General features: G+C 37.0%; 2 protein-coding genes across 2 annotated transcripts; one reads left to right on the top strand and one right to left on the bottom strand.

Annotated features, from left to right (window-relative positions):
• The first annotated feature begins 1214 nt into the window (after nucleotides 1–1214).
• On the top strand, nucleotides 1215–3719 carry SP8 (Sp8 transcription factor). The gene is made up of 2 exons (XM_032643619.1): nucleotides 1215–1235; nucleotides 2220–3719. The coding sequence occupies exons 1-2, from the start codon at nucleotides 1215–1217 to the stop codon at nucleotides 3717–3719; spliced, it is 1521 nt and encodes a 506-aa protein (XP_032499510.1).
• Nucleotides 3720–27020: 23301 nt separating this feature from the next.
• Nucleotides 27021–136079, bottom strand: ABCB5 (ATP binding cassette subfamily B member 5). The gene is given in 29 exon segments (XM_032643026.1): nucleotides 27021–27218; nucleotides 28873–29019; nucleotides 34672–34848; nucleotides 34851–34883; nucleotides 36692–36855; nucleotides 36858–36888; nucleotides 39878–40034; nucleotides 50584–50724; nucleotides 51812–51912; nucleotides 54911–55114; nucleotides 64609–64692; nucleotides 69131–69208; nucleotides 69403–69507; nucleotides 70467–70610; nucleotides 83531–83671; nucleotides 87551–87712; nucleotides 107284–107454; nucleotides 112971–113174; nucleotides 114457–114582; nucleotides 116673–116783; nucleotides 117094–117207; nucleotides 118544–118721; nucleotides 118802–118923; nucleotides 121586–121757; nucleotides 121843–122034; nucleotides 129657–129711; nucleotides 132032–132182; nucleotides 133839–133893; nucleotides 136027–136079. Coding segments are annotated over 29 exon segments (3771 nt in total).
• Between the last annotated feature and the right edge of the window lie 8100 nt (nucleotides 136080–144179).

The raw sequence follows: 144179 nt of genomic DNA, 5'->3' as shown, positions 1-144179 counted from the left end.
CCCTAGAGTGAGACTTGCACTTCCAAAGCCGAATCCCACCTCAGAAGAAAAAAAAAAAGCTACCGCAGCAAAGTAACAACTCTTTGACGCACGCGCACACAAGCCCTAACTCTCTTAAAAAAATACCCCTCAGCCTCCCTAAATTTCTACCCTTCGGCTGTAGAGCCAGGAAAGGAGAGGAAGGTATTAATACGATTTTCTATTAAAATGTAGTGATAGTATCCATGAAATTAAGGGAGGAAAAAATCACTCAAGGTTTGAGCTACAGGAAACCAGAGGAAGTTGGCGACAGTGATAGCGTTTGTGAATATTTATTTATTCAGCCTCACTCAACTTCGCAGTTTCACTCTTCAAATCACCATGTCTCTCTTTTACGTATGTGCACTTTACTGCACTGTTCCTGTTCTCCACCCCCAGTTCTGTGGCACAGACACACACAAGCACACACGATTCCCCCCTTCTCTCACACATTCACACAGCCTTCGTCTCTCCCACATCAAGCGGACACACACTCATCCACCCTCCCCCTCTTTTCACACAAACACCCATATTCACACTCCTTCCTCTCCCCCAACACCAAACACACTGAGACACCACCTCCCCCGTCCACGCACACTTTACTGCACTGTCCCTCTTCTCTCCCGAGGTTTGTCACTCACAGTTACACTACACTCACACCCTTCCCCTCAACACTTTACTGGTCCGTCCCTCTTACCCCCCTTTGTCACACATGCAGCTAAACTGTCACTCACAACCCCCTCTCCCTCTCTGCACTGTCCCTCCCCTCCCCCCGTCAACGTTACACTGCTATACTCTTGCTCCCAACCTCCCCCCATCCCATCCCTCAGTCTGCACTGTCTTCTTCTCAGCTTGGTCACACTTGTACACAGTTACACTGTTATACACACACACACAACCGCTTTGCAACACACACACAGTCACCCGCGCCGCTCCCGCTCCAAACACCCCCCCCCCACCCCCGCGAGGCGGCCGGCGGCGGCGCCGATGACCTCACGGCGCGCGCGCGGCGCGGCCCGGCGAGGCCGCAGATTGGCTGGCCGCGCCTCCGCGGCACTTCAAAGCCGGAGAGGGAGCTACAATTGTGGTGGAATGGGCGGAACTGATCATTGTATTGCACACCTCTAAAAAAAACACTGCCTCTGATTTATCAATATAAAAAAGATCCTCTGAGAGGAGGAGGGCACTTTTGTGTGATGGCAACTTCACTTCTAGGGGTGAGTCTCAGGATTTTCTCTTGCTGGTTTAATTAGTTTCCTTTTATTGCCGATCGGAGGGGGTTAAAGTCGCCCCGGCCAGGCCACGGGCTATCAGTCTCTATTGAGAGCTTTTTTTCCCCCCTTTAAATACAAGTGAGTTTGGAGAAAAGAAAGGGGGGCAGAGGGGGGCAGAGTCACTTTTTTCAGAGCAGGAAAAGGTTCGAAGGGCATTTAGACAAGCCACCTCGCAGCGCCCGGCCTCTCCCCGCCCGGGAGACGTGCGCCCAGCCCATTTTACGTGCGACGATTTCGAGGGTAAAGAGAGCAAGTTTTTCCGCCTGGGCAAACTGCAGATTTTCCCTCTTCCCCTTAGAAAATTCCGCAGCCCGCCTTGTCTTGCAGGTACGTTGAACCCGTCTCTCTTTCTCTTTTTTACTATTGTAGACTTCTTTTTTTTTTTTTAAAGAAAATCAGGAAGAGCGAGCCAGCCCTATAGTTTGACGTCTTTTGGGCTGGGAGAAACAACCCAGGATGGGTTTCTGGGGACCGGAACAGGATTTTCAAAGCTCTTCTGTGGATTACAGGGGTAGCGCTCTTAAAAGCAATCCAATGGTTTTTCCCCAGGCTTCTCCGCAAAGGAATCCTCCTTCCTCCCCAATCTGGACTTTTTGCTTGCTTGTTTGTTTCGAAGTGCCTGGGGCCTTGTGTGCGTTTTAGCTGAGAATACTTGTCAAACTCTTCTTTAGCATGGCGCTTTGCTCCCGAATCAGACGCCGGCAGCCAAACTTGTCCCCTCCCGTAGAGTAGAAAACAGCCGGCGCCGGGGCTGTTGGGGGAGCCAGGTGAGTTGGTGGCGCCGCGCCGCAGCGAGAAATGGGGTGCAGTGGGGCGTTTTGGAGGCTACCGGAGGACTAATGCACATTTCCTTCCTCCCTCCCCCACTGGCCCTTTGCCCACCTCCCCTCCCCTCCCCCACCCCTTCTCCTCTCCTCCTTCTCTCAGGAAGAACCGAGGTTGGGATCGACTCCTTTGGCCATGCTTGCTGCTACCTGTAATAAGATCGGCAGCCCCAGCCCGTCTCCCTCCTCCCTCTCGGACAGCTCATCTTCCTTCGGCAAAGGCTTCCACCCCTGGAAACGTTCCTCGTCCTCCTCCTCCGGCAGCTGCAACGTAGTGGGCTCCAGTCTCTCGAGCTTCGGCGTGTCGGGCCCCTCCAGGAACGGCGGCTCGTCCTCGGCCGCGGCGGCTGCCGCGGCGGCTGCGGCTGCGGCTGCGGCCCTGGTGACCGACTCGTTCAGCTGCGGCGGCTCGCCGGGCTCTAGCGCCTTCTCCCTAACCTCCAGCAGTGCTGCCGCCGCTGCCGCGGCAGCCGCCGCCGCCGCCTCGAGCTCTCCCTTCGCAAACGACTACTCGGTGTTTCAGGCCCCTGGCGTGTCGGGGGGCGGCGGCGGCGGGGGCGGCGGCGGCGGCGGCGGCTCCTCCGCGCACTCGCAGGACGGCTCCCACCAGCCAGTGTTCATCTCCAAGGTGCACACCTCTGTGGACGGGCTGCAGGGCATCTACCCGCGCGTGGGCATGGCGCATCCATACGAGTCGTGGTTCAAGCCCTCGCACCCCGGCCTGGGCGCCGCCGGCGACGTGGGCTCGGCCGGCGCCTCCAGCTGGTGGGACGTGGGCGCGGGCTGGATCGACGTGCAGAACCCGAACGGCGCGGCGGCGCTGCCCGGCTCGCTGCACCCCGCCGCCGGGGGGCTCCAAACCTCGCTGCACTCGCCGCTCGGAGGCTACAACTCGGATTACTCAGGCCTGAGCCACTCAGCGTTCAGCAGCGGCGCCTCTTCACACCTGCTCAGCCCCGCCGGGCAGCACCTCATGGACGGCTTCAAGCCGGTGCTGCCCGGCTCCTACCCGGACTCGGCCCCATCGCCGCTGGCCGGAGCTGCGGGCTCCATGCTAAGCGCGGGGCCGTCTGCGCCGCTGGGGGGCTCCCCGCGCTCTTCCGCCCGCCGCTACTCCGGCCGCGCCACCTGCGACTGCCCCAACTGCCAGGAGGCGGAGCGGCTGGGTCCGGCCGGGGCGAGCCTGCGGCGCAAGGGCCTGCACAGCTGCCACATCCCGGGCTGCGGCAAGGTGTACGGCAAGACGTCGCACCTCAAGGCGCACCTGCGCTGGCACACGGGCGAGCGGCCCTTCGTGTGCAACTGGCTCTTCTGCGGCAAGCGCTTCACGCGCTCCGACGAGCTGCAGCGGCACCTGCGGACCCACACCGGCGAGAAGCGCTTCGCCTGCCCTGTCTGCAACAAGCGCTTCATGCGCAGCGACCACCTCAGCAAGCACGTGAAGACGCACAGCGGCGGCGGCGGCGGCTCGGCGGGGTCAGGCAGCGGCGGCAAGAAGGGCAGCGACACCGACAGCGAGCACAGCGCCGCGGGCAGCCCGCCCTGCCACTCTCCGGAGCTGCTGCAGCCCCCCGAGCCTGGGCACCGCAACGGCCTGGAGTGACGCGCACCCTGCCCCTGCCCCTCTCGCCTTCCCCCTCCCACCTTGGTCCGCTTGGGCCCTGTGGGTCCTGGCCTCAGTTCCAGCCTCTCTACAGTGCACCCTGCTCACTCTCTCTGTCTCTTTCTGTCCGTATCCCTCTCTCTTTTAACTCCCTCAGTGACAACTTTGTAAAGGGAATGTGGACATGTAAGTAACACGCGTTGCTCTCCTGGGCCCTGGCTGTCTCTCTCCACCGGGTGACACTGTCGGAGCCCAGTACAGCCCAAGCCAGCGTCTTGCGGGGCCTTTAATTCTGGTCCTCTCCTTCTCGTCCTCCCTCCATCATCCCCAGCTTTGACGGGCACATCTTTTAGAGGAAAGCGGCCACTGGAGGTAGAGCTGGACCGATCCAGTGCCTGGGAGACCGGGGGCCTCCGCACGTGCGGTAACAACTAGGCTGAGCAAGGTTGAGCAGCGCCGTGGGGAGGGCGAGGCAGTAGGCCCACCCATGGCCTCCCCCCGCCCCCCCCCCCCCCCGGGCTAGCGACTTGGTACCAGAACCTCAGTCTTGGGCGTCTAGGCTGCGGAGCGCCCTGCCCTGCCGCTGCGCGCCGCTGCCTGTCCTGCGCAGAGCCGTCGGGAGCCCATCTGGCGGCACCGAGACCAGAGTTTCCTAGTTTAGCTCTCCGACGTCAACTCTGCCTCTTTTTCTTTGTTCCCTGGGGTGGAACCGAAGCAAGTTTCAGCTAAGGGCAGTCTTGGTGAATCGATGCAGCAGCCTTCTTTTATCTTTATAACTTTTTTTTTAGTGAAAAAGAAAAAAAAAAATAAAGAAAATAAAAAAACAGCATCCTTCCAATTTGGTTTCCCTTCTAGATAGCTTTTCCTCTAGCAGTGAGCAAGTCTTTCTCTGGAAACTTTGCTAATATTGATCCCAAAGTTATTTTGATCGCATTAACTTAACTTATGGGTTGGGGCTGGGGGTGGGGGTGAGGGTAGGTGTCTTTTTCTTATGCAAAAATACCCCTTTCCGGTGAGACCAGATTAACTATCTCCGTGTTTGTCCTTTTCTACCTCGTTTTCACCACTCCCGAGCATAATCTCCTTTTTTTTTTTTTTTTTTTGCTAGTCTAGCCGTCAATTTGTATAGTACCCATTTCTGTAAATTTTTGCAATTCGTTGAAGATTCTTAGGGTTAAACTTTTTTTGTGTGTGTGATTCAAACTTATAAAGAAGTGAAGAAGCTGTCGTTTATTTCAGACGAGGCTGTAGTTTAAATGCCAAAAGGGAAAATAGAAAAAAAAAATTGTAAGATATATCTGAACCTAATGGTTTGTAAAACTGGAGAATCGTTCTAGATTAGGTATCAATTAACTATAACTCCACCAATGTATGGGTGCGAGGTGCAGTTGTCCAGGAGACGATTTTGTATAGTATTTTTCTTGTACATTACTTCCAGTAAATATTTGAAAATATATTGAAGTAAACTTGATTTTTTTTTTTTTTTGTCACAAGAAAATATTAAGAGTTATTCTTGCAGTTCTGATGAGCTGCAGGTTTATTGAACTCACTTCTGGAGGTGCAGAGCCACAAACGCACTTTCCGGGCCTAGTTTTGCTCGAGTATGAATTTAGATAGGTATCAAACTGTAACTAAGACAATATTTGATAAATGTGGGATGACACTTAATTTAATGGAGCATGTACTTATTTGCATTTGCTGGCAGTTCAGGCATAGTTAAAGTGAGAGTTCACCTATATTTCATAATAACTGGGTCTGCCAAAACCCATGTGTTAAATAAATTGTCCAAGTGAATCTCAACTAATTTTGGCCTTTGTGTATTTCCTAAAAGTAATATTGTTAACTGTTAATAAACACTCCTGACACTACATTTAAATGTTTGCAGATTCTGCAAACTAATTGCTCATTGTAATGTTGAAATAATTTGGATATTTCACATTGAAATGAAAAGCCTTTCTCTGGAACATTTTAGACTTGCATTTTAAATGCATGAAATGTAATTGATTTATTTGTAATATTTTAAATGGTATTAATAAACTCAGATAAAAGACTAGGTCAGTTAATTTGTATTTTTTTTCCTTTTTAAACTATGGACATTTGCATTTATCTTCAGTTAAATGTCTAATTTAAACAAAATATAATCCTGTTTGTGGTAATATTTAAATACTTTGCCTTTAAGATATTACTTAGATGGAATGCTATATTTGGCAAAGCTGTGTTTTCTCTATTTACCAAGATAAAGACTGTAGTGTCTAAGAAATGTAATTAATTATTTACCAGTAGATTTAGCTCCAAGCATCAGAATTTACTGACCTCTTAAAATTTGTACAAAGTCACCAAACAATTTAAAGAAATTTCTCTGTTCTGCTTCTTCTCACTCTCCAGAAGGATTCAGGTTGTTGGCCATTGATTTGCATTTGGTATTTAAAAGGCCACATCTTACACTAGAAGATCAATACATCTAAAATAAAAACATGGGTTTGGGGATAACTTTTGTTGTTAGGGGGTGGAGGATGTCAGGCTAACAAAAGCTGGTTTTTGGCATTCCATGTCTTAGCTAAAGATTATGTAGAGGTAAATATCAGTAGTAGATTCCTGTTGAAATGAGTTATCTGTTCTTTTAAAGTCTCTAAACAGCCACCAAAGAAAAGGAAGGTTAAACCTTAATCTATCTACTAGGCTACTGTCCATAGGTGTCAATGATGCCAATAAAAAAATATTGTCTTGTTATGTCTAAGTGCATTTAAGCAATGGATGTTCCTTGAGCCATACTTTGAAACATAAAATACTTTAAATGTTGATTGTTGTTTTATCAAACTATTTCACTATTAGATTAATATTATTATTTTGAAACAAACAATAAAAAGTTAGAGTGTTCAGATTCTCATAAGTTTAGCTTCTTTCTTTCTGTTTGCATTCCCCCACCCTAAGTTCAGTCTCGGTGTGCATCTTGAACTAAAAATTTTCCAATGAAATTTATATAGTCTTTATGATCCATAGAAACGGAAGTGAAAATAGAATGCTATAAATACTGTAAATTCAGAAGAAAAAAAACAACTAGGGATAAAATATTTTAGAATAATGCAGTTTGTGCCCAAGTAGCAGAGTGCCTTAATCCTGTTGCCTATGCTGATATTTGAGACTTCCAATCCTATGGTTTTAGGCAAGCAAGTTAGCTCTGATTCTTTGCTCTACTATAGCTCTAAATAATGTTTTTAAAAAGTAAAATAGTCTCCTTCATCACTTTCTTCCTAGGAATCACACACAGAACACAATTTAAGTGTTGCTTCTTTTTTATTGAAAGTTGCAGAGCTGAGGGATTTGGAGAAAACAGTTCTGAACGAGTTAAATGTAGTGGCAGGTAAGCAGAAAGCAGCTTGGTACATTTATAATATCAGTTGTATTATACAGAATCACATTTGATTTACGAAGTGGGTGATGACAAGGAGAGATATTGTCTGGAAGAAGATTTCTTTGGGGTGGATGAACGGGGACAGATTTTTCTGTAGCATAGATGTTCAAACTTTCACTTTCTTCCTTTGGCTCCTCCTCTCTGTTCTACCTTTGGTTTATTTTGTATTGTTGGTTATTGAGCAATATTTCTAGATTCATTTTCTGCAGGGTGGGCAGGGTTCCCTTTTGGGGATGAACATCTTTTTGGAGGATAGAGGATGAAGTGCAAAATTGTGGTTTCTTCCTGCTTTATCTGTGCTAAAGCACCTCTTAACAGTGCCTGCAGGCTCACTCAAATGAAGCCAAAGTCTTGGTCTCACTTTGAACCAAGGGACCAGCTTCCAGTCTTACAGATCAAGGTAGAGTTAAACTAGTTGTTGACCCAGAGGTCAGGCCAGCATATATCAGTCCACCCTCTGGAGACTAGAATAGGACTGCAGCTCAGTCCAGCTTTTCTGTTAACCTGTCTCATTTCTTCCCCAAGCTTGAGTGTTTCTTCCTTATCCTGCTTTTTCCTGTTCTGGTCCAACTTCTTTTTGGATGATGTCTTTTGCTTAGGGACGTGACTGTGATTTGTTAAGGTTGGGCTATCAACAAAAATATTTTAGGCTAAAACTTAATTTAAACAAATGTGATGAGTTTTCCTCATCCCTCTCCTATAACAACTGATATTAGAAAAAGTTCCTGGATGGGTTTGCCCTCCTTCCGCTGTCCTCTTAACTCCAATCTTGGTATAACTTCTCAACTGAGGTTCCCGTGGGGACAGAATGCTGAAATTAAAAAAGACAAGCACGTGATGAGACTGGACTCCTGGGCGGACAGATCGATAATCCTGCCATCAACATTTTCATCTCCCCGTGGATCTTTTGGTTTGATTATTGAATGGAATGTTACAGAAGGCCACTGGAGGAATTTTTTAAACAAATATTTTATTTTAGAGGATTAGCTCAAAGGTCAGATGATCTTTTAGGCTGGTAAATTAAGGTAGGGACTTTACAGAAAAAAAGTAGATTTGATTATTCTCTGGTTGCCTAAAATGGTAAAGATGAATATTATTATGAAAGAAGTTCTACATTTTGCTCAATTTTTCATACAAATAGCCTCAAAGAGGGGTTAATTTGATGCAGGTATTTTGAATAAACTGGGGCTTTTAATTTCCTGCTGCCTTTTGCTGCTTCTGTCCAAACAGACAGGAATTATTATTTCTTCCTACACCCCTAAGAAAAACTCAGGTATGATCAAGTCTCCTCTCTCTCTTTTAAAAATATGGTTTCTATAGTTGTTTGCTTCCCCCACCCTTCTTTAAAAAATGCCCCAGCAGATTAATTCTATCACTGTCTTTAAAGAAAATCGTATTAAGGGATCAACAGGAGTGAAGTGTACTCATTTTTAAGTTAGGACTGTAGTTCTGGGTGGCATCCTTTGAAGACTTTGCTCGATATACAATTGTTGCTGTTGTTTAAAAAGTAAGATTCAGAATTTGCTTTCGCCCTATTTATTCCCTGCTTCCGGATTAAAGGAAAGCCGATAATTCCTTGCTGTCCTGGGCTCCAGCGGCTGAGGTTTAAGGGGATGCGCGTCAGTGGCCATCTCTTTAGGTTCGCTGTATTCCCTGCGCGCAGAAGTGTTGATTTGCTTGGGGGTGGGGTGGGGTGGTGGAATCTGTTTCTTTTCGTCCCTGGGCGCGTGTTTAATTTAATTTAATTTTCTGCGGAGTCTCCTGGCGGTGAGGAAGCAGCATTATACATTTTACTTTGGTTCCTAATGACAGTCGGGGCTTCTAGAGCGCTAGAGACAGCGAGGAGAGCTGGTGGGGCGTGGGGAGTGACTGGGAACAAGAAATAAAGCGCCCGCTCAAAACTGCCGCTTTTCATGGTATTCTTTCAAGTCCATCTTATTGGGGCTTCTTTTAAGCCCACTCCCTAACTTTACTCCTCAGACAAGCATTTCTTGCTGCGCAGGAGGGAAGGGTGGAGGCGCCCTCTGCATCCCTTGCGGGGTTCGAGGCGGAGGTCTGGGCTGCCCAAAGTTCCCCTCATTCTCTGTTCCATTGAGTTCAAGGGTAGGTTTTGAGCCCAGGAGAATTTCCCAGCCTTTCTAAACGCTACCTCCTCTTTCCTCTCCCTTCTGGACGTGCCGGCTGCTCTCAAAATGACCCTCCGAGACCCCCGGGAAGAGTTCGGAGGAGGCGAGGCGCGTCGTCCGCCCGAGGGTTGCAGTGAAGGGTGGGGCGGCAGTCGGGTCTACCCGCGAGCCCCGGTCCCCTCCCGCAGTCCCCCTCGTGCTGCTGGACAAGCCGCCCCGCGCGGTGCCAGCGCACACAAAGGCGTCGCGGCCGCCTCCGCCCGCTGCGCGGACTGCGAGCGCCACCACGTGCCCCGCGACCGCGCTGCAGCGCGCCGGCCGCAGGCGACACCAGCCCGAGCAGCCCGCGCTTCCCGGAGCCTCTCTGGCTCCACCAAAACCCACCGTGGGAATCGCCGCGGTGAGCCTCCCCCGCGCTCACCTCCCAGCTCAAAAGACACTCGAGGGGCTTTCCTGGTGGCGCAGTGGTTGAGAGTCCGCCTGTCGATGCAGGGGACACGGGTTCGTGCCCCGGTCCGGGAAGATCCCACGTGCCGCGGAGCGGCTGAGTCCGTGAGCCTTGGCCGCTGAGCCTGCGCGTCCGGCGCCTGTGCTCCGCAACGGGAGAGGCCGCAACAGTGACAGGCCCGCGTACGGCAAAAAAAAAAAAAAAAAAAAAAAGATACTCGGGCCGGATAGCGATGGGGGGATTCCCTTCCCTTCTTTTTCTCTCCGAATCCCCAAGCATCCTTCCTCTGTCCTTGGCCATCCGAGCGCCTGGACCCTGGGGCCTCTGTCTCACCCTATCCCGGGCTGATAGGCCAAGTTCTGCGTCTTGCCGGTGCCACCCGGGCCTGCCGCGGCGTGGACGGGCTGAGGGTGTTCTTCCCGAACTTGTTGGATATTTCTCTCCTGGCTTTAGCAACGACTGTTCTCTTTTCTTGGCCAAACTACTTTGTTCACTCTCACCCGCCTCCTCCCCCTTTCCTCCCCCGTGGCAGATCAACAAACTGCAGCGTCCTCCGTCGGCAGGAAGTGTTCTTCCTGTCATTTTATTATGGGTTTGCCAGGAACTTGTGCACCTTTTCTCACACTGTTATCTTAAGGGAAGCAGAGTCAAGTCTGATTGGCTGTGATTTTTGATTTCAGGAATCAAAAGAACAGTTTAGCCACTTAAGGGACTATCTAGGGGAGAATCTTACCGATAGGTAGATATAGACATATAATCACTGTACCTGTTGAACAGAACTCAACTTGTCTTTACCAAGTTGTACCTAAATCCCAACAACCTCTCTTGGGCTTTCTTCCCTTCCCTTCTTGCCCCTCCACCCTTCGGGCAGCTGGATATTTGGGGAGCGCTAGCCACATTCTCCAGGCCCCGTATTTTGGTGACATCTGAAGGAAGGGGAGGATGGATCAATCTCTCGGAAAGAGTATCGTACTCCCTTTAAAGATCTTTACTTTGAAAACGTACCTGCCGCTCCCTGCGGGGGCGGGGGGGGGGCCTGAGGAACAGAGCCCTCTCCCAGGAAGCCTCTCCCTGCCCCTGACTCTCTTAGGCGGCTCTAGGACTTGGGCCCTCTGGTCTTGAAAGCTCATCGTGCAGGTTTGGATCTATGGGTTCCACTTTGTACTCTCTAGATATGCCAGGGATTCAACTTGGCATGTATTTTTGCTTATGCATGCACCTTCTATACGCATTTAAGGCACCCTGTGATGCGCTGCAGTATAAGCATCTTCCTTAATACTCAAGAGTTCTCAGAGCTGCACACCTGAGTGTGATATGGCTCCAGCCATTCCCGCTTGTGGTTAAATCCACGGGCTCCACTGACCCCAATCCCAGTAGCAGGGAAGGGAGGGGAATGGCCTATCTGGTCTGCAGTGAGGGCCTCGCGCGCCAAGCCCCTGGAGCCTTCCAGTAGAAGCAGTCTGGCCTCCTGGAGCTGCAGGATATATTTGACACATCCACCTCCGGAGCCTCCATCACCCTCCCCCCTCAAACCAGCCGGTGATGAGACCCCCACCTCCACCCCTCTCTCCAGGGTCCGGAAAGCCGGGAAGCGCTGGAATGTCGCGTTCTCTCACCCTATTGTGCCTAGGTGTTGCAAACCACTGGAGGACAGAGCTTTGGGCTTTGATCTCATGTCCCGGTCATTCTTTAGCACAGAGGGGTGAGTTTAAATTAAATTTCTTTCTCTGCTGATAAGTTCTAATGGGCCTCAGAAGGTGAATAATTATGCAGTAACATTTCATGGGTTGTTGGAGTGGGAATTCCCACTGCGCTGTCACCAGGAACAGCATTTCCCCTGTACCTCAATGGTAAATGAAGCTTCACAAGTAAGCTACAAGCGTCTTTCAAAATCTACGAGTGGATAATCCTTCCCTGCCCTCACCTTTCTTGCCCCTGCAAAGCAGTTTGGTGTCACTTTTTAAATTTAAGTTTTATTCGTGGCTTAAAAGTACTTTAAAAATCTCCACTAAAGGATGTTATGTCTGAGTGTAAAAAATTTTTGCTTTGATGATTAAATATGCATTCCTATCAAGACAAAATACACATTGATGAAAGTGGAGGCTGCATTTTCCTGGAAAAAGGCAGACAAGCCACCTGGGATTTGCCACCAAGTACCTGGACTTAGTCTTGCTATCTCTCTTCACTTATTTTAGTGAATTAGTGCTTTTTTGCTTGCTTTCTGAGAAAAAGGGTCAAGACCTGGAACTGCTACAATCAGTGTTCTGAACCTACCTGGTTTGCAGTTCAGAAATGTACTTTCTGTGGGGGAGGGGGAGGCTAAAAACCATAATGCATTGCTGCTTCATTCAAAATAGCCATCTACCTATTTGAAACTGTGGGCTTCTTTAAGATTTTGATTTATATTTACTTTCCCCCTAAGATAGATAAGAAACAGCATCAACAGTTTGAATATTTAAATGGATCACGACATTTTGACAGACATTTTAAAATCAGACTCTTAGCTTAAATCAAAGAAATCTAAATTTGTAATTTAAAAGCACAGGGGAACTCTTTATAGTTTTCTTCTTTAAAGAAAATCCTTTATACATCAGTGTTTCATTGCTTAGCATTTTCCTTGTTTACTTTTCTTCCCTTTAAATTTCTTCCTTTAAATGAATTGAGCTCCCACAAGTTTTAAGATTTCTAAATCAACACATAGAAACTGGAGCCTGCTTATCAAGTTTTCACTCCTCTCTTGGCAACTAATCTGAAAGGGCCCAAACAATGAGTTGATTTACATTATGCTCATTTCACCCTGTACTCCATGTGAACGTTGGAAAAAACCCTCAATACTTTATCTAGGGTTATCTTTACAGCTTTGAGGCGACTGATCCTTCCAGCTTTAAGTTTTTTAGCCACTCCATTTTAAGCACTGAACTAGAAGAAAGAAAGTAGATGTCGTGCCCTCCGCCTCCCCCAGAGTTCAGGTGATTGTCTAGTTCAACTGAAAATAAGGGATTTGTACTGCCCAATTTTGCACCCAATTTAATGTCCCTAATTATTCAGGTACCCTATCATCAGGTTTCCCATCATTTCAGGAAGTTTTGTGCTCATTCTTCTTCAATGCTTCGTTTCTCTCTTACATACCTGTCCCTTATTTTTTTGTTTGTTTGTTTTGTTGTTTTTATAAGCACTTTCCCCTTTCAATTAAACAAACAATGGCCTTTGTAAGGGAGGGGGAACCTAGTAGGTAGAAATGAATTTAAGTTATTCACATTGATTTAGTGAATGAATATTATCAAGTTATACATACTCTAACAGAATTTGACTATAGATATATGAAGTCTCAATTTAAGAGAAAATAATCATTTTTATAACATTAAATTCTATTTCTCCCAAACTTTAAGAAAATAAGGTTCTTGTAGGTGACAATTCAATAGCCTTTGTACTATGAGGCAAACTAAGCTTTGCTCTTTCTCCCAGTAAATATTTGATTTAAAACTGTAGTGGTAAAAAAAAAAAACCTGTAGTGGTTAAGTAGAGGACTGTACACATATATTTCCTATACCCTCAATAGTGACATATTTTAGTTTATTATCACATTTGAATGTTGTAATTGTAATGAATAGGAAGCAGTAAAACAACCTTGTAAATATTCTGTCAACAGAACATTATATATTCTTCAGTTGCATATACTTAGTAGAAATCATATGATATCATTTATTTAGTATATGGTGTAATGATTAAATTTGAACATACTTTGCTTAGTGACATGTTCATTTGAATGTTTTAATATGTATACCCAGGAAAATCAGAATCAGTGAAGTGTTCCATTCTTAAAATTCACCTGTTGTTTTGTAGAGAAAATTTTAGCTTCAAACGAGGGGTATAATAGTGATCCCTGTTGTAGAGGAATGGCATTTATGTCTGTAAAGTGGTTTAGAATGACTTATTACTTTATACTCCAAAAGAAGTAGCAATTTTACTTCATTGTTTTAAAGTAAACTTTTCATTTTAGAATAATTTTAGATTTACAGAAAAGTTGTAAAAATAGTATAGTGAGCTCTAGTAGTTTTCTCTATTATTAACATCTTACATTATGATGGTATATTTGTCAAACCCAGGAAATCTATATTGTATATACTTTTTTAAAATAAAGAATTAAAGGCAACAAATGTTGCACTGCACATCAGTCAGTGGTAGACTGCAGCTTAGGAAAATGCTGACTTCTTTTTGCTCAACTTCTTATAGCCAACTTGCCTATGCAGAGGCTACGTACTACATTAGCAAGTTATGTAGAAAGATATTCCTCAGGAAGGTTTTTAAAATATAGTGTCTTAGAATAAAAAGTTTTTTATTTCTTTCATAGTTAATTAAAATCTAAGAAAACATATCTAGTTCAGTTTTCATTTTTTATTTTATGTATGGAAGCATCAGATTAAATTTTGAATGGTTGACAGTTTCACTTAAAATTATCAAAAATTTATTCTTAGCAATGTTCTACTTGTAGCCTAGGCCTATTTTTTGTTCTACAATTTAAAATGACTTATTTACTCATTATTGTACTACAAAATACGAATAATCTAATGTTTCTATTTATTTCCTCCATATTTTTGAGGTTAAATTTTAGGATCATTTTTACTAAGGAACTGAGTTTGTCAGAATATAGAAAGCTTTAAAACTTAATGGTTGAGTCTTTTTTTTTTTTTTTTTTTTTAAGCACAAATAAATGTGTCTCTTCGCTCCATGGAGCAATACACTTGCATGGGTCTTTGTCTTGTTTAAGTGAGATTATAAGGAGTTTCAGAAAAAAGGAAAGTATCCTTTATTTAAAATGTATTTTCACTCTACATAGAGTTGTTGGATAAAACACAGGAAACGCAGTTATATTTGAATTTTAGATAAACAACAAATAATTTTTATAGCATGAGTATGCCCCATGCAATATTTGGGATGTAATTATACTAAACGTGATTTGATGTTTTTTTTTAAAATTCAGATTTAACTGGACGTCCTGATTTTTCATTTTTTTTTCATTTTTTGAATGAAATTCATGTATCTATAGGGACAAATCTAAAAACAGAAGACAATATACAAACAAAGTAACTCATGCCTGTTCATGAACATGCTAAGGATAGCATGCTGTACTATTTAAAAGGGAAATGCAAGACATAATGAAGTTAAAAGTTACTTGTTACCTGTAGGGTGAAAATATAAAATTGATTTTCCTATCACTCTTTTCTGTTTCTTATTTTTCAGCTTGTTTGGCTTCAATCTGGGCTTTACACTTTTAGAATGCTAGTACTACCTTGCCATACTAAGAAACTACATTTATCTAGCTTTCAAGAAAGTAATATTATACTGATGTGTGCATTCTTCTTTTTAATATTAATGCTATAAAAAAGGAGGTATCTAAAAAATCACCCTAATTTCTATTCATTAGTTTCATGCAGTTAGGACCCTATACTGAAGTTTTGCTTTTGCAAATTCGATTCCGTAGATATTTTACACTACCCCCAGTTTAATTGCTCTTACTTAAACTGCATAAATGTGGATTCCTATATTTCCAGAAGTCATGTATAAGTTGTAGTAGCAGTACTGCATATGAAATTCAGTTGCCAGGTATTCCATCGATTACAACTAAATAACCAGAAGTTAAAGTTCTCTGTACCAGGAGAGTTTGTTTTTCCTTCTGTGCAAGTAGTGCTATTTAGGACATAAAGGTAATAGCCACTTATTATTTTTTTATAGGGTTTTATTTAATATTAAAGTTTTGGTCTTTTTTTTTTTAATAAGTAATTCAGTGAGGAAGGCAGAATAATTCTTTACTTTATTTATTTATTTTTGGCTGTGTTGGGTCTTCGTTTCTGTGCGAGGGCTTTCTCCAGTTGCGGCAAGCGGGGCCACTCTTCATCGCGGTGCACGGACCTCTTCACTATTGCGGCCTCTCTTGTTGAGGAGCACAGGCTCCAGACACGCAGGCTCAGTAATTGTGGCTCACGGGGCTAGTTGCTCCGCGGCATGTGGGATCCTCCCAGACCAGGGCTTGAACCCGTGTCCCCTGCATTGGCAGGCAGATTCCCAACCACTGCACCACCAGGGAAGCCCATAGCCACTTGTTTATTCATGACATTTTCTCAAGAAGCAATCCATTATCCTAATGTAAGAGTTTTCTTTCTTGTGATTCATTTATACTATTAATTTAATTTTTCTAACAATTTCCTATCTTTTGATAATTATTGTGATTATCCCCAGAAATAATGAGTAAAATTCTGTGTAGCTTAGACACGATACAGGCTAATAAGAAGTGAGGGGGAGAATGAACCTGGCATCTGAGGTTTATCCATCTTGCTTTCATACAGCTCAAAGGGTAAGTAAAAACAATATTTACAGGCCATGTATGCCAATCAGGTAAATCATTAAGAACAATACAGGCAGTCTTTTATCCATAAACAGGGAATTTATCAAAAACCCAGGCTTTAAAGGTAGCTGCTTTTACCAGGCAATACACCTGTTACTGTAAGTGTCCAGAAGAAATGGGTAAGTGGGAAGTATAGGAAAATTTACTTTGGAGGCTCCCTTGATGGTAGCACTCCCTGAAAATTAAATTGTAAGCAAGTTTCCACAAACTGCCCTACTTTTTTTCCCCACTTTACTTTGTTTTATAAAACTAATTAGATATTCATTTTGATTAATAAGTATTTTTAAAAATGTAATTACCTCTGTGAATTTTAAGGGAGGCCTTCACATACAAATGCAAATTTGTCAACTCATAATACCTCCATCCTAATCCAAAGATTTTCCATTTCAACAGAAGTTTTCAACTTCATTTTTTTGGAGACTCTTAGATGCTCACTGAAGATATCCTAGAAAGTACAAGGAATTGTGAAGAAGCAGAGAAAACAAATTACCTTAAAGCCACTTCTGAGAAACAACAATTATGTCTTATAATCTTTTTTCCAAGTGACTTTTTTCTTACATGTATGTACAAGAGTATAACCTACTTTTTTCCCATTAATATTAAAATAAATTCCCCCCACTATTAAAAATTATCTGCAAACACAATTTTAAATGGTATGGACCTCATATATCAAAATTTTACTACTTCCCCAATACTGGGCATTTAGCTGTTTCCAAATGACTGAACATCCTTTTACATGACTTTTTGTTCTAATTTCTGATTATTTCCTTAGGATACTAAAAGCGGAGGGAATTCTTGAGGGATAAGAACATTTTAAAGGCTCTAGATAGGGATGACCAGATTACTATCCCTGTAGCAGTTTATACTTCAGGAAACAGCTTTTGAAAGAACCAGCCTTAAGTGCACTGAATTCTTTGTTCACTTAATAAGGAAGAAATGAATCTCATTATTGCTTTAAGTTGTATATTTTAGATCCCTAACCTTTTCTTCCACATCTTTATTTGCTATTTTTATTCCCTCTTTTGTGAATTGTCCTTCCATGGTTATGACCTTTTGAATGAGGGTCCACTTGGTTGCAAAATCAAGCAGATGATCTGGGCCAATGGAGAACATTGTGGGGAAAGAGTGCTGGCTCTGGAAGCAGAAACTCCTTTTAAGGCTTTGCACCATACAGTTCCAGTAAACTGAAACCTGCAGATCGGTTTCCATTTGTTAGTACCAGATTAATTACTGTAAGTGGGCAAAATGGAACATAATATGTGTTATCATTTTACAAAAGAATTTTGGGAAACAATCTGTTGTATTTCCCAACTGAGAGTGGACACCACTGTCACATGGTACTAAATATAGATTCACTTGAACATGTTAGCTGTAACTGGTTGAAAAGTTAAAAAAAAAAAAGATTCAATCAATGAGTCTATAGGATACCCCCCAAAAATGACATGATTTTTATAGTTTACTTTTTTAACTGAATTAGCCAGATGTTTTGGCCCCTGGCTGCATGAAGCCACAGAATTGACCTTTAAAGAGAGGTAATTCATTCATGGCCACCATACATAATGAGTCTGATTTGAATCAGCTGTCTTAGCGGGACGAAAAGATCTGTTTTAAAATGTTGATATTTTATGACTGTTGGAGAAATAACGTCCAAGAGTAAAGTTATGTCTACTTAATCACTAATTAATTCTAAGTTTCTTAAAAAGGTTTTACATAATTCTACATAAGTTATTCTTTAACAAGCTTGAAGTAATACCTGCATGACATATTCATTAGCCCTTGAAAGGAATGCTTAAATACAGCCACTAAAGAGGCTGTCACTCTTGAATTGTTGGGAGAAGAGAAGGAAGAAGAGGGTAAGTATATTGGACATATACCGTATCTCTAATATAGCCTCAGCTTGTAGTAGAGTAAACTGTATCTCATAGTGATTTTTTTTTTTGCGGTACGCGGGCCTCACTGCTGTGGCCTCTGGCGTTGCGGAACACAGGCTCCGGACGCGCAGGCTCAGCGGCCATGGCTCACGGGCCCAGCCACTCCGCGGCATGTGGGATCTTCCCAGACCGGGGCACGAACCCGTGTCCCCTGCATCGGCAGGCGGACTCTCAACCACTGCGCCACCAGGGAAGACCCATAGTGACATTTTAAATGATACATTTGCTGTTGTTCAAAAAATTTTAAAAACAAGTCAACAGCCTACTTTGTGTTCAGTACTTTGGGTTAAAAATAACCCTTAAGCATGATCGTGAATCACAGTCATAATTGGAGAACTTACTTAAAATTGTAAAACAGAAGTAAAATGTTTCTTGTGTTCTTTCTTTAAGGAAAAAATGATCATTTGAAAAAAATAAAAAATCACCCCATCATTCTGACCTTATGACTCTATTTAAAAATTTAATAATATGTAGGCATTATAGCATTATAATTTTAAAATGCTCAAACTGTGTTAAAATAACTTAAACCTTGGTCTGTGAGTCTATGTGTACTTACTTGGAATTAAGCCCAATCTATTTTGATCTAAAATTGTTACAAGGGGACAGAGGTTAATTTAGTTTGTCCTCCAAATAAAGTTACTTGATTATTAAGTAAATTTAAATATTCTATTGCGTATAACAAACTAATAGAGCTCACTGATGTTGCTAAATAGACTTTTGTAAAAGTAACTTCTCTTTCTTCTTTTAACTATATATAGGAAATTCTGAATACACCAAAAAAAAAAAAAAAAAAGGATACAAGAGCCTATGCCTTTGTTTTTTAATTTTTTTATTTTTTTTATGCCTTTTTAAAAGTATACTACAGCAAAGAAAATAGGTGAACACTTATTGGACTTCATTAATTATTCTATCCATGCTCAGATTTACAACTTTTATTTATGAATCCTATATTTAAAGTGGCTGGTTTTGGAGATAGTTTTTTGGGTTTTGTTTTTTAATTCTGGTCTAGAACAATGATTCTCAATTTTGTTGTTGTTAATAAACCCCTTTGAGAATTTGATGCAGGCTATAGATCTTCATTTAAGAATATGTTAATCTCAAATCAACACCTCTCTGACACCTATAAATAGACCTAAGATTTAGAGCTAGAGGTGTACTTTTGAGTCCTTAGTTTGTATGCTCTACTAAAATGTTACACATTTTAGAAGAATTTTATCTGAGTAAATCAAAGAAAGTGTCTTTTATCTTTGGCTTTGTAATCTACCTTGGTAAAAATGAATGTGGAGAAAAGGAGTAAGGTTAACTCTTTTCTGATGAGACTGGAGTTTCTCTGAAGATTCCAATATTCACTTAAGGAGCAACTTGAAATACATAACATCAGCGAAGAACCACGGGATTGTTGTCCTTCACATTTCAGAAGTTAATGATTAACATTTTGTGATGTTTTGTACTTCTCTTGCTTATTCTGTGTATGCTGGGTTCCGAATGTTTTGTCTAGGTTAATGTCATAGACCTTCCATCAGTATGGAAATAGATGGAATTTTATAGTCCGTCATTAAATATCCCTTTTAAAATAATTTTATTACTGAAGCAGTATTTATTGTACAGTATTTGGAAAGTTGTTCTTATGAACAGGAGCCTCAGTATAGTTGAGCAAACCTGAACCACTTTTGATGGCTCCACCTTAGCCAATACATTACCCAATGCATATGTTACTACGTTTTTTTTTTAGTTGCAACATTTGTAAATCTGTCTTAGTTTTTGTATAACATAGCTATCAAGATCTTTTTTATCTTACGCAAAGAGAGAAATGATGCATCAGCAAGTGGGCTGCAAATGGAACAAAAGAGTTATGATAAACACCCTGAAAATAAGATAGCAGGGGTGATTCAACAGTGAGAGAAACAATCTATGTAGATCTCAGGGTCTAATCTTCCTCTACACTTGTGAGTGTGTGTGTCTGAAGGTAGAGAAAACTGAACACTTGTGGGGAAAATGTGCTATTGCCAGAGCAGCTATATTTCTAACCCTTCCGAATTGTAATTGGGTTGTGTACGAGAATTTTTTTCAGTGTGGGTGGGCAGAAAAAAAAATTCAGCTTCACATCAGAATGTTAACCAAAGAGGAACCGTGCACCTTTGTATGTCTGCAGTGTAAGGCGGAGGCACAGTGCAAGTTGTTTTCTATGTAAATAATTCAAAAGTTCTACTTTACCACCTCCGGTTCCATCTTAGAGGGCTAATGGGTTAGTTGAGTGTGGGTTACAGAGTCAGATTTTCTGAGCTGAATCCTCATTCTGTCACTTGCTTGGTGTTCGACCTTGGGAAGATTCCTTAATTACTCTGTGCCTCAGTTTCCGCATTTGGTAAAATTTGAATAAAAGAGTGAATTTTACCGTCAGTAAGTTAATGCCTATAAGGCTCAATTGTAGTGCCTGATAGATGAGTACTCAGTGTGAACTTAATTTTATAAGTTCTATATAAAAACTATATATTGGATACAAAAACTAGAACTTATGAATCTAGTTTATTTTATATTATTGATCTTATTATTGCTACTACTACTGACAGGAACATTTCATTTTATAATAGAAAGCATTCTCTTTGTTACTTTGGAGGTTTTTTTTTTCCCTGTCTCCCTCCTTGGGAGCCCTGTCGACCTTGCTCTTATTTGGTGACCCCCTCTTGCTCCTGTTTTCCTTTGGTGTCCTGTACATACCATCCTGTGAGAGCCAGGCTTTTCCTTTTTGGCTTATATGTTGCTCTTAACCTATCTCTTCTCAAGGGATTTAGCCCTAGGAAACTGGGGACTAAAGGAATTTATGAAACTAATGTAGGCAAAGGTGTAATTCTGCTTTACCTGGGGCCATGGAAGTAAGAATTTTACATTTAAATTTGTACACCTTTTTTAGGTTTTCTGAGGATTTGATGGTAGAATATTTTTTCCTTCCAATCCTAAGCTGATTGCTTGAGTGTATTTCATTCTTTATTGTTTGAGTATTTTCAAATAGGTTTTTCTTCTTTCTCTAGTTCATTCTTTCTCTTGCTCTCTCTCTTTCTTTTTTGCTTTACAATTGTCCAGAATGTTCTGGTAATTTAACAACTTCAACTCTTTTCCTAGAATCTCTTCTTGACTTTCAACTGGGAAGAAAATATTTTAGCCATGTATTACATTACTGGATTGTAGTAAAGTTGATGATCAAACAAAATACCTCCATTCAATAGCAAATTTTACTTGGCTTATAAAGAATAGCATTCCATCATTTACTACATCTACAAAAACACAGATCAGTTTACAAGATCATTCTTTCCCTCAGTTTAATAATGCAGCAGTGATTGCATTCATTTACAGAATTTCACACCTAATTGTCTAACTTTTGCTTTTCTGAAATCTCAATAAACAGATCCTCAAGCAGTTTAAAAAGTAAAACATTTTAGAAGGATTAAATTGGACCTTGATAATTACGTATAAATCATTAAGAAAACATGCCTAACAAACTCAATTACATTGGTGATGCTTTCCAGCATATTTCCATAGACATTATAATCACAGATACTACGCTTTTGTCTAAGAAGTGTGACTATTTCAAAATTTTTTTAGCTTGGAATTCTCATATTTCTACAATTTTACCAGGTAAAACGTGTCCAAATCCACAACTTATACATGTAAGTAAGCACAAAAGGAAAAACATATCTCGTAACTTGGGCTGAATTCAATCTTGTTTCAGCAGTGTGGATATAGAGAATATTTTTAGGGTGTGGCTTGTTAATTTTATTAGACTACGTAACTGCTGGCAAAACTTTACTTTGATCCTCACATTGATATACTCCTGTGAGCAATGACTATACTCTGTTTGGCTAGCCATCTTCCTGAATAAATTGTGGACAGAAGTACTTGGTACTATGATGGAGACTGTGGGCTCTGGAGTTAGATAACGCTGTGAATACCAAAGCCCAGGCCTCAACAAATTACTTAATTCCCTTAAGCTTCAGTTTTCTTCTCTTTAAAGTAAGATAATGTTAATATTTGTCATTATAGGGTTGATATAAGGACTAAAGAGACAATGTACATAAAGTGCTTATCCCATGCCTATGTGAAAAATTTCACACAAAAAAATTAGCTCTGATTAGAAGCAGTAGTTTAAAATGGTTTTAGGAAAATTCAAAAGTATACTGAGTCAGAAGTGTGTGAAAGCTCATATATTTACAGTATTAAGGATGCTATTTTTACTTGCTAATGCATAAAGCATTTTAGTGGAAAGAGAAAAAGGTTAAGAAAGTAGAACTTAGTATAAACTTCTATTTAATAAATCTAGTCTCAGGATAAAAGCGAATACCAGCAACAGCAGAATCCAGTAGCAAAAGTGAAGGGAGAAAGACAAACGCATTCCAAATCCTTGCCTAGCAATGAGGATGGGTAGCAGTGGAAATAGCACAGGGCTTGGAGGCAAGATTTGTGAGTTTTTGCTCTCTCATCAACATATAACGATGATGTTCGATTGGATGTTTTCAGGGTTCTTTTCTAGCTTTTATTCAGTGGAAATCTAAGAAAAATTGTCTTTTCTTTTCAATGGAATAAAAGTTTGAATGCTCTGTAGTAAGCTGGGCCTCCCAAAGATATCCACATGTCAAAAGGGTCTTTGCAGATGTGATTAAGAATCTTGAGATGGGAAAATTATCCTGGATTCCCTACGTGGGCCCAATGTAATCGCATGGGTCCTTATAAGAGTAAGAGAGGAAAGCAGAGAGAGATGGATGGAGGTATGATGAAGGAATCAGATATCCTCAGGATGCACGCTGAGGAACGTGGGAAAAGAACAAGGAATAGATTTTTCTCTAGAGCCCTCAGAGACTGATTTTAGACTTTTGTCCTCTAGAACTATAGGATAATAAATGTGTGTTGTTTTAATCCACTAAGTTTGTGGTAATTTGTTACAGCAGCAATAGAAAAGTAATACAGGCTTTATCAGTGTGGTTTTGCTAAAAGGTGGCAAGCTGTGTTACTTGACGTACTATGTAGATATTTGATGATCCATGCATTTTTTAATAATTATGGCTTTTAAATGAGCTTTTCAATTTCTGTTTTATTACTTCCAATTTTCCCAGTTTCTTCCCTTCATGAGTTCTTATGAGTGAACTTTCCAGTCAACTTATGATTCCACTTCAGTAGCCCTCTGGGGATAAGAGCTCAAATTAGAACAATGAATACACAGGTGGACACTAACAGGAAATATTTTCATATAATAGGTCATATGCAAAGCACGCTTTACATACGATGAAACTGACACATTGAGTAGGCTAAAAACCAGGTTATTAGCTATGACCTAAGTTGACTTAACATAAAAACACACCACAGCTTGTTTGAAGGAATGATAAGATATAAGGTAGGTTGGTTGGGTTAGTTATAAAAGAGGTGTGACATAGTGGCTTATTTCTTTTTGTTAATATCTGTGCCTTTTCCTTGCTACATTGGTTCAGTTTCACTGGTACCCTCATTGGTGTTTCAATTATTTTAAGACTCAGTGAACAGCTCTCCTTTCCAGGAAGGAAGGGTGGTGCAAAGGACAAGATGTGGCGATGGCTGAGAGCTACTATAACATACTAACATTTAAAGGATGACTCTGATGGATCCTGACCTCCCTGGTTTGCTGCCTTCACTATATTTAGGACTTTCCAGGCCAGGTATTTAGAGGTTCTCCTGTACCCACCCCACTGCCCATCTTCCCCTGCCCACACCACCCCCCTCCACTGGTGCTTCCTTTTTGTCTCTTGTAACATATCCAAGCCCAAAGGTCAAGTAGAAGCAGAGGGCAAGAGTGCTTGGACAAGTTTGGACTGAGGTCAGCCTAAATGAGTATGAGGCTATGAATCATGACGGCAGAAGTCAGTGTTTTCCTGAGACCAGGAAGTCCTCAAGACTAGTGAATGCCTAGTAATAATATAATAGAAGTCTTGTGGGAAGTTAGGCCCACAAGGATCTAAAAGGGATTTGGCAAGGTACACTCAAGTGCCAAATTATTTCAAAATTAAATAAATTAAACCAACTCAATCACTATGATAAAAGACCATAATTAATTAAATTAAAATTGAAGTTAGTTAAAGTAAAATTAAAATTGCGTGTGAGTGGAAAGAAAACATCTTTGTGGACTTAGGCTAGTCTAGAATAAAAGCTAACCATCCAATGGGTCACCAGTGATGGATAATACCCGTGACAAAGGGATGGCAATATGCGACTGTTGAAGCAAAAACAATTTGCAGCTCACCAGCTCATCCTTTCAGTAAAATGTAAGCCTCATTTCTGTATCAATAACGTGTACCTGCTATGAGAGACGTCCTTCTGAGCTGAGTCACCTAGTATTTATTTAATATCTACAATATCTAAGGCACTATAAGAAGATAATGCTGAATCAGCTAAATGTGCTGATTTGGTGCCCTGAATAATGCAGCATTCATTACTTACAGCCCTTACATAAATATCAAGTTGGGAACTATAAACCTAAACATATTATTATTTAATAATTAATTTATAAGAGCTTTAAGGAGTGATTTAAAATTTAAAACCTAGACTTAAATCTTCTAAGTACCTCTTTTTTTTTTTTTTTTTTTTTTTTTTTTTTTTTTTTGTGGTACGCGGGCCTCTCACTGTTGTGGCCTCTCCCGTTGTGGAGCACAGGCTCCGGATGCACAGGCTCAGCGGCCGTGGCTCACGGGACCAGCCGCTCCGCGGCATGTGGGATCTTCCCAGACCGAGGCACGAACCCACATCCCCTGCATCGGCAGGCAGACTCTAAACCACTGCGCCACCAGGGAAGCCCTAAAGTACCTTTTCATTTCAATTTTTTAAGATAAAAATCTCAGTTCCTAACTTAGCTTCTTTTCCAGTTATAGAATACCCTGATTTAAGAAAAAGTATACAGATTAAAAAGTCAGACTTACAAAACTGATAAGGTATGTGTAAATGGTAGTTCATTTTGAAAAAGTTTCTACAAATATTCCTAAAATCTGACCTCACTGAAGTAATTCCATAGCTGGCTGGAATAATTTTGGGGATGGGGTGCCTTGGTTCTATTAAAACTAGTGTTTTAAATAAAATGATATATTTTAAAACCATTTTAAGAACAGTACAGCAACTTTAAACTTTTAAACTGCGGCAGTCCCTAAAAGCAGCTGGTCTCTACTTATTTTCTGCCTTCATCAGCTGATAACCCCACAGATCCTTGTAGACTATCTGGGACCCTAATTCTCAGCATGGTTGCTTGTTCCCATGAAGGCAGTGACTTTAAGAGAATGCTGATGTGGAGCATCCTTTAAAATCTTTTGAAATAAAAATGCAAATAAAAAATTAGACAGGTCTATTAATTAGAAAGGAAAGTGTTTCTCTGACATCTGTAGGTATGACAGTAGGATTGCCATGGATAGGCTCAAGGGGAAAGTAGGCATTACAGGTATTTGCTAATCTAGGAGGCATTACAGACTTGGGCCTGGGCTGCTCCTGCTCTGAGGAATTAAGCATATCCGTATCATATTGCCCTTTCCCTCCTTCCCACCCTACTCTGGAAAGAGAAAACACCAAGGGCTCTATATCCACACATAGCAAAGGGGCCACAGGCTTTCAGTGCCAATGCTTTTAAACAATAATCTGGTTCTCAATCCCCTAAGCCTATTTTTATTTTGCATTTTATAAAAAGTGGCATAAGACACAAATGGTTTTAATTTTTTTCACAAGATTTCAGATTACTGGCAGAGGGTGCTTTAGAGAGGCTGGCTGTAAGTATCACTGTAAATGGAAGAAAATACAATTAAGGATGGAGATAAATCATTAGATGAAATGACATATTTAAGTAAATGGAAAACATGATTCAGTTTACCAATATTGTTATTTACACAGAATTTTAAAATTATACATATATTACATAGAATAAAGTACATATAAAGTTTAAACAAATTACTCGATTGAATAATGATAGAGAAAGGCATTTAAAAATTTTCACCCGTAATAAAGGTAGCTCTTATTTTAAGTAACTAAGTGTTCATACACAGGTAAGCTTGTGACTTATTCTGCCTAACAGAAAGCTTGGAATAATGGAATCTTCAGAATGGATCATGTAAGGCATTTCACTTACTGAAGTGGAAGATAACTACTTAATTCTGCCAGAAATTTTACACTGTAATCCTCCCTATCCCCCTGACAAAGGAATATAATGGAATCTTGGGAAACAGTGGATATTCACTGAAAGAAGCATTGAGAGATATTATGAGAGAACGTCCTATGGTCTGGAGTGAAGGACTACCTCAAAGTACTCTAATTTGCTACAAAATTTGGGAAGTTCCAAATTAAAATCATTCTCCCTGCAATGCCACAGGCCCAACTACATCTTACTCTCTCTTTGCTAAAATCTTTTAATTTAGTTAACTGGGTAATTTTTCCCTCTGGGAATATATTCCCAATTTCATAGTGGAAGTTGAAAGGAAAATATTCACTTTGCAGCAAATTGCTTTATAAGCAAATGTGCTTTTTATAAAGTGAGGGATACAGGGATTATCTCACTTAAATGAATTTAGTAATTTTTGTTTCCTTTTAAAAATCTGAAGGGGGGCTTCCCTGGTGGCGCAGTTGTTGCGAGTCCGCCTGCCGAGGCACGGGACACCGGTTCGTGCCCCGGTCCGGGAGGATCCCACATGCCGCGGAGCGGCTGGGTCCATGAGCCATGGCCGCGGGGCCTGTGCGTCCGGAGACTGTGCTCTGCAGCAGGAGAGGCCACAACATTGAGAGGCCCGCGTACCGCAAAAAAAAAAAAAAAAAAAATCTGAAGGGAAGATGGTGTGTAAACAGAACATGTCTGTACTTGAATAGCATGATTCTATTGATACATGCAGTAAAGGAGATCAAAGCATGCCAAATAATTATTAAGTAATTCCTAATTCCTACTAATTATTCTTTGCATTACACAAAGATCAAAATATGTGTTAACTCCAACAGCATCACTGCACTGACTGTGCATTTACTAATTTAAAATATATGTCTCGATTTCTCAGGAGCTCTTGATGAGTTCCTTGTTCCTTTATTTTTCCACTGTGCAGAACCACTATCAGATCTGCATTCTGTATCGTGGAGAGTCTGTGAGCCACAACTAGGCATGTCCTCCCCTTACTGGCCTTATCAAGGGCATGCTGAACCACCTGGAAGAGAGAAGGACCTGTGATTGCTACCTTGGGTTAAATGCTAATAAACTTGCGCAAGTCAAATTAATTTAGGTAATCTAATAACATTCATTGTGTATTTGCTTATCTCCAAGGAAACTACCCTACTTTGTGAAATACCCTACTCAATAGAAATCTAGAAAAAGTAATTATAGACACATTAAGTAATACTTTTAATTCGAAGAGCTTTCGTGACAATGAATAAAAATTAGGTGGTTATTTGTGTGTAAGTAAGTGGTTCCAAAGTCAAAGCCGGAAAGTAGTATTTCCATACCCAAGTGGAATTGTCTAATTTACTTACTTCATTTCTTCTCACAGTTTTATTTTTTTATTTGTTTGTGTTGGTTTTTTCTTTCTTTTTTTTTAATATTTAGTTGTAAAACTGTCCTGGCTAAAGCAGCATCTCAGCTACAATGAGGTTATAATGCTATATAAGAAGAAATGAGGGAATTCCCTGGCAGTCCAGTGGTTAGGACTCTGCACTTCCACTGCAGGGGGCATGGGTTCAGTCCCTGGTTGGGGAACTAAGATCCTGCATGCCATGAAGCATGGCCAGAAAACAAACAACAACAAAAAAGAAATGAAAGTGGAGGGTGAAAACCAATATTTGCTGAGTATATAAAATATTCCAATGATGGATATTTCATTTAAATTCTTTCAGTAACTCTGTGAGGATTATTTTCATTTCCCTGATGAGTAAACCAAGATTTGAAAAGTCCAGGTCCCTGGACCTAGGCCACACTGCTAGTAACTGATGAATCCAGGATTACAGCCCAAATATGTCTGGTTCCAAAAGTCCCATTTTTTTCTTTCATAACACACTGTCTCCTTGGAAATAAAGAATGATAATCATCTACAAATAGCAATTGTGTGGTGATTAATCACATGGGATCTTAGGTCAGACACCATCTATTAAAATTTAGGGAAGTTTCTTAACTTTTCTAAGCCTTAGTGTGCTGATCTGTAAAATGAGCATAAAATAAGCTAATTCATCAAGTTGTTGTGAGATAGTAGTATATAATAAGCACTTGATAAATATGAAAGATTATAATTCATTCAACCAACATTCATTTAACAAATAAGAACATGCTACATGCAAGAACTATTAGGGGACAAGGACATAGTAAAATTAAACATCTGAAGGACCTTGCAGTGTAGGTTTATCGTTACATGTCTGTTTGCCTCCTTGTTTCCTTCTCAAACAGAGCTAATAGTCTATAGAAGGTAGAGTAGCAGGCTCCAACATTGCAGTGTAGATCACTCTTTTATATATGTAGATTGCCTTATTATTTTGTTTGGCATCATTAAAATAATAATAAAACAGGAAAGTAATTTTCATTGGGCTTTTTCCTTGAGTGGAGAAACATTTCAAGAATTGGGTCCCTTTTGATAATGAGACCAATTCAAATGAGAAAACCTTTCTAAAACATGAGATGCCCTGTGTCCCAACTCTCTCCCACCTCCCCACCAGCCTCTAACCTTTTTATAAAGGCCAAAACCTTAATTACAACTGGTGACCCTATGACTACAATTCTCTCCAGGCCTTTCTTCCCCAAACTGAGCTTCATTTCTTCCACAATACTCCACTCTCATACGTCATATTACATCCTGAGATGAAAGAAGAGGATGTTACCTTTTCACTCTCATTATCAAGGGCTGAAGTGGCCTCATCCAACAACAAAATTTTTGGTTTTTGGAGAAGAGCCCTTGCAATAGCTAGTCTTTGTTTCTGGCCACCAGAAAGCTGTGTTCCTTTCAGTCCAACTTGTGTGTTGTATTTCTATTACAGGAACGTGTAATTAAGAAAGCAAGGCTTGGTTATTTAAATTAACATGGCAACTGTAGGCGAGAGCCATCTAAATATTTCAAATTTTGCTACTCTCTAAAATTTGTGTCCCAACAAGTACTAAAATCTATTCTTGGGCTTTGTTGCTAATAAATGCTAAACCAGCAGTAAACACTACCATCTCATTTACATATCTAATCTGATCACAAACAGTAGACCTTTGCCATTGTGCTTCTACAAAGGAATTGTTCAAATTAAAGCATAAGAAAAAAAATTATTAGGGAAAAAAAGTTCCCAGTAAGCACAAATCTTTCCCCATTAAGTTAAATTGTCTTCTGTTTTCAGATCAAAATGATTTAAAGTATCGTTTTAAAGGAAATCATTGGGTTCCTTAACTTTGACTTTCACCAACCCTCTATGGGCACATCTCTCCAGATGCCGTGATGCCCTTCTCAGAGGTGCAGGTATCATCCTAGCAGTAAGTTAGGCTGACATCTTGAGACAGTCCATTCACCTTTTCAGGCCATGATAGTGACATTTAGCACTTCACAATGTTTCTACACTCTCCTACATACTAATGACCCCTTTTTCAGTATTACCCTCCACGGAAGGGTAAAGGAAGTTTTTCACTTATCCTGAAGCCATCCTAAATCACAATGGATTAGCAAGCAGGCTCCCACTTGCTTTCTAGGTTGTCCTGTTAACTCTGCTTCCCTCCAAGGTTTCATACTGCTTTCTAGTAGCCCTTGCCAGTTGTCTGAGAAATACATGCCATTGGTACCCAGACAAGGATGTGTGGATGGATGAGCTCCACTGGGAAAGTGAGTCCAAGTGTACAGCCTTCTAAAGGTGGATCCTGTAGCAGCATTATAGAGAAGATGCAGCACATGACTGATGTGCTATTTATGTTAGTGCCCTGGAAAAGCCTGATTCAATTGCTTTCCCTCCATACCTGGCTGCCTTCAGGAGGTGCCTTTCCAGCAGAGTGGGTTTCCAGAGAGCCTATGATATAACTTTATAACAAATGTGTCTGCTTCATGTCAAAGTTCATTTTTCAACTTAAAATGCTCAGTTGCTTACTTTATATCAAACAATGGGTATCTGAATTACTAACGCCCAGTAAAAGCATCCTTTCTGAAGTGAATGCTCTATGAAGAAAACAGACTTTAGCTAGCTCCTCTGTGATTTTTATCTGGGATTGCTAGCACGCTGGGTCTCTTCCTCCTAAAATGCATTTTATTAAAATTGGAATCATAGGGCAACAGATAATCAGGTAAAACTCTGTAGTTCATTTCCACACACTGCAAAGTTCCCATCTCATTAGAGAATTCAATCTTAAGCCAAAAATTGAGAGAGGATTGGGTGGGAATGATAATGGGCTTGTAGCTCTTTCTGCCAGTCCAGCTTAAATTGTAAATGTATGTGGATTCCTCTATTATAGCTGAAGAAGATACAATACTAGCTTAGAAATCACTTTGCATCTCTTGGCCTTCTCTGGCTTGCAGGGAGATGTAAGTCTCAAGAATGAATTGGTTGAAAATACAGTTCAGATGTTTTTGCCCATCATTAAGCAGAACAGATTAGAAATGTGACTATACACGTCGTCTCAATAGCAACCCCAAAACATATTCAGACACTTAAACTGAAGGTTTTTGTTTGTTTTTAATGAAGAACCATAGGCTTTCATTCTTTCCTGTTTAAACTGAAAATCTAAATTTTCTGGCAAACACTGGGATAGTGAGTGCCCTAAAATCACCTGTTTTATGAGACACTGAAGGGGCAATGGCTGTTCAATGTGAACCTGGGTCTAAATACCAGTTGGATCCTGGAGGGAACATCAGAAAGAGTCTAGTCCTAAACCAACTGCATTCTGGAGATTCCCTGCAGGCCCTGGAAAGGAGTTTCAGGGTGGTTCCAGTGGGAGACATCATGTGGCTTGACTGAGAGCTGCCACCCTGTGAAATTGTGGCCGCTAGGGGACATCTACACCTGCTGTGTTTCTCCGAGGATCCTCAAGACCAAGTCAGTGTTATGCCAACTCGTCTTCCAGGCTGATATTTCCAAATGCCTGCAGGTTATCTCCATGGCACATACCATAGATGTGTTACCCTTAGCATGCTCTGAGTTGATGCTCTGCTATTCACCCTCCTGCCTTGATCTGCCAGATAGGTCCATAATCCTTTATCTGAAACCCACAGGGCTATATTTGTTTAAGAAGTCTATTTTTTTTTTTACTTTAGAAGAAAATATACTGTAAATTGTACATACTATATATTATATATTTAATATGTGATATATATTATTTAACACCCCCAGAAAGGGCTGGGTAGCAACCAGTAATCAAATATATGAATATTTCTGTAGAAATATTTGACAATTCATTCTAAGTAGGACTAATAAAGATTTCATAAAGCCTCACATCATTTTGGCCACCCAACAAACTGACATCAAACACATGGTCTTTGTGCGTGAAGGGGAGAGGAGGGCATGGAGTTTAAGAACTTTTGGAAATTGGAACTGGGGGAAGGAAAATGTGGACCTGAATTTCTCTCATCTAGACTGTTGTAATGTACCAGGACTTGCCCCTTTCATGCAGTGTATGCCATTGCCACAGAGACCACAGAGCCTCTTGCATGAGCAAACAAAAGGCTGAGCTTCAAATGCAATTATTTTCTTTAAAAATTTGATCATGTCAGTTCTCTGCCTAAAAATGTCTAGCGGTTTCCCATTTCCAAACGTAGCCTGGTAAATCAGAACCTTCGCATTTAGTCCATGTGCATATTTTGTTTGGCTTCTTCTTCTCAATTCCCAAGTTTATGCTTTATGCTCAGAATTTTAAATTTATTTTCCCCAAAATACCTAAAACCCTTTCACATATATGTGTTTCTTCATGAGCTTATTCTGCCTCCTAAGAATGGTGTTGTCCCCTCTCTGCCTAGTGAACTACTCATTCTTCAAAACCCAATTCAAAGCAACATCCTCTGTGTGGTTTTCTCTGAGCTCCAGTGACACCATCGAGAACATGAAGGCCAAGATCGAGGATAAAGAAGGCATCCCCCCTGATCATCAGAGGCTCATCTTTGCAGGCAAACAGCTGGAAGATGGCCACACTCCTTCTGATTACAGCATCCAGAAAGAGTCGACCCTGCACCTGGTCCTCCGTCTGCGGGGTGGCTGTTAATTATTCAGTCTTGCATTCATAATGCCCAATGATGGCATCACTCTGCACTCTAGCCATTTGCCCCAATTTAAGATTAGAAGTTACCAGTTTTAGTAATAGCCGAACCTGTTCAAAATGTTAATAACGGTTTTTTTGCATGGTTAAAAAAAAAAAAAGGAGACTTTGTCATTCCTTCTTCTGTACTCTCACCATATGCTCTGTGTGTTTTTATTCCAGCAAGCTGCCCAGTGTATTATGTACTTTCTTGCTCACTTTCTACAGACAACCTTAAGCTAAGTCCTGACAATCCACTTTTATGACATCTTTTACATCCTTTTCCTTGTTTTACTTCACTTTATAATTATTAATTCAGGTCTTCATAACTTAACCCTGGAAATAGCTCCTAAGTGATCCCCCAAATTCCCTATCTTCTCTTCACTCCAAATGGTCATTTTCATTGCTGCTAGACTAGTAGTTCCACTGTCCTATTCCAGAATGATATTTTGGCACCAGATTTCTCTATGGTTGTATATATTTTAGGGGTAACAGTGATATGAAGGTAAACTAAAGTTTAAAACACTGAGAAACGGACTTCCCTGGAGGCGCAGTGGTTGAGAGTCCGCCTGCCGGTGCAGGGGACACGGGTTCTTGCCCCGGTCGGGGAAGATCCCACATGCTGCGGAGCGGCTGGGCCCGTGAGCCATGGCTGCTGAGCCTGCACGTCTGCAGCCTGTGCTCCGCAACGGGAGAGGCCACAACAGTGAGAGGCCCGCGTACTGCAAAAAAAAAAACCAAACAAACAAAAAAAACAAAAAAAAAACACTGAGAAACAAGCTATTCTTTCTTTTGGAAATAACATCATCTTGATTCTCAAAGTTTATTGTAAAAAGGACACTGAATCTCTGCAGTATGTAGTTTTGGGTAAATCTGAGAAATAGTATAATGAAAAGAATGAAAGATAATAAGCAATTTAAGGACAAAAGTCAAATGGTACAAATATAAAATGGATAGCATTTTACCATGTATAAATTAAAGAAAAAAACCTATCAGGAGTATGTGGATAATAATCTGACCCTGAATCAATAACGCAATGAATGCCTTAGTAAAAAAAGGGAAAGACAAAGGGTCACAATATTGATAAAAATATGTTACTCCTTCTATTATAGGTAGTAATGAAGAACCTTACTGGAGTTAGGGAAATTGTATTAAAGGCCCATTTATAGTTAGAGGCATCAATTAGTGTGGACAGGAGATGGTGAGGGAAGATCTAGTAGTATAAAAGAAAGTATGGTGACGAGTATCCTCCCCCAAAGAACAGGGCACTAGATTAGTTGTTTGATATAATGCTTACTAAACTTTGGCATTTCCTTTTAAAGAGAGCTAGAAAATCACATTATAAAAGTTGTTTCCAATCAAAAGTAGGTATCTGTATTTTTATTTTATCTATGTGTATATGTAGGTTTAAACAGATATTGCAAGAATTTTAAGGGGCAGTTACAGTGTCTCTATGCACTACTTCTGGATTTGTATCAATGCTTGCTATGCTAAAGGCTTCTCTACAGTTAGCCAAGATTTTTAACTTTTCTGAGATTTTGTGTCAGCCATCACAGCCAATACAGAAAGGTCACAAAAATGGCAGGCATTTACTTAACACTTGAGTGGGAAAAGGAGGCCCTAAACAAGTCAATAAGCACCAGGGTAATTTTAGACTGCGATGAGTGCCCTGAAGACTATGTGATAGGCTATAAGGGCTGGTGGGGACTCTTTCAAATAAGGTGGCCAAGGAAGGCCTCTGCAAGAGTGACGTCTGAAAGATCTTGAAAGTTAAGGAGCTGGCTCTTCAAAGAGCCAGAGGAAGGGAGGCCCCAGCTGAAGAAATAGCAAATGTAAATGTCCTGTGGTAGGGAAGAACTTGGCCAACTGATGAGACAGAAGGAAGCCAGTGTTGCTGGAGCAGAGGGAGCACATGATGTGCAAGGCGCTGGAGAGGCAAGCAGGGCCAGATCATCGAAGGCCTTGCCAGCCACATAAGGAGTTTTGACTTCATTCTTCATGCAAAGGATGCCATTAGGAGGTTTTAAGCAGGGAGGGGTATGATTTACTTTATGTTTTTAAAAGATCCTTCCAGTTGCTGTGAGGAAGAATTAGAAAGGGGCAAGACTGGAAGCAGGAAAATAGCTTAAAAAGCTACTAAGATTGTCCAGAGGCGGATGATGGTGGTGTAGACATGGCAGAGTATAAATGAATAGAAGGTATAGAATCAAAATATGAAAATTAATTCAGTGAATATTAATACAGTTTGGTCTTGGAAAAAATAGTCACACAAAAATCTCAAATTTTGCTTTTTATATCTAACTTTACATTAGCTGCTAGAAATAACTAAATTGTATAATCCATGGAGCACATAAAAATAACCACTTAGGCCCAATAAAATACTTGGGCTTACTTGACAGCTTTGTAGTTCAAGATTTCAGACATTTTCTTACCTCAGGGAGACTCTCAATAAAAGAGTGGATATTCGCTGCATTTGCTACTTCTTTTATCTCATTCAATGGCACGACACAGCTGTTATCACCATAGGCAATGTTCTCAGCAATGCTACAGTTGAATAGCACAGGCTCTTGAGAAATGATTGCTATTTGGGAACAAAGCCACTGTACTGTACGTTCAATTCCTTTGCATCCACACCATCAAAGAGCTGCCAAAAGCAGAACGGAAAATGGTATGTGAAGATCCAACAACTGTATCATGTTCCGGTTCACGGTATTCAAACATATACAAATCATAACAAGAAGGTTAGGAATTCAAGCTGTTTCATAGTATAATGTTACCCAAGGAAGGTTCATAAATCATATGTTGTATAGAAGCAGACAGCATGTAACTGACTAAAGTACAGACTCCTAAACTTACTTGACATTTCTAGGAATGGCTATATATTCTAGAGACCTGCTCACAGTCTAGAATAACATCTGGTGCTCTGTATTGAAGTCAGATAAAAAAATACCAACCTCCACTGCAACAGGACCCCACTTTATTAAAGCCTGGTGAGAGAGTAGGTGCAGATTGATACAGTAGTCCACATGCAGAAATAAGTCATTTTGTACAAAGCCATGTTTATTCACATGGACGTATAACAAAATTCAAGTGACATTTGATGAGCATACCTATTATGTGATGGGGACTCTTCAGACACTGGGGAAACAGGAATAAACAAGACAAAGCTCTTACCCTCCTGTAGCTTATATTCTGGTGGAGAGAGGCAGGCAATAAGCACACAAACAATAACATCAGAAAAAAGAAAGTGTCATGAAGACAAGATAATGGGATAGAGGGTGACTAAGGGTGTGGTGAGGATTTGGGAAGGGGGCGACGGGATGCATTATATTCTATCTAAGGAAGTAGCATTTAGACTGAGACATGAATGATGAGAAGACATTGGCAAAGAAGTTAGAGTAAGAACATTCGAAGCAGGGGAATAGCAAGAACAAAGGTCCACAGTGTGTTTAAAGGACATAAAGAAGCCAGTGAGACTGACACACAGTGCATAATGAGCTAGGAGGGGTAGGAGAGGAGTTTGGAGAGAGAGGCAGGGGCCAGATCATGAACGACCTTGATTTGATGGTATGGACTCTGGTTTATTGTAACTGTGGTGGGAACTCACTGGAAAGTTTAAAGGAGGGAGTGTGCTATGCTATGTGCAAATAGGTGAATGTCGCCTGATTTTCATACTCATTGTTAACTCATTGTTTTCTCTTGTAACAAGGCAGCCATTTTGGACTGTTCCATTTTTCAAAGAGTCTTTGAGACTCTGTGATGGGGAAAAGACTGTAAATTGCAGCAGAAGGATGACTAACATGACAATTTTTGACTTTTATGGACTTATGGTTTTTTGTGGGGGTAGGAGAAGGCAGAACAGGAAATTGTCTTTGTGTGTGTGTAATTTGGTGGTGGTTGTGGGGAGAGAATAATTGAAAATCTGAATACAAGTTAAAGTAAGAAAAGTGCCAGGTGAGAAAAACAGTCCTTGGAGTTCAAAGGAGGGAGAGGTTGCATTTTTTTGAGATCAGGATGCAGAACTTAACGGAGCTGATTGAAAGAAGCTCTAATCATGTCTAAGGTTTTGAGAGTTGGGAGGTGGAGATGGCCAGAGTGAATAGCAGGAAGCCTGAACCAGGGAGGCAGAACAGAGTGACAAAAGAGCCCAGATGTTGATATTACACCCATCTTCCAACACCTGTATTCTAAGAGAATTCCATGGCTTAAAAGATCAAAATTTCTGCTCTATAATGGTTGAAGAATCTTTGGAGCTTTCATCTTAGCCTCAAAGTCCTATCCATCATTTCTGTTATTGGTTTGCTTATCCTCTTAGTTAAGGCATAGAGATTTTTTTTTTTAACTACTGCACTGTTTGCCCTCCCCAAATCAGCAAGGATGCTTAAGCCCAAGGGAATGTTTAAGAATAGCCCCACTAACCCCCAGATAAGTTGTATTTGAATTCAGTCTTACCACTTGCCCTTTCACTGGGTCATAAAATCTCTGCAGAAGTTGGACAGAAATGCTTTTCCCACAGCCACTGCTCCCAACAAATGCTACAGTCTTCCCTTTCTCAATGCTGAGGGATAAACTGTGAAGGATTAGAACATCTGGGAGGCATGGATAGAAGAAAGAGACTCTCGGAACTCTATATTCCCTTCATATGTGTCCTGTGAAAGAAAGTTGGCAGTGTTTAGAGGATGACTTAGAAAGGCTGTAACAAATTATAGCACATTGGCTGAGTGCTTTCTGAAAATTGTGCATGTTTCCACAACCATTTTAATTTTATTATTTTTAAAATAAATTTATTTATTTTTGGCTGCATTGGGTCTTTGTTGCTGCACACAGGCTTTCTCTAGTTGCGGTGAGGTGGGGCTGCTCTTCGTTGCGGAGTGCAGGCTTCTCATTGTGGTGGCTTTTCTTGTTGTGGGCCCTAGAGTGAGCGGGCTTCAGTAGTTGTGGCACATGGACTCAGTAGTTGTGGCTCGCGGGGGTCTAGAGCACAGGCTCAGTAGTTGCTGCGCAAGGGCTTAGTTGCTCCGCAGCATCTGGGATCTTCCTGGACCAGGGCTCGAACCCGTGTCTCCTGCATTGGCAGGCGGATTCTTAACCACTGCGCCACCAGGGAAGTCCAACCATTTTAATTTTAAACATTGTATTCCTTTCTATAGAGTTGCTGACTGCATATTTGTTTCTGTCACTTCTGTTGAGATTTTTTTTTTTTTTTTCTGTTGAGATTTTTATATCTGTAGTTCTTGTCTTCACTACGGGACTTCACCAAGTTCCTAAAATCACTAGTTTCCTTTGGCTTCAGTACCCAGTCACAGTGCAATCTGTAAATTAGCTGTTTGACCAGCTGCTCTAAATAAATACATTAAAAAAAAGTAGTTTGTGCTTTATAGACATTTATTGCTTAATTCAGCATAGCTGGGGTCCTCATCAACTGTACATATAAATGTTTTTCTGTTGTTTTTTTTTTTGCGGTACGCGGGCCTCTCACGGTTGTGGCCTCTCCCGTTGCGAGGCACAGGCTCCGGACGTGCAGGCTCAGCGGCCGTGGCTCACGGGCCCAGCCGCTCCGCGTCATGTGGGATCTTCCCGGACCGGGGCACGAACGCACGTCCCCTGCATCAGCAGGTGGACTCTCAACCACTGCGCCACCAGGGAAGCCCCTATAAATGTTATTTTTGTAGGTTGGACCATGTTTTACAGTTAATATACATTATATTTTGAATTCAGATTTATGTTAATTGATCATTTTTTGGCAGTGACACTTGCCTAAAAGTTTATCTTTCTCTCTATGCTTCTTTCTCTTTAGTGGTTGGTAATTTGTAAACCAATACTTATGTACACCAGGGATGTTTATAAAAGACTTTCCAGAATGATCAGTAAATGATGATTAACTTTCCATTTAAGTATTTGGTTCATAAGATTTTAGGTTCTTTTGAACTTCATGTTTGCCCTCAATCAACTGCATTTTAAGTAGTCAGGTTTAATAGTCATGCTCAGCATATTCCAAGCCCAGTATATAGGTAGGAGGCGGGGGTAGGTGGAGGGAAGGAGTACCAAAAACTGTTTGACAATGAAATTATTCTGTTGTCAAAGGAAAGAAATGTTAACATATGGTTAAGAGGTCTAGAATTAGAAAAAAATATTTCCTGGAAGGATATATGCCAAAATATTAAGTTTAGTAGTAGCTTATTTTAAGCTTATTCAATGCTTTTTGTTTTGCCCACTACAACACATGAATATTATTTGTGAAAAAAAAGTTTTTAAAATAACATCAGGATACTGCAGAATAATGAGAGTGCAATTATTTCTGTGTATGCTCTGGTGCCTTTTGGAAAGGCATAGAGAGATGTTCTAAATTTCTAGACTTAATACCTTTAAAAATTTATTCCTACTATTTTAAACATTTTGTTATGGAATATTTCAAACTTCTATAAAAGTAGAGAGAATAATATGTAACGGACTGCTATATGCCTATCTCCCAGCTTCAATAACTATCAATATTTGCCAATTTTGTTTTACCAGACTTTAACTTTTTTAAAGCATAGGAACTGATATTTAGAAGTATACATATATTAAATAAAATAAAGATTAAATAACAATTTTGTAGTCTTTATAAGGAACATTTCCACATTCTATGTCTTGTATACAGTTCTATGAGGACATTTATCAATGAGATGCTCAATCCCTCTATTGTAATGTTTGGAAAGAAATGAGTAGTAATATTAAATATCTAAATTCTAAGATTAAAAGAGTTTCCTACATACTTTACTTTCCAAAAGACAAGTATAAAATCTTCTTTTGACAATAATGTATCTTAGAGTATTCTATTTTGAGAATTTCATGGTCTTTTTGTTTCTAACAACCAGCATTCCTTTTAATAATTATGAAGTTCTAGTGATAATGTACTATTTTAAGCTATCGTACATATAAATCTACTGTTAAAATTCTAGAGGGAAATACTCTTAAATGAAAATTTTCTTTTAAGTATATACCTAATAGCTATTCTTTTAAATTTAAAATGTCTAGAAAAATTGAATATATGTTTAATGTATAAGACTACTATTGAGAGACTTATTTTGAAATTATACGATCTTCCTATTGCTTCCCTTTTAATATTCACAGTCTTTTAGAGTTTGTGACTAAATATGTGCATGTGTTTTAATATTTAATAATTTAATAAATATAGTTCCCTTTTTCTCTCTTTTGTTTGCAGATATATTTCCCATGAAAGATGGCATCTGAAGTTGCAGGGCACTATTTACTTTGCATTTGTTATCAGAGGAAAAAAATGAATAAATCCTAATGCAAATCTTTATCCCAGACTAAAACTTTTGCAGTCTAAGTAAAATGAAATACATAAATCAATAATTTGTTCCAGAATATTCTCATGGCATCAGGCAAATAAATAAACTAGAAGCACATATTTTAAAATATAAAGTCTGTACATTTTAGTAACAGAGGTGAAAATTTGATTAAGACCCCCTTTCTCCCTTTGTAGCCGTAACAATTATTTATACAAGCTTTTAATTCTTTATAGCATTCTCTTTTGCAGTTATCAGATAATGCCTTCATTTAAGTCTCTATTTAGAGAGCATGCGTATAGACAATTAATAATAAGTGGATATTTAAAATCAGAGTTGTGCTTACGGGTTTTTTCCATTCTTGACTATAGCTGTCTATAGTTGGTTTCTTTTCCAACAAAGCAAACAGATGTGCAGCCCCAGATTTGGCTCTCGAATATTCAGGTGCCAAAACAAGTGTTTCTCCAATGGTCATAGCTCCATATGCAATTGCAGTAAAAACTCTATCAAAATATAAAGCATTTGAATCTCAATTAGGTCTGTTTTCAAACAAGAGCTGTGAAAGCGAAGGAAAAATCAGGCACTGGAATATAATCTTTTGGCCCAGAAAATACCATCAATGCTGAAGGCCTAACAATATCTCTTTTGTAATTTTCTACCACATAGTGATCATCCCTTGCCTTGTACACCAAAATAACCTTTGGAGCTCAGGTAATCTTAAAAATTTCTTTTCCAATTAGAAAGATAGCTCAAAGGCTCTAACTAATGAATATAAAACTTCTTAGCCTCCTTGATATAAGGCTCATTTGCTTGGAGATTTAACAGAGAATTCAACTAACAATAGGAAGAATGTGTCACCAGTAGTGAGATCTGAATTTACACAGTAGATATGAATGTTTTTTTTTCTTTTTTTGCATATAATGTAGTTAGAACAGATAACTGATGTCAGATGATTGGTTATCTGTCTGAAGTGCTACATGATTTAAAGAAAGCAAAGCATGGAGATTGTACTTTGTTAAGGTCCTCAAAACAATATCTGACTAAAATATACCTTAGCCAGGCTGGAAGAAGAGCTTTGATCTTTGGTCTGCTATAGATTATGATCTCAGTCTTAAAATATGTTAATTATAAAATGTAAGTGTGCAAATGATGTTTGGAAGCACACAGATTGTTCACAGAAATGTGGCATATCATGTGGCCATGGTTAAATATTTTCCTCTCATTTCCTTTTTCATTTTAGCCATGAAAACATATTACTAGAATGAAAAATAATGCACCTCAGTGGCAGAGCTAAAGGTATAATTCCGTTTCACTGGCAATATTTAAACATTAGGCAGTAAAAAGACATCACAGAACCCAGTTGTTTGTTTGCTTTGCTGGATCACAGCAAGGTAAACACACTGGTCTCCTTGTGAACTTCTTCAGAGATGGGACCTACTAAGCGCTGGATTTTGATGCAATCTCTTCAGTGACACAGACCTCAGATCTTGAATCCTGTTGTCTTTACAAATGTCAAACACAGTATAAAATATACAAACAACCAGTTTACTGGGATGTGAGACACTAAAATTTTGTAGCCACTAGTTCTGTGATGTCAAGGCAGTTTTAGTACTAATATTTAGTAAAATTATTTAGAGCTCAAAATGCCATTCAACATACTTAATACTCAGCTATAAATATCAGAAGTGGTTATTGAATTTAGGTTACACATCAGAGGTTTTTTTTTTTTTAATGCAAGGAAAAAAAAAAACAGGCTGAATCAGACTCCAGCCTCAGTCTGATCCAAGAGTCATCAGGTAAGATGGGAAGAGAATTGGATTATGAGTCAGGAGACTTGGATTCTAGTCTCACAGGGATGGAGGCTTCTCAGAACAACTAAGAAAATACCATTTTCCTCTGATTTGAGATGTGCCAAAATATCTACCTGTCGTAAAATTTGTGTCATTAAAATCATCATTTGGCATAAATGTACAAAGGCTAATGTCTTTGTTAGGTCTCCCATAAAATGAAATTTACTGAGAAGGGTAGAAGGGAGAACTTGTTTCTGTGAGAGGTAAATGATCCAAAGGATGCACAATAGAGCAAGAAGAAAAGTTTTAGCAGAGAAGGGAGAGTACCAGCTAAAAGCCCTGATGCTGTCTTTATTGTGTATATGTTGAGGGGAGGCTAAGTGGGATGGGGGTTGACATTGATGAGGATTACATTGAGGAACCTAACTTTGTGGTGATGGGACTATCTGGAGGTTGAGTCAGGGACATTAATCTCCTTTATACTTTTTCCCCAGGTGGGTTCTTTATAAAGAGGCCAAAGCTGGTCTGCTATAGCATCTGTCCTAACCTAGTCTGGCCCAATTAGCTAGAGTGAACTAAGTTGCATTTCACTTCCACTTAGAAAGTATTTATTGCACAATAACCAGTGCTCTAACTCCATGAGAGAGTTAAACCAGATCCTTCAAATTGGTCCAACCTCCTGGAGGCATCTGAGCCAAGAGCTTACTCCAGAGAAATGTTCAGGCCGACTTCCCATGCCAATGTTGGTCTTGGGAATTTCACCCATTTGGGATATACAAAGAGGAATGATTTGCTATAATGATGAATGTTTTAAAGTCACTAGTAACACATTTGTCAAAGTATTAACCTATCATAAATGCTTATATAGCCCCTTCACGCCCAAATAAGATTACAAGAAACATTCCACCGTTCAGAAATGATTTTTATGTTGAAATAATTCTTGAACCATAAATATGTAAAGCAGGAATTAAAAAACCTAAAATTTAACTTCTACAACTTTCTTAATTTAAATTGTCCACGGAAGAAGAAATCTTATCTATAGTTTATCCTTATATGGATTTACACTGAGTTTATACTGCTTTACTGAATTTATAGCAAAAACCTCCAGGTTGGCTGGGGTTGAGGAAAGAGAATATTGAGCAGAAAGAGGTCTGGAGAGGGTTTTCACGTGCTAGGCTTCTTCTTTCCTAGTTTTATGGATTCTTCATGGGTTCATGGGGCCGTTGTCACCGCACCATTACTACAATGATCCTTCCAAGCATTTTCAAGCAGTGGGGAAATCCCCTTGCCCATCATTGCTGCTGAAATAGAATTAGAATTTTTTTTTAAATAAATGTATTTATTTTATTTATTTATTTTTGGCTGCATTGGGTCTTCACTGCTGCGCGTGGGCTTTCTCTAGTTGCAGCGAGCAGGGGCTACTACTCTTCATTGTGGTATGCGGTCTTCTCATTGCTGTGGCTTCTCTTGTTGCAGAGCATGGGCTCTAGGCGTGCGGGCTTCATTAGTCGTGGCTCGCAGGCTCTAGAGCACAGGCTCAGTAGTTGCGGCACACGGGCTTAGTTCCTCCGCGGCATGTGGGATCTTCCCAGACCAGGGTTCGAACCCGTGTCTCCTGCATAGGCAGCCGGATTCTTAACCACCACGTCACCAGATAAGCCCGAATTAGAACTTTTAAAGGATCTTTTGGCTGGGAACAACGTAAAAAAGCGTAGAAATGAACAATCCTAATTTTAATACAATTGATCCAAATAGAAATACCCAGCATAGTTACTGGTTCAGGTCTATTTGTCTCCCCTTAACCCTGCTCCCATATCTAGCTTGTATACCTTTGGTGACTTATTCTAAGAGGAAGTATACTGGGCAGTTCAGAGACTGGACTCTGAAGCCAGATCACTGGGACTACATCCAAACTCCACCATTTATTTGCTAGTTCTGTGACCCTGTGCATGTTCTTTGTGCTTCTGCTTCCTTACTGACAATTGGAGATAACAAGACTATCTACATCTTATGGGGTTGTTGTGAGAATTAAATACATTAATAATATAAAGTGTTTAGTATAGTGCTCATTAAGTGTTTAAGTTATTGTTATTCCTCTCATAGAACTGAAAGTTAATGGGACACTTTCTGTTGGAAAGTAAGTTCTCACATTTCTATGGATGTAGATTAGCATAGCAGGTCACACCACAACTTCTGAAGTCCCCACTCAGTAAGTTTCTTTTTTTTGACTGGAAGACAGAGTATCTTTCCTCACAGGGGTGGCCATTACAATTATTCCCATACTCATACTCTTTTCCCCTAACATCCATATAACAGTACAAAGATCCTTTTCTTTTCACCATAAATCCCTTTCTCAACGGAAGGGAGAGAGAAAATATACAACTTATATTTATTTGGTACTTTGGGTTTTACAGAATGTTTTTGTATACATGTTACCATTTGATCACCTAGGAGTAAGGCACACACATCACTTTTTAATAAATAAGGAGACTCTTTATCTCAGAGAAATAAGCAATTTGCCCAGAATCACAGAGCTATGAAACTGTAGGACTGGAACTTGAACCTCCTTGTTAACTGTTTTCCCTTACACAGTGCTCCTTCTAGTGGAAAGCTGACCTGAACTGTCTCTCCCTGCATGTTGGGGTTTGTTACCACTTGTTTCCCATTTTAGAATCTTCAGAGGACCCTAGATAGCAAATCCCCCTTGATTTGTCTCCTTTAGATCCCTTCAATGGTTGATCCCTCTATCTGGTCTCCTTATCTTTTCCTCCTAACCTCTGCATAATCTCTGGGGAGGAGCCTGGCAGAAGCTGCGTGGCTGCCATGGCAATGAACACTGAAAGAAGACTTTCCTGTTTTCCTTGTTTTGGCTAACTAAGGTTGTTTTCCTAATTATGTGAACACAGTTCCACGGCTGCCTGGCCTACCAGAGCAAAGATGATGGTGGAGACCTAGCTTGCTTTCTATCCTTTTTTATTCCAAGCTGTTAACCTACTATTAATATTCACTGAAAACCCACCTATTGTTCTTTTGGCCAATAACCACATTAAATATTCAAAGTTCAATATGATTTCCTGTCAAGAACTGCATTTGGATTTTTGGAGGACTAGGCCACAACACATAAGCTGCTTGGCTCTCTGCTTATCAGGCAGTTTTCAAAGCTGTGGCTTTTATAATTACTGTACTGAAGGCTGTCATGCTTTGATTCTTTCTTACCCATCTGCTCTACTTAGCTTCCTGCTAATATGTGTAGCAAAGAAGGAAGAAACAGAGAGAGGAAAGTTCTGACGCGGGAGTATGGAGAATAACAGAAACCTCTGCTGGGCACTAATGGTTTCTGGACTATACTGCAAAAGGCAAGTTAGCTAGAAACTAACCTAAAGGCACTAAAATTCAGATGGGAGAAAATAAACTTATGTTGTATTTCTCAAAGTCTGTACATTTAGACTGAAGTAAATCCAAAGTGTTGCCAGGGCTAACAGAAGCAGAAGGGGAGATTTTTACTACATGTATGTGTATGAGAACGTAAGTAAGAGATTTTCTGAATGCCTATGCATTGGCTGCAAGGCAGCAGAGGGAAAATGTTACCACCTTTTAAAAAATGCTCATTTCAGAGAAACTTCTACAATAATAGAGATGGATGGAGACAGTTTCTACCATAAGAAATGTATGTTGCCTATTTTTTTTAGAAGAAAAAGCTAAGGTTTTGGTTAAGTAGCTTTGCTGATAACGTAACTTTATGAGCACATCAAGGGATTCTGCTGTTAAAACTCCCTTTGTGCATCTCCTTCTATAAGGCACACTGTCATTTCTGAAAGAGAGACAGCTTATCCATCCTGGTAGCTATAAATCATGAAAATACATTCACATTTTATAGAGTGAATAAAGCATCTTTATTTTATACAATAAACTAAAATATGACTTCCCCAATTCTTATATAATTCTAGAAAAGTTTCTGGTAATGGCCAAAAGAAAACCCTGAGGTTTCAAGTAGCTATGGAGAGCAGCCTGGAATTCAGTCCCTATGCTCATATTTCTTAAAGAGTGATCTTCAGATTCTGTGCCTCAGAACAGTCTGGGATGTTTGGTAAAACGTAGTTTCCTGGCCCTACACCAGATCTACAGATCTCTGGGTTAGATCTGTAGGGTGAGCTCCAGGTATCTGCATGTTTAACCAGCTCCTCGATTGACGAGTTGGGAAACCATTGATTTAGAGAATGGCACAAAGTTCTTTTCATGTAAGGAGGGTTCTAGTAGGAAAGAGTTTTCTTTGTAAAATCTTCCATTCAATTAGCTGATTATATAGAAAGCTGTCTCTGTCCTTAGATTTTGGAAGGCATAGCGTCCTTTAGGCCAGGTGTAGTTTAGTGTGTCTAAAGGGACACTTGTGACATGTTTATGGTAGCTGGGGACCACTTTGGGTCGCTAAGAAAACTGAAGATTTTGCTACTGAAGACAAATCTCATCTGTTCACATTTTGCACAGCCCCATACCCATATTTCCCAGAGCCTCTCTTCTTTGTCCATACTATAAAAGTATGGGTATCCTTACTTTGTTTGTAGTCTGGTTGAATGAAACTCAAATCAAAAATGATACTTGTGGTCTAAGCTCAGATAGCTCCTTGTTTCTTCCTTCCCTCAGGGCACTAGGAAATACCAGTGTGATTACTGTTCATTAATCGTTGCTCTCATGTTAACAGTCCTACATATGTTCTGACAGCTAAAATTCTTACGTCTCCAGAAACGACCTTTTTCAATGAATTTAATGAAAAAAATTCAGGATGTATGGTAGTCCAGCAAGAGGAGGAATTTTTGTATGGGGGCCTTTTGATTCTTCTATATTTTAGGGTCATAAACTAATATTAAGCAAGTTACTTGTTCCATTTATGGTAAGAATCAGCCCAGCTCTGGATATTTAAATGGAAAACTACACAAGAATTTTTAAAAAAACAATAATTTTATAGAAAGGTTCTATGAAAGTTTGTCACAGAATTAGTAATAATAATTAATAAAAATAAATGTCAACTAAGCAAAGCCCCTAGCATCTTGAGTCACGAACTTGAATCTGTGCTCTGCCACTTGCTGATTAACTGACTTTGGGCAAGTTAGGTAACTTCCTTGAGTGTTAATTTTCCCCATCTGTACAATGGGAATCATAGTATTTCACAGGGTAGTGGAGAAGATTAAGCAGAAAATGTATTATAAATCCTTAATACTAAGTAAGGACTCAATCAAGTTTGGTGTTATAGTGATTATCATATGAAACAGAATTGTTGGCAGCCTTGAGAGGCCCCATTCAAGAAATGTCCTGCCTGATGTCATTTGCAGGCATGATAGTGATTGCATGATTTTGAAGTTGTATCATTCTTTAACTAAGAAAATTCTTTGCTTAGTTTTAACCTAAACAAATCTCAGTATGGAGAAGTAGACTCCCAGCTACAAACATTCTACTTTTCTATAAATGGCTGTCTTTGACTTATGCCAAAGCACTTGGATGTAGAAGGGAAGAAAAAGAGAAGAATCTGTAAAAAACAGGAGTGATGTGGAAAAGTTGAATCTGGGAATACATTTCCAGGAATGACTGGACTGCTTAATTATGCACCACTCCAAGTCTCTCCCTTTATTTTTGGTTCAGTCTTTTATTCAGTGAATATTTATTGCATGCCTATGATGTTCCAAGCTCTTGTTTTTGGCTCTAGGGAAACATCAGTGACCAAAACAGGCTAAGCTCTGCTCTGACTGAGCTTACAGTCTATGCACTCAATAAATCTGGAAACAAAAAAGATAATTTCACATAGTGGTAAGTGCTATACACAAACTAAACCATGGTAATGGGATAGAGAGTGATGAGGAGAAGGGCTAAGAGGACTACTTTGAGCCATCAGCAAAAGTCCCTCTGAGGAGTGGACTTAGGAGCAGAGGCTTGGATGGTGAGAAAGAGGCAGCCCAGTAAAGAACTGAATGATTATTCCAGACAGAGGAAAGAGCAAGTGCAAAAACACTAAGAAGAGAGTTCCAGGGACAGAAATGCAAGTAGGGGTCTGATGTGCAGATCACAAAAAAAGACAATGGTAGATGAGGTTAGAAAGGAAGGCAGAGGCCCAAATGTGTAGAGCTTTCAGGTCAGAGTAAGGAATTTGGTTTTATTCAAATTTCAATGGGAATTCATTACAGTATTTTAGTAAATTGATGGAATTGGATTTGTGTTTTAAAAGATTAGCCTAGCTACTGTGTGGAGAATGGATTACAGGGAAGCAAGAGAGTGAGTACAGGGACATCAGTGAGCAGGTAGTTGCAGTGGTCCAGTCAAGACAGGCAAAGAGATAAAACGGAAGGTAACATGGGTAGAGATGGTAAGAAGTATTTTGGAGTTACAGCTGTTAAGACTTGGTGCTGTATGTGGTGGGTGAAGGCAAGAGAAGAAATAAGGGATGACTCTTAGATTTTTGGGCCGAGCAACTGCATAGATGGTGGTGCTGTTTATTAAGATGGAGAAGTCTTGGAGAAGAGACACTTTGGGAAGGAAAAACTTCAAATTGTGTTCTGGACACATTAAGATATGATTAGATACCTAAGTGGAGATGTCCAGTAGGTAGTTGGATAAGCATGTGGTATTTAGGAGTGGGGTCAGAGTTGGAAATACACAGAAGGGAGTCATCAAGATACAGGTAATATTTAAAAAACCATTAGATTGGATGAAATTACCAATTAGAGTGTGTGGATGAAAAGCACTGAGAACCCTAAAGCCCCCCAACACGTGGAGGCCCAGCAGAAAATCAGGAGCCCGTAAAGGAAATAGAGGAGGAGGGGCCAATAACAAAGGAGAAAAAGCCTAGAGAAGAAAATGTTTCAGGAAGGAGAGTATAAAATGCTGCTGAGAGGTCAAGTTAAATGAGATGGGAAAACCGGACACTGGATGGGTCATGGGTGGGCAAGATGGAGGTCAGTGGTGACCTTGATAATGAGTCTTTCTAGTGGAATGGTGGGAATCAAGGCTTGACTACAATGAGTTTAGGAGAGGTTGGAGATGAAAAGGTGTAGATAACAAGAATAGGCTACTCTAGAATTTGTTTTGCTGCAAAGGAGAACAGAGACATTGAAAGTAGGCAGAAGGGGACTTAAGGTCATGGGAGAGATTTCTTTTTCTTATGACAGGTGATTATAAAGCAAAGAAATAGTAGTGACAGAAACTGATGTGAAGAGATGACTGCAGGAACCTATTGCAGACAAGGACCTTAGTTCTTGCATGGAGATGGCAGGCATGGTGAGTCAGTGGTACCCTAGTGAGTTTGGTGATGGGAAAATGAGGTGATTCTATCTTGATTGCTTTGTTACACTATCTTCAGCTAATTTCATTAGAAAGTAACTGGGATTATAATTGCTTTTATAAATGAAAATTCTTCTGTGAGAATTGATAAAATCATCAGACATCCTACATTAGTATAAATATATTTAATTGGCTTGCTCTCTACTAATACCAAGGAACAGTTATATGAAGGAATGGGACACTGGGGATTTAAAGATGGCTGCAGAAAGTTTAGAGCAACGTAAGGAAGACATGTTCTGAGTTTCAAACAATTGGCTTGCAAGCAAACTTTTGGAATACAATCAATTTTTAAGCTTGTGATTGCCTGCATTTCATAAGAACCAAAGAAACAACTTGCTAATTTAGTGCAGGCTGGTGAACTGAATGAAGTAATTTAGGTGATTCTACATTTGGTTTCTTGTTAATTTATCTCTGTAAACTAGTCTGTGTAATCAGAATGAAGTCCAGGGCTAAATGTCATAATTGTGATTTATATGTTCACACGGACAGTACTGCACACTGTTTTAGAGGGTAGGAAAACATGGTAATACAGGGAGCCTAAAATTCCTGTTGACATTTTACCTACAGATATTCCATTTTATAAGAAAATCTGCTTCATGAAACCTCTAAGTGGCCCCATAGATTCAAAAATATTAGGTTGGTGAACTGTGGATGCTTTCCTTCTGAGTGCCTAGCAAAGAAACTTCCTGGGAACTCAGTTAATGTTTGATAGATAAAAAAACAAACAAATAAACACATGAAGAGGAACTGAAAATTATTCCAAGTTATTCTGAAATTATTTGGCTTCAAATGACTTTTGGTCATTTCTTCCAATTGAATATATCCTCAAAGTACAAATTTGTGCCACCAATAAGGATATTCAAAAGAATGTGTCTGAGTGTTGAGAGGTAAATCCCAAAGAGGAGTTCCTGACATTTTTTGCCAAATGGAAGTATCCTTGAAACAGGTGTAACCTCCCAAGTCATTATATTGAAGAGGCTGATCCTTGCTTTGATGTGTATGTGTTGGTGGGCTTCTTAAAAAGAAAATAACGTTACTTTTTGGAGTCAAATATTGTATGGATTTCTCTAGCTCTAAACACTTAGCAGTGACATTTATGATACAGATTAGTAACAATCTGACATTTTAGGGAGACTTAAGAAGCTCAGAATTAATACCCAAGATAAATTTTTCTAATTTCAGAATTTGAATTTAGGTGTTTATGTGAAGTAAAGAAATTCATAACTATGTGAACAGAGTTCCAAATAGAAGCACCAACAAATGCTTTGGGAAGAGGCAGCCTCATTGGGATGCCATGATCAATTCTCAATGTGACTTTTCTGAAGAGAAATACTCATTTACATGTGTTTCTCCTGGAGTATTTGCTTAGCAAGGAACTTACCTCACTGATTTACAGTCACACTTGATAAAGCCATCTCCACCTTGGAAGATAATGGATAACAAGAAGGCTTTTTTTTTTTTTTTTTTGCGGGACGCGGGCCTCTCACTGCTGCGGCCTCTCCCGTTGCAGAGCACAGGCTCCGGACGTGCAGGCTCGGCGGCCATGGCTCACAGGCCCAGCCACTCTGTGGCATGTGGGATCTTCCCGGACCAGGGCATGAACCCGTGTCCCCTGCATCGGCAGGCGGACTCTCAACCACTGCGCCACCAGGGAAGCCCAAGACGGCATATTTTACCCCTACATTCCCAGGTCTAGTAAACTGAAGTAGGAAGCAATTCATCGAGTTTAACTCAGAGTACCTGTGTTATATCAGTATTTTACCAGCTTGACTGCACTTATATCAATAGATATTAAATAACAAAAAATTTAAAAATTTCCCCAACATGTCTTTTGCACATATATGATTTAAATGATAATACACTCTAAACTAGACATCTTTCTGGTTAATTTAAGTACATAACCCATTTACAGGGTTTATATATTTGTCCAACTTACCTGAACATGCCCTCTGGGGTCATTCGTCCTGCTTGAATTAAATAAGCTCCAAATCGAAAACACGCTGCATAGGCAAAATATAAAAAGGCATGGCTGAGTGAGTAACAGATTCCAATGATCTGTGCTTTCTTCAAGGTATTTCTGAAATGCACAGAATTTACTAGATAATGGGGCATGAGGTATAGTAAGGTCCTTTAAATAAATGTAGAGTAATGAATACAGAAGGTAAGACATGTTATCATTTAGGGGGTATACACTTTTTCTAATTATTAAAGAGAAAATGACTTTTTTTCTTTTTTTTTTTTTGCGGTACGCGGGCCTCTCACTGTTGTGGCCTCTCCCGTTGCGGAGCACAGGCTCCGGACGTGCAGGCTCAGCGGCCATGGCTCACGGGCCCAGCCGCTCCCGCGGCATGTGGGATCTTCTGGGACTGGGGCATGAACCCGTGTCCCCTGCATCAGCAGGCAGACTCTCAACCACTGCGCCACCAGGGAAGCCCCGAGAAAATGACTTTTTAACTACTGAGAATTATTATAGAGAAAACGATAAATATAATGATTTTCTCTATAGGTATATGCTCTATAGTTCAATGTAACAAAGCTGCCTCTATGTATTTTCAAATGAATAGACAAGGTCTGTGAAAGGATAGTTACTGAAAGAGTTAAAGAGATTTGGTTTAAAAATATTTTCTATCCTAATGTTGCACTAATAGAATAGTGGGAATTAAATGGCGGTACCAACCACAAGCATGAGTGTAAAAGAGTACAAAGCTTTCTTTCTGATAAAGTAATACAAAGAGTATCACTAAGTAAATGTGGTAAGGAGGACTAGTTTAAAATTAAAAGAATTGATCACATTTGTTGTGCATATATTCATTTTAAAATGTGAACTCTTTATAGAGATTCAATATAAAGGGCTAAGCAATATTATTTTCTTTCTTAAATATGTTATTTCCTCAATCATGTTTCATGGAAATAAGAAAAATATGCACTTTGTTATAGTTCATGGCATTGTGGGAGGACCTAAAACATATATTCTAAACGTGCTTGCTCTCAACTCCTCTTTCTAGTTTCCTCTTGGTGGAGTCATATAAGGAATTACGCTATGCCATTACTAGGAAAGATTCCAGAGCAAATGAGTTGGCAGGCAAACCACTGTAGTCACCCAGGAGTGCTGCCTTTATAGGAACAAACTATAGTTAACACAGTCAGTATGAATCTACAATCACCTGTGCTGAGTCTGAAGCGTCTCCTCATACATTTGCCCGAAGGCTTTTTCTCTTGTTAATGACACTGTAGTGCGTATATTCTCCACAGTTTCGGTTGCTATATTATAAAACAAGATAATAAAATAGAGAAATAAAATTAGTAATGGCTAAACTTCTGGTTGTGAGTTACAGTCACAACGGGGACATATTAAGTACATTAAGTCAATAAGTTTTTCGGATGAGTTTTCTTAGCTTCTTTTTTTTCCTTCCTCAAAATAAGACAGGAAAATAATATATTAGGATAATAAGCTCAAGGAAAATTCCTTTTGAAAAGATTTAGTCCACTGGTCTAAATTTAGCCCTCTTTAAGTCTTCATTGAGTTTCTATTTAAACTAGTTCCATAAGCAGAGGGATCAAACATTAGTGAGCATTATGTCCGTATGTAATTATGCAAAGGAGCTGTCCTATGAATTATGAGCTCATTTAAGAAGAAGACAGAAGAGAGAATCAAGTAAATAATTATTTTATTCTAGCACAGAAATGCAAATAGCAACCAAAGTTCTCAGGAACACTGCTGTAAAGTAACATGGAGTGTGGCTTTTGAATTCTGTATAAGATATTGTATAGCTGTTTTTCATTTTGATGTCTGTGAACTTAAAAAGATATTTAGGTCAAATGTAATGCTTCTTCATAGTTATTTAGTTTTCAAAAAGAAGGGGGATTAAAAATGGAGGAGACTTTTGGCTCAGAATAACTTCTTGGACATGAGAACACATGTTGACTTGAAAGAGAAACTTTCTGCTTCCACATTCTCTTTCCAGGCTGGCAGAGTGGACTGTGGGACAGATGAAGACCTAGGTGGATACCCAAGGTTGTTTGAAGGAGAACTTGGGTTATGGGAGAAAACTGGATATGTAGACCATGGTCAGGACACCTGGATTCTGCTCTAAATTCTCATAATTTCAAAATGAACTCAAAGAAATCTCCATCTGTAACATTTTGTAGTGCATGAGGAAAATCGAAGAGAATGCTGAAATCTTGAGGAAAACAAAAAGAAATGATGAAAAAGTCTTGTGATCATTTTTCACAATAAAGAAAGGACTGAAAACAGAACCTTAGAAAATAGTCCTTTTTAAAAAACTAATATGGTCATTTTATTTATTTTTTACTAATATGGTCATTTAAAACCTGAAAAATAAAACATTTGATGATTTTTCCAAATCTACACATGCAACCAAAGAAGGACCAATAGGTTTTTTTTTTTTTTTTTTTTTTTTTTTTTTTTTTTTTTTTTTTTTATGCGTTACGCGGGCCTCTCACTGTTGTGGCCTCTCCCGTCGCGGAGGACAGGCTCCGGACGCGCAGGCTCAGCGGCCATGGCTCACGGGCCCAGCCGCTCCGCGGCACGCGGGATCCTCCCAGACCGGGGCACGAACCCGCGTCCCCTGCATCGGCAGGCGGACTCTCAACCACTGCGCCACCAGGGAAGCCCGACCAATAGGTTTTATTGGTCCCTATTCTAAGTTTTGGTGTTTGGTAAAGTGACTGATTGAAAAGCTAGTGGGAAAGGACACATTGCTTATTTGATTGCAGTTATTGATTGTATACTCTGAGGTTACTTTAATAATACAAAAAGGAAAAAAATCAAACAGCACATAAGCAACTAAAGCTCATGACATAAAAATTAAGATGAATAAAATATAATTAATTACGGCCAGATTAACGTGGAAATTGTGATAATTTGCTCACATGGAGGGCTGAACAAATTTTCTGTGTTTCTGAAGCAAATATATGCTATGTAGTTCAGACTGTACTGCTCAAGCAGACATTCCAAGGGTCTTTATCTAGTGCAGGAAAGGTGGAAAAGTCCAAGGGTCATGAAAACCAGATTTCTATGAGTCCTGTGCTTGGTTGGATCCTTATTCATGAATATTCATGCTATTTATAATATGATACAATCACTGTGATACAGACCATAATGATATTAAAATCATCTTTATATTCAGGCCTTTCACCAATGTGATATAGATCTTTGAAACGATATCAAGAGAGGAGCTGGGGCTGGGTGACCAAGAGAAGACTTGGCATTTACATGATGCAGCTTCATAGCGTCACGAGAAGCAGGTTTTGGACCTCAATCAAGATGAAAGCCAAGAAGAGAAGGATAGAAGGCCACCAAAAAAATAAAAAAAAAGAACTTCCTACCATCTAAGGGGTAGGCAGCAGCCTGGGAAAGTAATGCACTGCCTGCCACTGGAGAAAAGGGTGGATAAAAGATGGATATACGCTCAACAGGGATGTTGTACAAGAGATTTCTACTTTGGGTGAGTGGCTGGATCAAATGACATCTCTTTCAACTTTTAGATATTATGGTACTACATTACTAATGTTTCTCTAAATCGCTACTACAATGATTATTTTTATGAATATGATTGATCCTGAGAAACTTATATATGTCAAAAAATTTTCCAAGTAAATACATTGTTCATTTTGATCATTTTAAAAATGGTCCTTGCCTCTAAAGCTTTGTTTTAGGCACTACCAATAGCAGTACCTTGCCTTGAATTTAGTAACTATTATATTTCCTCTTTATTTTGAAAAATAAAATACCCAGAATTATTCAAGACATCCAATTATTCAATAATCAGAGAATGTGGAATCACAATGTTAACAAATTCCCCCACGATTTGGTAACAGTAATAATGGCTGACATTACTGAGTGCTTACTGTTTTCCAGATACTATTGCATATACTAATAAGACTAAGTGTTTTCTGTAATAGTCATAAAGATCTGTAAGGGGATACTATTTTATTTCCACTTTACAGAGGAAGAAACTGAAGTCCAGAAGGGTTGATGTAACTTGCTCAGATCACACATTTGTTAGTGGTAGAATCTGGATTCTAATTCAGCCAGTTTGATTCCAGAGCCTATGCTCTAAATTATGCACCCTATTGCTATGACATTATCTACACCCCATCTTAAACTGATCTGTATGAATTTCAATACATATACATCACTTTACAGATTCCTAAGAAAGGAAGTTATGTATTGTAAGGATAGGAGCTCTTACTGATTTTCTCTTAAAAGGTTATGATGGGAATAACAGTCTTTATTTTACCTTTCCAGCATGCTTAAGTTCTTGCTTATCCTTGTTGGCAAATCCAGTCATTGCTGCCATTTCAATCATTCCTGTCAGAGCAAGTACTGGAGCAATACTCAGAATCAAGAGTGTCATTTCCCATCCATATATGAAGGAAATGATAACTGAAAGTCCCATGTTTGTTGCATTTTGTGTTAAGACACCAACCCTTGAACCTGTTGCCTATAATCAGACATATTTTGGAAAAAAGTCAGTTCATTTTAAATTTACAAGAATTGCTATTATAGATTCTTGCAAAATAAGATAAGCTTTCTTTTTTAGGATTTATACATAGATTTTTATTTTGAATTTATACTTAGAGATTAAATAATATAGTTTAAAAATGTCCACTACTAAGGAGTCATTATGTTTTATTTGTCTATATTATGTCTCATATTGTCCTTTGATATGTTCCTATTATTTTTGAATATGTTCTTACTTTCTGGCACAAAAAGATTTTCCAGGCCCTACACCTGAAATCTGTCATTTCTCCAAGAAGTCCCAGTTCCTGTTAGTGGAGAATGTTATTTAGGACTTACTATATGAAGAAAAAAATTTTTTTAATTAAAAAAAAATCAATATATGGTGCTAGTTGTGCTCATTATCAGTGGAATGTTAGTAGATAGAACTGGGGAGTGTGTGTGTGTGTGTGCGTGCGCGCACATAGATGCATGCACATATTGAAATCTATATTTATTTCTCTATTTACATTTCTTGAAATCCATGAGTTCATACCAATACCTCCAGTTCCAATCCAAAAACACAAGGTTATTTCCAGCTTTCTCCCTTCTAATATTTGTTATCCCCTTCTTCAACAGTGAGAAGCCTGGCTCCCATTTTCTTTACCAGAGTTCCTTGATCAATCTCTCTGCTATCATGCAGATCGTGACCAATCTGCTATCATGACCCCTGTCTCTCCCCTGCATGCATACCCTCCTCACTCTTCTCTGGCTTGGCTTTCCCACATGAGGCTGCTGCCTCACATGGATGCCCAACTTACCATATGTGGGCTCCAAAACCAACCCTGCCCCTTCCCCTTACACTGAAAAAGAGACGGTACTTTTTAGCCACTACACTGTAGTAGTGCTGAATGGAATGATTGAGGATATTCATTGAAGTATATACTTTGGATATGATATCTTGCATTCCCTTTTCTGCACTTTATAACTTGGTTTCACTCAGCAAAGGTCTAAAGAGGCAATATCAAGACAGAAAAGGAGTTGGAAACATTATGGTATGAGGTAACTTAAAAGAAATTTGGAAAAAAATCTTAAATTAAGTAGAAATATCTTCATAACTGCTTTACGAGAACTGCATGTCTTATGAATTAACTTTCAGTGGGACACATGTTAAGTAATAAACTGAAATGTTCAATTCCTTTATGCTGTGATGAAAAAATGAAACACCTATTTACCTAGGAACACAGCTATAATCAACCAAGATATCAGTTCACATTTTCAAACGTATGTTTTGTTCTGATCATGAAAACATGGCCATTGGAAAAGGTCTAAATAATGTTAAAAATTACATCCTTCCAGACATAAATACATACACACATTCAGATTAGGATTATTGTGTGTATTCAGCTTTGTATCCTGCTTTTATCCCTTTACATTATACAGCAAGCTTTTTCCTGGGTCACTAAATAGTCTTCAAAAAATATCTAGTAGATTGCTTCCAATTTTTCACTATTAAAAGCAAAGATGTAATGAACATCTTTGTGCAAAATATTTGTGCTCATCTTTTATTTCCTAATGTTAAATTCCTAGCCTGGAGTTATATGTTAAAGGGTATATACTCTTACATTCTTCATAGACATTGTCAAATTGCTTCTCTAAAAGGTGATATCAATATTCACTGAAGTATCCCCCAAATTAGTATCATTATTAAAATAACAATAGAAAGCCCTCTTTCTCCACAGGGCTCTGACTTATTCCTAAAAAACTTTTGTGGTTTTAGTTTCAAGACCGTATCTGATAATGATCCACTATTTTCCCATTTTTTCACTGAACTATCAAAGAAAACTCCAAAAAAGTAAAAACAAATAACAATAACAAACACCAAACAAACCACTAAATACTGAAAACTCAGACAGGTAACCCATTTTACATGCTTTAGGGTGTTATACACTAACTCTGAGCTATGAGGCTGAAATAAAAATGTCATTTGGTACTAATGCTTGCTTACACTCTGCCTCTTGAGAGTTTAAGGATGATGCAGAGATAAATGATGCTGTATATTATGGACTGAATGGTTCTACACCCCCCACCCAAATTCATATGTTGAGGTCCTGACTCCCAGTTCCTCAGAATGTGACTGTATTTGGAGATAAGGTCTTTTTTTTTTTTTTTTTTTTTTTTTTTTTGCAGTACATGGGCCTCTCACTGTTGTGGCCTCTCCCGTTGCGGAGCACAGGCTCCGGACGCGCAGGCCCAGCGGCCATGGCTCACGGGCCCAGCCGCTCCACGGCATGTGGGATCTTCCCGGACCGGGGCATGAACCCGTGTCCCCTGCATCGGCAGGCGGACTCTCAACCACTGCGCCACCAGGGAAGCCCGGAGATAAGGTCTTTAAAGAAGTAATTAGATTAAAATGAGGTTTTGAGGGTGAGCCCTACTCCAATATGACTGGTGTCCTTATAAGAAAAGGAAATTTGGTTGCAGACATGCTTGCATAGAGAAAGACCATGTGAGTACACAACACGAAGAAAACTATAAGTCAAGGTGAGAGGACTCAGAATGAAACCAACCATGCCAACACCTTGATCTTGGACTTCTAAGCTCTAGAACCATGAGGAAATAAATTCCTGTTGTTTAAGCCACTCAGTCTGTGGTACTTCGTTATGGCAGCCCTTACAAACTAATATACTGTACTTGCTCCTCTCCTCCCACCCTCACCATGAGTTTCAAAGTTATATAGGTCAGATAGCTGGATGAAGAGGCTGTGGAACTTAACTACTTGTACTGTTGAAGGTCCCACCCCACATCAGATTAACTATGGAATGCTCCTACAGCCACGTAAACATATATATTTTTTGCTGTAAAATAGAAGTATTTTTAAAAATTACAATCAAGTTTTGTTAAGAATAAGATAGTCACTGTTCTTTTAATGTAAAATTTATCTAAATATTACTAAGAAATTACTTGCCATCAATTACTTGATAGCTATGTTTTTAGGCCTTTATACATTCATTAATTTCCACTTTGTACTTTCTTATTTTGAGGTCAGTGACTTTTCCTTTTTCAGATCTCAGTTTTTGGCACGATATCTATATTAACAAAAGTGGAAAACATATCCAGGGAACAGTTATCCTTTTCTGTTTGGTTATTTCCTATTAGGCGGCCATAATATAGTTCCTTTTTTCACCACCTTCCTCTGTTTTTATCCTATTTACTTTAAGATTACAGCTCTTTACAGGAAATCAAAAGAAAATGAATTAAAAAGGTGAAAGACAGGAAAAGTAAAGACAGAAAGCATGCTGAGGATTGTAGTTTTTGAGTATAAAATTATGCGGCGTGTTGGAAAAAGAGGTAGAGGGAATTATCAGAGGCACATCAGATGAACATTTGAGAGTCACTTAAAATTAGTCTAAGGAGTATGCAAACCAACCTCATGTCTCAAAACATCCAAGTGTAAACTTGCCAAATTTTTAATGGAACGGTCTTGTATTTGAGCTTTTTGTTTGGGACATAAGAACTTTCTATAAAGTGACTTGCACTTGCATAACCTTGCTTATTCAATAAGCTTGATTTATTCACTCTTGTACTAATCTGCTTCTTGAAAGTAAGATCATATACCTTTCTAAATGGCATTTTAGTTTAAGCTACCAGAAACTGAAATATTCAGTCAACGCAGCCATGGACAGGCCACAAACCCTGCCTTTTGGTGATGGTAGTAGGATGAGAAGGATCTGAATATATCTTTCCTGTTCCAGGAAGAATTAACAGAAAACAACAGACATCTGGCCTTGAAAAATACTACAAGAACTAAAAGAAAATTTAAAATTGCCTTAAAGAACTAGAGGAATAGTGTAGCTCTGGAAAGAATTTAGAACTGGAATCAGAGGAAATTTAATTAAACTTCTTTAGATTCTTTATCAACGTGCATGAAGATAGAATTTTCCCTTGGAAATCAAGAGCAGAAAGTCATAATTAAATAGTTCTACAGATAACAATTATTTATGGAGTATCTACTATGTCCAAATACTATGCTAAATGTGGGTAATACAACTTTGATAAGAAAGTTCCAGAGGAATGGCTGCCATAAGAAAATAAATGGAAAGCTACTCAGTAAGCAATTGTAGAAATAAAATTCTATATAGCAGGATTTCTGCTTCTGGCTAACATGAAGAGAGGGAATGGATTTGTCCTCCCATCTGAAACAAATAAAAAATAGACAAAATATATGAACCAATAGTTTTCAAGATACTAGACCTAAGGCAACCAAGGGTGAAATGGGAAACAAACGAGGTGAGCCCTATGTTTGCCACAGTTTACCCCTAAAAGAGCTTCCAGGCTTCAGGATAGGAAGGGTAAACTGAGATAGAGCCTAACAGACTCTGTAAGTGGAGTAGACAAAGCTGAGTCTGGAGAGGCCAAGGAAGCTAGAGTTTGCAGCACAGAACACTGAAGAAGAGAGAGGTATACAAAAAGAGAAATCTGGATATCTGCAGAGGGTCCTCCTTGAGTATTCAACTGAACAATGCATGTGTGAGGGTTAGTCATACGAAGACCATCTGCTTGGTCATACCAGTCTGACTGAATAACCTCATGATTCACTGGTCATTGGGTAAAGTATATTGAAGGGTCTTGCCTCAGTTGTTGGCTCCAGTCCTGCTTAATAAATCTTAAAATCAAGACCCCCCCGCAAGATCAAACTGTTCCCAAGTAACTTAACTGCATCCCAGAACAAAATAAGAATATTTCTAGAAATACAAAAATATTTAGCACCCCGAAATGTTAAATTCACATGTGTGGCATCTACTCAAAAATTACTAGGTATGAAAAAAGCACCAAAAATGACCCATAATGAGCATAAAAATCAATCAGTTGAAACTCACCCAGACAGACAATGACATTTAAAGTTATTATCATTGTATAACATACATTCAAAGAGTTAAGACATAATGAAAATAAATGAAAACGACCCACACAAAAATTCTACAAATTCAAATGTCAGTATTCATAAAAAAAGTTTTATTGTAACACAGCCATGCCTCTTTGTTTACCTATTGACTATAGCTGTCTTAGGACTATAATGATGGAGTTGAGGGGTTGCTAGAGAAACCATATGTGCCGCTCTCCTTGCTTTGTACTGCTGCTCAGTGTGATGATATTGTATATAATTTGGCAGCATGTTGAGTGCCCTGTGTGTTGCTGTACTGTGATATTTCATTCTAGTTTTTAAAATTACCATTGTATGCCCATCATCTAAAGACAAGAAAGGAAGAGAAAAGTGGACTTTGGATGTCCTGCTTTTAAGGAAGGCACAATGGACTGTGGATCACTTTGTGTTCTAATTAGATGTCACAGTGCTGTGTTTATTATGCCATGAGACTATACAGTCTTAAAAATATACAAAACAGGTCGACATTAGCAGACTAAGCATGCATCACAAAATTCCTAATTCACAGGAAAGTAACATTTATAAAAATTAGAAATGGGAAACAAATGGAATGGAAATAACACAAAATGGAATAACACAGCAGAATTTCTTCATAAAACTAAAAAGTGAAAACAAGGCTGAATCTAAAGTAAGTTTCTGAGTGGCTCATTTATTAGCTAAGCAAAGAAAGTCACTCACATATCGTGAGTTAATTAAATCATGTTTGATTGCAACAGTGGAAGAAATGTGTTCAGAGAGCATAAACTAATATCAGATGATTAGCGTTTTGATGAGAACTGCTCAAAAAGTTGAGAAAAACGACAGCAATATCAATCGTCAACTGAAAACCAAGGTAGGTCATTTTGAGTAGTTTTCCCTGGCTCTTGATGGGTTGACATATGTTACTGATACTGCTCAACTGTTGGTTTTTTTGAGGAGTCGATACTGAGTTTGAAGTGACTTTAAAATTAGCTGCTATGAATAGTCTGTGTGGAACAACTGAAAGTGAGAATATTTTCAAAGAAGTTGAGAGATAAACTAGATGAATATAACCTGAAGTGTAATCTGCTAAGATGTATTATAACTGATGGTGGCAAAAATATCTGTAGAGCAGAAAAAACAAAAAGGTTTAGTTGGACAAATTTACAAAGTTTGTGAAAATGTAAGGTGTTTAAGGCCTATTGTTATTCACTGTATTATTCATTATTCATGGTTTTGGATATTAGCTTTTGCTGTAGACTTGATAATGTCTCAATTAATTCAACCTAAAATTGTAATGCAAAACAGCAATTATATGCCAACCTTATACTGTGGTAAAGTGATTTCAATGACTACTCACATTGTTTGAATTATAAGTAATGTTAAGCTGTTTTATACACTTTCCATGTCAAAAAGTTAAACTAAAAAGTGAGGTCACCATTGTCCATGTAATGATACCCTAGCTCTACCTAATCATTTCACTGGGCTCTAGGAATTAATAAAGGAAATTTTTATTTCTTGGGGCAATGTAACTGTAGTTCTGATGAGAATTCTTGGAACTAACATTGTGTGTGTCGGTATATCAAGTGTACACTGTGGCATCAATCACACACTTTCATGTGGACAAAAGTGAGGTAAGACTTCTGGTTGATGAAAAGGGGTTGCTAAAATATACAGAAATAATACTTTGTAACTTTGTGAAATTCAGTCTCCCAAAGAATTTTAAATGGCTTTATACCTTTAATGAAACTACATACTACACAGAAAATAGTCTGTTGACAGATGTACTGGCAGTAAGCCATTACCTTGGGCTGAAATAATACCAGTTAAATTGGTTGTACTCAATCAACTATTTCAAGAATCATTTTGTCCTATAACCTTATTTCACTAACATGTTTTTCTCATGACTCTCAAAGTATCAGAACATCTAAAAATAGCCAGGAGTTTATATTTTTGGTGATTAGTAAGGGCTTCAGAATAAAATTTACTGTTATTAAAGGGCTAGTTTATAAACATTCACCCTAATACATTTGATAAAATAACATGTAACTGAAATTACATGATGAAGAAACTGAGATGGAAATATCTTAAGTTGATATGATAGGATATATGACCCCAAATTATTGTTTACTGATTCATCTCTAGTGTGGTGTGTCTTTGTGATAAAAGAAATAGTGGACAAATAGGATTAGTAAATAATCTTCCTTCGATAGAAAGAGAATCCATTCAAGTTAGACATGAATCTACCTATATATGGCAAAGCAAGGGTTTATGTGAATTATATGCCAGTAGACACAGTCTTATTCTTGGAATCCTTCTTTGGTTGCTATGCTTTCCAAATTCTTCAACTTTAAATGTGCCATCAGTATTCCACCCATCTAGTGTTTAGCTACTACTTCTTATTTAATGAAAATGATTTGACTTGCCCAGAAGTTATCATGAGACCAACATTTACTAACAGAAACAGGAAATTTTCAAATGATTCAAATAGTATTAGTCAAAGGCTTATAAGGAATCACACTGACAAATATTCCCATTAATTTTTCTTGATGAGAGACAACATTATGTATTAGAAAAGACTAATGGGTATTCGGAGGGTAATGTTCGTCGTTAGTACTAATTTGTTCTTTTCATTTAAGTAAATACTAAAAGAGATGTCTCACGTATCAAGTATAGCTTACAGTAAGAATACTATTTCACTGGATTCTTAAAAGATCTGAATGATGATAGGTAGTAAGAGAAAAACATGCACACAGCAAAGGAAAAAAACCCAAGTTTTGTAGAATGGGGATTCAAAGGGAATTATAGGGATTGATACTTCTGCCAAAAGTAGTGAACCATTGAATTTCTGAACACAGATGTTGTTATTTATCTCATTCTATTGTGCTATGGAAGATTAATGCTATGCTCATTAGTTAACTATTAAGTGAAATTTTATCCATCATTTTCTTCCCACTTATACAAGTAAAATCCAGCTCCTCAGCCTTACTTTAAAATTTAAATACTATCTAGTGAAATTTAGAGTCTTGTTTTCAAAATTATCAAAAAAAATTTCAGGAAGAGATGAAGATGATGCCCCCTTTCCTCTTGAGCTCTTTCTACATCATAAAATTAGTTTTCCAAACCAATACAGAAGCATGTGAATATTCATAATTGTAACCAACTTGTTTTATTCTCTAGTAATATAAATCTATCCTTATATGTATATATTGAACAAAGAAGTCTTGCAAAAGTTACAAAAATTAGAATAGTGGCCATGTCCTGTGGAAATAGCTTCCAAAAGAAAATACAGTTTTGAAGAGCTGTTTCAGTTGACAATTTGTTGCTCTGGTAGCAATGCTGTAATCAACATTTCAGTATTTCTAACCAACAAAAAAATACTTTTAAGATTTTTCTGTCATTCAGAGGTGCATCATTGACTTTCCTTTTCTCCCACATGAATGATAAGGAAAAAGGAAAGTCTATAATTCTTGTAGAGTTCTTATTTTAACAGAGATCAAAAACTTTACCTCACTTAAAAGTGGGAAATCTTGTTTTGCATTCCTTTTCTCAATTATAGTTGAAATCCTGCTTGTAATATACAGGTTAATTTTATTAAAATAATTGGAAGAAAACTAATGAATTACTCTTCATCTCTTCCACACTACTCTACTCCCCATAAATATTTAAGTGTCACTTTGACGTACATTATGCTGGTCATTCTGTCATTGATTTTGAATATGGTTCATAAACATGAATTTTATTTATACGTATTGTGACCAGTCATGATCACACATATCTCTTTAACTTGATCTGTATAACAACTAGCACAGAATCATTTCCAGATGCATATGAATTTAACATGTTACATATTATGCTAAATAAGATTTTATTTTCTGGGGGGAAGGAAAAACTAAACTTCATTCTTTTATTAAAACTTCTAAGTTACGTGTGTGTGTTTTCATTTTGTTACTTTTGCTTATCTTACTATTTAATTCTGAGCTCTTTTCTCTAACTCACTCTTGGTATCTTCTTTAGTCCTCTGGTTATCCTATTACATGTCCTAAATCTCCTTTATTTTTGGTTAAAAATGTCCAGAACTGAAAGGCTTCTTTATATCTTTCACTGAGAGCTTCCTGTTAGCCCTGAGACATATCTGGTCTCCTTAATGATGTGGGTCATCTCAGCATAGCTCACATATATGCACAAACACATGTGTGTACATGCATGCATGCATACCATATACATACACCATTTAAAAATAAAAGCAGGGACTTTCCTGGTGGCACAGTGGTTAAGAATCTGCCGGCCAATTCAGGGGACATGGGTTCAAACCCTGATCCGGGAAGATCCCACATGCTGTGGAGCAACTAAGCCCCTGAGCCATGACTACTGAGCCTGAGCTCTGGAGCTCGCACCCCACAGCTACTGAAGGCCGCGAGCCTAAAGCCCATGCTCCGCAATAAGAGAAGGCACCGAAATTAGAAGCCCACGCACCCCAATGAAGAGTAGCCCCCGCTCTCCACAACCAGAGAAAGCCCGCGCACAGCAACGAAGACCCAACGCAGCCAAAAATAAATAAATTAATTAATTAAAAATAAAAGCAATATACGTACTCCTTGAAGTTGTGCTGTATCTATGGCTAATATTGTTGTCAAGGCTCCTGTGCTGTTTTCCTTACCATCAAACCAGGAGATATCCTAGAGAAAAAAGGGAATTAACATATGGTCATCAAAAAGATCCTTTTCTGACTTGCGATTTTGCTACATTAACTTAGAAGCCATTTGCCTGCCTCCTTACTCACAGGCACTTAATTCTTGTAAAAACTATGGATCAAATAACTTTTGTTTCTTACTTCACAAAGATCTATATTTAGATACAAACTGAAGAACTTAAGCCCAACAGCTTGGACTCATTACCATGCTGCAATATTGTATAATAATCAATGTTTAAAATGGTCATTTCGAACCACAAAATAATTTGTAATTTTACTCCACAAGTAATTCGTGGAGAGCAGATTTTACCTAAAAAGTAAAGTAATGCACAACACAGTTTAGAAATATTTCCAAACCTTTCTGTCTAAACATATAAATGATAAAAAATAAGTCTGTCTCCTTCTCTTCAGGACCCAGATAGGTGAGATTTTCCCTGACACTTCATATTCCCCCTTAGATCTTATAAGTACTGGGCCTTGTGGGAAGCTAAAGATGCAGAAAGGCTGCTGTAAAAACCCTGCAGCCACAAAGCATGCAATTTGAAGGAGACAGGTCAAAAATACAAGCAATAAAAGCCTAATGTTATAACCAATTTCATTTTCAACAGCAAATAGAGATAGCACTTCTTAGCACCTCTCAACTTGAGGAATGCTGATTTCCTTTTATTAGTTATTGACTGTTTCCTCCCATGCACTCAAACTAGTTATATCTCTTGTGGATTAAACTACATGCAGACTGTCTCCAAAAAAATGACTGATTTTTAGTGAGTGAAGAGCAAAAGGACTGTTGGCTTACTACAACCCAGCCAGGGCCCTGATGCCCAGGTTACACATTTTTGCCAACTAAGGAAACAAAAGCAAGAGAGATAGAAGGCTGTGCATTAGTCATGCTGTTGTGTGAGAAGGAAGCCCCCGTGGAGGAATACGGCAGCGGCCAGGGGAATTACAACCCTGGCATGACATCACTACTCTTTAAATCCCTGGATTGGAAAGATGTCCCAAAGAGTTTAGGGTCCTAGACACCCGAAGGGCATCTTATAGAGATCATGATATGCACTACACAGTAGCCACTTTGAGAATACAACCCGAGTCAAGAGCCTAACATACCATGAACACACATCAGCAATGACAGTAACTACAGCACTCTTGATCTAGAAGACATTACCTGTTTTTTATTGTATACTAAAATATATATATATATATATATTTTTTTTTTTTTTTTTTTTTTTGCGGTACGCGGGCCTCTCGCTGTTGTGGCCTCTCCCGTTGGAGAGCACAGGCTCCGGACGCGCAGGCCCAGCGGCCATGGCTCACGGGCCCAGCCGCTCCGCGGCACGTGGGATCCTCCCGGACCAGGGCTCGAACCCGCATCCCCTGCATCGGCAGGCGGACTCTCAACCACTGCGCCACCAGGGAAGCCCCAATATATATATATATTTTACATTGCATAATTCTTTCTATATTTCAACATGACATGGAATACACAAAGAATTTCTAGATACAATATAAAGTAAAAATGTAGAAAAAGAATTTATCACTTACTATTACATTCCTGATTCTATAGTATAGTAATTGCTATAATACGCAAGGCAAAGGATACATATATGACTAGTCTTAGTCTTTCTCTGATGTTCAGTCAGCAAGATATCCAAAACTGCTTTTCAACAAGTCAGCAATTATGCACTCTAGAGATTGTTTTCCACCATAGGCATTATATGCTAAAACACTTAGCAGAGTTTCTGGAGCACAGCTGGTATTGAGTAAAAATTAGCTTGCTTCTTCTCTTCCTGATGGTAAAATGATTATAAGCTAGGCTAGCAGGTTTTCTGATACTAGTAAATCCATTTTTTTCCTGCCAATAATTCTATTAGAAATAAAAAATTACAGTAGCACTATCATAAGTGCGTGGTATGTCTTTTCTCATTTAATCATCACAACTCTATGAGATGGATACTATGACTATCCATATTTTATATATGAGGAAACAGAGGTACTGAGAGATTAAGTAACTTGCCCAAGGCCACATAGCTGGAAAGAACTGAGGCCAGGATTTAAACCTAGGCAACCAGATACCAGAGTTTTTAATCAACTATCCTGTTCTGCCTCCCATCTAACTGAAACGTTACAGCTGAGTTTCCTGACATGTTTTTCCTGCTTCAGGATTTGTTACCTCAAATCCTTTTGGAAGTAGCTTTTTGAGATTCCTTAGTGATCTCCACTAATGCCATCATCTTATGATTTAGTGACCCTCCACAGAAGCCCTAGCCAATCCAATTTAGAGAGAAATAGGCAAAAAAAAACTTCATATCTTTTAAAAAACCTAATAGATTTATAGGTCAATATTTATCATTAAGAAATATAAATTTAGCTTTAAACACAATAAGCAATGGATTATTTATAACCATTGAAGTCAGCAACAATTAGAACATTCTTTTCAACTGGAGGGATCTCAAGTCATCAAATAAAATAGAGATTTTATACCTACAAAAAGACCACACCTGATTCCATAAATACCTCTATTTCAACTGAGGTTTCAAAATGGTTATAAAAGCACTGCAAGTTTCAGCATGATTTCTAAGACTTAAAATATCTTATCTTAGGGAAAAAAAAAACCAAACAGGTAATAGGAGTTAGGGCGAAACTGTACATTATGAACTTCCCTTACTACAGAGAAAAGTGAAATTCGTTAAGACATTTATTGAGAAAAGGCCAAATACATTACTCTTTTCTTTCAATTTAAGAAAGCAAATAAGCAAAAAGAGTGTTAAAGAATGAAGAGGGAAAACAAATGGTAAGCTGAAAGGGGCTCAGGTGAATTTATGGGAGAATTTAATAACATCTGCTGAATAGCACAGAGTTTCTGTCTGTTTGTCTTTCTATGTGTTTTGAAGAAGAGTTTATGGTTTACAGATTGCTGTATTCTTATGGGCAGAAGCTACTTAATCCAAGAAAGTTACTGTCCTACTGTTCACGTGGCTAATGCTAGGCAAAGGAGTAAGATCCAGTATCAGCCATCAGGATATCTGATTAACAATATTCACTGGTTTAACTGGCTTGTGGCATTGGGACTCCTCCACCAAAGCATCCTGTAATCCTCTAGAAAGAAAGTTCAAAGTAATGATTGGAAAAGTTAAAGTTTATACTCTTTTATTTAAGACATTCAGGAAACATTTTCAAAAGTTCCTGAAAATTGAAAATAAATGTCCTTGAATGTGTAAAAACATAAATACACAAAAAACAAAAATGACCAAAATTGTTGTGTGAAACATAGTATTAGTTAATTAAAATCCCACCTAATTTCATCAAAGATTTGAGGTAAAGACATAAATTGTTCATAAAACCCCCCCAAAAGTACAAGCTTAATGTGAGTGAGACAAGATGTGCAGTCATTAAATCATTTTATGACCCTTCAAGTAGATTTTTGTTTTTCTGGATTAAGGAGTGTCGGCAGTTGTCTCTGACAGGACCTTTTTGAGAGAAGCAGTTAGGCACCAACTGCTTCAGAGCATTAAGTTGCTATGGGAAACGTCCCACTCGCTTCATTTTATATCTTGCTGTCCTCTAAGAGCACATAAAGGCGGAGGAGTTTTGTTTACTCAGCAGTCCTTTGAGCACTACTGCTAAAAGTCACAAGATGTAAAAACTGGTTTTGACAACTCGGCTGGAGTGACAGTAACTCTACTTTTGAAAAGAAATGACCCTGGCAGGAAGCTATTTGCCCCTACACGGTGAGCTCTGGTGACAGAAAGTGTGGCAAAGGGCTTCAAATGATTACTGGCTTTCAGGGTAACCCAATATACCTTGGCCTTCTGAAAGAATTTTAGAGGTGCCAGTCTGAGACATTCCTGCCATTTGCCCCCAAGACTCACTTTTCAAGATTACTATTTGATACACCTAGTTTTAGTTATTTCACAGGTGTGAATGATCAGCTGTGGCAAGCCAACCTGCCAGCTAGACTGATGTTATCTGAATTCAGAGAATGGCTGCCTTAAGAAGTCAGCAATGAAAAAACTTAAACTGTGCAGATGGATGAGAACTATAGAAATTAACTCTTTTTAAACATGTTTCCCAAGATACTGTAGTTCTTAACACGCCTTTTCAGTTTTAATTTAGCCTCCATTCTGATTCTAGAACAACTACATTAAAAGAGATTTATCAAGATAAATGCAAGGAACAGGGAGTGGACTCTAAACCTTGTTTTCTATAAACTGCATTTTTGAACATAACAATTTTGGACTTGCTTCTGTTAGAAAATACAGTACAAGAATTCTAATACAGTTGCTGCTTGGTACACAAAAAAGGATGCTTTTAAATGATCAAAGGAAAGCTTATGTCAAGAAATTGATGTGAAGAAAAACTAAAAGCTAGACTATTTTAAAACACATTTAAAATAAAATAAGAAAAAAGCCCAACTAAACAATGACCTGATATAACATGGCTTTAAATGCCAAGTGTCTTAATCTCATGGTTAAAATTTCTCCTGCTCTGCCATAAAATAATCCCTGGAAAAGAAACAAACAAACAAAAATCTGCATTTATTTTGAACTGTCTTATCTATTTCTTTGAAACATTTAGTTACTATATTTACATATTTGTATTTTATTTAGTTATTATATTTAGTTACCTTTTTTAACTCAAATAGGATGACATAAAACAGTAATCACGTACATATTTGTTTAATTCATTAAAAGTTTACTTGAATGAAATAACTGACAAAGCAAATAATATCCAAAATTAAAAATATCATGGAATAAATTTCTGCATCATGCTTTAATGTGGTTTTATCATCATTTTCAAACATCTGAAAAGGAATAGATTTTTTAAATCAGGTGATTAGAGGAGAATATATTATAAAAGAAGGAGAAAAAACTAAAATGTCTATTCATCAGGATTTTAAAAATGAATTTCAACATAGTAATTTCCACACATTTCTGGGGAAAAGATGCACCATTATTCTATCCTTTACATTCATTACATAAAAAAAAATTCACTACTTCAATAAAAAAAATAATTCACTCTTAATTCTCTCACTTAAGCTATGTAAATATAGGATCAGACAAATGAGTCCGCTATCTGCTATTAATATCACCACATATTTTCAAAGAAACTATTGAAATTAGTTTTCTGATTGAGTTATTATTTCTAATAACTTCTCATAACTCAGGTTTCTTGATATTCCTCTATTCAGAGTACTACCTGCAATATGAGACCTTTATAAATTTCTCCAGAAATTGTTCCTAAAATTAGTAGTGATACATATACTGGCATCTATGTTGACACAGTGTAGCAACAGTCCAGGAGACTGAAGACTTAAGGTGGCTCTAATAAGATCCATGAATTCATCAGCTCTCCTGGGTTCCCCAGCACAATCCCAAACTCTCATTATTTCCTCTCTCTGAGCTGGCTGGTAATAAAAAATGGCCATTGTTCAGACCAGTTGAAAGAAAGAGTGGTCGTATTTGTCTCTTTTATTACTTCAGTGCTTTGGAATGCTGATACAGCACTGGAGTCAGAATTAGAAAACAAAGCAATTTCTTTACTGATTGCCCAGTCAACAAGGTCCAGCCAAACACTTCACAATAGAGGCTGGCTTATCCCCTGAGAACATTAGTTAACCTTTCTATCATGGATTCCACACTAGGGGTGACCTACTACACGTCCCAATTTTCCCCTTGCTGGGTCAAAGTATACCAAGTCTGTTCTCTCAGGTTACACTTTGTTTAAAATTGTTAAAAATATTAGCAAATAAATTTTACTTACAGTTACAATTTTTGCAAAGATGATGGAAAATACTGGATGAACAGTTCCATTTAGAACAGAAGCCAATGTCCCCAGAACCACAGAAGGCCATTCAGACTTGTTTAATTAAAAAATTTTTTAAAGAGAAACTTCAGGAAGACTTGTCTATAAATAAAATACCTTGGTTATAACCCCAGTTTGAGAGCATAATGGAACCTAGAGAAGTTAGCCAATCTCGAATAAATCTATAATGTAAAATGTCAAATAGGTAACAGAATAGAAAGTAGAATTTTTCTTAGAAAAATTTTACTGCCCATATTACTGATAAAGATCTCAAAACATAAAATAATTTTTACACAAAAGTGACTATTTGTGCAACTTATCACCTTTTCGCATTTCACTCAGTCACTATCATTAAAAAAGTACAAATTAACCCACATGTTCTGAGAGCTAAGACTCACAGAAGAAATGACAGGCATATTTTCCTTTACACTTGTTAAACTGGATTGCATATCATGCTCTAGCATAGGACAAAATCTAGATAGGAACTAAGCAGAGACAAAGATAAAAGTTTTTCTAGCATTTTAAGCTTGAAAATTTTCTAGCTTTGTAACTTATTTATGGAAATATTTTTCTAATATCTTGGTGAAAAGCTTGTTTTGGGGTTCCTATTTGTAAGTTAAATGTTGCAATATCTGAACATATTATTTACAATCACCAAGCCTCAGTTTCCTCATCTTTCTGAGGAAGGTATCAGTTCCTATCTTACAGGATTTAAAATAAAAATTTTATTTTATATTGGAGGATAGTTGATTTACAATGTTGTGTTAGTTTCAGGTGTACAGCAAAGTGATTCAGTTATGCATATAACCATTCTTTTTCAGATTCTTTTCCCATATAGGTCATTACAGAATATTGAGTAGAGTTCCCTGTGCTATACAGTAGGTCCTTGTTGATTATCTATTTTATGTATAGCAGTGAGTATATGAGTATATGATCCCAAACTCCTAATTTATCCCTCACCGCCCACCTTTCCCCTTTGGTAACTGTAAGTTTGTGAGTCTGTTTCTGTTTTGTAAATAAGTTCATTTGTATCATTCTTTTAGATTCCACATATAAGTGATATCATATGATATTTGTCTTTCTCTGTCTGATTTACTTCACTTAGTAAAATAATCTCTAGGTACATCCATGTTGCTGCAAATGGCATTATTTCATTCCTTTTTATGGCTGAGTAGAGGATTGTTTTTATTTTATTTTATTAAATTTATTTATTTAATTTTGGCTGCGTTGGGTCTTCGTTGCTGCGCATGGGCTTTCTCTAGTTGTGGTGAGTGGGGGCTACTCTTCATTGCGGTGCGTGGGCTTCTCATTGCTGTGGCTTCTCTCATTGCAGAGCAATGGCTCTAGGTGTGTGGACTTCAGTGATTGTGGCTCGTGGGCTCTAGAGCACAGGCTCAGTAGTTGTGGTGCATGGGCTTAGTTGCTCCACAGCGTGTGGGATCTTCCCTGACCAGGGTTTGAACCTGTGTCCCCTGCATTGGCAGGTGGTTTCTTAACCACTGAGCCACCAGGGAAGCCTGAGGATTGTTTTTAGAATTAAGCTTAACTCAGTATTTGCAAACAGTAAGTACCCAATAAATGTTAGCTGTTGCTGATGTTATTATAAAAGGAAGGATAATATTATGCAAAATCCCAGATCTTATACAGAGAAAGAACACTGCAAGTAGCTCTGGTATCTGCCAGTCTTTCCTGGGATCCATGGAGGGTGCTATGGGGAGGTAGTGGTCACAATAATCAGAGGATAAATAACACAATGGTGAATTCCCCTTACTCTTGTCTGGAATATGTAGAGGATTTATTTCAGAAACTTAAAAAATCTTATGAACAATTTTGTAGTGAGTAATTATTTTGAATAGGCAAGTAGACAGCGAACTACTAGGCATTTCATGTGTTAAAACTTCCTCACGGCATTCACTCTTGAAGTAATGGCATTTATGAACCTAATAACCAGAGAAAGACGTCAGGAAAGACTATAAAATAGTTTATAATTCTTGCTTTAATTTTAGTCTGGCAACTATAATAGAAACTCCATTGTTTGAACAAAAGAACTTTTAAAATTCTAAAGCCTTTAAAGTCTATTTTCAGGATTGGCTAAACCTGGGGTTACTTAATAATTTGATTACCTATTATCTTTCTTTCTGAAGTTTTCTGAAGATTAACATCATAAAGAGCCTTATTTTTCAGTTAGGTCACTGTCCAACAAAATATACAGAAATTTTAAAAGTTCCATTCCAACTCTTTGTGAAGCACTAAACACAGATTTTCTTTTTTGTCAAATTCTTTATAAAATTACCTCATTTTGTAAGGAAACGAAGGCTTAGCATGTCCTAGGAACAACACCAGTAAATTACAGAGCCAGTAAATGTAGGAGGGCTGTCTTGCTCCTACAGAATAATCTACCCTTTTGCCTCTAAAAATATAAAACAGATGGAAAAAAATGGGTATTACTTAAATAAAGTTATAAGATAGAAAAGAATAAAATGAAATAGGATCAAAACAAAATGAAAATTTTTAGTAAAATCATGAAGGACTCTGTGCTACCTAACTGTGTTACAGGTTATAGCATGTTTTAACAGAATTTGATATAAAAATATATGAAATTAGAGGCATTTTGTAAAGAGATATGAAAACATTTAAAAAAGCTAAACAAATCTCTTAAAGATTTAAAAATTTAATCTGATATATTTTAGAGCTTTATTGCATTATAATTTTCATGCAATAAGCTGCACATATTTAAAATGTACAATTTGAAAAGTTTAGACATAACTACACACCCATGAAACCTTCACCACAGTCAACATAATGAACATATCCATTACCCCTGTAAGTTTTCTCCTGCTTTTGTATTCCGTTTCTTCCATACCGCTCAGCTGCCAGTGCTCTTCCACTAAAACCACTCATGTGTTTTCTGTCACTATAGATTGTTTTGCAATTTCTAGAGTTTTCTTTTAATAAATGGAATCACATAGTATGTGCTCTTTTCGTCTGGATTCTTTTGCTCAACATAATTACTTTGAGATTTATTCATTCTGTTGCATGAATTAATATTTCATTCATTTTCATTGCTGAGTAGTATTCCATTGTATGGATATACCAAAATTTATCTGTTGACATAAGTTTGGGTCATTCCAAGTTTGGGGCTATTACAAATAAAGCTACTATAAATACCCACATACAAGACTTTGTGTGAACATATGCTTTCATTTCTCTTGGGTAAAAACCTAGAAAAGGAGTGGCTGGATCATAGTAGGTATATGTTTAACTTTTTAAGAAACTGCTAAATGATTTTCTGAAGTGGGATTACTAATTTTTTATTCCCACCAACAAAATGTGGAGTTCTAGATGCTCCACATCATCACCAATACTTGGTACAGTCTTTTTAGATATAATCATTCTAACAGGTGTATCATGACATCTCGGTTATGATTTAATTTGCATTTCTCTAATGCCTAATGATTTTAGGCATTTTTTTGTGTGCTCATTTCCCATATGCATATCTTCTTTGGCAAAATGTCTATTAAAATCTTCTGCCCATTTTTCAATTGGGTTATTGGTATTTTTATTACTGTGCTTTGGGAGTTCTTTGTATATTCTGGACACAGTCCTTTATCACATATGTGACACAAATATTTTCTTCCAGTTTATGGCCTATGTTTTCATTTCTTAAAAAGTTTTATAGGGAATTCCCTGGCGGTCCAGTGGTTAAGACTCAGCGCTTTCACAGCTGGAGTCCAGGTTCGATCCCTGGTCAGGGAACTAAGATCCATGTGGTGCAGCCAAAAAAAAGAAGTTTTACAAATAGCAATTTTATGGATTTTGGTGAAGTCTAATTTATCAATTTTTTTCTTTTATGAATTGTGTTTTTGGTGTTTATAGCTAGGAAATCTTTGCTTAATTCAAAGTAATGAAGATTTTCTACTGTATTTTCTTATGAAAAGTTTCTAACTTTAGGTTTTTCAGTAAGGTCTGTATTCCATTTATAGTTAATTTTCATCTGTGCTTTGAGGTATGGATTGAGGATGAGTCTTTTGAATAGATATGTAATTCTTTCAGCATCATTTCTTAAAAAGACTATACATTCTCTATTGAACTGCCTTTGCCACTTTCGTCTAAACAGTTGACCATATGTGTGTGGGTCTATTTCTTGACACTCTATTCTGCTCTATTGATCTATTTGTCTATTTTTGTTCCAATAGCACATTATTTTGATTACTATAGCTTTGTATTAAAAATTGGAATTAGGAATTATAAATCCTACAACTTTGTTCTTTTTAAAAGTTGTTTTACCCATTTTATCCTTTTGAATTTCCATCTAGAATCAGATTGTCAAATTCTACAAAAAAGCCTGCTAAGATGTTTACTGGATTGCCTTGAACCTATAGACCAATCTGGGGAGAACTGACATCTTAATAATATTGAATTTTTTAATTCACATACGTGGTATTTCTCTCTATTTAGGTCTGCTTCCATTTTTCTTAGTAATATTTTATATATTTCAGCGTGGGGGTCTTATAATCTTTATCAAATTTATCCCCAAGTATTTAATATTTTTGATACTACTGTACATGACACTGTTGAATTTCATTTTCCTACTTTTTGTTTTTAGATTATAGAATTAGAGTTGATTTTTATATATTGATCACATATTCTGATCAGTTGTCAGCCAAACTCAGTTATCAGTTGTAGTACCTTTTTTTGGTGTGACACCATAGTACCTTTTCTTGTGGATTCCACAGAATGATAATCATGTTGTAATTATGTTGTTTGTGAATAAAGACAGTTTTATATCTTTCTTTTCTATCTGTATGCCTTTTATTTTCTGGCCCTATCGCACAGGCTGGAACTTTCAGTTGAGTAGAAGTGGTGAAAGTGTACATACTTGCCTCATTCCTGATCTTTCACCATTTAGTATATTGTCAGCTGTAGATTTTTGGTTGATTCCCTCTATCAGGTTGAGGGAATTTTTTTAAATTCCTAGTTTCCTGAGAGTTATCAGGAATGGATGGTGCATTTTGCCAAATGAGCTTTCTGCTTTGATTGAGATGATTAGATAGTTTTTTCTTTTATATTTTTAGTAAGGGAAATTACATTAATTTCTGAACTTTAAACCAAGCTTGCACTCCTTGGATAAACCCTACTTGGTGATGATGTATTATTCTTTTCATATATTGTTGGTTAGATTTGCTAAAATTTTGTTAACAATTTTTCCATCTGTTTTCATAAAGGATATTTGTCTATAATTTTCTTTTCTTGTAATAGCTCTAATTTTGATATCAGAGTAATATTGTGCTCAGAATGGAATCTTCTTCCTCTTCAATTTTCTACTTCATAGAATTCACAAGTAAAACCACCTGGGCCTTCAGTTTTCTTTATGAAAAAGGTTTTAACTTCAAATTCAATTTATTTTTAATTGATATAAGATTATTCAAGCTATTATTTTATTCTTGAGTAGGCTTTGGTAGTTTGTGTCCTTCAAAGAATTTGTCCATTTCATTGGAGTTGTAGGATTAGTTTCCATAAGATTACTTTATTATTCTTTTTTTTTTTTTTTTTTTTTTTTTTTTTTTTTTTTTTTTTGCGGTACGCGGGCCTCTCACTGCTGTGGCCTCTCCCGTTGCGGAGCAGCTCCGGACGCGCAGGCTCAGCAGCCGTGGCCCACGGGCCCAGCCTCTCCATGGCATGTGGGATCTTCCCGGACCAGGGCGCGAACCCGCGTCCCCTGCATCGGCAGGCGGACTCTCAACCACTGCGCCACCAGGGAAGCCCTATTATTCTTTTAATAGCTGTAGAATCTGTAGTGATATCACCATTCTCATTCTTAATATTGGTAATTTGTGTCTTCTCTCTTTTCATTTGCTCAGTCAGTCCAGAGCTTTTCAGTTTATTGATGTTCTCAAAGAAGCAGGTTTGGATTTCATTGATGTTTCTTCTTTATAATTATTTTCTTCCTTTTAGTTTCTTTTTTTTTTTTTTTTCTTGCAGTATGCGGGCCTCTCACTGTTGTGGCCTCTCCCGTTGCGGAGCACAGGCTCCGGATGTGCAGGCTCAGCGGCCATGGCTCACGGGCCCAGCCACTCCGCGGCATGTGGGATCTTCCCAGACCGGGACACGAACCCGTGTCGCCTGCATCGGCAGGCAGACTCTCAACCACTGCGCCACCAGGGAAGCCCCTTTCTAGTTTCTTAAAGGGGAAGTTTATTCATTTGAGATCTTTCTTTTTAATATAATATAGGTGATTAGTAGTATAAATTTCTTTCTCAGTACCACTTTAATCTTCATACCACATGTTTTGATTATGTTTGGTTTTTATTTTCATTCAGTTCAAAATACTTTTGAATTTCTCTTTTGATATCTTCTTTGATCGTGTATTATTTAGAAGTGAGTTATTTAGCTTCCAAATATTTCAAGATTTCCAAGGCCACTTTTATTCTTTTTTTTTTTGTTTGTTTGTTTTCACTTTTATTCTTGATTTCTGATTTAATTCTATTTTGGTCAGGTAATATACTTTGCATTACTTGAAATTTTTAAAGTTTGTTGAGACTTGTGTTATGATCTATCTTAGTAAATGTTTCAGGTACATTTGAAAAGAATGTGTATTTTTCTGTTGATAGGTGGATTCTTGCATAAATGTCTGTTAGTTGGTTGTCAGCTTGGTTGTTGTCAAGTTAGTTGACAGTGCTATTAAAGTCATCTATATCCCAGTTGAATTTTTATCTACCTATTCTATCAATATTTAAGAGAGGGTATTAAAATCTGTGAATATAATTGTGAATTTGTCTGTTTCTTTTTTCAGTTCTTGATAGGTGGATCCTTTTATAATTTTCAAATAACCTTCTTTATCCCGGGTAACTTTTTTGCTCTGGAATATACTTTGACTGCCACTAACATTACAGTCTACCTTCAAGTAATATAATAGTATATACCATTTAAGAACCTTGAATAGAACACTTCCATTTCCAGTCTTTTGGCTATTGTTTTTATACATTTTTACCTTTACCCCACACTATAATGCTTTTTTTCTTTAAAGTAGATTATTTAAAAAACATTATTGATACTCTTCATTCCTTTGTATAGGTAGAACATTTTTTTTTTTTTTTTTTTTGCGGTATGTGGGCCTCTCACCGCTGCGGCCTCTCCCGCTGCGGAGCACAGGCTCCGGATGCGCAGGCTCAGCGGCCATGGCACACAGGCCCAGCCGCTCTGCGGCATGTGGTATCCTCCCAGACCGGGGCACGAACCCGTGTCTCCCGCATCGGCAGGCGGACTCTCAACCACTGCGCCACCAGGGAAGCCCCTAGATAGAACATTTTGATACTCTTCATTCCTTTGTATAGATTCAGATTTCCACCTGGTACCATTTTCTTTTGCCTAAAGGACTTCCTTTAACATTTCTTGTAGTTTGCACTACATCTACAGGTGATAAATTGTTTTAGCCTTCTTTTACGTAAAAATTCTGCATGTTGCCTTCATTTTTGAAAGGTATTTTTCTGCAGGTAGTATTCTAATTTGAGTTTTTTTCCTTTCATTACTTTAAAGATATTGCTCTATTGTCTTATGGTTTGCATTGTTTCTAATGAGAACTCTGTGATATTTCTTGTTTTTTCCTTTATACAAATTGTGATGATTTTCTCTGGATGCTTTATAATTTTTCTTATCACTGTTTTTAAGCAATTTGACTATGGTGTGCCTTGGCGTAGTGTTCCTTGTGTTTCTTGCGCTTGGAATCTATTGAGCTTCTTAGATCTGTGGGTTTTCAGTTTTCATCAAATTTGGAAAATTTTTTTCATTATTTGTTCAAATGATTTTTGGTCCCCTCTCTCCTTTGGGAACATATAAAATATAGTTATAATAATTGTTTAATGTTCCTACTATTTCTATCAAGTATGTCATTTCTGGGTCTATTTCTATTGATTGATTTTTTTTCTTCATTTTGGGTACTATTTTCCTGCTGTTTTTCTTGCCTGGAGATTTTTGATTAGATGCCAGACATTGTAAATTTTACTCATTGGTTATTTTTGAATTCTTATACATATTATTGAACCTTGTTCTGGAACACATTTAAATTACTTGGAAACAGTTTGATACTTTTGAAATTTGCTGTTGGGCCTTGTTTGCTGGGCTCAGAGCTGAGTTTGGTCTGGGAATAATTTTCCTACGCTGAGTTAATACTTTTCTTAAGATTCAACTAAATTCCCCATGAATTTAGAGATTCCTCACTTTGGTTGGTTTAATAAGAACTATTCCTGGCCCTTTGTGAGCTCCAAGAATTGTTCCTTCTTAAACTTTCCTTTGCCTTTGTCAGTTTTCTCAGTAAATGCACTAATTAGTACTCAGATGAAGAGTCAGGGAGAACCTCTGCAAAGGAGAACGCTCTCTCTCTGAGCAGCTCTCTTCCCTCTACTTCTTTGCTCTAAAGACTGCCTACTTTGGCCTCTTGTGCTCTGCCTAGGTTCCCATTCCAGCTCTTAGGCTTATAACTTGACAGTAACCTGGGTCAATGATAAGATTCATTTCATTTGTTTCCCTTTCCTCAGGGATCACTGTCTTGTTATGCCTGATGTCCAATGTTAGAAAACTGTTTCACATACTTTTTTCTAGTTTATTAGGTGTGTCAAGCGGGAAGGTAAATCTCGTCCCTGTTAACCTATCTTGGCTGGAAGTAGAAATCTCTAATTTCATCTGGTTTCCACAGCAATTGACGTAAATGATCTATTCTTCTTTTTGTAGTACTTTTCTTAGTTGGCTTCTATGATGCCACACAATCTTAGCTTTCTTTTTATTTTCCAGCCATTCTTTAGGTGTCCTGTTCTGGCTACTGCTTTTCTACCTGAATTTAAATTTTGCAGTATCCTGGGTCTCAATCTCCTGTCCTAGTTGCTCCTCCATCTATTCTTTATTTCTCCTTAGACTGCTTTAGTCAGGCATATCAGGCCATTTGTTTTCACCACTATCATCCCTTCTCTGCTCTGCTCTCCCTGATCCCACTTTGGCTCCCAAGTACCATTCTCCACACAGCAGCCACATCAAGCAACTCAGTTCATGCACTCTTCTGAATAAGACCCTCGCATGCAACAGTTTTGTTTTTTTAAGTAGATTAAAAAAATTTTTTTTAAATTTGAGTATAGTTGATTTACAATGTTGTGTTAGTTTCAGGTGTATAGCAAAGTGAATCAGTTCTACATATACATATATCTACTCTTTTTTAGATTCCTTTCCCATGTGGGTCATTAGAGATCTTAACCTGTTTGTGTCATGGACCCCTTCAGAAAACTGATGAAGTCTATGGAATCCTTCCTAGAAGAATTTATAACAATGTACCAAATAACATATCTCAAAGAAAGCCAATTATATTGAGATATAATATTTTAAATGTTTAACAAAAAATTCAAAGCTCTGATATAGTTATGTGCTTCATTATTGGCACATTAAATAACAAGATCTAATAGTGATGAATATAAAGATATTCTGGGGAATTCCCTGGTGGATTAGGGCTCTGTGCTTCCACTTCAGGGAGGATGGGTTAGATCCCTGGTTGGGGAACTTAGATCCCGCATACTGCATGGCATGGCCAAAAAAAAAAAAAAAGATATTCTAAGATCTCTGTAATAACTATAATGTGATATAAATATTTCTGTGATTTTCATTGGTGACATCACAGGCCTTGGTAATACTAATGTAGTCTGTTGTTTATATTCATAATTAAAGTAAATTAAATTTCTATCAAGTATAGTTGTGATTTTTTTTTTTTGCCCATTCAGGTTAATTCCTGTGAGTCATGAACCACTGGTTAAAAAACCCCCAATGACTTTCTGTTAGAGTAAGAACAGAATCCAAAATTGTTTTTATGTCCTACAGGGTGCTACATGATCTGGTCCCTGAGTATCTCATACACTTCTCTGCTCACCTCTCTCCTCCTTAGTCACTGTGGCTCCCAATTCCAGGCCCTTATGTTTGCTGATTCCCCTGTTCAAAATAATACCAGCTCTGTCCTGGTTACTGATTTTTTGCTTCTCAGGTCCAAATTCACCCTTTTGTCTGATAATCTTTTCTCTTTTACCAGTTGGTAAGATGTCAAGCTCCATCAGTAGAGGCTGCTGGAAAGACATTGTAGGAGGGGATTATTCTTCCTGCTCTTACCGGTAGCTTACTGGGAAAGCTCCTGCAAGATGAACTTTTCTCTCCGCTGATTTGCCTGCACAGTTTTTTCAGAGTTGGGTGCCTGTAGAGTGCGATTTTCTTCTGTGTTTGGCCATCAAGCGCTTTCTCCAGCTCTTGGCTGACCCATTAGAAGTGTAACCATGGGGCCCAGACAGCACAGGCTTATGTTTCAGCCAGGTCGCTGATGTCTGCACCTCTTATACACAGAACTGCCTTGACTCCTGCAGAAGACAATTTCTCCAGCCCCTGGTTTCAGCAGTGCCCAGTAGCTTCTTCTGGCACCTAGTGGGTTCTGAAGCTCAGAACCTCCCTGTGGAAGGTCTCCCTTGGCACCTTGGAGGACAGATTTCAAGCAAGCTCCACCAGTGAGGTACCTGGGCATCTTCTCTGCTATCCAGTGAGCCAAAGCTGTGCATTTTGCAGTAAGGCCTGTATCTCCGCTTCAGTTTCGGGCAATAATGAGTGCTCTTCCTTGGGTCTCTTTTCACCCCAGGGGTGGTAGTTGGTACTTTTTATTATGACCTCTGCATTCTTTAGAGTTCTCTTAATTTCCACTAGCCAATTCCTATTACTCCAATTCCCTAATGATTCATTACACTAAACTTTCTCTGTTCAAATCATTGTGTGGTTTCTGTCTCCTGACTCATCCCAGACTAATATAACCTCCCATTAACTATTCTAAAATCCTGTTTCACATTTTTCATTTCGTTATTCACTTTTTAAATTTTTTTTTTTTTTTTTTTGCGGTACGCGGGCCTCTCACTGTTGTGGCCTCTCCTGTTTTGGAGCACAGGCTCCGGACGCACAGGCTCAGCGGCCATGGCTCACGGGCCTAACTGCTCCGCGGCACGTGGGATCTTCCCGGACTGGGGCACGAACCCGTATCCCCTGCATCGGCAGGCGGACTCTCAACCACTGCGCCACCAGGGAAGCCCTCGTTATTCATTTTTATAGTCCCTTCATTTCCTTGTTCACTTTTCACTGCAATACCACAGGCTGAAAGAACCCTTTACAAATATGGCCATGGAGCTGGTGCTTGGCTTGTTTCAGTTCTTGGTTGTTAATACTACACTTCCAGGCTCTCAGCTTTGTACTCGCTATAGCTCCAGGCACTGGTAACCAAGTTTGCAGCCTCCTGTTAAGAGTAAGTCCATGACTGTAGCACAGCTCACCACTTTGTACTTTTGCTCTATTTCTGGTTGGTAGAGATCTTGTTTTGGAGCCTGGGTATGTCTAATTGGCTTTTCTCTTTTTATGTTTTATGTATCATTCCTGTGTGTATGGAGCAGAGCAGTTGTATCAGAGTGTATATTTACCCTACCATTTTCTCGAAGTCTGGAAATTGCTTTTTAATTTTATGAATTTCACCTTTCTTAGGTTTTGAAAATCCACTTTATAGACCTAGTGAATTTGCTGACTTTGAGGTAGATTTTCATTTTGTTTGCAGCAATTACGGTGGCAGGTCCAACAGCTATTAATAGATGTTTTCACACAGTGTTTTTACAATATGGTACAAACCCTTTTACTGTATTCTTATACTCAGGCCTTTTGCCATATGGCAAATTATCTATGCTATTATTTACTTAATATTTTTCTTTGCTTGTTTATGTAAATTATTATTATTATTATTGGGCTTTCAAATGCATTTTATTTATTTATTTATTTTTTGGGGGGAGGCGGGGTATGCGGGCCTTTCGCTGTTGTGGCCTCTCCCGTTGCAGAGCACAGGCTCCAGATGCACAGGCTCAGCAGCCATGGCTCACGGGCCCAGCAGCTCCGCGGCATGTGGGATCTTCCCGGACCGGGGCACAAACCCGTGTCCCCTGCATGGGCAGGCAGACTCTCAACCACTGTGCCACCAGGGAAGCCCTATTTATTTATTTTTTATACATAGTATTTTTTTTTTTACATCTTTACTAGCGTATAATTGCTTTACAATGGTGTGTTAGTTTCTGCTTTATAACAAAGTGAATCAGTTATACATACACATATGTTCCCATATCTCTTCCCTCTTGCGTCTCCCTCCCTCCCACCCTCCCTATCCCACCCCTCCAGGCGGTCACAAAGCACCGAGCTGATCTCCGTGTGCTATGCGGCTGCTTCCCACTAGCTATCTACCTTATGTTTGGTAGTGCATATTTTAAAGAAAATTAATAGATAAGAAAAAATATAGGGGCTTCCCTGGTGGCGCAGTGGTTGAGAGTCCGCCTGCCAATGCAGGGGACACGGGTTCGAGCCCCAGTCCAGGAAGATCCCACATGCTGCAGAGCAGCTGGGCCTGTGAGCCATGGCTGCTAAGCCTGCACGTCCAGAGCCTGTGCTCCGCAATGGGAGAGGCCACAACAGTGAGAGGCCCACGTACCGCAAAAAAAAAAAAAAAAAAAAAATATATATATATATATATATATATATATATATATATAAAGTGTGAATGCTATGTATTACCATGTACCTAAATGGAAAGTACTGAATCTAGAATTAAAAGCAGTAGACTGCAATGCCAGAGAAGGGCAGAGGAGGAGGTTTGGGGCAGATAATCCCAGGGCTTCAGGCTGATAATTGGCAGATGAGACCGAGAAGAGTGGGTAGGAAGATGGTGGGAATAGTTAATGGGCGGTCAACCTCAAGTATCTGTCAGACCCAAGGAGAAGAAGGGAATTCCAGTTTGGGAGGAAATAGTGGACCAAAGAGAGGAGTGGGATGATGTGGAAACTGGTGGTTAGGAAGACAGAAGCTAATATTCAGGGGCTGGATGAGAGATTTCATGGTGTCTGAGGTTAGTTAGTTAGTTAGATAGTTGGTAACATGATAGTTGGTAACAAGTTACCAACATGTTGGTAACTTGTTGATAGTTGAACCATTACCTCTTTATTTTGGATGGATTCCTCAGACTTGTCAGTAAAGTCTGACTTGATGCTATTCATAGAGCACAGAGGAATTGAGCTGATATCTTTTTCAGTAGAATATGCCATTGAGTTCATCTGTTCACCAGCTTTTTTAATATCCTAGATGAAGAATATACATGTTACCACTAGAAGAATGCCTTAAAAATTCAAAGCAACTTTATTAAGCATCCCTCTAAAATTGTACTGCCTCTGTTATTGAAAGTGGTGTATTCCTGAGCAGTTCTTGCTAAAGTTTTCAGACTCGATACAGAGACAGTAAGTCCAACTCATACTAAAATGTTACTGAGTAACAATAGCTTTTATTGTGCCTTTTCCCCCAAAGACCTGTACAATTAACTAGAGAAAACAATGTCTTAATTCAAAACAATTATTCCACTAGCAAGGACAGATCTTAGTAAAAGGAGTTTGTGAGGGAGATGACTCAAATATACCCTCTCTCTCATCCCTTCTTCCCAGCCTTCTCTGGAGTTTACAAATTGATAACATATAGCAAGGCAGTTAAATGTGAGGTTGGTCCTGGGCCTGAGATAGATCTCAGGAGACAATAACATTTTCCAGGCTTGCCACTGCTGCCCATTCCAATCTGACCAAAAAGCAAAATTGGCGGGGCCATCTCCAAAAGAATGAGAAATTCCGAAGCCATCAAGTTAACCTTAAAGCTGCTTAAATCATAGAATAGGATAAAGTTCTAAACCAGATTGCTCTAAGTCTTGTTTTTGTTTTTCTTGCTACTCCAAGAAATAAGACCAGTTTCAGTGAAATAAAGGAGTTACATATTCTCTGTTCATCTGAATGTGGTGCGAGTAAATTTGTGACTTCCTCGTGAAGAGATGGGAGGAGGGGAGAAGACAGAAATGAAGAGGCCAGTTAGGGTGATGGTGGCCCTGACCGTGGTGGGGAGTAGAGATGGAAAGACTTAGATAGTTTTAGGTGCAAGGGAGAGTATGTACACAGAAGGCTTCCCAGGGACACTGTGATTCTTTAACAAGAGTAACAACTGTTAATCAGGCATTTCAAACTACCATGAACTTTAACCAGCTATCCTAATATCTTTAATCAGACATTCCTTTATGCTATCACTTCCTTTCTTTTCAGTAAATTTCTCTACCGAGAAAGAAATTTTTTATTTGGCATTTTTTCAGGAGCTATTTACTTTGTGGCAAGTTTAAAATACAATTTTTACTTCTCATAATAAAATTTTCTAAAGAGGTGCTTTAACAGATCAAAGACAATTCCTTTTCCTGAGAAGGCTGCTAGACAAAATAAGAATGACAAGAAGTTTTGGTATGTATGTATCTCTACCTGTTTTTATTTCATTTTTGTGTGAAAACTTACTAAAGGAAGCTCACAGACTCACTATATCTGTAAATAATTATGTACATCCTAGATAAATAATTACAGCATTGAATCTGTACCTGATTACAGCAATAACTATGGTTTGAACTTTCCTTAAAAGTTTGATTGGATAACAAATGCTAATGCTAAGAATGGTAATATAATAAAATTTATTATGCTAACAATAATTCTAGTACTTTACATAATTGAACTCATTTAATACTCAATGTAATTAATTAATATGCTATTACTTTCCTCACTTTACAGTTTAGAAAACTGAGGCACAGAGAATTTAAACAACTTACCCACAGTCCTAAAACTATTAAGTGGCAGAGTAAGGATTTCAACTTGCTGTGTCTCCAGAGCTTGTGACTGTAACCATTTTCCTATGCTGCTTTTTGGGATTGATTTTCTTAGCAGCATTAACTTTGTAATACTTATGAAAATCATGAATTGTCATAAATTGATTCATTTGGACACTATAGGCAATAGTGGCAAATAAATGCATCCAGAGTTTCAGAAATGTGGTACTGTTTATGTAGATATCACGTATGTTATGTTTACTATATATTTCCCAGAATATTAGAGCTGTTCATTGAGTATTAATATTTAAAATTGTATTATTATATCAGAATGAACATTATTTTAGGTAATCAGAGAGTACTAATCCATTTTGAATATGGTATTTTAAATTTTTATACACTTATACCACAAACACTCCATTTTTGTTTTCCTTATGTTGTGGAACTCTTTCATCTAACACCTAAAAATAGAGTTTTGGTTTAGTTATAATGAAAAATAAAGAAGTGTTGCTTCAAAGAAAGATCTAAGTGTAGTAGTTTTTTAAAATCTCAAAGTAGTGTTAATTTGACCACAGTTATTTCCTTTTATTGTTACAACTATTAGTTTGAAGATACTGAACTTAATAACTTCATAAATTATTAATTCTACCGTGGAATGAAAATCATGAAAATTCAACTGGCAAATAACATGTACATTTTATTTTTAAAGAAAAATATAGCCTAATATAAAATAAAATCGGAATCAAGCAGTTTTTAAATCAATATAAGATTACATTTTCAAACTTTTAATTTTTTTTATTATCATTGCTTTAGAGGATGTGTTTAAAAATCCTTCATTCTAGAATTGTGGAGAAAGCTGGGGTTTGAAATTCTAAGTTTGATGAGATGGAGACTCATAACTTTCTAAATTTCCTAATTTGTGAAATAATAATATTGATATCAAAAATATAATCAGAAAGTTGAAGAAGTAAAATAAACCAAAAATGGTTGATATTAGTTGCCTGCAGAAGACCCCTTGGAAAGAAGGCTGCCTTCCAGACCAAGAGATGAAGGCAGAATGAAGAAGAGAGCTAGAGCCTAATCACTATCACTTATGTTAATGCACCCTAATGAAAGAACCATGTGAAATTCAGTAGGCTAGGTCATATGCATGCAAACATGTGGATCCTCAAAAACAGGAGTTTGTCAGTGTGCCTCCAGGATTATCGTGCCTCCTCTTCATTGCCTAATATGAGCTTTCTGGTCTCCCTGTGAGAATTTGGTGTATACACAGTATGGATATATGTGTGCATCCTTTCATTCAGCAGATAGATTTTGAGTGTGCCAAGCACTGGGGTAGGTGCTTCCGACACAGGAAGTCTCAGCCTTTTCATAATCTGACCTTTATTATCCAAATTTTCCATTATTCCCCCAATACTCATTACTCGTGGCAGGCTGGTCTCCTTTCTGTTTAGTTACAAACCAAGTTCCTTATTACTTCCACATTACCTAGATTTCTCCTCCTTTTCCACCTCTTACCTTTATAATTTTTAAAATTTTATTTATCTATTTTTGGCTGCATTGGGTCTTCCTTGCTGCGCACGGGCTTTCTCTAGTTGTGGCGAGTGGGGGCTACTCTTTGTTACGGTGCATGGGCTTCTCATTGTGGTGGCTTCTCTTGTTGTGGAGCATGGGCTCTAGGTGCACAGGCCTCAGTAATTGCAGCATGCAGGCTCAGTAGTTGTGGCGCACGGGCTTAGTTGCTCCACAGCATGTGGGATCTTCCCAGACCAGGGATTGAACCCGTGTCCCCTGCATTGGCAGGCGGATTCTTAACCACTGCGCCACCAGGGAAATCCCCCTCCTACCTTCTTGCCTTCAAGATTTCTTCATGAATACTTCCATGGCTAATCTAGTTCCCTATATCCCCATCAATCTTGCTTCTTATTTCTACAACTTGTAACATCTGTATGCATGATTCTGCATTTTGCCTCTGTAGCTAAGTTTTAAGTGTTTAAGTAGGGATTGTGTGTTATATTTCTTTGTGTTTTAACAAAAAGATCACAGAATATAGAGTTAGATTGCTCTGGATCTGCCACATACAAGATTTGAAGCCTATTTGTAGTGTGCCTGGCAAATATTAGGTACTATGTAACAATTAGTTCTTTAACTTTCATCATTGTCTAGCACAATGCTGAGGATATTAGACTCACTGAATTTCTTCACTAAGGAACTATAAATAAACCTTGGTTGCCTTGTGAAACCTAAGATTATAATTCAAGACTTCTATTTTCTAGCATGGCGTGATTTCTGAAAAGTCAAAAAAAATCTGCAAACATACATTATGTCATGTAAACATTACCTGTGACATTGCAAGTGAATAATATAGACCCTGTTTTGCCATTAGTTCAGCATGTGTTCCTTTTTCCACCACCATCCCATCTTTTATAGTCACAATCATATCTACACTTCGAATAGTGGAAAGCCGGTGAGCTACCACAATTGTAGTCTGACATTTCCTTGCCTATAAAACAATAAGCATAGAAAATAAATATAAATTAGCAGAAATAACAAACTCTGAATATTCAGGAAAACTTCTTATAGTATTATTTGAGTATCAAAGAATCTTACCTCTGGATATAGAAGTTTGAAAACTTTGATTAGGGAGGCCAATAGAAATTAAAATAAAAAGGCAGGAAGTTAGATTCCAAATTGGTGGATTTATAAAACCATAGTATCTTAGAACCAGAAAGGAAACTAAAGACCATTTAATCTGAGCCACCTAACAACTGCCTGGCTATTAGTAACTAAAAATAACTAAGTTTAAGTAACTTAAACTTATTATTTCTTATTTTTTCATCTCTAAAATGGGGTACAGATTCAAGATAATATGTTTTTGACTTTTTAACAAATATTTTATATTAATACATATGGAACAGTACACATAAGTGTACAGATAATGCACTTTCACAAACCAATTACATCCAGATGCATAGTACCCAGATTACAAAACAGATCATTACCAGCACCCTGAAACCCTCTTCAAGCTCTCTTCTAATCACTGTTACCACTCACCTACACCCGGTAACCACCCTCCTAACTTCTAACAGCTTAGATTTATTTTGTTTAGTTTTTTTTCTTTTATATAAATGGAATTATACAGTACATACCCTTCTATGTCCAGGCATTTTTGTTTAACATTATGTTTTTGAGATTCATCCATTTTGTTTTATATCATTGGAGATCATTCTTATTGCTGAATAGTATTGCATTGTGTGAAGATACCACAATTTATTTTCCATTCTACTGGTCATTGACATTTGGGTAGTTTCAGGGTTTTCCTATTATGAATAGATTCCTACACATATTTACTTGGTGAACATATGTCCCCAATTCTAGTAGATGTATACCTAGGAGGGGAATTATTGAATCATATGCTCAGTTATTTTAGATTCTGCCAAACAGCTTTTCAAAGTGGTTGTCCCAGTTTATAAATGTTTTCCAACAGTGAAAGAGAGTTACGTTTACTCTATATTCTCACCAACACTTGGTATTTTCTTTGTCTGGCAGGTGAATACTGTCATATTGTGGCTTTTATTTGCACTTTCCTGGTGACTGATAAAATTGAAAAACTTTTCATATCATTAGTGGCAATTTGGATATTCTCTCCTGTGAACTGTATGTTTTTGTTTGTTTTTCTATTGGAACTATCTTTTTCTTGTCAATTTTCAGAAGTTGTTTATATATTCTATATATGAGGACTTTGTCAGATACTATGTATTACAATTATTTTTCCCACCTATACTGTTGTTTTCGCTCTCTTAATGGTGTCTTTTGATGAATAAAATTTAAATGAAGTCCAATTTATCAACTTTTCTCTAATAATTTATATTGTGTCCTGTTTAAGAAATCTTTATCTACTCCAACGTCACGTGAATGTTTTTCATCTTTTACAATCTTTATCATTTTGCCTTTCATATTTAGATCTATAATTCATCTGGAATTGACTTTTGTGTGTGGTGCCAAGTAGGAGTCAATGGACATTTCCCTATGTAGTTAACCAATTGTCCCAGCAGCATTTTTTGGAAAAAAAAATCCTTTCTCTATTGCACTACAGAGAAGTTTTTGTTATTAAATCAGGTGACCATTATTTTGGGTCTGTTTCTGTATATTGTTCTACTATTCAGTTTGTCTATAGGTCTTTATATATACTAATCTAAGTCTTCTAGCTTTATTGCTACTCTACAAGATTGTCTTAATTATTCCTAAGGTAATATATTTTTTGTAAATGCTTAGCACAATAACTGATACGTTTGGCATACTACAGGCACACTAAAAATTTCTGGATATTCAAGGACTGACAGTTAATATTATTACAATTATTATTACTGCTATTTATTTTTATCATTCTCATATTTTATCCTTATCTATTACAGAGAAGGAAATTGGAGCTCAGAAAACTTTAGAAGCTTGCTCAAGGCTTCAGCCAGTCATGGGAAAGACTGGTATACTAGAATCTGGTATGATGTTCTCTATTCTCTAAAAAGGGTCTCTCCATTGCAGTAGTTGATGAAGGAGATAAGTATTTCTTTCAAACTCTTCTATTCCAAATCTATAAGAGAAGGAAACTTGAAAACAATAGTTATTAAGATTAAATAATACTGTGGAAACAGATTTATGATATAATGTTATATGGAAAAAATACAGGAAAAAAAGTTGCATCATGTTATAACTAAGTTAAAAAAAAAAACTATCCATAGAAAAAAACACCTATCTAGTAATGTAGCAAAATACTAAGAGTGCCTATATTTAACTATTGGGCCTATGTGTTGTATTCTTCTTGTTTCAATTTTCTCAATTTTATTTAATGTATATGTATTGCATTTTTGTTTAAAAGAAAGCTAAAACAATTTGGAAAAATATATTCCATTTTTAATAGCTTTTGTTTTTATGAGTAATATCTATATGCTCATGAGCAAAAAGTAGGTGCTATTATGAAAAACTGAAAATACACTGTTTTGATTAAAGGCCTTTTTAACTATTATATTTACAGCACCTTATTTAAAATAAAGAAAGAATGAAAGTTATATTCTGATATATTTGGCTAATATTAATGTGATCATCTAAAGTATCATCAAAAGAAGGACATTCTTGAGTGGGACAAAAGGGGCAAACTGGAAATTTTTCAGGACAACTGGGAGATGTAATTATAACTTAAAATCATTTGAATTTATGGTCTAGGGTCAGGAAAGTTAAAGAGAAATCATATATACCACTCAGGTTCCAAATAGCAGTAGAGAAATGCTTACTACGTATATCGAATATTCTACCTGGGCATTAATTTTAAAAAATACCCAGGGAAATAGGATTGGGAATGAAGACACTATATATAACTTATCAAACCTAGGTTTCTGCATTAAGCAAATATTGTTACTAAGTTTGGCTCTTGAAACAGACTTATCTGTAAATATCATATATATGTATGCACACATATATTTATGTCAGGAATACATGCACATATATAAACATATTCAATATATGCATAGACATATACATACTTGATGTGTATGCATGCACATTTTGTACTCAGCCAACCAACAACCAAGAATGTTATAATTTGGGTTAGTAATGAGGAATGATGCCTAAAGTTCATAGGAGGGGCTAGGTCACTGTATCACAGTCATCTAAAGTTCCTCCTAGTTGTGGTGGCAGTAAAGAGATCACTGGCAGAACCAGCTTCATGGGTGTATGAACTATGCAGTTGCTCAGGGCCCCATGCTTAGAAGGGTCCCACTCTTGGTTTACTGCTCTGCTGTTGCCATCTTGTAATTCTTAATAATTTTTGAGCAGGAGGGCCCATATTTTCATTTTCACTAGGGCCCTACAATCATGTAGCTGGCCCTGATCATTGTTAAAGGTAAAAAGGTTTCCATGTGGGTGTACCTAGCTGGTTTGTCTCAAGCATAGATATTAAGAGAGCTCTTTAAACAGGTAGATAAAAAGAAAAAAAAAGAAAATTTAACATCTATCCAAGGTAGGATTCCTTTTTGTCATGATCTCAATAACATTCTAATAATCAGACTGTAATTATTATTCAAAGCATCTAAATTTGTATTACAGTTAACCTACATCTCCTGTCACATAGAGTAGATAGAATAGATAGTTACTTCTGCCCTCAGCAGCCCTACCTGTGTTTCAGACCTCTTTTTTAAAAATACAAGATAATGAGACAATATGACTGGCACCAAATTCTCCTTGATTTTTTTAGTCTGAAAGCAGATCATCACACTGCATGAATAGCTAAGCAAGCAACAGACTAGGAATGGAGTCCACTGTTTCAAGTAAAACTCACAATACAGTAACTCTGACATATATAATGATGGACATAACTGTTATTGTATTACATGCTAATTAAGTACAAGTGGTAAGCAATCTCATATGTAGACCATAAAGAGTACCATGTTTATAGAGGAAATCTTAATTTTCAATAATTTTTTCATCATTTCTGTTCTCTAGAGTCACAGTTTCTAGGTTTGAGTCTTGTTTCTGCCATTTTTGGGGGTCTGCAATCTTAGACTAGTTGCTTAACTTGCCTGAGTCTTAGTTTCCTCATTTGTTAAACGGGGAAAATTATGCTACCTATATTTTAGGGTTATTGCACAGATTAATATTCTTGGTACCATGCCTCAAACATGGAAAGTTTGCAGTAAATAATAGCTTTCATACTATTAACTGTCTTCAGGCTGCAGACACTTGACTATTTACTGAGAGCAAGCCCAAAGATAAGTCAAGGTCTTTAACTTTGAGAGAGCTAATAGGGGAGGCAGAAAAATAATTACAGCATAAAGTAATAAATCTGTAATTGAAGTTATATAAAAATACCACAGGAGCACAGAAGTGATTAACTGTCTATTTGAATGAAGATTGTCAAATAGATGATTTTGAGTAGGGTCTTAATGAAAGAATAGAAGTTTGCCAGGGAGAAAAAGAGGGGTAATTATGATAGAGGCTACAGCAAATCAGGCAGTTGGGCTTAAAAGGGCATGCATTCAACAGGTGAATGGATAGGTGCACATATACAATGGAATATTACTCAGCCATAAAAAAGAATGAAATAATGCTATTTGCAGCAACATGGATGGACCTAAAGATTATCAAACTACGTGAAATAAGCCAGACAAAGAAAGATAAATATCATATGATATCACTTACATGTGGAATCTAAAAATTGATACAGATGAACTTATTTACAAAACAGAAACAGACTCACAGAAATAGAAAACAAACTTATGGTTACCAAAGGGTAAAGTGGGGGGAAGGGATAAATTAGGAGTTTGGGATTAGCAGATACAAACTATTATATATAAAATAGATAAACAACCAGATCCTACTGTATAGCACAGGAAACAATATTCAATATCTTGTAATAAACTATAATGGAAAAGAATCTGAAAAAGAATATATATATACACACACACACATATACATATATCTGAATCACTTTGCTGTACACCAGAAACTAACACAACATTGTAAATCAACTATACTTCAATTAAAAAAAGGGCATGGATTTGTGAAGAATATTGAGGTTCACATGTAGCAGAGTTGTTTGAAGAATGGAAGGTCATGGAGCTAGGAATAGAATTTAGTGCTAGTTAATGTAAAGCAATTCTAAAGAGTGTTTCTTCTGTATGGAACAGTATTTATGGGAAGTTTCTGAACAGGGGAAAGGTGTATATAAATGAAATTTGTTCTTTACAAATTATCCATCACTCTGTATTTACATATGGTTTCAGGACTTTTAAGGTCTTTCTAAACCCTTAGATTCTATTTATTCCATACAAGCTATTTTATCATGTTTTTGAGATTTGAGAGGTTACAAAATAATCAAGGTAAAAATGTTGATGCTGTGGTAAATAGCTACAGACATAATAGTTTGAACTGTTTTTATTGCTTTTTTTCTCTTTTTACTCCTTAAGACAACTTAATTTATATATATATATGTGATTAATTATTAACTACGGATGGCAAAAATAATTATTACTTTTGAAAATATCTTACATTTTAAAGAATGTTAGAGTTTAAAAGGTTCTATAACCAACAGTTCTCTGTTTGGTTTTGCTCACACTGTCCCATGAGCTGATTTGGAAAGTATGCTTATTTTCCTCTAAGAGATAGAGAAACTGAGGCTCAGGAAGTTATGTAATGGATGTCAGTCCACATAGCAGGCGGGTGGTAATGCTGAAACGCACACTCAGGTCGTTTGAATGCTTTAAGTCCACAAACTCCGCTGCATCTCTGTGAGATGTCTTCCTGTTAATGTGACTAAAGCCCTTTGCATTGACTGCTTCTTATACCCTACAAGTTTTCTTTTCCTGTACCTTACACCAGCACTAAGTGTAGGCTTTTCATTCGGCCTACTCTTTTTGTACACTTCTGTAAACAGTTTTACACATGAAGAAAGTAGAACTATTTAAACTCCTTGTGTTGAAATGCAGGTAATGATGAAAATTACTGATCCTTAATAGTGATCTTACAATACTGAGCATGCATACCAAAGAGCTATTTTCAATTCTATAATATATACTTCATTTAAATAATATTTATAAACTCTACTCTCTAACAGTTTATACTGTATGATTTAAAAAATGGGTGATTTCTGAGTTTTGTAAAATATAAGAAATAAATATATTGGGAAAGGAGAATACCAAGGCAGTGCCTCAAAAAATGAACAGTCAATTGTATAAAATAAAAGACAGAATTTTCCTTTGAACCAAGATGGAGTATCAAGGATAAGATTTATTCTCCCACCTGAAACCAAGAAAACAACTGGAAAAATGGTTTTCAAAACACTGAATATTTATTAGGCAATGAAGCACAGTGACCCCTTGAAACACTGAGTACTACAATTGCCCCAGTTTATTTCCTTGAAAGAATTTTCAGGGTGCAGTGTGTGGAGGAGGAATGCAAGCGGAGTTGGTTGACTTGCTGAGTTAAGGAGGTGGGGTTAAGGGTCTGGGAAGACCAAGACAGCAAGAGTTCACAGAGAAGAGTGCTGGAGAGGAAAAAAATGCAGAGAGAACTTGGGAAATCTTTAGAGGATCCCTCTCAAGCATTCAATGGAGAACTGACTGTAGAAGAATGTGGAAACTACTCAAGGCTAGAGAAGGAGGCACCTGAAAGGATTAGAGGGTATCATACCTGTTCCAACCAGCATGACTGCGAAACTTTATAATTCACGGGGGCATTGGGTAGAGTACTCAAAAGAGTCCTGCCTCCATAGTGGAGAATACTTTGCTTTAGACTAAAAATAGCTCTGGTCTAGCCTAACAAAAATTAAAAGCAAAGAAAAAATGTCAACTTGTTTCTAAGTAAAAGTTGCATCTCTCAGCAAAAGTCAAGAATATTTCTAAGAATATAAAAATAACCAGAACCCTACAAGGTAAAATTCACAATTTTTTTTTTTTTTTTTTTTTTTTTTTTTGCGGTACGCGGGCCTCTCACTGTTGTGGCCTCTCCCGTTGCGGAGCACAAGCTCCAGACACGCAGGCTCAGCGGCCATGGCTCACGGGCCCAACCGCTCCACGGCATGTGCGATCTTCCTGGACCGGGGCATGAACCCGTGTCCCCTGCATCAGCAGGCGGACTCTAAACCACTGCGCCACCAGAAAAGCCCAATTCGCAATTTTTGACACCCAATAAAAAATGGCCAGGCGTGCAAAAAAGCTAGAAAATACAACTAATAACAAGGAGAAAAATCAATTAATGGAGACTGCTCCAGAACTAAAACAGATGTAAAATTTAGCAGACAATGACATTAAACAAATAAATAGCACTGGAAATGGTAAATTATATCATTTTTTCCTTATTATTTAAATCTCTTTAAAAATAAATGATGATTTAAGCAAAAAAAAGAAAACAACAGTGAAAACAATGTAGCATTGCGTTTATAATACATGTATAAGTTTATAACACATGTATATTACTATTAGATAATTAGATAATTATAATAATAATAGCTTGAAGGCCAGAAATGGAGGAACGGAAGTATACTAATGTAAGTTCTTTTTACTCTATGAGAGGTAGATGGTGATAAGTTAAAGGTATATACTATAAATCCTAAACCCATCACTGAAATAACAAAGAGTTATAGCAAATGAAGTTACAAAAGAGATGAAAAGGAATCATAAAAAGTACTCAGGTAATCCAAGTGAAGGGAGAACATGAGGAAAACAGGAGCAATGGCAGAAAAATAGCAAAGATGATCTATTTAAATTAATTCATATCAATAATCACATTAAATGTAAATGGTCTAAATACTCCAATTAAGTCAAGGATTGTCAGACTGAATACAAAGCCAAGAACCAACTGTATGCCACCTACAAGAAACACATTTTAAAAATAAAGACACAAATAAGTCTACATTAAAAGGATGGAAAAAGACATACCATCATAACTCTAAGTAAAAGAGAGCTGGCGTGGGCTATATGAGTATCAGAAAAAGAAGACTGAGGAGCAAAGGACATAACCAGAGTAGAGAAGTTTACTTCATAACGATAGAGGGATCAATTCATCAAGAGGACCTGACAATCCTGAATGTTTATGCCCATCATAACAGAGATCCAAACTACATGACACCAAAATGGATACAACTGCAAGGACAAATCCAATCTACAATAATAGTTGGAGAATTCAATATCCCTCTCTCAATAATTTATAGAACAAGTACACAGAGAATCTATAAGGATAAGGAAGACTTAAATAACACTATTAACTGACTTCACATAATTGATATTCATAGAACACTTCACCCAACAACAGCAAATGCACATCATTTCCAAGTCTACATAGAATATTTACCAAGATAGACCATATTTTGTGTCATAAAGCAAGTCTTAATAAATTTTTAAAAACTCAAGTCATACAAAGTATGTTCTCTGACCACAAAATTGTTAAATTAGAATTCAATATAGGGACTTCCCTGGTGGCGCAGTGGTTGAGAGTCCGCCTGCCGACGCGGGGGACACGGGTTCGTGCCCCGGTCCTGGAAGATCCCACATGCCGCGGAGCGGCTGGGCCCATGAGCCATGGCCGCTGAGCCTGCGCGTCCGGAGCCTGTGCTCTGCAACAGGAGAGGCCACAACAGTGAGAGGCCCGCATAACGCAAAAAAAAAAAAAAAAAAAAAAAAAAAAAAAAAAAAAAAGAATTCAATATAGAAACATCTCTGGAAAATCCCCAAATGCTTGGAAACCAAATAACACTTCTCAAGTAAATGACCTCAGATTCAACCTAAGAAAACAAAGAGGGAAGAGCAAGTTAAATTTAAAGTAAGCAGAAGAAAGGAAATAATAACGATCCAAGCAGAAATCAATTATATATAAAGAAGGAAAATAAGCCATAGAGACATCAGTATAACAGAGAGTCCAAAGATAGACCCATACATATGTGGACAAACTGATTTTCTACAAATGTGTAAAGGCAGTTCCATGCAGAAAAACAGTCCTTTCAACAAATATTGCTGGAACAACTGCAATGTGCAAACAAAATAAAACAAAACAACAACGAAACAAACTTCTCACCATACAAAACACCATGAACAGAAATTAACACAAAATTCATCATAAACCTAAATGTAAAACTAAAACTATAATACTGGTAGAAGAAAACATAGGGGAAAATATTTGTGATCTTGGATTTGGCAAAGATTTCTCAAACAGAACACTAAAAGCTTGATTTACAAAAGAAAAAATGATAAATTGAACTTCTTCAAAATCAAAGACTTCTGTTCTTTGGAAGATCCTCGTAAGAGGATGGAAAGACAAGTCTCAGATGAGAAGAAATATTTTCCAATCAGTTATCTGATAAAATCCTTATATCCATAATGTAAAGAATATATAAAGAACTCTCAAAACTCAAAGACAAGAAAACAAATGACCAATCAAAAAATGGTATGAGAATAACATGTGAACAGACACTTTAACAAAGAAGAGATATGGATGGTCAATAAGCACATAAAAATGCTCAACATAATTAGTCATCGGGATAACTCAGATTAAAAGAAAAATAAGACACCACTACATATTTCTAAAATCAAAATTCCTGGATATGTCAAGTATTGACAAGTATGTGGAGTAGCTGGAATTCTCATATATTATAGGAATGTAAAAGGAAAATAGGTTTGCACTTAATTAAAAAGTTAAACATACTCTTATCATAAGATTCACCCATTCAAATCCTAGGTATTTACCCAAGAGAAATAAAAGCTCATGTCCACAGAAAGACTTACACGTGAATGTTCAGAGCAGCCTTGCCTATAATATTTAAAACCTGCAAACAAACCAAATAACTCAAGTGGGCATCAATACCAATAGCTCAAACTGTGGTATATCCATATAATGGAATACCATTCATCAACAAAAAAGGAAGGAACTACTAATACATTCCACAACATGCACGAGTCTCAAAACAATTAATGCTTAGTGAAAGGAGCCAGACAGAACAGGATACATACTGTCCGATTTCATTTACATAAAGCTCTAGAAAATACACACTAGTCTATAGTGGCAGTAAACAAATCAGTGGCTGTTAAGAGTCAGGGAAGAAGCATTGGGAAGGTTGGGATGCAGTGATTACAAAAAGCATGTAAAATTTTTTGGGAGTGATTGGTTGACAAGCTTGACTGTGGTGATGGCTTCACAGGTATACATATATGCCCAAACTTTTCCAATTGTATACTCTAGTATGTGCAGTTTATTGTAAGTCAATTAAACCTCAAAAAAACTGTTAAGAAAAAGAAAGTCAAACAAAAGAAACATCGGTATACAGCAACCCAGCTGGCCATTCTTGAAGTTCTGCAAGAATCCCCAATGAGACTGAGACATTTTAATGAATGTTATGTAAATATAATGAAAAAGCGGATTGAGGAGCAATTAACTGCATTGTAGGTAGGAAGATTTCTTTTTCTTAACTTCAGCAAGGTCTGATAATGGACATATGTGAATTTCTATAGATGATATTTATGTGTAACATACTCTGCAGTAGAAGAGAGGTCTAAGTACTACAATGCTTAGTGCTTCCTTTATTTTTCATATTGCCAAATACATAGACATTTTATTAAACTGATGACTGGATAATGTTTGGGGAATGAGTTTTTATTCTTTGCTTTTTGTTTTCCTCAGTCTCTTATTTACTTTTATGTGGTAATTCTAAGCCTTGCTTATATAGAAACATTCTTATGAATGGTATGAAAAATTAGTAAAAAATGTAGTTAGCTTTTTCGTTTTAGTTTTTTTAAATAAAATTTTTATTTTAGAATAATTTTAGACTTATAAAAAATTTGCAAAGGTAGTACAATATCCATGTACCCTGCACATAGTATACTCCAGGGTCAACATCTGAGATTTCTATAGTGCTTTTGTTACAACTAACAAAATAATATAAAACTAATTACTAACTAGACTCCAAACTTTATTCAGATATCCTTAATTTTTACCTATTATCCTTTTTCTGTTCCAGAATCCTCTCCAGAATATCACATTGCATTTAGTCATCATGTCTCCTTAGGCTCCTCTTGGCTGGGACAATTTTTCAGATAGTTCTTATTTTTGAGGTACTTGACAGTTTTGAGGAATACCTGTCACATACTTGATAGAAGGTCCCTCAGTTTGGGTTTGTCTGATGTGCCTAGTTTTTAGGGGTAAGACATTCAGCCTATACTGATTCCCCTTCTCTCATTCAAACTTGAAGTTTGAATTCTATTTTGGGTCTTGGAGACCCTAGGACTTAATTACAGTGCCTTAAAAGAGAATGTTAAGAACACTGTTGTTGAGTGGGAATGCATTAGAAGAACTATCACTGCAAAAGTGAAAACACCCAGACACCCAGGCTCCTGGCCCATATCTCTCCCATTGATTCAATTAGATTTCCTTGAGGTTACAAATATTATTTCCTAAAAGCAAACAGAGCTCAAACCTTATTGATGAAGCTATGTTACCAATTAGCTCAATGGTTTTCACAGTACTAGCAAACATTTCTTAAAACAAATTAATGCATATGAAGTTTAATTTAAAAATGTAAAAGGGCACATATAACACATCATACTCAAAGGAGAATGTGGGGAGAGAGAATGCTGTAAAATCAAACAATTAGGAGATTGCAACTAGAAAAGGTGGAGAATGGTGTGCAGCCTCTTGTGACAGAATCAGAATCACAAGGTTTCCTGGTGCAGGTTTGTACTATTCTAGCCCTTCTCTTCTTCAAAGAGGGGCTCACAGGCATTTTTATACACATATATTCTCATATTTCTTCACTTATTAGGCATTACACATGGTGCAGGTTTACTTATTTTGCAAAAGTTCATACTGTTGTCTGACACCTGAAAACTGACAATAAGTGATGACCATTTCTACATTTGTGCCTTAGTGTGCATTGATGTTCCCCAGACGGGAACGGCCTGAGCTTACCCATTTGTATCATCCTTATGCTGCCAGGCTCCTGGCCTAAACTACAAACATTTGAATAAAGTCTTTGTTATGTTACAATTTAATTTGTTATATTATGAATTAGTGTCTGAGTATATGAAATAAGTTACAGAAATACCTAATATTTTACAAGGGAAAATCTGCTCCAAAGGCCTATCAAATGAGCCTACAAGTACCATACACACTTAAGGTACAATAAAGTACACTACAAGAATACAACTTCACTACATCATATGTGTGACCTAAAACTGATATAATAGCCATAGGGGAAAAAACAATTTCCAAACTAATCATTTCAGATTTAAAACAGAGAAGAGATTTGGGAAGCCAAGGCCTCTTAGAAAACTGATCAAAGAAATTAGAGCATATGCTTTGTCTTTTAGCAAGAATTACTGTAAAGATAAGGAAGGTAGTGCAATCCATTCCACTGTTTTCCTCAGATGCCTAGGTGTGATAGATTTTCAATATGTCTTTGTTGCTATTATTTCTTGTAGAAAGTACCAATTTGAAAGGATTTCCTAGCATCTCCTCTCCTCCTTCACAGTTTATACAAAGCTAAAAGCCAAACAATTAGTTATATGACCAAAGAAAGGTCAACAGGAAGATCTCTACTTGACACTGCTGGCATTTTCAGATTACTTCACCATTCCATGCACAACCATAAATCATCAGGTAATTAGCTTGGATTTTGAAATAGAGGGTGCTTTAAAACATTCCTCCCAGAATTGCTAGGGCAGAGATAAGGGCCTGAGGAGACCAGCTAGCTTCTCACCATTGGTGGCCATGGGCCTTGAATAAGTGTGGGCAACAGGAAAAGAAAGGAGAACAATGCAAAGCTGTGAGCATTTGAGAGGGCCTGCATTTGACTGCTGGGTCAGTTAACAGGGGTAATATACTCTCTGGAGAAGCCTGGAAACACAGAGTTCTAGTGTCTCACAGAAAGCATGAGGTGGGAAACCTATGGGACCACAAGTTCCCACTGACTGCCTCCTAGAAATTTGCCTCAGGTGGACTTGGGGCCCACTGATAACATTTGCTCCATGATGCAGTCCTATGGTCTTCAAACTCTTTTTTTTTTAAGATGAAAAATCCTTTCATCAAATGAAAGCACATGTGGAAACTTGATATATGTAAATAAACCATACAGGTTAATGAGTAACTCCTCTATATGAATTGTTGATGGCGGGGGTGGGGGGAGGTGCAGCCCTACCTGCTCATCTACCTCACCTCCCCACCTTCTTTCATACCTCAAGAGGCTCCTGGAAAACCCTAGTAACCCAATACTTCAAAAATACAGTCTGGCATATCTCTCACTACTCTTTAACAAATTTCCACGTCTTTTAGCTACCAAATTTTAACTGATCATCTGCTATAAGAAAGTCTCTATGGTAGTTATATGGGGAATACAGGATTTTTGGTGTCTTAACTACATCATTATGATGTTGAAAGCCAATTGGCTTGGCATTCTTCTGGGTCAATATTGGTACCGTAGCTGAACAATATGGAATTACTATCACATCACTACGCCTGTCTGAGAATGCTTTTTCTTTTGTAAAACATGGTGACAAAAAGAAAAATTTCAGGCACTTAGAAGCTATATTTAATAAGGGACTCACTTCCTCACCAATCTCTTCCTTTCAACTTGCATGTGAATATGTATGCATGCTTAGGTTAAGACCCTTTAGAAAAGAAAACACATTCAAAATCTAAACTCTTTGCTGAGTTGAAGCCATGTGTACTACCTAATTAGGAACTTGGAATCGTACACTATAGTACAATGTTTTCTTTTTATAGCCTGGAATCTCTTCATTCTCACTTCTAAAAAACTTAACAAACAACTGAAGATAATAAAATTATTTATAGTCACTTAATACCATTTTCCTTCTCTTAAATTTATTAAAAAGCTATTATTTGTGGAGAAGTTTACAACAAAAAGCAAATGATGAAGTAAACAGTGAATAAAAAAACACTACAATAATTAGCTCATCTTTCTTCTAGGAGGCAATACTGTCTTACCTAGCTCAGAGTGCTGACCAATAAACAATACATTAAAGATGTCTTATTTGGTAAGAGTTAGGATAATCAATATTTTATATAGGAGTTTTCCTTATTTGTGGGGGAGGACAAAGCTTAGGAATAATTTAAATTCACAGAAATCACTAAGATAAGTATCCGTATCATGGGAAAATAACTTGCTGTATATTTTTTAGTTTTTTTCCTATGTTTTTTAAAGACTGAAATGTCCTGCTAAGTAATAATGATTTAAATTCATTTGTGGAAGAAAAATTTACTAGCTATATATACAACAGGGTCAAAATAAGCAGCTTAAGGGGACAAAAACAAGTCTATTACAGTCCTACATAGCAGCTTCTATTTGGGGTACAGTTTGAGTTTCTTTTCTAAGAAGGCAGTGTCATTTTGTATAGAAAATAGTTTTTTTTTTTAATGCTGGTAAAGTACAGATAACATGAAATTTACCATTCTAACCATTAAAACTATTTTTTATTGACATATACCTGACTTACAATATTATATCAGTTTCAGTTGTACAACATAGTGATTCAATATTTTTATAGATTATACTCCATATAAAGCTATTATAAAATATTGGCTGTATTTGCTGTGCTGTCATTCTAACCATTTTTAAGGGTAGGGTCCTCCTGGATCTGAGAGGTCAATTCCTTCTGTGTCACTATCCTTTTATGCTCAGGCTTAGATCATTCTTTTTTTGTGTGGTAAAATAACATAAAATTTTAAAGCAATTTTAACATTTTTAAGTGTACTTTAGTGGTTTCATGTATATTCACATTGTTGTGTAACCATCACCACTCTTCATCTCCAGAACTTTTTCTTCATCCTATACTGAAACTCTGTACCCTTTAAACCATAACTCCTGATTCTCCCTTCCCTTAGCCCCTGGTAACTTCTATTCTACTTTCTGTCTATGAATTTTACTATTCTAGGTATCTCATATAAGTGTAATCATACAATATTTGTCTTTTTGTGTCTGTCTTATTTCAGTTAGCATATGCCTTCTAGGGTCATCCATCTTGTAGCATGCATCAGAACTTCCTTCCGTTTTAAGACTGAGTACTATTCCATTGTATGTACATACCACATTTTGTTCATCCATTCATCTGTCAATGGACATTTGCATTGTTTCTACCTTTCAGCTATTGTGAATGATGCTACTGTGAACATTGGTATACACACGTATCTGTTTGAGTCTCTCCTTTCAATTTTTTTGGTTACATGTCCAGAAGTGGAGTTGCTGGGTCATATAAGTAAGTCTATAAGAGGCTGGTTTAAGAGCGATATGGTTTCAAATTTAGCTTCAAACCCTAGCAGGTGTATAATCTTGAGGCAATATACCATGGTGGTTCTATGAATGCGCTAGAGGGCTGACTGTCTGGGTCCAGGTTCTGACTTCATTGCTTCCTAGCTACTACTCAATCTCTGTGCTTCAGTTTGCACATCTGTAATATAGGAGAATAAATGTACGAATCACATTGGGTTCTTGTAAGGATTAGTTATTATTGTTCATTTGTTCCTTTATTACACCTAAAATAATGACTTACGAATGGCTTCAGGGGGTCTGTGAACCCCTCAATATTATATATAAATCTTTCTGTACAAGTGCACTTTTAGATTTTTCAGAAGAGTTACAGTGGTTTATTTTTCCCTTTCTTAGTCAGATTCTCAATGGGACCCTGATCTATCAAAGGGGGAGAAGTGCTATCCTAGAAGAAGTTAGTGGCCTATAATTTAACACCAAGCCTTATAAACGTGAGCTTGATTAAGCAAGCTTGTAAAATGTCCTATGATGCTTTGGGATGAGGTATTCTCTGTGTTGCCTTTGTTCTGGCTAAATTCCAGCCAAGGAAATCCCCTTGCAGCAATCCCCTTTCTGTTCCCAACTATTATAGTATTGCTACAAATGGTAAAAAAAAAAAAAAAAAAAAGGAAAAGAAAAAGAAAAAATCTAAAACATTCCCAATTCCATATATAAAGAGAAAGTAAGATATCTGACAGACACACCAAAACATGTATGAGTGTGTGTGTGTGTGTGTGTGTGTGTGTGTGTGTGTAATAATTAACCTAACTTCAGCTTTGGATAACCACTTCTTGGGCTTAATATAATAAGGTAACCCACAGCTTAATGTAATATACCAATTTACTTATTAATTCTCCAAGTGGTATAAACATAATGTAAGTCACCTCAGAGGAAGACAAACAATGCATCACATGAGAAAGAGAAGTGATGATAAAGAAAAGCCTATGAGGGCTGCAACAAAGCAGCTCGGTCTCTTCAAAGAATAAAGCTGTGATGGAAACCCATCTTTCATAATTAGCAAAGGGTCTTTTTAAAGGTACTCCATTAATGTGGTGTAGCTGAATCCCCTTCATAATAATTATTCCGTAGATTTGCATACTACTTTTAACATTTCAAAGAGCTTTTACAGGCTTTATCCTAAAATCAGTGTGGGCTTCCTCTGCTTCCCCAGGGGCCTGCAGGTGTTCACTGCCACGACTCCTCATGGTAGGATAACCTGGAAGCCTGCTGCATTGGCATGCTGGGTCTAAACAAGTAGCAGAGTGGAACTCCATAGCTTGCAGTATAGATCTTTATCCACTAATCCTAAGTCCTCCTCTTGAACAAGATTAGTGAAGCAAAACTAGATTGCAGCAAGCCTAAACTAAGAAGTCCAGAAAAGAGCACTTCAGGCCTTGGAACTATTCTGTATCACACTCATCCAGATACTGTTCAACAAATATTTATTGGCTGTCTAATAGTGGCCAGGCATTGTTCTAACGCTGGGTATGCTGCAGTTAACCAATTAATGCCTTGACAACAAAGAGTAGATATTCCAGTGGAGAAAGGGAGATAACAAAATAAACAAATACATATATAGTATGTTAGCTGATAAAAAGTGTTAAGATATGTTTAAGGGGCAGCCAATGTGGGGTAGAGTGGTAGGGTGTCAGGTTCCAGGAGGAGCTTGGTGCCCAACTCCATAGAACCTTGTAGCTACTGTAAGGAATTTGGTTTTTACTTAGAGTAAGAAGTGAGATAAGGAGGCATTGAAGGATTTGAAGCAGAAGAACGACATGATCAAATTTACATTTTAGTAACGTCGTCTGGCTGCGGTGTTGAGAACAGATTGAAGCGGGCATGAGAAACAGCTATTGCAATAATCCAAGTGAGAACAAGAGTGATATTTCCCTCATGCCCCTTTTCAATCAAAACCCACCCCCTGCCCCAGTAAACTATTGATTTGATTTTTTTTTATCACTATAGATTAGTTCTACTGATTCTAGAGTTTCATATGAAAGGAAGACAATGAGGTAATGGAGAGGAGGGGCTGGGAGGATATCTGAAGGCTGGCTGTGGAGGGAGGTGGATGCAGCATTCACCAGTAAGAAATAATACATTTTATTGTTCCCTCTTTGTTGGTTAGTGGTTTACATGGTATTTTGAGCTATAAAACAATCTGTCAACTGCTGTGGGTTAGGCCATGTCATGCCACAGCGTCTGAGAGTTCTTAGACAGATGAGCAGAAACAAGACCTGTTGAATGCCCTAACCTCCTTAGGTGGGGACCTCTTTAAAGACTTGGTTCTGCAACCACCATCTGTGTAGTGGGTGTACAGGACTGTCATGGCACTAGAGTGTTCATTTCCTTGCCTGTATTTTAACTCGCCTCTTCACCACAAGTCAATTATATACTGAAGCATATGTATTTCATGAGTTTACTGCACTACTTGTCACCTCATTTGCTACCATTTACCCTCACTCCATAAAAGATCAGCAAAGTCTATTTAAAGCAGTTTCACACCCATACATCTCTACAATGTTGATTTAATTACACCCTTTAAAAACTGGAAAATAACATAATTGAATTTTAAAAATATATACTTGGAATAATAGTTTACAAACATTTTGTATTCTTTTCTTTTCACTTATGATATAGATTTCATTTCAACCAGTAGGAAAAAAATATTTATTAGTTTATCATGTCACTAAGCAACTGTTTATTTTAAAAGTCTGAACAAGTTTTGATTGCCTGAAGTGATTAACATATTGGATGAAAAGACAATGGGTACAACATTTAACCTCTAAACAACTTCACAGCCTATTACAGTATTTTAAAAAAATCTTATATATGTATATCAATTATATGTCAATAAAACTAGAAAAACTGTAATTTGAGATGGTTAAGTGTAATCATTTTTCAGTACATTCAAGCCCTAAGTAACTAAACATCACAGTTAATAAACACAATTTGAGTGTATTCTATAAATAGAGCGCTGTCCTAGTTACTAAGTATAAAAAAATGAATAAAGTATGAGACATGCTTTTGAGGGAATCATCGTTTCTTCTCCACCAAAATGAACCAAACTGGCAAAGTGTCCACAATGAACATGGATTTTCATATCACTTGCTTATTTTATGAAAATAAGAAATATCATGAGCAACATGTGGCACTCTCATCATTTGAGATGGAAACAACGGTAAAAACTTATAAAATCTGATCTGTAAGTTGATAATAGTAACTAATAGATTTTTCAATAAGCAGTGGGCAGTCTGGCTGCCAGTATCCATTTCTGGTCACACAAAATCAGTGTTTAAAAAGAAAAGCCTGTAATTTTCTTAGAGAGAAAAACACAACCCATTTTCAGACAAGCACAAAGTAAAAAGTTCCATTAAGCCTTCTGAAGAGTTTGAAGGTTATGATTTAAAAGAGTGTTCGGCCACTGAAAAAAGTATTCTGTGGCTTTTCATATCACCACCACTAACTACCCTCCCTGATGCAGTGCAATATGGTAAAGGGCCAATTCTGCATTGTGGCCATGAAGCATGTGCAACAGCTTGCAATAAGCAGGAAGTCAGTGTGAGGGCCCCAGGGCTGTTGAAGGAGGATGGTTCAAGGTCAAGAGAAACCACACTGTATGCTTCTCCACTAAAAGTGAAATTAAGTTAAAATGAATACTCTAGGGTTGCCCAAAGAGGAAAAAATGGCCAGAGAAGAAAATCCCACGGGTGTATATGGAAGAGACAAAGGGTGGATGCGATTATAATTGTGATGGTGGTAGGGGTGTGGAATTACTCTGGGGAGGTGGAAAGTGCAGACCTGTTGGAATGGAGGTATATATGGGATGCTTGCTTGGATGTGAGCCTCATATATATATATATATATATTTTTTTTTTTTTTTTTTTTTTTTTTTTTGTGGTACGCGGGCCTCTCACTGCTGTGGCCTCTCCCGTTGCGGAGCACAGGCTCCGGACGCGCAGGCTCAGCGGCCATGGCTCAGCGGCCATGGCTCATGGGCCCAGCCGCTCCGCGGCATGTGGGATCTTCCCGGACCGGGGCACGAACCCGCGTCCTCTGCATCGGCAGGCGGACTCTCAACCACTGCGCCACCAGGGAAGCCCCCTCATATATATATTTAACACTAAGTATAGCATCTTGTTCTTTCTTCCAAATCACTGCATCCATACCTTAAGGAGGGCTCTGAAATTAATAAATAATCCGCTATTGAGCTATACTTTCTTGTATTTAAAAATAATGTTGAACGAGGAATATGAAAATAATAAATGAATCTTCTCACTTACCTTCTCCAGTGTGGCTTGAACCACTGATTCGCTTTCTGTATCTAGGGCAGAGGTAGCCTCATCTAAGATCAGGGTCTTCGGGTATTGAACTAAAGCTCGAGCAATCGCGATTCTCTGTTTCTGTCCTCCACTCATTTGAACTCCTTTTTCCCCTACCAAGGTATTAAATTTCTAATGAAAACTAGGAAAGAAAACAGAAACAGAAGGCAGCATGGTTAGATGATTAGAACAGGAAATGGCAATCACAGTTGTGTTTTAATGCCAACTTAATCTCTACTTCAGTCTGGCTGGTATTGACTTATGATTTGTTCTTTGTAAAAACTATTTTAAAAGAGTGTAGTGAAGAGAAGCCCTAAGAAAAATTTGGCTAGGACTAAAAGAATGAGAACATAGGATAATCAAGGATTTTAAGGAAGATTAATAATAATCTGAACCGATTTTCAAAGTTTTAAAGACATTTTTTGAATGCACTGGTATCTTTAAAAGAAACACTATCTGGACTCTGTTGAATTGATCTATTTGTTTTTCTTTCACCAATACTGTACTGCCTTGATTACTGTAGCTTTATAATAAGTCTTGGAAAGTTGGATAGTGTAGTCTTTTAACTTTGTTCTTCTTCAACATCGTGTTGGCTATTCTTGGTCTTTTGCCTTTCCACATAAACTTGAGAATCAGTTTGTTGATATCCACAAAATAACTTGCTGGGATTTCGATTCAGATTGCATAGAATCTGTAGATCAAGTTGGAAAACTGACGTTTTGACAATATTGACCTCTTCCTTTCCATGAATATGGACTATCTCTCCATTTATTTAATTCTTTGATTTTATTTGTCAGAGTTTTGTAGTTTATATAAATCTTGTATGTATCTTGTTAGATTTATACCTAAGTATTTCATTTCTTGGAGTCCTAATATAAATGGTATTGTGTTTTTAATGTCCAATTCTACTTGTTCATTGTTGGTATATAGAAAAGTGACTTTTGTATATTAATCTTGTATACTGCAGCCTTGATATAATTGCATTGTGTACTTTTTTGGTCTGTTTCATTTATCTAGCATAAAATTTTTGAGATTCATCCATGTTGTGTGTATCAGTAATTCACTCCTATTTATTCACAATGTGCATCTATCTTGGGTTGCCAGATTTAGCAAAAACAAAAACACACCAAGAACCAGGGAGCTCAGTTAATTTTGATTTTCATGTAAACAATGGAATACTTTTTTAGTATATTTCATACAATACTTGGGATATACTCATACTAAAAATTATTATTTATCTGAGATTCAAATTTTACTGAAAATTCTGTATTTCATCTGGCAATCCTACATAAATCACAATTTGATTATACATTCAGCTGCTGATGAACATTTGGGTTATTTCCACTTTTTGAATATTATGAACAAAGCTGTTATGAACATTCATTTACATGATATTCTTGTAGTCATATTTTCATTCCTTTTGGAAAAATATGTAGGAATAGAATGCTGAGTCATAAGTATTATGTTTAACATTATAGTAAACTGTCAAATTTCTTTCTAAAATGATTGTACCAATTTCACTTTATTCAGAATGAACGAGAGATCCAACTGCTTTATATCCTAACCAGAAGTTACCATTGTTATTCCTTTTAATTCTGGCCATTCCATTGAATGTGAAATGGTATCTCATTGTGGTTTTACTTGGGATTTCCCTGATGACTAATAATGTTGAATATTTTTCATGTATATTTTCTCATTTGATTATTTTTTGCTGAAATGTCTGTTCAAGTTTTTGTCCAGTTTTTATTTTATTTTATTTTTTGGTCTAATTACCATTTTGCAAAGTTCTTTATATATTCTGGGTGCACATCCGTTGTCAGGTCTATGTATTGAATATTTTCTTTCACTCTGTGTCTTGCCTTGTCAGCTTTTGGTTTCAATGACTGTTTCTAATGTTTTTCTGGTTTTGATTTCACTGATTTCTGCTCTAGTCTTTATTATTTCCCTTGTACTTGCTTTGGGTTTGATTTGCTCTTCTTACTCTAGTTTCTCAAGGTGGAAACTTAGTTTACAGATTTTAGATCTTTTTCTTTTCTAAAGTAAGCACATAATGCTGTAAGTTTCTCTTAAAGCAGTGCTTTAACTGTACGTTGACGCTTGAACAATGTAGGTGTTAGGGGCACCAACACCCGTGCAGTTAAAAACCAAATATAGGGCTTCCCTGGTGGTGCAGTGGTTGAGAGTCCTCCTGCCAATGCAGGGGACACGGGTTCGTGCCCCGGCCCGGGAAGATCCCGCATGCCGCGGAGCGGCTGGGCCCGTGAGCCATGGCCGCTGAGCCTGCGCGTCCGGAGCCTGTGTTCCGCAGCGGGAGAGGCCACAGCAGTGAGAGGCTCGCGTACCGCAAAACAAACAAACAAACAAAACAAAAACCAAGTATAACTTTACAGTCGGTCTTCTGTGTCCACATCCTTGAATTCAACCAGCTGTGGGTCGTGTAGTACTACAGTATGTATTTATTGAAAAAGGAATCCATGTATAAGTGAACACATACAGTTCAAACTCATGTTGTTCAAGGATCAACTGTATTCCACAAATACTGATATCTTGCATTTTCATTTACTTCAAAATAGTTTTTAATTTTCCTTGAAACTTCCTCTTTGAGCCATAGGTTATGTAGAAGTAGGTTCTTTAATTTTCAAATATTTGTGGATTTTCCAGATATATTTCTGTTATCGATTTCTACATTTTAATTCTGTTATGGCCCAAGAACATACTTTACATGTTTCCTTTGAAATTATAAGTTTTTTCTTCCAATGGTAAAATCGATAGCTAGTGGGAAGCAGCCACATAGCACAGGGAGATCAGCTCCGTGCTTTGTGTCCACCTAGACGGGTGGGAAGGAGACTCAAGAGGGAGGAGATATGGGGATATATGTATATATACACTTGATTCAGTTTGTTATAAAGCAGAAACTAACACACCATTGTAAAGCAATTATACTCCAATAAAGATGTTAAAAACAAAAAAAGAATATTGTTTAGCTCAGTGAACAGTCCATGTGCACTTGAGAGAAATGTTTTCTGCTGTTATTGGGTGGAGTGTTCTATAAATATCAGTTAGAGCTAGTTGGTTGATAGTATTGTTCAGGTTATCTATATCCTTAGTGATTTTTTGCCTGCTTGTTCTATCAAGTACTAAAGCCTTCAGCTAAAAATGTGGATTTGTCTCTTTCTCCTTTCAGATGTACCAGTTTTTCTTCTTGCATTTTGAAGTTTTTCTTAAGTGCATAAACATTTAGTTGTTGTTTTTTTTGCCTATGGATCATAGTTTCCTGTTTCTTTGCACATCTAGGTATTGTAGAATATGTACTGAATTCTGTGCATGAATGCTGAAGAGACTCTGAATTCTGTTTTCTTAAGAAAATGTTGATTCTTATCCTCATAGGCAATTCAAATATTGCTTGATCATCTTGAACTATGTAATCTTGGTTTTATGCTTTGTTGGGGTTAATCTATAGAAAGTCTCAAAACTTGGCAGGACCCAACGTCCAAGTTCTATCTCCTTTAGGGATCTTGTCATGGCTTGATTTTAGGATTTGTTAGAGCAGGTCTAGAGTCAGCCTTAATCTAAGGTGTGGTCTTTACCCCTAAGGTGTGACTTTTTTTGGAGTCTCAGCTATATGCCTGAGGTATTAAAAATGGTGTTAATGTGACCTCTCCACTATGGCTGGGTTGTGTTTTCAACATCTCCACTATACTGCTTGACTTCTACTATCTCGGCTGTACTCTCGGCTTTGTAGCAGCTGCTCTGTGGTAAGCCACGGGTAATCTTATCCTCAGAGAAGGATTCCCAAGGGATGTCTACATGGACTTCTGCCTCCTACCTCATGTCCACAGCTCTCTCATTTTGCCTCTCCAGTTGCTTAAGCTGCCCTGAAATTCTATCTCTGCCTTTTAGCTCTGTGGGACTGCCATGTTCTCTCTGGTTTCCATTTTACAGAGATATGGTCAGAAATTTGTTCCCGGGAAGTATGCTGAAAATTCATGGACTTTCTTAATGAGTTTCCTTTCCCTCAGGAATCACAGTTTTGTGATACCTCTTATCCAGTGCTTGGAAACAATTGTCCTATGTCTCATATATTTTGGCCAGTTTTATGGCTGTTTATGGGAAAAGGCTAGCAAGTATCAGTTAATCCTAATTCAAAAATATGTGTATATCATAGAAGGAGTAACGGTATTTATTTCTGAGTATAGCTTTCCCTAAATTTTCACCTATACGAATTAACCACTTCTGTAACTTTTATTTATTATTATGCTTATTCTTATTTCCCTGGTTAACCATGGCTGTGGAATTTAGTTTCTATCATAATAACCCAGCATCTTTAATTTGTTCTTTGGATTATATCTTTAGGGTTTGCTATTAGATTTATAGCAAGTGACATCTTTGTGTAAATATTGGACTTTTAGTAAAAGGGAATGACTTAAGAGGCACCAGAAAACTTTCTAATTCCAGGTGGGAAACTGAAGATCGTTGGTGTTTTGAGGAAAGGAAGTCACTGAAAGTGTCAAAAGGTCAAAGAAAGGAAGTCTTTGTTTTCCCAAACCACACGGCAAAGAATGACCTCAAGCCTTTAATGTTTTCTGTCCTAATTATGACCCTAAATAATGGGGATAGGTGGTAATGAATGGCAAACATAAGTTTTTATGAAATAAACAAAAAATAACAAAATTATTATGACCTATGGAGTGTAGTTTGTAAAATATATCCATTAAAACAAACTGTTTTTGCTATGGTCGCCTTCTGGGATGTTGGAATTTTATTTGTGTTTTTTTTTTTTTTTTTTTTTTGCGGTACACGGGCCTCTCACTGTTGTGGCCTCTCCCGTTGTGGTGCACAGGCTCCGGACACGCAGGCCCAGCGACCATGGCTCGGGCCCAGCCATGCCGCGGCATGTGGGATCTTCCCGGACCGGGGTACGAACCCGTGTCCCCTACATCGGCAGGTGGACTCTCAACCACTGCACCACCAGGGAAGCCCTTTATTTGTGTTTTTAATTTCAAATCTCATCCTTTCATATTTCACGAGGTTCTCCCCACAACAATTTCAGAGGATGCTGATGAACAAATACTTTGAGAAAGAAATATTTTTAGAGCTCTCTATCAATTTTAAATAGCCATTAGGATCCTATATGTCCTAATACCCAAAATTATAGTTTACTGTATCTCTTTCCAACTATCATTTCACATGTCTTGTCCAATATTAGCTCCATGTACTTCTAAAGTCAATGGTATTTTTCCTTTGCCTTATCACAGAACCCATCTAAGCACTGTGTGTGATATTCCCACACTTAGCCACAAGATGGCGTTGCAAACCAACATTTTTGCAGATACATGATATCCCTCAGCTTGCACTGATGATTTTGTTTCATATTTCTTTGTTATATTTTAACATATCCCTTATTTTTTCTTTTCCATTTGCAGTGAGAACTAGTAAGAACTAAACGGATTAAAAATTGGACCTTTCAAGGATGTATTTCTTCTTTTGGTTGTTACCACGCTCTCTCATTTTCAGATGTGTCACCTAGGACAATGCAAAAATGAATCACACTCCCCCTACTCTGTAGATGTTATTGTTATTGAACTTATTTTGGAATATTTCAGTGCTTTACACTTAAGCTAAGGATATAGGCTACATAGTGTACTTACCATGGGGAACTCCATTATAAAATCATAAGCATTTCCTTCCTTTGCTGCTTTCTCAATGTCTTCATCAGTCATGCCATCTCGTCCATATCTAATATTGTTATTAATGGTGGTCCCAAACAAAACAGGCTCTTGGCTGACCACTCCAAAATGTTCTCGATAATGCTGCACATTTAAAGTTCTGATGTCGTTACCATCCACCGTGATCTGTGAATCCAAAGGAATGGATCACGTTGTGATGCCTTTCACTGCATTGGATTAGAGTCCTTTGTACTACTGCAGAACATAAGCTGAGAAGCAGGTTATTTCAGGAAACAATGACTATATTTTGATAAAATATTTGTAGCACGTATAATGCCAATAGACTTTTTCTGGTAGTTGGGAATTAATAAAACCTAAAAAAAATGACTTAAAATTTGGCCAAACTACCTGAATATCTTTACTCTACGATCCACAAATTAGGTATTATGAGGATATATACTCTAGGAGCCACAAATATTATCATATAAACACATGTAAAACACTGCAGTTTTGTTATTTTACCTTTGCACTTTTTTTCTAGGAAACATCCTTCCTTCCTTTCAACAGCCCACTCCTCTGCAAAAGGTAAAAGTGCATTCTATTCACTGCTATAAATAATATTAAATGAACATTGTCTTCTCCATAGATAGTACCATTACCTATTATCCCAACATATTCCAATGACAGAAGCCAAGGTTTGATAATTATAACTCTGGTATTTCACACCAACTGGTATTCTGTCTGGGCATGGATATTCTATGCAACTGCTTTATGTAAGGAATGCTAATCCAGTAATTTATTTATTCAATATTAGCATGGATACATGAGTCTAGTAAACTCCAAATGAAGACTTAAGAAATCAAATTTAAGTTTTAGAAGAGTAGATTTTCTTTTAAAAATAACAGTTGAAAAATTGAATAGAAGCATTAAGCATTATGCTTCTGTGACTATCACAGTCTTGTTCTCTATGCTGTTTACAAGGGTGAGAAAGTTAAGTGCAACATATGGATGACAGAAAGAAATGAGACAGTATATTTTCTACAGATATTATTCTTTTGGGATGTTTTGAAAAACAAATTATTGATAAGTTCTGCGTACTACAAATTACTATTTTATTTTTCTCTATAGCATTTATTATCTTCTAACATATTATATAATTTACTTATTTTATTTATTGTCTGTCTCTACTTGTTAGAATGTAAACTTGATGAGGGAAGAGAGGTTTTTATGCTTTGTTCACCAATATATTCCCACCAATGTATTCCACCTAGAAGAACGTCTGGCACTTTGTAGGTGCTCAATAAATATTTGTTGAATGAATGAATATGCAGGAAAGAAAACAATATGGTTTCTCTCCCAGTTCCACTGTTAAAAATTAAAAGTTGACACAGCTGTAAACTCTCTGTAATAGGTGGAATTTCCAAATTTCGTCGTGTGGACTGCGTGTGATCTTGCTAGGTGCACTTACAAAGTCGTCATCAGGATCATATAACCTCTGCAAAAGTTGGACTGCTGTACTCTTCCCACTGCTGTTGAGGCCAACCAAGGCTACTGTCTCTCCAGACTTAATTCTGAGATTCAGACCTTTCAGAATCTATTGGAAAGTATGGGGAAAAAATTCCATAAAACTAGGATAAGAATATGATTTACCTATCTTCAGAAATGTAATGTATAATTATAAACAGGAAAAAATTCTCTGGCACTTAAAAACAAATTTAGATCTTATTACGTTTGTTTCAATGTATGTGTATAATAACCTATAAAAATTTGGAGAAAAATGCTAATCATCTCTCTATATAAAGAGGAGCTCTAAATTGAGTACTTAAAGATGATTAACTAGCCACAGGAACCGTTTTTTCATATTTTCAACCAAAATAATTTATGTGAATTTCATGACTAGCAAGTTAGTGAAAGTTATATCTTCTAACTTGCAACAATTGAATGAAATCTTGCCAGATATCCCTGTGAGCTATTTAAGGAAGTTCTTTCTTAGAATATATGTAACATTGTTGCAAAACAGACTCCAAACTAAAACAATGGGCAGACTTCTTAGCAACTCCTACGAATAGGATTTCACCACTAGAAAGCCTCTTTTTCTAGCGGTGGATCTCACAGGGACATTTCAACTTAGGGGGAGTACTTTTACAATTTTCTCAATAACTGAGGGTTGTTACCAGCATTTAGTGTCCCAGGGACCTGCAATATGAGAGAAACCTCACAAAAAATTACCTTCCCAAAATGACAAAGTAATCCTGTTGAGAAACTCTCACCTATCTTTGCTTACATTTTCCCAAAACATGGGAATATCCCCTTGGATTCTTTCACTTTGATCTCCTCATTTGTAAAGAAAGAGACTCTGTAAACAAACCAAATGTAAAACCTTCAAAGGGCCAAGCACAGAAAAATTCTCTAAAGGAGGTGACAAATCAGGGACCCCCAGTGAGAGTACCTCCTCTCCCACCTGCACTTTTACTCTAGAATTCGCATCTGTTCTTTCTTTGGAAGAATCTGTGTTTTGTTTATTTAAAGTGGGTGGACTTTTGGGGGGGGGAATTATTTATTTTTCAATTTAACAAAAAAGCCTATGTTTTAAATGTTCATTTAAAAAATACTTGTTTAAAACCCATACAATGTAACGACAGAAGCGTGCTTAAGTCTTCAGGAAGCCAACCCAAATGTAGTTGCAAAATGGAATTATAATGCTCTATTTATGTTAAGAAAAATGATAGAAGACAACACTATTCCAATAATGGTAATTAAGTAACAAAATTTAAAAAAATAGAGCTTTGAAAAAAAGAATTTCAATCAAAGACTTAGAGAAAAATAAGGAAGTAGGAGTAGGTATATATTTTTTTGATGCAAATTATGCAGGAGATATTTGGACACTTTAAAAGACATTGAAGGTTGATGGCATCAGTAATTTTACCAATTTCACTTAAAATCATGTCATCCTTTTTCTATAAAGCAGGTGTTTTATTAGGAAGTACTCTTTGCAATCTTTAACAGTAACTACCTTTTTAGATAAATACACTAATAAGATGAAAGGATGAAGACAATAGAAGAGACAGACACATTTTTAATTTTGAAATTTGAAATTTGAATTTGTCAAAGGCTGAATGATAGAGGGAGAAGGATGCACTTTATGCTGAGTGTGTGTGTGCCTGTGTAAAAGTGAGAGAGAAAGAAACTGAGGCAAAAATGCTGGTGTAGTAAAAGTCCTAGGAAAGGGATAATGGAAAGACACAATATATGCACAATTCCCCCAGGTTAGAAACTTTAGAAAGTTCAAATGAGTTATCTATGCTGAGTGGGAAAACATCCAGGGACCACCAGTAGGTGGCAACATCAATCCAAGACATTTTTGCTGTGCTCCCAAATCCAGAGTGAAGGAATTCCAGGAAGTCAAAAATGCTTTAGTCAGGTCAATATAGAGAGGAGGCTGCAAAATGTAACTAGCTCTTCTAGAGTTATTTGTCCATTACGAATCTATCCTTCCTTCTTTCCTTCCTCTCTCTCTTCCTCCCTCCCTCTCTTTCTCTGTCTCTCTCTCTCTCCCCTCTAGTCTCTAAACAAAGTAGCCAAATCTTGGTCAAAGTGATCCTAAACAATCTCATATGAGGAGATCCTAGCCAGTGGAAGGTAATATTAGAAAACTGTACATTTCCATAATTAAATTTTACTTACTTTGATAGATGGTCTTGATGGATAACTGAAAGAAACATTTTTAAATTCCACATTTCCTTCTATGCATTCCAATTTATAGCCTGTTGTTGAAAACTTATCTATAGCAGTTTTCTTGGAAAAACAAAGAGGACATTATAAATCTTAGAGAAACTAGGCTGGCACTCTCTATATCCTAAAAGTAGTATAAAGATGGGTTTTCTTTTACAGTGTTCTCCTTTCTGCTTTAGAAGTGCATTGAGTTAGATATGAAGTTTCAATAAAACACAATCTCCTTGTTGAAGAGTTAAAATAATCTGTCTTTCCATAGCCAACTGGGCAACATGGATTTTGCCCATCTTTTTAAGTGAAATGAAAGTGCCTGTTTTTTGGTTTCCTTCTTGCAGTAATGATAGTTATCTTTCAAGGCAGTTAGGAGTCTTACCTTATCAATAATGTGGAAAATATTAAAGGCGGCTCCTCTGGCTATAGTGAAGGTTTCAAAGCTAGGGGTTGCTGCTCCAATGCAATAACTACTATGGATTACACTAATAAAAACCTACAGGAACAAAAAATAATATTTATCCTTCACAGTTATATAAGAGGGACAACAGAATGAAGTGTATACTTGGTTGAGACTCAGAGGTATATTAGAGAAATTAGGTAGGAAAGAATGGAAGATGCTGCCAAAAAAGGAAATATTAGTTAATCCAAGTGCAGTTGGCCTTTTCCTAATGTTGAACGACTTCTAATTGTCCCCTAATCTTGTCGTTATTACCTGTTGGGAAGCTGAGCAGAAAAATCTGCTTACTGAGGAGTGCTGAACATACATGAACCTGGGTGGGTAAGGAGGTGAGCTGTACTTCCCTGCATGCTGGTTAACTCCTTAACTTTAAAGAAAAGGATATTATAGATTTCATTGTCTTAGAGATGCTGTACTATTTTTTCCCAAACTTTTCTGAATTCATATATTAGTGGACACCTGTTCATTTTCAGACAGACACATCTCTGCCAAAAGTCAAATAAGCAAAGAACCCCACAGGCTAAGTGCTATTTTCCCTGTCTTATAGATGAGGAAGCTAAAGCTTAGCAAGTCATACACCTACAGTCACACATAAATTGAGGAGGAAAAATGTGCTAAAAATTCCTCATGCTCAAGTTTCATTTATCAGAAATAAATGAATAGCTTAAAGACTTAAAAATGAAAGTCTCAAGTTCAAAAGATGACTTTAGTTGACAGAAAAGAAATCTACATACAATGGGAAGGCCAAATGAGAACTAAAGTATACAGACCAGATCAATTTAGTTCAGCAAGACAAATGGTTCTTAATCCTGAGCTGATCTGTTTATTATTGAAACTTGGGAGCATAACTGAAAAAATTACAATTTAACGTATAACCATTAAGAGTTTAAAAAACTCTAAATTGATGTTGGACAGAGCTGTGTATAGTCTGTTTTTAAAATTATTGTATGCTGAAAGGACAGAGGGAGAGCAGGAGATTCCAATCTACAGAATATTTCCAGAAGAAAACATTTAGCAAGGTGAATGTAGAGCTCTCTCTTATCTCAGCAAGATGGAAAGGAAGCAGTCTCACTAGAGGCTGCTCTTTTTGACTTCTGGATTAAGACAACTCTATCTCCCAGTGGAGAATTCAATTATGATTCTTTTAAAAACATCATGCTTTTAGAAGACACTAAGCATGCAGGATGAGTAAATCCTGCCAATGTATAACTATAATTTAAAGGTATATACAAATCATTTGAAGGAAACAAATATTTGTTTATTAAAAACACTCATCTTCAAACATTCAGTCATTCAGAGAGAAATTTTTAATAAATTCTAGGTAAGAAAATATTATCCAGGCCAGTTACCTTTGTTCTCAAATAAGACTTACAGCAAGGAGAGTTCCGATGGTATAATCAGGTTCTCCACTAAGAATCAAGGAGGTTCCATACCAAAAAGCAAGTCCGTAGGTTCCATTCATAAAGAAGTACACAGCACCAAGAGAGAGTTTCGAAGCTATAGCTTTTTTCATGCCAACATTCTTTGCATCTTTTAGATTCTGAGTATATCTTAAAAAGACAAAACACAATATAATAGCCTTGGGGGAAAATAAAACCAAGCAGATATTATCATAATTAAAGGAACAGACCTTTGAATTTCTTTTTCCTGGGCCCCAAAGGCTATGACTGTTCAGAGTGATGACAAGACTTCTGCTACAGCCCCAGCTTTGGAATAAGCATTTAATTCCTTACTGGACAATGAGATAACTATCTGTAATAAACAAAGACCACAGTTAACCAAAGAATAACCTGGGATGGACAAATATCATATGATATCACATATATGTGGAATCTAAAAAAAGGCAACAAATGAACTTATCTACAAAACAGAAGTAGAGTTACAGATAAAAAATAAACTTATGGTTACCAAGGGGGAAGGGGAAGGGAGGGATAAATTGGAAGATTGGGAATGACACATACACACTACTATATATAAAATAGATAACTAATGAGGACCTGCTGTATAGCACAGGGAACTCTACTCAATACTCTGTAATGGCCTATATGGGAAAAGAAGCTAAAAAAGAGTAGATATATGTATATGTATAACAGATTCATGTTGCTTTACACCTGAAACTAACAAAACATTGTAAATTATACCCCAGTAAAAAATTAAAGTGTGATTGATTATCAGGAAAAAAAAAAAAAAAAAAGAATAACCTGGGGTAGTAACAAGGTGCAGAGAATTCAATTCAGGTAGAATCTAGAATAACAACATTTTACTATTGAAAAGGTACTTATCACTTATTCTAACCCCATCAGTTTGCAAATGAGGAAACCAATGGTCACGGGTATTGACTTTTTAAAGCCTCACCGCAGTGAACAAGCTTAGCTTAACGTAACCTAGAGTCTAAATCTCTATTTTTCCTTCTAATAGAGCTTCACTGTTTTTTCTCTGTGCTTTTAAAAGCTTAGAAAATGAGTATCTATATTAATACAATTTGGAAAAATTTGATTTGGAGAAGGATATTAGGGCCACAGTTCTTATGTGCACCCTGGAAATCAGTGTGCCTGATGTGACTTGATTTGATTTGTTATTATGTAAAAAACAAGACTTCCAGAGAGTATGAGTCACAGAGTTGTGGCATGAAGAGGAATATGACTCCTGAAACTAATACTATATAATGCAGCCTGCCTAGTAAATGCTGTATCGCCACATAGTAAAATGTGAGATTTTAGAGAGAGACAGAGAGAGAGAGAGAGAGAGAGAGAGAGCGAGCGAGAGAGGGAGAGAGAGAGAGAGAGAGAGAGGAGACTATCATTCTTGGTGATATTCGTCAGGTTTACCAGATTTATCAAAAATTTTAATACAGAATGTGCCTTTTTCTTTATTATACACCCCACTTACTATTCCTTTAATTGGTAAAGGATTTAATTTAGTAATTAGCATAAGAATTCAATGAAAGGAAGAAAGGAAATTGTCTTCAGAGTTGTGAGTCTGTAACTACAGCTTGCTCATATAACAAATCTATCCATTTTCAAAATACATTCCACATAATTGGAACTAATTTTATGTAAGACATGCACAGATGTTTGTTAAAGCAGAAGGTAGTATAAACTGAGTAATACTCATTATTTACTGATTTCACTTAATAAAGACAGCTATCACTGGAGGGGAAGCTGCACATAGCACAAAACCTTGTACATAGCCAGTATTCAATATGTGTTTGCCCAATTAAATTGAACTGAAGGATGCTAGAAACCATCCAGTCTGGCTTCTTTAGTCATTTAGATAATTTTGACTTTACTTGCTTCCTACTTGCAATTAGTTAACAACAATAGCAGACTTTAGTTTCCCCACTGCTGTCCTTTTAAATCTCATTGTCCACTTCACATCTTGGGCAGTTAAGTCTCTGATTTTAGTAACATATTGTGGGTAATCTTCCTACTGGGGGGTCCTCATTTCAAATAAGCTGGGGATGAAGATTTTGACAAGGGTTACAAGGTCAACACTAGAAGTCATGCTAAATAAAGATCTGCAAGTCTATTGTGAAGGAATTATTCAAACACAGAATATTTTTGTTGCTGAAAATTCTTGTTTGGTTGAATTTGTATGTTGCTAGCAAATAAACTCAGCGAATTTTATGGCTTTGACTTCCATAAAGAACAACTGGCTTTGAAAATTTTTTAACTCCAAAAAAACCCCAAAACAAAACAAAACTCCATCTCTTAAGAATACACTGTGCCTCCAATCTAGGAAATGGGTATACACATTGGTAGAACTATATTGGCAGAGATATATATATTTTGCCTTGCACAAAGAGCATTGGTTTCAAAACCAGGCTGTAAATAGACTAATATCTTGTAAAGAGATTAAGATTAATACAGTATAACAGTGCTAAAAATATAATTTACATGTAAATACAAAGTTTGTTTTAAAAAATTGAAAGAGATTTACATACTACACAAAAATATACATTAGCAGACAATTTAAATGTTAATTCAGAGCTTTATAAAAATATAAACTTGAAATGGCTGACATAAAATAGTCACATAATAGCTCAGGTGTTTACTGTTTTAGGATTGTCTCATTCTGTTCTAGTGAAATGAACTGAAACACATTTATCTGGGAATTTAGACAACACAAGGCTTTCCCAGCATTCAATGTATAACAGCATAAAGCTTTATCCATGCTATTATTTGAAACGGCATTAGGTTCTAAATGAAGTGGAATGTTTTAAAATGTTAGTAAGGTATTAAAACCAAACCTCACTGTAGCCAAATAACTTGAAGATAGAAAGGTAGTTAATATTCCTTCCTATTTTGGGACACAGGGAAAAAAATAGAAATGCCTTCTTTTTTATACAAACTCAGTAAAATATCTAGTTCACATTCCTGCTTCCAGTTAACACTACATTAGTCATCTTGCCTACCCTAGAAAACATGGCTGCTGAAGCAATTATAAGAGGTGATGTGGACAGAGTCACCAGGATGAGTTTCCAGCCCTTCACCAAACCAATCGCCAGGCCAACAGAAAAGGTAGACATGTTTTGAAACAACAGAGCAATCTTGTCTCCAATACCATCAATGATTTTGTTGATGTCACTGAAACAAGAAAATAAATGCAGTTAAGTCATTTATACATCATATATGAGAACAAAGTTGATAAAATGCATATCCATCCTCTTACTCAGTCATGCGAGTATTAAGTTCACCGATGCCACAACTGTCAAACCAGCTGGTGTCCTGAGACAAAATTGAATGAAAAAACTGTTTTTGAATTCTCTTGGTCTGTCGAGCTGCAGTCATAACCCCAAAGGAAATCTGTATGTAGCCAAAAACCAAGGCAGTAACTCCTATTCCAACATAATACAGGATCAACCTGAAAAAAAGATTATTGTAAATTTTAGTGAGACTGAAGCACAACTTTTTTCCCTTGTTACCAAAAAAATGAAATCTGTCATAATATTTGATTAAGAGTATTTGGGCTAAAGCCTATAAGATAACTAAAAATAAACCACCATGAGAAAGACTGAAGTATGCTGATGTAGGAATCTAGGTTACCCTTGTAAGATGTTTAGAGTATGTCTCTCTTATACTATTAGCAAAGATTAGCATTTCAAAACATATTTGCTACTTACAGCTTCTGTCCATATTTTTAATACTTTCATTTGAAAATGTTACATTGATGTAATTATGATAGCTGTATGTGGAAAAGGAGGGTAAAGAAATGATAGTAGTCAAAAGCATTTTATAAAACTCTTTAAATACATATACTTAAAATCCAAAATTCAACTTAAGGAATTTACCCTAAGGAAATATGTACAAAGATTAATCTAAATGACTGTTCATTATAGCATTAATTATAATACATAAAATTGAAAACATTCTAAATAGCTACCAGTTGGAGACCAGATAAGAAATGTAGTCATTTCATAACAAAACCTATGGAATGCAGCAAATGTGATACTAAGGGGTACTAAGGGGAAGTAGGCCTATAAACAAGAAAAATCTTAAATAAATAATCTAGCTTAACACCTAAAGGAACTAGAAAAAGAAAACAAATGAAGCCCAAAGTCTGTAGAAGGAAAGAGATAATAAAAATCAGAGCAGAAATAAATGAAATAAAGACTAAAAAGACAATGGAAAAGATCAATGAAACTAAGAGCTGGTTCTTTGAAAAGATAAACGAAATGGACAGACCTTTAGCTAGACTCACTAAGAAAAAAGAGAAGGCTCAGATAAACAAAATCAGAAACAAAAGAGGAGAAATCACAAGATACCACAGAAATACAAAGGATTATAAGAGAATATAATGAACAGCTATTTGCCAACAAATTGGACAACCTAGAAGAAATGGATAAATTCTTAGAATCAGACAACCTTTCAAATAAACAAATGGGACTACACCAAACTAAAATGTTTTGTACAACAAAGGAAATTATCAACAAAATGAAAAGATGACCTACTGAACGGAGGAAGATATCTGCAAGTCATATATCCGATAAAGGGTTAACATCCAAAATATATAAAGAATTCATAAACATCAACAAGAAAAAAACAAACAACCCAACTAAAAAATAGGCAGAGGATCTCAGTAGACATTTTTCCAGAGAATGCATACAGATGGCCAAGAGACACATGAAAAGATGTTCAACATCACTAATCATCAGGGAAATGTAAATCAAAACCACAATGAGGGCTTCCCTGGTGGCGCAGTGGTTGAGAGTCTGCTTGCTGATGCAGGGGACACGGGTTCGTGCCCCGGTCTGGGAAGATCACACATGCCGCGGAGTGGCTGGGCCCGTGAGCCATGGCCACTGAGCCTGTGCGTCCAGAGACTGTGCTCCGCAACGGGAGAAGCCACAACAGTGAGAGGCCCACGTACCGCAAAAAAAAAAAAAAAAACCCACAATGAGATATCACCTCACTTCCATCAGAATGGCTATTATACAAAGACAAGAAATTACAAGTGTTGGCGAGGATGTGGAGAAAAGGGAACCCTTGTGCACTGCTGGTGGGAATTTAAATTGGTGAAACTACTATGGAAAACAGTATGGAGATTCCTCAAAAAATTAAGAATAGAACTATCATATGATCCAGCTATTCCAATCTGGGTATTTATCTGAAGAAGTCAAAACCACTAATTTGAAAAGATATATGCACCTCTACATTCATTACAGCATTATTTACATCCAAAAATATATAAAGCCAAGATATGAAAACAATCTAAGTGCCCACCGATGGATGAATGGCTAAAGAAGATGTGGTATACACACACACACACACACACACACACACACACACACACACAGGAATACTACTCAGCCATAAAAAAGAAAAAAATCTTTCCATCTGCAGCAACATGGATGGACCTTGAGGATATTATGCTAAGTGAAATAAGTCAGATGGGGATAGACAAATACTGCATGATTTCACTCATATATGGAATATTTTTAAAAAGCAAAATAAATGAACAAACAAAGCAAAACAAAAAACTAACACATAGATACAGAGAACAGAGTAGTGATTACCAGAGGGGAAGGGAATGGGAAGAGGGTGAAATGGGTGAAGGGGGTCAACTGTGTGGTGATGAATGGAAGCTAAACTTTTGGTGGTGAGTATGCTGTAGTATATACAGAAGTTGAATTATAATGTTTTGTTATAATATAATGAAACTTATATAACATTATAAACCAATGTTACTTCAGTTAAAAAGAAAAAGAAATGTAATCATTTAATAGACCTATACTGGGTGCCCACTAGTATGAAGTTCTAGAAATAAATACAGTCAAGAGCAAGATAAGAAGTCTCTATTCATGAAGAGTTTACATTCCTGTGTGAGGAGACAGACAACACACAAAGAAAAAGAATTTTAGGTTGTTTTATGTGCAAAGTAAACAGGGTGATAAGTCATGGAATAACTGGTGGGTAAAGGTGAGTTGGGAGAGCTAGTGAAGATAAAAAGAGTGATTAAGAAAAATTTCTTTGAGGAAATGATATTATGGCTGGGATCCAAAAGGAGAAATGGAGCCAGCCATAAAAACGCAAGAAGAAGAGCATTCCAGGGACAGAGAACAGCAAGTAGTAAGGTCAGAGGCAGGAAAGAGCTTAGCATGTTCCCAGAAGAAAAGAAGTCCAAAGAGTTATGAAATTATGAGGCTGGAGAATTTGGCATATCATAGGGCTCTTAGCTATGGTGCGTTGTACAGGTTTTCTTCCAAGAGAAACATAAGACCATTTAAGCGTAGAATGTTCTTATCTATTCAACTTTTAAAAATATTAGTCTGGGTCCTCTGTGGAGAATGGATGGAGGTTACAACAAAGCAAAACAGACAGTTTACTTAGGAGGTTATTGCAGTGGTCAAGGTGAGAAGGATGGAAGCTTGGATGTAGATGGTAGAAGCTGATTGCCAAGAAGTAGACAGATTCTAGATATATTTTGGAAATACAACAACAAACAAGAATTGCTAATGTAATGGATGTGAGGAATGCAGGAAGGGAAGAAAGTAAGGATAACTCCTTAGATTTTGTTTTCAGCAACTAAGTGAATGGGGTGCCATTTATAGATGTGGGAGACTGAGACAGGGACAGATTTGCAGGAGATATCAAGTGTTTTGATTTAGACATAAGTCTGACATGCATATTAAACATCAAAGTGGTTATCAAGTAAGAAGTTGAAAATGAGAGACGGAGGTGCTGGAGAGGGGTATAGGCTGGAGATGGAAATTTGAAAGTCACCAGCTTATAGGTGGCAATTAAAACAAAGTATTGGCTGAGATCATCCACAGGGACACAGAATAAAGTATAGATAAAAAAGAGGACAAAGGACTGAGCTCAGGGACTCTCCAAACATGGTAGAGTTTAAGATGAAGGCAAAGAGCCAATAAAGAAAGCTGAGAAGTGGCCAATGAGGTAGTTGGAAATCCAGGAGAGTTAAGTACCAAGAAAAGCACAGAGGATCATACACTTGAGTCTCATTATTCCCAGATTCTGTGTTGGCAAATGTGCCTGCTCAATGAAATTTATTTGTAATCCAAAAATCAATTTTTGTTGTTTTCATTGTTATTTATGGACATGTGTAGAGTGGCAAAAATTTTGAGTCACCCAACACAGGTACTCCCAGCTCAGGCTGAACAAGGCAACACTATGCTTTTTTGTTTGTGCCCTCATACTGTAAACAAGTGTCATTTTTGTCATCTAGGTAGTGGCAAGTTTTTCTAATTTTTGTGCCTTTTGTTGATGTTTTCACTGTTTAAAACGACTCTCAAGAAGCATGCTGAAGTGCTGTCTAGTGTTCCTAAGTCCAAGGAAGCAGTGATGTGCCCTATGGCACATGAAAATACATGTGTTAGTTAAGCGTCGTTCAGACATGAGTTATAGTGCTGATGACCGTGAGTTCAATGATAATCGATTGATGAAAATGTTGTGACTGGAGGTTCATAGAAACCAGGAAGCAATGGTTCAGTATTTGCTCATTCAGTGTTCATGATGACTTTAATAGAACATAATTATTACAATAACGATAATTGACTGTTTTCTAATAAGAGGGACTGTTCAAGGACAGCATAGAACACTATAGGTTTAATAGAAATCTTACTGAACTTTTTTTAATGTTGTGGGGAAAATGTTTGCAATATTGTAAGAGAAAACTGGGTTAAAGATCAAATGTAAAGGAGAAAATAAAGACTTGTACACCGAAAATTACAAAATATTGTTGGCAGAAATTAAGGAAGATCTGAATAAATGAATTGGAAGACTCAATGTTGTTAAGATGACAATCTTCCAAAATTAATCTATAGATTCAATTAATCCCTGTCAAACTCCCAGCAGGCTATTTTGCAGAAGTTGAAGAGTAATCCCAAAATATGTGTAGAAATATATGTGGAAATAAAATGTCTAAAAAGAAGATTGAAGTTGGGGGACTTTCATTTCCTGATTTTTAAAAATTTATTTATTTATTTATTTAAACTCTAAAACTATAGTACTCAAGGCGGTGTGATACCAGCATAAGGATAGACTGTCAATAAATGCAACAAAAATGAGAGAACAGAAGCTAGCCCTTACATTTATGGGCATGTGAATTTTAGCAAAGGTGCCAAGGCAATTCAATGTAGAAAAAATGGTTTTTTCAAGAAACAGTCTGGGACAAATGAAAAAAAGAAGTGCAAAGAAGAAGTGAGGCCCTTACCTCACAACAGTCACAAAAATGAACTCAAAATGGATCATAGACCTAAGTGTCTGAGCTAAAATGTTGAAATTTCTAGAAGAAAATGTAGACGAGAATCTTCACGATCCTATGCAAAGAATTCTTAAATCCAAAAGGAAAATCCATAAAAGAAACACTTGGTAAACTGTACCTAATCAAAATTTAAAACTTTTCTGTTTCAAAAGAAATCTTTAAGAAACTGAAAAGACTAGCCACACATTAGGAGAAAATATATGCCAATCATATATCTGACAAAGAACTTGTATCTAGAATTTACAAAGAACTTTCAGAATTCAACATTAAGACAAACAACACAATAAAACAGGCAAAATATCTTAATATGCGCTTCACCAAAGAAATATATGAATGCTTAAAAAGTATATAAAAAATTGCTCATTAGGGAAATGCAAATTAAAGTCACAATACGATACCACGTCATACCTACACAACAGCTATAATAAAAAAGACAATAACAAGTGTTGGTGAAGATGTGGAGAAACTGGAACACTTACACATCGTGGTGGGAAAGTAAAATGATATATCCACTTTGGAAAACAGTTTGGCAGTTTCTTAAAAGGTAAACATAAACTTACCACGTGACCCAGCAATTCTACTCCTAGGTATCTACCCAAGAGAAATAAAAACATATGTCCACACAAAGATTTATATATCAGTGTTCATAGATTCATTATTTTTAAATAGCAAAGAAATGGAAACACTCCAGAAATCCATCATCTGGTGAACAGATAAACAAAATATGATATATCCTTGCAATGGATTATTATTAAGCAATAAAAAGGAATAAACTACTGATATACATCATAACATGGATGAACCTCGAAATCATTACACTTAATAAAAGAAGCCAGGTGCAAAACCCTACATGTATGTTTCCAAGCACATGTAATGTCTAAAAAATGCAAAGCTTTAAAGATAGCAGATAAGAAGTTGCTTGGGTCTGGGGTGGAAATGCGGATTGATTGCAAAGGAGGAATCTTATTTTCAGAATAATTGTCTGATAAGTAAGACAAAGGCACAGACAACATTAAAACATTAAAATTACATAAAACCATGAGTCATTGTATTTGGAAAATAGGTAAAATAAAAATTTTCAGTTCTTGATTATTATAGATGTAAGAGGTATTATCTTATCCCCACCAAAAAAGTTATATAAAACAAGGTTTCCCAGAAATGTGTTCATCAAAACATTAGCTCAGCAGGATGTTTAGTTTCCATAGTCAAACAGGTTTGGAAAACTTTGATTATATTGAGCCTTAAGTATGCTTATCTGTCCTAAGTGTATCCAAGGAGGCTGTCATATACAGTGTTTTCTGAACCATTTTGACTATGGAACCCTCCTTCACCATATACCTCAAATATTTCCAAAACAGTACACTGGTTTGAGAAACAACAGCATAACAAATACAACATTATAAACGTTAAGAATGTTTCCTTATAAGTTTAGTAATCTCTTAATAACCATACATAGATTACATAGACATACCTTATTCTCCCTTTTATTATCTGTTTTTAAGATAGATGCCCCTATTTTTAAAAGTTCCAAACTTTTTTGTAAGAAACTCATACTTAATGATTATAACATCAGAACCCTGCTTTAATATTGTAAGACTAGAATTCAGCAGAAGGCAGTTCCTGGATCCTAATCAGGAATTTTTAAAAGATGCAACATAAATACACTTTATGTAAAAAGTGCTAAAAAATAGAAACTTTCCCTCAAAGAAAGTTGAGACTACAGCAAAGCACAACTTGAGGCAGCATTATTCACACTGTAGTCCAGAGCAGCACTGTCCAATAGAATGTTCTGTGATGAAGAAAATGTTCCATATTTGTGCTGTACAATATGGCAGCCAGCCATATGTGACTTGAGCACTTGGCAAGTGACTGAGAATGAGAAACTGAATTTTCAATTTTATCTAATTAATTGAAGATTAAGTAGTCACATGAGGCTGTGGCTAACAGTGTGGAAGGTCAAGAATTATGGCCCAGAGGGTGTCACTACAATGTGATGGATGTCTCTTGGGGTTGCATAGGATGGAGGCTTCATTTTTTGGGGAAAAGATTAAGAGATCACTTAGGTCTGATAAGACTCTGTTAGTTTCAGTGAGACACTACTGAAATCCAGCGAATATACTCAGTAAGTTTGCATTTCTCTAACAAACTCAACACATGTGACAAAGTAAAGCATATTGCTTAATATACAAGCCAACAAAAACAAAATGTCCCTATAAATTATCTATTTCAGACTTTACAATTTGTAGTCTGAATACAACTTTACTATAATAGTCTGAATAATTAGTCTCCAAAATTAGCCTGAATAAAACTTTACTCTTTTTATTTATTTTTTAATTTTACTATTTGTTGCACACATCTTCCTGGCTTTTAAAGTTTACAGAAGTGGCATTTTTCTGTAAGTTTTGTAAGAAAAAAATTTAAAAAGGAAAAAGTAGTCATTTAACCTCTAGGTTATGTACCTTCAGTTCTAGGAAACAAAATTTATATAAAAATGCAAATCCCAAAACAACATTTCTATTGATGACAATTTTGTCAAAACTGAAAGCATATGAACTTATATACCTTTCAAGTAGAGAAAAAATTATAGTTACACAATTATAATTGTGTAATTATATTTTCTATACCAAACAAAAGAAGAGGACATGTTTGCTTTACTCATTTATATGCAATATTAATGATCAAACATTTCAGCTTTCTTCCTTATAAATACTGAATAAAGCAGCATGCAATGAATATGATATTAACATTTCATTTGGACTTACACAATCATATCTTCATTCACCTTCTCTTGAGACTGAGTACAGTTCCAATAATTTGCTGTAAAAAAGTTTTTTTAATTATAAAGGAAATTAATAAATTTATAATTGGCCATGATGTCTTTTATACATAGCCCTCCAAACCAAATATGGTCCCTTCTCAAGAAAATGGACTTAATGACTACACACTGGTTAATGATCATCTTATTTTCTATTCTTTAACCTAAAATTTGAAATTGTTCTCTCCGGTCTCAAGAAGCACACATGCAACATGAAAAATTATAAGGAAATATTAACCATGTAGCTCATAAGTGGAAAGAATTCTTTAGGACATCTCTGATTTCAGGTAACAGGTACGTAAGTAATAGTAATAGAATTTTCCTTTCCTGTCAAAATGATGCATTTAGAATTCAGTTTGAGATACTCCAGGGAGTAATTTAGAAAGTCCAAGAAAAGCAAGAACACAAATGAAAGTTGTAGAGGTAGGAGTCACAAGAAAAATTTAAAAGAAGCTCATCGAAATTTGCTGGGTATAACAAGGATAGCAACATCATAAAATGGTATTTAAATAATCCTTGGTTTACCAGTTTGCAATGTAAACTTTTCTATATATATTCTAGCAAAATCTACTTCATACATTAATTAGTATACCAAGGTTGTAATTTTACCAGAAGCACAAAACAGTGGTTGATATCAACTATCATAATTTTCTTTCTTAAATGGCCATAATAAACATTTGTAATAAATTGCAGACAACATGTTCTTCGTATCTTACATAACCACAGTATCATCACATATGATGATGTCTATGATCTTTATTTATGTGCAAACAATCATTTTTCCTTTGTTCCATTTTTGGAATTGTGGCAGGAAGCATTTTTAAAGCAGCTTATCACAAATATCAGAATTGACATAGAAGTATTAAAACTCAGTAGAAAGTTTTAATGAAATTTAACTGAGTTAATAAAGAGAATACATATTGTTTCTAAAAGTGGTTCCTACAGTCACACTAAAATGACATAATGTCATTTTGGAGATTATATTAATAGACGTAGAATGTGCAGAAGTTCGGTGCTGGCATAAAAATGGGCCTCTGATCAATATGATAGTTACTATTCATATTTTCAATGGTAGGAGCAAAAAAATCTTCCTCTGTTATTCTTTAGAAAACAAATGCTAGAAGGTTGACGACATATGCCTTAATATCTTCACTTCTCTTTAATAATGTTATACCAGTAATATCCATACATTTATCTAAATCTTCATCAACCTCTTTATGTGTTCATTACATTTGAAAAAACACACAATGAAACTCAAGAAACATGGAGAAGGCTTAAACAAAAACAAAATTAAAATTCAGTAGTATCAGTCAGGTATGTATTGACTATTCTATCTAAAACTGACAAAGCAATCAATTATAGAGCAAACCTAACCAAAGGAGTACTCCTAAACAGACTGCCTTAGGTTGCTAGGTTTATTCTTTCTCCCTCCTGCCCTCCTTCCCTCCCTCCCTCCTTCCCTTTCTTCACTCACTCATTCACAGAGAGAGAGAGAGAGAGAGAGAGAGAGAGAGAGAGACATATTTCGCAATCAATAAATATCTGCTCAATGAATTGGCAGTTCCATTTGTTTAACGAAGTGGCATCGTTACCTTCTGTCATTAAAATATCAAAAAATTAATAACTGTGTAGACAGGAAGACACATGGAAGATGGAAGCTATGGATTTATTCACCTAAACAAGACTAGGGCATTTGAAAAATTAGGCTTTGGGTGGAAAATAAGAGGGTATGAATTAGTATTTAAAGTCAAATAGGGGGCTTCCCTGGTGGCGCAGTGGTTGAGAGTCCACCAGCCGATGCAGGGGACACGGGTTCATGCCCCGGTCTGGGAAGATCCCACATGCCGTGGAGCTGCTGGGCCCATAAGCCATGGCCGCTGAGCCTGCCCGTCCCGAGCCTGTGCTCGGCAGCGGGAGAGGCCACAGGGCACAGACGGTCTCCAGCCTGCCAACTCACCTTACAGATTTTGGACTTGCCAGCTTCCATAATTGTGTGAACCAATTTCTTAAAATCTGTCTCTCTCTCCCTCTCTCTCTACATAAACACACACACAGACACACACACACACACACACACATTGTATTGGTTCTGTTTCTTTGAAGAATTTTGACAAATACAGATTTTGGTTCTTTGGTCCCTGGCAATACAGAAGTATAAAGGACTTAAATATTATATAGATATTGTTTGACAAGAAAATAATCTGTATTATGAGTTTAATGTTTGTTTTATTTAATGCTTTTGAGTCCCTATAGACTATAGCAATATAGAATATAGAAAAGTATAGAATAAAAGCAATATAGAAAAGTAAATATTGTACTCACTTGTGTTGGTTTTGACTAGACATCCACTGATAAGGCTGTCACTCATTTCTCCTAAAATCAGTGACATTACAGGAAGACAGGCCCCATTTACTAGTGATGCTAGTAATCCTAGGATCATGAGTGTGATGTCCAGTCCATCAGCAAAGCGAAACTGAGGAAAACAAATAAAACATGGTAGCATGACAGCTGTTAAAAACAAACACCAAAAACCAACCTACAGTTTTTGCCATCAAGTAAATGTTATTTTACAAATTAAGAGGGCAAATAAATGTATAAGATCATGGATAAGTATTTATATATAAAGTAAAAAAAAGCCCCTGATCTTAAAGATTTACAATGTACTTTGGAGAAACTATTGAAAAATAAGGTAGAAAAATCAGTACAAATTGTAGATCTGTGACACAAGTCAGGTCAGTTGTGCATATAAATCAGAAACTTCCTTCCATTTGGTTGATTCTGAAATAAATTATGATATTTGAAAAGTCTGTAATGACAATATCTTGGCTTAATGAAATATCTTGCCTTATGAAAGTTGATCTTCAAATTTTCAGTGCCCTAGGTGTATCAACGTAACATCAATGACACAACTAAGTGCAGAGAACAGTAACTATCTAGTAAAAATTAGTTCACCAAATGTAATGAATCATATTTTTCATCCTTATTTTAAATTCCTCAAATTTTTTGTATCCAGGACAACATCTATCCTGTAAGTAAGGGTCTATGATAATTTTAAGGCTGTTTGGAATGAGAAAGGAATGCCTGAAGGTCAAATAGTGAACACTTTGTATTCTATGCTATAATGGGTCCCTACAGCACTATTCCAAAACCAAAACATGAACAAAACTTGAAAAAGTGGATTACTTATCTTACTGAGAGAGGTCAAGATAAAACATATAAGGTATTGAAATAAAATTAGATTTGAATAGCAGCAAAAGGAACTTAGTACATATTTTATGAATGGATATTGAGAAAATTTCATGTTTTTCCATTCACTCATGCAATAGCTAATAAATATTTATGGAGTAACTGCCATAGCATTGTACTCAGTACTACAGACGATAAGAAGGTATCTGCTCCTCCACCTTCCCCTAGAATAGTGTGTTATCTCCTTGATAAAGCTTGTCATGCTCTGCTACTTTCCAAGTTTTTAAATTTTTGACTTTTGAAAAAACAGGCACTGCTGCCTATGTATTTCTAATGACAATGACAACCAGGTTGACATAGAGATTAGGGTCGGTGGAGGTGATGTTTTAGGAACACGTCTGAAAATGTTCCTTGAACATAGTCCCAAAGAATTGTGCTGCCACACTTTTTGATGCATAGGATTTATAAAATATTTATGTGATTTTTTTTATTTTAAAAGGATTTATAACATTTTAAAAATAATAAAAGCAACTCATTTCAATGTATTATCATTGGAAAATACTGAAATGTAAACATACAATAGGAAGAGTCACTCATAATTCCCCACTACTGAGAAATAACCTCTGATAACATTTATGCAGCACACACACACACACTTGCCTGCACACACATACACACATATACATGCTTTTTTGGGCAAAATTGGATCATTGTATGGATATTATGTTATTTTTATTATCTCTTATTGTGGAACTTATGGGTTATTTATATATATTGATATTTTTCCTATTGGAAATAATAGTTTAATGAATTCTTTTCTTAAAATTCCCCTTTTCCCCAAATAGATGTAAATTATCAAACAAAAACAACCATTCTATGCACTTCTGACAATTCTCTAAAATTTTCTGATACATAGACATATTTTCTAACTAATTTCACTTACTTTCTCAATAGGTCCAACAACTTGCTGTCTTACTTTAGGCAGTTCTTGCAGTTTTCTGGAAAACAAATGTTTACAATGGAAAGATTACCATGTGAATATAATTTGCAAAATTTTCTAATTAAAATTGTGTTGAAGTGTCAAATTTCACTCATTGGTAACCAGTTCATATCAACACTGACACTTTAAAAGCAAACTTAATGATAGACAGTACAAAGATTTTTAGTATAATCACTGGGAAAGTTTAAGTCATCACTGGTTGTCTCTACATTATTTAGGTAACAACTGAAAACACACATCTGGAGTAGAATTTTTTTTTTTATTGTGATAAAAGACACATAACATAGAACTTACCATCTTAACTATTTTTAAGTGTGTAGTTCAGTGGTATTAAGTACAATCGCACCGTTGTGCTACCTTCACCATCACCCACCCATAGAACTCTTATCTTGCCAAACTGAAACTCTATACCCATTAAATAACTCATCCCCCATAGCCATTGGCAATCATCATTGTACTTTCTGTCTCTAGGAATCTGACTTCTATAGGTACTTCATTTTAGTGGAATCATACAGTATTTTGTTTTTTTTATGAAGGGCTTAGCTCGCTTAGCATAATGCCTTCAAGTCTTATCCATGTTGTAGCACATGTCAGAATTTTCCTCCTTTTTAAGGCTGAATACTATTCCATTGTGTGTGTATATATATATATCCCACACTTTGTTCATTCATTCACCAGCAATGAACACTTAGGTTTCTTCTACTTTTTGGCTATTGTGAATAATGCTGCTATGAATATGGGTATACAAATATCTCTCTAAGTCCTTGTTATCAATTCTTTTGTATCCAGGAGTAGAAAAGCTGGATCATGTGGTAATTCTATTTTTAATTTCTTGAGGAACCACCATACTGTTTTCCATAGTAGCTGCATCATTTTATATTCCCACCAACCCTGCACAAGTGTTCCAATTTCTCTATATCCTCAACAATACTTCATATTTTCTGTTTTATTTTATTACTATATTTTTAATAGTAGCCTTCCTAATGGGTATGAGGTGGTAGATTAGAATTTTCAAACCCTTTGTAACAAATTACTCAAGAGCAACTGAGAGGTTTAAATGAAAGAAGTTCTATTAAACACACATTAAACAAATGTACTGAGAATTTGGTCCCCCATTGAAAATTTCATTTCTTAGCTCACATTTCAAGGAGTTCCAGATGAAGAATGTAAATTTTTGTCCATTGATTTCAGAAAATCTGTAATCTGTCAATTATACACACACACACACACACACACACACACATACATATAAGATTATGAAACTTTAAAAGAAGGGTGTAGGGGATCAGATTAAATTTTCCAAGAGAGACGTCACAGAAGGATGAACTTCCAAGTCTTTTCTTCAGCTTTATAACATATTGTTCTGGTGGCTTTGATAAATGACAAGTCACTTAATTTTATTCCATCTGAAGTTAATAATTTACTTATGTATTGGGTCAGCTTTCTCTGAGATGATTCATAGATGACAAAAAAATATTCCTTCAAGATTATAAAGGCTACAACCCCTTCTCCCTACCCAGATGTGGATTTTAAAGCTTAAGACCTAGTAAGTTATCTTGTTTTGATAAATTTTGTTTCAGGAATATTAAATAACTAGTGATCTAGAGGGGTTCACTACTGTTTTACAGTTTATACATCAAAACATAACACAATTATTATGGTAAAAGTGGAAATTAAAGATTTTAAATCATTTCCATTTTAAATCTCTAAATTAATGAATTATAGGTGTAGGAAATTTTATAACACACATATGAACACACATATAGACACCTATTTACTGAAAAAATAATCAGAATCCAATATTTTGTTATGTACCACATGGAATGAAGGATTCGTGGAGAACTAAAACATAAATATTCAAGTATTTTCTCTCTATATGCTGGTAAACTATAAGAAATTCAGAAGAATAAATATCTGAAGTAAATACTAAATCAGTAAATCCTGTAGCTATTACACTTCCTAAATTTACTATTAAACCACTTGTAACACTGATTATGTTGAAGTCCAGCAAAATGCCAACAGCCCTGCTATTTTTGGAAAAAAAGTATAAACATTTTTGCTACAGCTGAGAAAAGGGTAAGGTGTATTTGAAGTTGCAGAACAGTTTTTGTAGAATTTAGGCAAAGCTTACCTATTTCTCTGATAATTTTCTTGCATTTCTTCAACTCTTTCAGAATTTGCCATCTTATTTACAATGTAACGCTTCTGAAATAAAATATTAACAAGTATATCATGATGATGTGAATTTTTATCACTTAGTCGATATAAAGCATTCTTTACATCCCTAACAGCGTCTAAAAAAGCATGCTTCTGAATTTCACCCTGCCCCCCACTCCAAATGAAGTTTCTGGTTACCTAACTCACCAACTCAGAGTTTTTTATGAATTTATAACTTCTTTGCTTAACTCTGGGCTTACATTTGGAGCTAATAAAATTCTAGAAATGGAATAAAAGGAGGAAATCCAGACTCCATGAAAAACGCATGTTTTCCCAGAACGTTAGATTTTATTCCTATTCTGACCCTGATTTTATTGTTACTGATGAAAATCTTTAAATTAACTATTGCTTAGTTTTCTCTGTAAAAAAACTGATGCAGTAGTTTCTGTTAGCCAGCAGCTTGAAGGACTAAAGTTTTTAGTTCACCAAATATAAGGCAGTTAGAGCTTCTACCATATATGAATTAACCGCTCTTAAAAATTAGAATAGTAAAAAACCTCATTATTAAAATTATATTAAACATAATGTCTTATTCCTTTAGATGATACTTTAGGATCTTAGCTTGTCCTAAGTTGCAATTATCAATATAAACTATCATTTCATTGCAAACATGCAGAGATGTTTTTGCCTCAATCTGATTTGTTAGACCATGTAACATATTACCTATATTAGGATGATTATAACAAATACAAATTTAAACTCTAGAGTGAAATTAGTAATTAATTAAATACTTCCTAAGCCTTTGTAAAAACCTGTAAAATACACTTTCAAATAGTATGTTTCTCCATGAAGAAATGATCACAATGAGTCAGAAATGGTTTTAGCACTTGAGAAGAAGACATGATACATATACATTGGCATATGCTTCCTGTTTTGGAAACCAATGGTCATAACTTCATACAAGAAATCTTCATAATTGCTGTACTGATGTTATACCATCTCCTGTTATTTAACGTATATGTAAGTAATTAAACTCTATCAATCATTACACTTTATAGAAATTAACAGTTATATAATAAAACTCATAAATTCATAAAAAGGAACCAAAACAATTTAGGCCTACCTTGGTAAGTGCATGATCTCTTCATTTACACCAAAATTATGTGTAATTTCCCCCCTCAACAAATAACTAACTGCTCTTTCAGAACCGTGTTTTGCTAAGCTTATTTTCTGATCACGCCTTAATATCTGATTACAACAATGGTGAATTTCCAGGTAAAGCACATTGTGTTCTTGTCATACTGTACTTGAGTAACAAAGTGAGCAAAGAAAATTCATTGAGGCAAATAAACACTCTTTTTTTTTAATTAAAAAAATTTTTTTAGTTCGTTACAATTTAGATTTATTTATTTTTAGTTCTCAGATGGCTTTTCTTTTTGAAAATTTTTTATCGTTATTTTTTATATCTTTATTGGAGTATAATTTCTTTACAATGTTGTTAGTTTCTGTTGTACAACAAAGTGAATAAGCTATAAGTATACATATATCCCCATATCCCCTCCCTCTTGAGCCTCCCTCCCATCCTCCCTATCCCACCCTTTTAGGTCATCACAAAGCATCTAGCTGATCACTCTGTGCTATGCAGCAGCTTCCCACTAGCCAACTATTTTACATTTGGTAGTGTATATATGTCAATGCTACTCTCTCACGTTGTCCCAGCTTCTCCTTCCCCTTGTCCTCAAGCCCGTTCTCTACGTCTGCGTCTTTTTTCCTGCCCTGCCACTAGGTTCATCAGCACTGTTTTTTTAAGATCTTTTGACCTACCTCCTCGAGTAATGGAAATAAAATAAAAAATAAACAAATGGGACCTAATGAAACTTAAAAGCTTTTGCACAGCAGAGGAAACAATAAACAAGACCAAAAGACAACCCTCAGAATGGGAGAAAATATTTGCAAATGAAGCAACTGACAAAGGATTAATCTGCAAAATATACAAGCAGCTCAATATCAAAAAAACAAACAACCCAATCCAAAAATGGGTGGAAGACCTAAATAGACATTTCTCCAAAGACATACAGATTGCCAACAAACACATGAAAAGATGCTCAACATCAATAATCATTAGAGAAATGCAAATCAAAACCACAATGAGATATCACCTCACACTGGTCAGAATGGCCATCATTAAAAAATCTATAAACAATAAATGTTGGAGAAGGTGTGGAGGAAAGGGAACCCTCCTGCACTGTTGGTGGGAATGTAAATTGATATAGCCACCTTGGAGAACAATATGGAGGTTCCTTAAAAAAGTAAAATTACAGCTACCATATGACCCAGCAATCCCAATACTGGGAATGTAGCCTGAGAAAACCATAGTTCAAAAAGATTCATGTACCACTATGTTCATTGCAGCACTATTTACAATTGCCAGGACATGGAAGTGACCTAAGTGTCCATCGAGAGATGAATGGATAAAGAAGATGTGGCACATATATACAATGGAATATTACTCAACTATAAAAAGGAATGAAATTGAGTTATTTGTAATGAGGTGGATGGACTTAGAGTCTGTCATACAGAGTGAAGTAAGTCAGAAAGAGAAAAACAAATACCATGTGCTAATGCACATATATGAAATCTAAAAAAACACTCTTTTTAAAGATGGGTAGTGTCTATATACCCAGTTTTCTATTGTTTAGTCCCATAATATTTTTTAGTTAGCTGAGTTAGTAATTATAATAAGTAAAATAAATCTTTTCAATGTCAATGGCACATTTGCACAACAAATATTCATTGATTAATCCTATATGAAAAGCATTCATTTAATTATCTCACTGTTGTTACCTGTAAATAATCACCTCCTTCTCTGATTTCTTTCTGAACTTTGCTCAAAGCTGTATTATGTTCATTGAAGCATTCTGACTTGTATTACAACTCATAGTTACCCTATTAGATTATATTTATTTACCTATTCCTTCATGAATTCATTAAAACAAATTTTGAGCTTATATGATGTGGCTGCTAGTTTATAAAAATAAAAAGATATTTTCCCATCTCCTAAGGAACTCACACACAGTTTTTCTCCATACTGCAGCCTCACTACTCAGTGTGGTCCTAAGACCAGCAGAATCAGCAACACCTGGGACCTTGTATAATTTATCTATCTATCTATCTATCTATTTATTTATTTTGTGGTATGTGGGCCTCTCACTGCTGTGGCTTCTCCCGTTGCAGAGCACAGGCTCCAGATGTGCAGGCCCAGTGGCCATGGTTCACGTTGCTCCGCAGCATGTGGGGTTCTCCTGGACTGGGGCACGAACCCGCGTCCCCTGCATCAGCAGGTGGACCCCCAACCACTGCGCCACCAGGGAAGCCCCCTTGTATAATTTAAATTAAAAAGAAAATTGTGGTAAATCCTGTTCCATTGATTTAAATATCTGTTTTTATGCCAGTACCATAATGTTTTGATTGCTGTAGCTTTGTAGTATAGTCTGAAGTCAGGGAGCATGATTCCTCTGGCTCCACTCTTCTTTCTCAAGATTATTTTGGCTCTTCAAGGTCTTTTGTGTTTCCATAGAAATTAAAAGAACTTTTTTTCTGATACTGTGAAAAATGCCATTGGTAATTAGATAGGGGTTGCATTGCATCTGTAGATTGCTTTCGGCAGTATGGTCATTTTAACAATGTTGATTCTTCTAATCCAAGAATACGGAATATCCTTCCATCTGTTTGTGTCATCTTTGATTTCTTTCATCAGCATATATAGTTTTCAGATCTTTTGCTTCCTTAGGTAGGTTTATTCCTAGGTATTTTTTTTTATGTGGTGGCAAATTGGATTGTTTTCTTAATTTCTTTCTTTTTTTAAATTGAAGTATAGCTGATTTACAATGCTGTATTAGTTTCAGATGTACAGCAAAGTGACTCAGTTACACATACGTATATATTAGACTCTTTTCCCTTGTAGGTTATTACAGAATATTGAGTAGAGTTCCCTGTATTATACAGTAGGTCCTTGTTGGTTAACTATTTTATATATAGCAGTGTGTATATGTTAATCCCCAACTCCTAATTTATCCCTCCCCCACCCTTTCCCTTTGGTAACCATAAGTTTGTTTTCTGTCTGTGGGTCTATTTCTGTTTTGTATATAAGTTCATTTGTATCATTTATTTTAAGATTCCACATATTAATTATATATTTCTCTGTCTGACTTACTTCACTTACTATGATAACCCCTGGGTCCATCCATGTTGCTGCAAATTGCATTCTTTTTTATGGCTGAGTAATATTCCAGTGTATAAGATGTGATATAGTTAATTTTTCTTTATGATCTTTTGTTGTTTGTGTATAAAAATGCAACAGATTTCTGTGTATTAATTTTGTATCCTGAAACTTTACCAAATTCGTTGATGACTGTAGTATCAATAGTTTTCTGGTAGTATGTTACGATTTTCTATGTATGGTGTCATATCATCTGTGAACAGGGACAGTTTTACTTCTTTTCCAATTTTTGATTCCTTTTATTTCTTTTTCTTCTCTGATTGCTGTGGCTAGGACTTCCAAATGTATGTTGAATAAAAGTGGCCAGAATGGGCATGCTTATAGAAAGCCCAGAAATAAACCCACACACTTATGGTCAATTAATCTATGACAAAGGAGGCAAGAATATACAATGGAGAAAAGACAGTATGTTCAATAAGTGGTGCTGGGAAAACTGGCAGCTACATGTAAAGGAATGAAATTAGAACATTCTCTAACACCATATACAAAAAGAAACTCAAAATGGATTGAAGACCTAAATGCTAAGACCAGATACTCTAACACTCCTAGAGGAAAACATAGGCAGAACACTCTTTGACATAAATTTCAGCATATTTTTTTTGGATCCCTCTCCTAAAGTAATGGAAATAAAAACAAAAATAAACAAATGGGACTTAATTAAATGGAAAAGCTTTCGCACAGCAAAGGAAACCATAAACAAAACAGACAACCTGTGGTCTGGGAGAAAATATTTGCAAACAATGCTACTGGCAAGGGATTAATTTCCAAAATATACAAACATACAGTTCATACAGCTTAACATAAAAAAACAAACAACCTAATCAAAAAATGGGCAGGAGACATAAAAAGACATTTCTCCAAAGAAGACATACAGATGGCCAATATGCACACAAAAAGATGCTCAATATTGCTAATTATTAGAGAAATGCAAATGAACACTACAATGAGGCATCACCTCACATCAGTCAGAATAGCCATCATTAAAAAGTCTACAAATAATAAATGCTGGAGAGGTTATGGAGAAAAAGAAACCCTCCTTCACTGTTGGTGGAAATATAAATTGGTACAGCCACTATGGAGGACAGTATGGTGGTTTCTTAAAAAACTAAAAATAGAGCTACCATATGGTCCAGCAATCCCTTGCCTGGGCATGTATCCAGAGAAAACCATAATTCAAAAAAATACATGCACTCCAATGTTCATTGAAGCACTATTTACAATAGCCAGGACATGGAAGCAACCTAAACGTCCATCGACAGAGCAATGGATAAAGAAGATGTGGTAGATATATACAATCGAATATTACTCAGCCATAAAAAGCCGAAATTGGGTCATTTGTAGAGACGTGGATGGACCTAGAGACTGTCATTACAGAGTGAAGTAAGTCAGAAAGAGAAAAGCAAATATCATATATTAATGCATATATGTGGAATCTTGAAAAATGGTATAGATGATCTTATTTGCAAAGCAGAAGTAGAGATACAGGCGGAGAGAACAAATATATGGATATCAAGGGGGAAAGGGGGGGGTGCAAGGAATTGGGAGATTGGGATTGACATATGTACACTATTGATACTATGTATAAAATAGGTAACTAATGAGAACCTACTGTATAACACAGGGAACTGTACTCGATGCTCTGTAGTGACCTAAATGGGAAGGAAATCCAAAAAAGAGGGGATACATGTATACGTATAGCTGATTCACTTTGCTGCAGTAGAAACTAACACAACATTGTAAAGCAACTATACTCTAATAAAATTTAAAAAAAAAAAGCTCCAATTGTTTACATATCCTCTAATATTTATACTTTGTCTTACTGCATTTCCTCAAATGCTGTTATCTTCTTCCCTCCACATGTCTACCTAGATTGCAGAGTTGAGAATTATATATAAGAGCTCCAAAGTTATATATATCTGATGTGATGGTTTATTTTATGTGTCAGTTTGGCTAGGCAATGGCACCCAGTTTTTTGATTAAACACCAATCTAAAGGGTGTTGTGAAGGTATTTTTTTAGTTGTGATTGACATCTAAGTTGGTAGATTTTGAGTATAGCAGATTACCCTTCATAACGTGGGTGGGCATCATCTAATCTGTTAAAGCCCTAAGAGAGAAGACTGAGGTCCTCTAAAAAGGAAATAATTCTACTTCAAGGACTGTCTTCAGACTCAAAATTTCAACTTCTTGCTAGAATTTCTAACCTCCTAGCTTGCTCTGAGGATTTTGGGCTTGCCAGCCACCACATTCATGTGAGCCAATTTTTAAAAATCAGTGCTCCCCATTTCCAATCTCTGTCTCTCTAGATAGACAGATACAGATAGATATAGATATAGACAAAAATAGGTTTTTCTGGAGAATCCTGACTATCACACCCAGCAAGACAGGAAGTTATGTGATGAATAGTACATAGAGTGACTATTCCAGCATCTACAAAGAACATTATGACCTAAATGGTTTTACCACAGATGAGAAGGGCCCTGAGGTTAGTCTTTGGAGGGTGGTTAAGATGTCAATAAATGGAGATTTGTGGAGGAGGAACAAGAACATAATTTCAGGAATGCAAAGGTGAATTATTTCACAATAGAGGCATGAGATCGGTCTGGTTAGAATGAACAGTTCATGCCAAAATCAAGAAAGAGATAAGGTAGATAAGATTGTAGAAGGCACTGCCCAATTTTTCAGGCAATTATTATAATTTTCTGAGAATGAGAGTGACAGGGCCATTGATATTTGATATATTTAATCTGATGTCAAGGGTTGACTGTAAGGACTTGGGAAAAGACAAGATTCAGGCAGACCCATTATGGTCTAGTTTGATAGCAGTAAGAAAGTCATATTTGAGAGATATTTTTAAGGAAAGGTTGACAAGATACAGATTCAGAGGACAAGAAAGAAGGAATCAAAAATAAAAGTTCAATGACTAAACTTCAGAGACTGGGAATAAAAGAGTAGGAAAGATGGAAATGGGGAAGTGAGGAGAGGAAGCTGGTTTGGGGGAAAAAGTGACATTCTGTTTAAAAATGAAAGTTTGGGTTTATATTAGAGTGTCCAAGTGAACAAATCTGCCATACAGATGGAAATGTGGCACTGATAATTAGGAAAATTGCCAAGCTAGATACATACTTGTAATAGTCATCTGCAGAGAAGGACTAATTAAAATTTTGAGAATAAACTTGCTTTAATACTCTGACAATGTTATATAAAAGCACAGATGAAGTGGTGTAGTAGAGATGTCAAGTTTTGCTTCTAGGGCTGTCCAATAAAGGTTTCTGGAAAAATGGAGATATTCTCTACATTGTCCAAGATGGTACTCACTAGGCATGTGTAGCTATTGAGCACTTGTAATGTGGCTGTTAAGGGAAATGAATTTCTAGCTTTACATAATTTAAATTAAAAAAGCCACATATGGCTAGTCACTATCGTGTTGGAAAGCACACTGCTAGAGTCAAACTACCTAAAGTCAAATTCTGGATTCCCCACACATATAACTTTGGGCAAGCTATTTAATTCTTACTACAGCACTAAGCATAATGTCTACAACTCAATAATATCTCTCTTCCTTTTTGAATTATGTCACTACTTGCTTAATTTTGTCAGTTTAGGACAAACAAGCCATATCAATTACCACAAGATGTCAGTGTAACATCATGATTTAAAAAATACAGGTGAAGGCAGAGTTAGATATCAAAATGGTGAAGTAGGAGCTTTCTACCATCTTCCATCCAAAAAACACTGATTTAGACAATCACTCACAGACAAGAGTGCCTTTGGAGATGTCTGGGGGTAGTCCAGCGGAAAAGTTCCTTTCACTGTCGGAGCAAAAATCTGAGATTGAATGGATTGAAGA

Source organism: Phocoena sinus, chromosome 9 (genome assembly GCF_008692025.1).
Source record: "Phocoena sinus isolate mPhoSin1 chromosome 9, mPhoSin1.pri, whole genome shotgun sequence".
Lineage (NCBI taxonomy): Eukaryota > Metazoa > Chordata > Mammalia > Artiodactyla > Phocoenidae > Phocoena > Phocoena sinus.
The sequence above is the reverse complement of the archived record's forward strand: the minus strand, read 5'-3'. Positions and strand labels throughout refer to the sequence as shown.

Excerpts from the sequence above, each read along its gene's own strand:
- SP8 (XM_032643619.1), top strand. The coding sequence starts at position 1,215 with ATGGCAACTTCACTTCTAGGG. Across the intron at positions 1,236-2,219 it reads TGGCAACTTCACTTCTAGGG|GAAGAACCGAGGTTGGGATC; the intron begins GTGAGTCTCAGG and ends TCCTTCTCTCAG.